We start from the raw sequence: 144,179 nt of genomic DNA, 5'->3' as shown, positions 1-144,179 counted from the left end.
GAGAACACAGACAAGGGGGGGAAAAGGCTAAAAAAGTGATCAGAGATATGAAGAAGAGCCACATAGAACTTCTAGAAATGAAAAACGTAATACCTGAAACACAGAACTCCACAGATGGGAGGAATAGCAAGTAGACCCAGTTCAGGAGGGAATCAGTGAACTAGAGATGGAGCAGAAGCAATTACCGGAATGCGTAACGCGGGACAGAGGGAAAGACTGAAACTGTGAGATGGAGGCTAAGACGAAAAGGCTGGGGTGAGAAATAAATGCACAGCTACTTGGGGGGCCAGAGGGAGAGAACAAAGAACAGGAGAGGGAGGCATTACTCAAAGAGGCGATGGCTGAGGATTTTCCAGAACTGATAAAAGTCATGAATTTCAGTTCAGGGCACACAATAAACCCTAAGCAAGGGATTAAAAAAAAAAACACACTTGGACCCGTCACAGTGATGCAGAATAGCAAGGAGCTCTCACAAGAAGCCGAGAAGAGAAAATGAGCCACCTGTGAATGGCAGTTCGATGGAAGGCAAACTCCTTAACGGCAGTGAGAGAGGCTAGGAGCCTGGAAACCAATATCATCAAAGACTAAAACACGTGTCAATTAATTGTCCGCCTGGAACCTGTAACACGTAAACATATCTCTCAAGAACAGGACGAAGACATCTTCAGAGAAAGCCAAGAGGGGCACAGTGGTCCTTCATGAGACCCGCTTCTAAAGGAAGGTGATTCCTGAAGGAAGGAGGGCCCCGGGGGCAGGCGCACGGGGCGAAGAGATGGTCCATGTGTGGGAAAGCCTGAAGTTACACTGACTTTGTGGAGCAATCCTAATACTGTCTAATTTGGGGGATAAAACAGATAAAATGTCCAAGATTCTGGTACTTCCGGATGACGATTTTGATGCCCTTTGGAAAAATACTAAATATCAAATTCTTTGAGAAATGTTTGCTGTTTGCCCGTACCCCAGGTACACACTTTGTTGACCTGCAGGATGATTCAGCACCTGGACAGGAGCCCAGAAAACGCTTTCAGGCCCCAGACTCTTGGCCAAAGGAGAGAGTTCCCAGGATCTGGTTCCCTCGGTGCTGGTCTTCCCACGGCCCAGCCCAGTGGTTCTCACCTGAATCACCTGGAGAGCTTTTTACCATCTGTGTCTGATTCGGCCTGAGAATCTACATTTCTAAAATTCCCAGGTGCTGCTGGGCTCAGACTCCAGTTTGAGAACCACTAGTCTAATAATCCCAAGTCTCTCTGGTCTGTTGCAGGGTTAACACCCCTCCTCCAGGAAGCCTTCCAGGATGCACACACACCTCATGAAGCAAGGACTGTGTCTTCATCATTACTGCTGAATTTTTTTTTTTTTTGCGGTACGCGGGCCTCTCACTGCTGTGGCCTCTCCCATTGCGGAGCACAGGCTCCGGATGCGCAGGCTCAGCAGCCATGGCTCACGGGCCCAGCCGCTCCACGGACGTGGGATCTTCCCAGACGAACCCGTGTCCCCTGCATCGGCAGGCAGACTCTCAACCACTGCGCCACCAGGGAAGCCCTACCGCTGCATTTTCATCATTTGCCTGCTCAAAACAGAGCAGATGCTCAATCAGGTTTCTTTGAACTGCTCACTATATAAACTTAAAGGGTATATTCTGGCCAGTGGGTCTTTGAATGGGGGTTCAAGTCAAAGATAGAGAAGGCTGGGACTTGTCCCCACCAAGAAATCACTGACACACATACACACACACAACTCATACATACACACCATGCACACACCCTACACACACACACACACACACACACACACACCATTTCCCTTCACCAGAGTTGCCGTACCTCCTCTGCCCCTCAGCAGGTCTTCTTGAGTGCCCACTGTGTGCCGGGCCTGGCACTGGACTCTGTTGGTCCTGCTGCCCCTCCCAGGGCTCCCCAGGGCCTACAGCCTTGTGGCTTTTTCTAAATACAAGGTCACTGGCTCTGGGATGCTTCTTACTGCGCGTCCTCCAGTTACCGCTTCATTCTCCACCCTGAAGGCCACGTCCCTTAGGGATTGGTTCAGAGTCCTGAGAAGTCCTCGCTCCTCCCCGCCACTGAAGCTGTCAGTGCCTGTCAGGGGGGTGAGGTGGAACGCCACGGGCAATTGATCCCAACAAGCTCAAGACGTCCCGGTTCCAGGAGAAGGCCCTGCTGACAGGAGAGGCAGCGCCAGGCTGCGGGCGGACTCCTGCGGGAGCAGCTGTGGGCCCTCACCTGGTGGGGCGGGAGGGAGGACAGGGCTGGGCACGTGGGCGCAGCAGTCCCTCTCCTGGAGGGGCTGGAGGTCTGGGTGGGTGCTGCCCTGAGAGGCGCCCAGAGGACTCAGGGCTTGGAGGGGGCAGTGGGGGCCGCTGGGGATGTCCAGGTGGCTGATTTCTGAGGTCAGACGGATGGCCTGTCCCGGGGCCAAGAAATGAGTCCCGTTGCAAACCTCTGAAGGGCACGAACCAAACGTGGAGGAAGAGAAGCTTTATACAGAGCCGTTCAGGAGAGTAATGGGTTGAAAGTGAGCCGACTTCAGGAAAGATATCTTGGCTGTGACATCTGTCTGGGCTGAAGCTGGCTGTGGCAGGGAGAGGATCCTGGGGCATCTACCGCAGCGGGCGTGGGAGGGGCCCGGGGCCCTGGGGAGGCCACTTCTCCAGACGCACACTTGGCTGTGCGACGGCCCTCCTCCTGGAGCACCTCATCTCGAGGCGGGTCAGACCTGGCCTGCGTCCCCCGCCTGAGCAGGGGAGGGTCACAGCTCTGGGGCTGCCTGGGGCCAGGAGGGGATGGGGGCCCAAAGAGTGACAGCTTTCTGACAGGAAAGCTTGGTGTGGCCTGGGCCCTCTGCTCTGCCCGTGGGGGACCAGGCAGGCATCAGCTGGGGGGGCCCGGGTCACCCGGCAGCGTGGAGATTCAGACACCAAGCAGGCTCGTGTCAGAGCCCAGCTTTCTGTTTAGGGGAGCTGGACCTATGGGGACCGTGGCACGTGGCCATGTCCCCGGGAGCAGAGCGTTTCCAAAGACTCTCAGCCGCATCCCGGAGCCTGGGGGAGTGTCTACACCCTGGAGCTCACTCACAGCTCCCCTGACCCGGTCCCCAGGCTGCCACCCCTCCTTCCACGCAGGACCACGTACCAAGGCAGTTCCGGCCCTGGGGGACACCCATGACGCAGGCTCCGATGCAGCGCCCAGGCTGCGCTGTGTGGGGCGGGGGTGCCCTCGGGGACCCCAGGAGGGGACGGCAGGCCTGGGGTGCGGAGGGGGAGCCCTCCCTCACGCCCAGCCCCCAGGGCTTGGAGGAGGCAGTTCCTGCTGGGGAGGCAGGAACTAGTTCTCCCCTTCTGCAAATGAGAAGGCTGCCGTGAGGCCTCGCCTACCTGGGTTCCTCAGCTGCTGAGTGCAGATAGGGTTCGACCCCTGACTTCCACGATGCGCGAGGCCACGCATCTTGCACTGTCATGAGACCAGTTGCTTCACCACCCCCGGTCTGTCCTAGAAGGAGTCAGGGCCTGATACCCACTTGCACAGGGGTCCAGCCTGGCCCTTGGTGGGGGCCCCTGAGCACCAGCGTGGGCTGTTTACCTGGGTCCCGATGAGGCCACCGGGCCGTGGAGCAGGGGTGTCCTCCTCATGCAAAACGATTGGTCCCCACGGTCCCCACACCCTGGCAGCAACTTGCTTTGACGTCTGCCTCCCTGTACAGCCTGGCCATCCTGGACCTGGTCTGGAAACTTCTTCCCACCTGCAGGCCTCACTCACCCCAGCAGCCAGTGCCCGCCCTCCCCCCCTCCCCTCCCACCCCTCCTGCTGCCCCCGCTCCCCGTCCTTTCCTCCCCTCCCTGCCCAGGCCTCCCCTCCCTGCCGGCCCTCCACTCTGGAGCAGCCTTGCTGTTGTCTTTGCAACTTTCTTGCTGTCAGAAGGCAGCACTTGGAACTCTTTGCTTGTGGGATTTTTATTCACCCAGGAAACTTGGTGCTTGGCAGATGGGGAGTAAGAAAGAAGTGTGAGTGTCAGCTCTGCCTCCTGAGCAGACCCTCAGGTCAGCACCGGTTCCTGGGCGAGCTTGGCCTCCCCAGAGGGGACCTGCAGAGCTGAGACCACACTGAGCCACATCCCTTCCCCGTATAGATTTGTATTCAGGAAAGGCTTCGGGGGAAATTAATAAAAAATGAAGGAAAAAAAAAACCCAGTGCATCCAAACAAGATTTCTCATTAGTTTGAAAAATAGACTAGGACCTAGGTCTATAATGAAGGGGCTGGATTGTGTCCTGATGGAGTGGTCTGGCACTTGGAAGTAGCACTGCAGCTCCATCCTGACCTTCACAGAGGTCTCCAAATACACCAGGCTCATGTCCAAAGAGACCCTGCCCAGTTTCAGGTGGCTTTAAGATCCCCCATCTCCTCACCCATCACAGAGCAGGCCTCCGGCCCTCCCAGCCTCCCCACGGGGGCTGATGAAGGGGCTGTGTCTTCTCCTCTGGACCACAGCGTCCTCCCTGTTGGCTGGCGGCCATCACCCTGCCTGGAGTAACCCCGAGGGTCCTCAGTGAGAGCCGGGCAGGCTGCCTGGCCCTCAGCCCGCCCTCACTCGCCACCCTTTCCTCTCCTGCTCTTGCAACACCCCACCCGGCCATCCGGTGAGAGGCTGGCTGCCCCCTGCTGACTTCCTGCCCACGGGGGCACCGATGCCATCGCTCCTGCTGTCCTGGGCTCAGGCTCGTCCTGCGGTTCTCATTGGAGGGCTGAGCGCCCCTACGTGGGTCCTGTGGGTCTGGACTGTGTTAAACTAGGAGTCATTTCTCAGCTCAGATGTGTCTTCTTCCTGGAGAAAGGTCTTGAGGTGCCTACTAAACAACGTTCAAAAGCAGCTCAGGGCCCTCTACGCGCAGCTTTGGTGGTGACACCAGATACATCAAAACGATAAGGGCCATCTATCTTCTGTCTCTGGAACGTGAAAGCAGACGCTTAGGCCTGAGTCTATAATATGTGAATGGAATCGCTGTTATCTGGAGCTGACAAGCAGAATCCTGACTTCCGGAAGCAAGGCCTCCGGGGCAGCCTGCAGCGATCATTAGAGAAGCTTCCACGTGATCTTAAATTAGTGAACACGTTTAATGGCCTCTCCCTCGCTTGGGCTCTGGGTGTAACGGGCTCCCCTGAGCTCCCGCCCTGGACTGCCTCATTGCCACTCCTCCACCACCTGCAGGCTGAAGCCCACCTCCGGTCTGGGACCCGCCCAGGCCACCAGCTCTCCCTGCTCAGGGCTTGAGCTGAGGGGAGCTGAGCTTCAAGCCCCGAGAACTTTGCCTCCTAAATGTCTCTGGGGTTCTTCTGCTGCCGCCAAGACCTCTGTGCCGGGTCCCCTTGTCATCTCTCCCCTGGACCCCACGGGGGACGGTCCCCTCACTCGCCCTCCTCACTGACCCACGGGATCTATGTGAGGCATGAATGAATCCCGCTACATCAGCCCCTCACCTCTGGTGGCTCCTCATTGCTTTTGGCACAAGACTCCCTCTCCCTAACATCAGCTGCCCTCTGCCCACTCTTCCAGCCTTCTCTCCGTACCCTGTCTCAAAACTCCATGCTGGCTACAGCACCCCACCTGGTTCATGTTGCCCCCGCCCCCCAAATCTTTGCTTATGCTGGTCCCTGGATGCCTGAATGCTCTCCCCTCCCCAACTCCCTGGGCTTTGCTGGAGAGTGACTACCGGTTTTATAAGAAGTGTCCGTGGTATTTCCTCTTCCAGGAAGTCCTCCTGGAGCTGCAAAACCCTACCCCCTCTCAGTATGCTACGTCATGGCATCGCCTGTTTTGGATCTGTCTGACCCCAGTGTCCCATCTCTCCAGGAACACTAGTTCTGTCCAAATCCCAGCCCATGAGGCTACCTGACTCTGTCACTCCCGGGGCCCCTGATGCAGATAGAAACTAACTTCACCAAGATGGAGCCCGCAAACCAGCGTGAGACAGCTGCCCAGGACTTCCTGAGGCCCCGCACCAGCACTGGCTGGGACCCCGTGGGAGAAGGCTGGCTGGAGGGCTCGCAGGGCCCCGTGCCCCCCGGCTCCTGGGACCTGCCCTGTCACCTCCCTCCTTGGAGACCAGCTGGCCCTGAGGGAGAGAAGGAACAGCGCTGGGCTCTCTGCTGCGGTGAAAGAGGTCTGAAGCCCTCTTCCTCGGCCAGCAGGCTTTTCTCCCAGATCCCACTCGGTTACAGCTGCTCTCAGCCTGCCTCGTCTTATCCATTGGAGGGGGGCTCAGCTCCCAGGGCCCCGTTCCCCTCAGCTCACACACCCCAGAGTCACGTCATTTTGCTTTCATCACGTGTTCTCATCAGGAAGGCCTGGGGAGGACCCAAGTGGCGCCAGGATGTGGATCCTTCTGGAAACCTCTCAGGTCCTTGGGCAAACAGACCCCAGATTCTCAGAGCCCACGAGGAGGGGATGACAGGGACCGGATGGGGTCCCTGCGGACAAGGGTCACATGTGCCTTGAGTGCTTCTGCCTCCCCTGGAAGTGTCCCTGCTCTTGTCATGAGGATGGGCGGGACTGAGGTTGTGAAATGTCACATGGGGAGAAGACTTTTGAATTTTCTGACTTATATAAGCCCTAGCCACACTGGGGCCCAACACCGAAGAGCCTCAGAGGGACAGTAAACCCTGCGTGTTCCCGAGCGGGGCTGGTCTTGTCACCTCCTCCTCCGCCGGGGCCCGCAAAGGACTTGGGACACAGCCCCAGGGGCTCTCAGGAGCCCAGGGACCCTTGGGGCCGCCCCGGGGCGCACCATGCTCTACAGCCTGGCACTTTCGTAAAGTGCACCTGCCTCGTTACCTGCGTTCGTTCCTTCCATTTCTCAGAAATGCTGGTACTCCTGCAACTCCCAGCGTCTCAGCTGATCAGATGCAGGGGATCCAGGGTGCGCACCTAGGTCAGGGGGTCGGACTGGAGCTCTGAGGAAACTTGGTACAAGTGGAGGGACTGCTGGATTCGAGTCAGTAACATCCTTGTGGGAAGCAGTTACAGTCGGACTCAGAGCGAACACCCGAGTAGAAACCATGACCCTGTCACTTCTTGGCAAAACACAGACCCTCTTGGCCTGAGTGTCCTGATTTCAAAGGGGCATGTGCTCCCTCACAGGGTCATGGTGGATGCCCTTGAAAGTGACCGTCAGCACGTGCTAGGTGCCTGGGACGCAGAACCGGAAGCCGGGTCTCTGCCCCAGGGGCCCACAGAGGAGGGAAGCACCCTAGGGTTTGTTGGGTCGGAAGGAGCAAACTCTGTTTTTGTTATTGTTGTTGTTTCTTGGGCTGCGCCACGGGGCTTATGGGATCTTAGTTCCCTGACCAGGGATCGAACCCGGGCCCCCTGCAGTGGAAGCGCGGGATCCTAACCACTGGACCGCCAAGGAATTCCCAGGAGCAAACCTCTTTGGAGCCAGTGTAAATAAAGTGAGTTAGTGAGTTTGTTGTCAGGATCCAGGGAGATCTCCCAGGACCTACTGCAGGAGGGAGGGCACCTCTCCTGGCCTCTCGGGGTTCCTGCCCCTCTCTGTGTGTGGGCTCCATTCTCCGTGGGCAGGAAGAGCTGTTTCTGCCCTCCTGAGGTGCATGGGCAGGAAGAGGGCATGGAGGGGTTCCAGGAGACTTAACAGATGAGAAGGATTTAATCCAAGGCCAGGCCTTGTAGCATCCCTGGCACCTAGCACGAGGCCGGCCAGAGAAGCTAATGATGAATGAGTGAATGAATGACTGTCAAATGTGGGTGGGCCTGGCTGTGAGGCCTGCATTGGAGCTCGTGGGAAGGCTGGGCAGGACCAGCGCAGGACACCTGGCAGGCTGCCGGCTGACCCCCGGGGAGCAGTCACTGCGAAATATCCACAGAGGCCTTGACTTTCAACCCAGCAATTCCACTTCCGGGAATTTATTCCATGGAATTATTGGCATAAGTACACAAAGATATTTAGTACAGCATGGAAGCCACCTAAATTTCCATCAAAATGGGTTCGAAACACTATACACCATGGAGCATTCATACCGTGGAATCCCAGGGGCCATTAGCGAGAATCTACAGTCGATCTACACAGCCTGATAACAGAAGGACTGCAAGGGGCATATTGTGAAATGAAGAACGGCATGTGCAAGAAGGTGTAAGAAAAAGCAGGGGCGGGCGGGCGGGGTGTGACCACGCACGGGTGTAGAAATGTTCGTGGCAAAGGCTGGGAAGCAGACAAGGGCATCTTACTGATCCTAAACCCTTTTGCTTTTTCCATTTTATTTCTGTCTCAGTTTGAAAAGCACTTATTAAAGATGGAAAATAACAACAAACGTATTTAGCATCTTTCTGGCAGGAAGGAGCAGGTTGCTTGCTAAAAACGTGATGATTCTTAAAAAAATTGCCCTCAATTTTTGCCCTCAAGCAAGAGGCGGGGTGACCTTGGTCTAGATTGGGGCCCAGGCTGGCTCTGGGGGAGGTAGTCGGGGGGGCGGGTCGGCCCCCCCAGGGGTGTCCAGGACGGGGTGGCCAGCAGGTGCAGGCGGCATCAGCACGGGGCTCAGGGGAGGGGCCGAGGGCGGGCGGGAGACGGGCCAGCCTGCGCCGACCCGCCAGGCAGGGTCTGAGCCGCGATGGTGGTGCAGCCAGGCCCAGGGAGCACAGACCAGGGAAGGACAGCAGAACAACCTGCACCAACACGAGCACTCAGACCACACATATGTGAGCATGACAACCACCGCCGTGTGCCTGGTTCGGCGCTGGGCCCTGCCACTTAGCATTTCACTGCCTCCTCTGAAGGTCACAGGTCAAGAGCACTTAAAGGATCCCCACGACACAGACAAGCAGGTGGAGCACTTCGGGCGCCGCACCAGCAGTCAGAAGAGGGTAACTGGATAGTCTGGTCCCAGTGTGCGCTAGCCTTCAGAGATGCTCAGGGCCCAGATGCACAGCAGACACCAGGGCGAGCAGGCATCTTGGCCGGCCCTGGCTCTGGACTTGGCCATTTAGGACCCCAGAGCTAGCAGCACAGGCCTGGGAGGCTGGGACCGAGGCTTGCATTTGCCTTCCCTAGAGGGCTTCAGGGGCCGCAGGCACCCGTACCCCCCACCCCACCCTCTGTGATGAGCAGCCCAGAGCGGGTTGAGCCTTTTTGCTGGCTCTGGTTAGGGCTGGCATCGGTGACCCCCACCCCCAGGCCTGCTGGGCAGGGTCTGTGTCCTGCTCTGTCTGGGGGCATGAGCCCTAAAGCGATGCCCTACCTGCACGTGGCCTGGGAGGTGGAGGCTTCGCAGAAAAGATTTGCTGTTTCCTCTAAAGTTGTCTTTACCAGGCAGAAGCTTGGGGCATCATGAACTTGATCACTTGGTGCCCTTGAGGAAGAAGGGGTCCAAAGGAAGCGAGGGAGGGGCTGGGGAGAAGGCCTGGCTGTTCCCTCCTCGTGGCACTCCCACCCCACCGCACCCCGGGCCACTGGGTGACCGCAGACATCTCCCTACAGGCCCAGCAGACACTGCAGGGTGGGCTTGGGAGCTGCACTGCTGAGCTGGGCATTGGCTGTGGAAGAGGGTCAGGGCGTCAGCCGGAGGAATTTGGTGAATTCAGGGTTTCTGATAAAAGTAACAGCAAAGCAGGACAAGCACGGGAACGCTTTATTCTTCAGGGCTTTAGGGAGGGAGACTCCTGCACAAATAGGCCACCCGCCGAGCCCTGGACCCTTGGCTTGGTTAAGCAGGAGTATTTAGTATTCATCTATTTTGGGGGGGGTGCTTTGTTAGATTTGACATATTCAGCTAGTATTTCTTGAGCACATAGAGTGTTTCCATACATCCTAAAACTCTGCCTGGTATTTCACTCATATCACTTCTTGTGATCCAAGTAAGAGGCCTGTGAAATCTTCACCCCATTTGACAGATGAGGAAACGGAGTCTCGGAGGGCTTGGGAGACTCATCTGAGGTCTCGTGCAGGCAGTGGCCCGGCGGGATGCTGAGCATCTTTTGGGCCTACCTGGCTCTGCGGCATCTCCAGTTCCTCCCAAGGCTTGACTTCCTTCTCTCCTGAGTCCCCAGGACTGACTCAGACAGTTCTGCAGCCCCAAGTCCTCTGGGCCGGCTCCTCCGGCCTCACCCTCCCCAGGCGGGTTCAGACCTCCGCTGTACGCCCCAGGTCTTCTTCTCCAGAGCATCCCAGATCCTGAATGGAAGAAATAGGTTTAGAGCCTGAGTTTGGAACATCCTAGCTAGGTGAGCCTGGGCGGCGTGTTCCAGAATACCAGAACTCAGGAGGTGATCTTTCTTAGGTCTGCACTTTAAGGAAGGTCTGAACTCCTGGGAGATGGGGGCTGAGATGCCCCGGGAGCTAGGAAGGAGGAGGACACACACACACACACACACACACACACACAGTATTTACTTTTTACCTGCAAGGCATGTAATGTGCAAAGTGCACAAATCTTAAACCATAGTTTGATTTGCTTTTACGTATATGTACCCCTGTGTAACTGTCACCTATATCAAAATATGGACGAGCCCCCTTGTCCCTTCCCATTCAATTCCAACCCTGCCCCCGCACTGAGGTAACCACTATTCTGACCTCTATCATTCTACACCAGTTTTGCCCGTTCTTGAACATATAAATGGAATCATACAATATAGTCTTTTGTGTCTGACTTCTGTGAGACACAAGATAAAGTTTGTGAGATTCATCCATGCTGTTGAGTGTCGTGTATCAAACACTTGCCCCTCTTTCTCTCCGAGGTGCATCCATTGTACAGGTGTGACCCAGTTTACCCATTCTCCTCCCAGTGGACATTGGCCCATTTCTACTCTTTGTTTATTCATGAATGTGGCTTTATCATAAATGGTGTGGCAGCTAAAACATTCCTACCCTTGTCTTTGGATGGATGGATGGACTCTTTTCTCTTCCTTTTTACCCAGAGGTAGAATTTCTGGGTCAGAGAGTGGGCACGTGGGACTAACCAGTGACGTACTAATAAATATTTAACCAACAGCTCTTTGGGGAGAAAGAAAAAAAGTCCTGCTGTGTAGTGCTGGCCAATTTCCACGGCATAAATAATTCCACTGTGGCCGATTTCAAACTACCCACGTGAAGTCACTGTACCTAGATTTGGAGAGAGAGTCACGACATCAGAACTTGGTGCCCGTAGGAACCGGCTTGGGATCGCCACTGGGGCTCTTTTCCTCTGGAACTTGTTCAAGCAGAACAGGGCCTCTGAACCCAGACACTGGGCTGTGTTGTGTCCATTCACCGTCCCTTCATAGTCACATTTGCTTTTCTGCTGTCACCCTAGTCCAGTCTGTGGGTTCAAGAGCAGTGTCCACCTCTCACCAGAGCATTAACGGGGGCGTGTGTTCATGTGGCCGGCAGTAGGAATCAGTGAACCGTGGAGAGTTGCCCCATCCCCCCCGGAAGTGTCCCCTTGCTGCCAACCTTGGAGGATGTAGGTCTTACCGTTCTTAAGGAAACCGAGGCTCAAAGAGCTTAAGGGGCTTGCCAATGACTGCACAGCTAACGCGAGCGGCCAAGTTGAATGGCACCTCTGAAGCTGGTGCCTGGAAAGAAAAGACATCATGTCAGAGGAGTGAGCCTCTGATGACATTTCAGCCTCCTCCGCAGGCCGGTCGGGGAAGGAACGGCCTCACACCCGTCATGACACCCCAAAGCTCCCTTGGAAGTCTGGGCCGGCCAGCCAGGCCTTTCTGCCTCCTTTGAAGCCTCCACTCCCCACCGTGCAGCCGTGGGCGGTATCTTACAGAGTAGCCAGCCAGCCCTCAAGGAGCTGTGTGAGGGGAGACTTTTCAGTCCAGGCACGCAGCAGCTGTTAACAGACACGCCGATCTGAGGGCCCAAAGCCTCTGAGGACACATCTGCTCCCCAGAAGGCTTCACGACGTGACAGTCTTCCATCCTGGAGCCCTGTCTGCCCTGGGGGAGGAGGGGGAGTATTGTTCCCATTCCTTCCCAGCGGCTCCCCTGTGTCTCTCCATCAGGCGCTGACGAGCCCTTGATTCCCCCCTACAGATGTTTCCTGGCTCCCCATCGCCTGCAAGAGGAAGTCCAAAGTCCTGTGTTCATTGTCTTTAGGGTCTTACAGGTGGTGCACCCACCTGCTTCCCAGAACACCTCCTGTCACTTACCAGCCGGCCCTTCACCACGGACTTTCCGCGCACGACGCACAGCCTGTGCCCTCTGTGGAGCCTGACCCCGTGGCTCCACCTGGTGGGCTCAGCCTCGTAGACCTGGCTCAGTAGCATCTCTTCTGTGCTGTGCTTCCCCAACCCTGGCAGAATTAGCCCCTCACCCAGCACCATTGTATGGTAACAGGTAGGGGACGGCTGTCTCTAGTCGGCCCCTCAAGGTCACAGACAAGGTCATCTTCGTGCCTTGGTGCCTAGCCCTGAGCCTGGCACGTAGCAGAGGCACTCAGGAAATGTCCACGGTTTATTGAGAATAGGTGAAGAAATATCTCGGCGCTAAAGACCACCACCAATACCTCCCTGCCTGAAGGTGGTCCAGGGAGGGGGCGGGGTGGGGCGACATTTGGAGTCCTGTCCCTGAGGAGGGTCCGCAGGCCCTGCCGTGGTGGCAACAGTGGGAGGAGCCCCAGTCTGAGCTTTGTCACAGGTCCCCCTCCCCGAAGGTGGACTTGGGGAGTGGCCTCACCTTCCTTTCTCCAGCCTGGCAGCCGAGGAGCTGACGATGAGGCAGGAGAACGTGGACTTTGCAGCTGTACTTACCCGGCTCACTTCCTGCCTAACTGTCTCCACGATGGGGGCAGATGTTCCCGGCTGTGGGGTTGCTGTCAGACACGGGACGAAAGGCCCCAGCAGAGGACCTGCTGCCCCGGGTGCTCGGCCAACAGCAGCTACTGTCACCTCCCCGGCTTCCCCGGCCTGGCCTGGCCTGGCGTGGTTCTGCCCCAGCCCTGACCCAGCCTCACCTGTGCGGTTTTAAATGCAAATAAGAGATTTCCTTCTGCTGTGCTTCCCCCACGATCATGATGGTCTTCTCCTATTACAAGACTATAGACAGCTAGTGGGAAGCAGCCGCGTAGCACAGGGAGATCGGCTCAGTGCTCTGTGACCACCTAGAGGGGTGGGACAGGGAGGGTGGGAGGGAGATGCAAGAGGGAGGAGATATGGGGATATATGTATATGTATGGCTGATTCACTTTGTTCTAAAGCAAAAACTAACACACCATTGTAAAGCAATTATACTCCAGTAAAGATGTTAAACAAAAGAAAAGAAGACTGGGAGTTAGACTCGGCAGATCACAGCGGAGGCACGGAGGTTGGGGCGGGTTTTTTGGGTTTTTTTTGCGGTACGAGGGCCTCTCACTGTTGTGGCCTCTCCCGCTGCGGAGCACAGGCTCCTGACACGCAGGCTCAGCGGCCATGGCTCACGGGCCCAGCCGCTCTGCAGCATGTGGGATCCTCCCGGACCGGGGCAGGGGGCGGGTTTTTTTCCTTCTTTCTCAAAAGGCTTTTGAGATGAGAGTCTATTAACACCCTGACCTTGTCTGAGCCCCTGCTGGTAACGCTGATGAATGAATATATGTGAGGAGAGAAATAAAATGGGAAAGTGAACATCAGGCTGAACAAAGCATAGGTTCTGCTTTTCACATCTGAGATCAGGGTGGCCTGGGTCCGAGGCCTAAGCGTCTCCAAGACTTCGCTCCTCACATCTGAGGCAGACTAATCATGTCCATCTCCAAACGCTGCTGGGGAACAAATGAAATCTGGTGCAGAGACAACACTTTCTACACTGAGAAACAGGGTGTAATCACTGACCATTAAGGGTCTTTTACCATTTAAGAAACGTGTGGTCTATCCAGCCCATGGAATATTATTCAGCCTTTAAAAAGGAGGAAATTCTGGGGCTTCCCTGGTGGTACAGTGGTTAAGAATCCGCCTGCCAATGCAGGGGACACAGGTTCAAACCCTGGTTGGGGAACTAAGATTCCACGTGCCGGCGGGGCAACTAAGCCTGCGAGCCACAACTACTGAAGCCCGCGCGCCTAGAGCCCGTGCTCTGCAACAAGAGAAGCCACCGCTCTCTACTACTAGAGAAAGCCCGCGTGCAGCAAGGAAGACCCAACGCAGCCAAAAATAAATAAATAAATAAATAAATGTATAAAAGGGAGGAAATTCGGACACACGTTACAATGTGGATGAACCCTGAAGACATTCTGCTAAGTGAAATAAGCCAGTCGTAAAAAGACAAATCTGATATGATGCCACTCATATGTGGTACCTGGGGGAGTCAAGTTCATAGAGGCAGAAAGTAGAAGGGTGGGTGGGTATCGGGGGCTGGGGGAGGAGGGATGGGACTTAGTGTTCCATGGGCACAGAGTTTCAGTTTGGGAAGATGAAAAAGCTCAGGGGATGGATGGTGGTGATGGCTGCACAACACTTGAATGTACTTAATGCCACTGAACGGAACCCTTCAAAATGGCTAACACGGGAAGCTTTAGGTTACGTATATTTTATCACCAAAAGAAAGGTGTGACAGACACTTTGGGAATGGAAAATGAAGGGACGGAAACATACACCTCATTTCCAGAAAACAAAGGTTGTGTGTGTGGGTTTGCTTTATATAGATGACAAGTAAAATAAAGGAAAAGAGAGAAAACTTTAAAAGGAAGGATGCCAGTCCAGGAGGCTGTGGTTTTTATAGCCTCTGGGTCAGTGTCCTTCACATAGGAGAAAAGCTGATATTGCTTGTAACATTTTTAAAGGTCAAAACCAAGCGAAGCATCAGCCTACTGCCTAAACGCATGATAATAGCAAATTTAAAAATTAATTACAGAGTCCTTCCTGCTGACACCTGGTGCCGCTCAGAGGTGCCACTGTTCTCAGACGCCTTCCACTGCTTCTATTCTCAGGAGCAGCTCAGCTCTGCCTCACACCATTGTTCCCGGACAACAGTACATTTTGAAATGAAAAATGTTCTCATTGGACACAGAGGAGACACCTTCCAGATTCTGAGCCCGGACGGGAATAAAAATTCTACTCAGCTGAGGGCAGAAGGAAGAGCAATTCAAGGAGTGTGTCTGGGGAGCCCTGAGTCATCTTCAAACTCCCTGAGTTGCAGGAGCACCTGTGAGATATGGCGCCGGTGGAGTGGGGAGGGCGCAGGGCTGCCGAGCACCCGTTACAGCCAAGCGCTCTCCATACAGCATCCAGTTGCGTTCTCCCAACCAGCCTGTGTTCATCTTGTTTCACAGATGAGCAATGCAGCGCTCACAGAGGCTAAGCTTGCCCAGGGTCACCCGTTCTAACACTCAAGCCCAGCTGGATTCAATCCTTGCTCTCCCTGATGGCAAGGAAGGAGCAGAAGACCGAGGATCCATTGCAAATTGATATCTAGGAGGCCTGGGGGAAGTGTGTCTTCATTTGCTCATTTTGGAAATGGGGTTAATTTCTGCACCAGTCAGTATTGAAACCAAGTGGGACCCTGTGGGCCTCCTGGGTACGGAAGCCTTTCTGTCCCACAGTTTATTGTTTGTAGGGAATAGACTCCAGCCTCCATGATCTTCCCTGAGTCCCAAAGGGCAGATTAGAACAATTGCTAATCAGGGAAGTGGGGGGATGCAGAGACAAGGGGGGAACAGCCCAGAAACAATAGTGTAGCCTCGGGGCAGGTCCTGGCTCCGCTTCAAGGGATGCACATAACAGTAAGTTTGAGCTCTTTACAGAACTAAAACCCCCAACAAATGGAAGATGTTAGCATTCTTCATTCCAGAGAAGACCACCTGAGGCCAGATTAAAGGAACCAGAAAAGCTCATCAGGCCACCTGAGGCCATATTAAAGGAGTGCAGGCCCTGCACACACCCTAATCCTTATCAGCAGCCCCGCCCTTGAACCATCTTTATAAAACTCCTCACCAATTCCTCCCAGGTTGGGACACACAGTTGTGAGGGCCTTAGCCCGCTGTGCTCACCCCTTTGCCTCGCAAAGCAATAAAGCTATTCTTTTCTACTTCACCCAAAACTGTCTTCAAGATTCGATTCGACATTGGTGCACAGAGGCCAAGTATGTGTATTTTTCGGCATCAGTATGGAGGTGCTGCTGTGGTGACGTCTATGTGTACCAGCCGACACACACGCGTGCTGCCTGGGGACTCTGCTGTGCCTCCCTGCTCTGGGACCCAGGCTGTTCCATGGCAGGGAACACGTGACTTTTAACGTAAAGGCTTCAGCGATGTTTTAAGTGACATGGCCACACATAACCTCCCAGTGAGTAGTCGCACAGTTTTGCTCTGTGTTGGGGGGGGAGGGGACCGGGTATATTTGGTTCCACAGTGTTTCTCCTCATTGCTCGGCTAGGTTGTTGTCAGGATGGAGAGAGGGAGTTGTGTGACATGCACTTTGTTAAACATCAAGTCCTCTGCAGGTGTAAATTCCACATGTGAAATATAAATGTAAGCTACTAACGTATTCTCATTGTTATTATTACTGTTATTAATACGCCTTCCTGTCTTTCACAACATCCAAGAATCAGCTGTGACCGTGAACCCAAAGTGGTTGTAGGTGCTCTCTTCCTGTCAGGACAGGGCTCTGAGCCGACGCTGGCACTGGGACTGTGCTCTCTGCATCTGACTTCCGCTGTACTAACTCCCATTAGAGCTTTTTCTTCCTCTGCTGAAGTTTCTATCATTATCCAATCCCAAAGCCACAGAATCATTAGCATTTTAATAGACTTGGGCCCCAGAGCCGGAGAGCAAAACGATATGATGCACAGCTACGGATGCAAAGGGCTGGGTCTTTACATTGTGACTGAACACTGTGCCTTTTAAACCATTCAGTGGAGCCCCAGGGCCCTGCAAGGGCAATGGAGAGGTTTCTGGGAAAACATTTTGTGGTGGAGTGTCATTTAATTGGCTCCGTTTCTCTGTCCCAAAGTTATGCCATCCGTTGGATACCAGGGATTTAGAAAAAACACGTCAAGAAAGATTTGACAGGGCTTCCCTGGTGGCGCAGTGGTTGAGAGTCCGCCTGCCAATGTAGGGGACGCGGGTTCGGGCCCCGGTCTGGGAGGGTCCCGCGTGCCGCGGAGCAGCTGGGCCCGTGAGCCATGGCCACTGAGCCTGCGTGTCTGGAGCCTGTGCTCCGCAACGGGAGCGGCCACAACAGTGAGAGGCCCGCGTACCGCAAAAAAAAAAAAAAAAAATCTTTGACAACCTCTAAAAGTTCCCAGATGTCTGTCCTTGAGGTTCATGCCTGCAACTGTACTTCTTTATTCTCTCCCTCTGCAGCTCTTTCTTTTCGCTTCTCGTTTCTAGCTAATGGTATCTTCTTATCACTGTTCTCGCCCATCGCCCACCCCTCATCCGACCTGGATGCGCGCGCGCGCGCACACACACACACACACACACACACAGAGTTAGCTCTGAGTACTTTCTCTTTGCACTTCTCTGATAGGAAGTGTAGTGTCATGTATTTGCAAGAATACTTCTTTGGCCTCAAGCAGATCCGTGTTCAAATCCAGCCTCCGACTTGTACTGGCTGTGTGCTCTTGGGCAGTTCCTTAACCTCTCTGGGCCTAATGTCCTCACCACAGCCTGGGGAAGGCAACGCCTAGTTTGCAGAGCTTGGTGTGTGACAGTGATTCATTTCCTCTTTTCCTTCCTCCCTCTCCATCTCCCTCTCCCACCACAGCCCTGGCCCTAGGTCCACAGTGCCCTCTTCTGGGCTTCCCAGCCCCCACGTGTGTCCCCCAGTCCCATGTGGGTGGCCCTGGCGCGCCCTGTGCTGGGAGGGCCTCTCTCCCCCTTCTGGAGCTCGTGGGTCAGGCAGAGCTTGGAGAGTTGGGGTGCTGGGGCTCTGGCAAAGGAGCAGCCCAGGAGAGGAGTGGCGTATGAGGGAAAAAGAGGATCCAAAGTGTCCCGCTCAGGACACAAGCTGCGTCAGCTTTAAGAGATGTAAGGCAAAACGGGGAATTCCTTATTATTGCTTTTGGCTCTTCGGATGGGGCTTCTGGCCTGTGACTCCATTCAGAGGCTGGTCCACAACTCCGAGAGTCACCTTCACGTTGATATTTAGTCCGTGTCACAGCTCCGTCCCTGGCATGGGTTCGTCCACGGCCCCGCCTGTGCCAGGCACTCAGGAAACCTTGGTTCCCGCCCAGGACCCCTTCTGCCAGGTTCTCGGTCATGGCTCTGCATGGCATCTGCTCAGGAGTGCCCTGGGCACAGCTTCCCGTTGGGGCTTCCATCTTCCTCGCTCACCCTCCTGGGTCGCCTGCTCAGTCATACCCTGCCCCCTCGCAGCCTTCTTTGCATCATTAGGTAACCTGGACTTGGGGTGCTTCAGCTGACTTGCAGCCTCCTCAGGTTGCCGTTTCTGCCTTCGTGGGTCTGCCTCGCCCTCATCGCTCCCGTCTGCTTCCAATACCCACCTCGCCTTGAGACCTCTGGCAGGAGGGGCCGTGCCACAGCCCCATCAGAGATTCGAGACTCTTTCTAATTAGGCTGGGGCCTGGGACTCTCCACCACGACTGCTCACCTTGACGGTGCCTCACTTTGTTGTCTCTGGGGCATCCGATGCTAAAGAGGCCACTGGCCAAGGAGCCACCCTGGACCAGGAGGTCAACTGACTGCCCAAATCAGCCTGGTTCCAGGGGCATGCCCCCCCTTGAAGGGGTTCCTGGACAGGCCAATTCCTTCCTGGTGGGAGCTGATCCTCCAGTCTGGCTTGGGAGGCTCCAATGGGCGTCCCCTCCATGGCTTCTTTGACCCAGAGGTGGCCTCTGCCCGCTATCCCTCCCCAGAAGGATTCACTTCAATGCTCCATATTCCTACAGCAGCACCCCCTGCAAGATCAGAGAATGTCAGAGATGAGGGAGGCACTGAGACCATCCACCCCAACCAAGGTCCTTGTCTTACAGATGGGGAGCTGGGGCCCAGGCCACCTGACTCAGGGACCAGCCAGGGCCAGAATCTTGTCCTCTGACTCCCAGCCAAGCACGCAGGCCTCCTCCAGTGCCATCCCTGCACAAGCAGCTCAGGACTTTGCTCTAAAATGAGCCCAGACAGTGGGATTGCCCATATGGTGGATCCTCACCTCGCTCCCCGCTGGAACCCCTGGTAAGGCCTCCCTGTGAGACTGACATCCTGGCACCTGGCCGGCCCAGCCCAGGCACCCTCCATGCTGGCACTAAGCACCATCACTTTACAGGAGCCAGGTGTCTTCAGACCTCCCAGATCTTTAAACAGTAGGACCTTGTGGACCACGGAAGGAAAGATGCTCTCACCACGAGAGGCACCAGGGCACCGAGGGAACCGTTGAGTCTCGTGTCCTATTTCGGCTCATTCTGAGGTCTCAGTCCAGTGCGTTAACCTAAATTACTGGCTCCTTCTCTTCTGCAAGCCGGCGTAGCGTGAAGCATGGAGGTGGAGTTAGACGTGCATACTGTGTGACTCCAGGCCCCCAAAATGAAAGTCACCCTGAAGTCCAGGCCAAGGTCAGTGGCTGCCACGGTTTGGAGGCAGAGCCGACAGAAATCACAGTGGATGGGATTCGTTTTGGCCCATCCCACACTGTGATTTGCGGAGAGTTTATTTATAAGAATGAAGTCCACCTCTACATCGTCAGAAAGCTGTAATTTTGGAAATTGTAACACGTCATGGGGTGATGCTGCTCTGAGAGAAGCTTCTAGGGGCCAATGAGGAACCAAGAAGGAGAATCAGAAAGAAAGAATAGGCGGAGCATCCACAGCCCCCTCCAGGGGAGGAGTTCTGCCTCCGGTGTGGCTGTTGTCCCATCTCAACGGTTTCTCTTTCTCACATCCTTCGAGACTCTGGCTGTGCTCCAGGCACTGTGCTAGGTTCTGGCGGTCCTGGAAGCAAGACACTAGAAAAGGGGCAGAGGCCCCTGCCTCTTCCCCAGCTGCCTTCTGTGTGGGTGCCCCCTGGGCTCAGGACACCCTGGCCTGATTGACCTTCTACTTGTTCCTTAAACAGTCAAGCTCATCTCTGCCTCGGGGCCTTTGTCCGTGCTATCCTCCGTCTGCTCAGGCATGACTGCCTCCTTCTCATCATATAGGTCTCAGCTCCAAGTTACCTCTTTGGTGGGGTCTTTGTTAATTAGTGCCATTCACTCTCTGGCCTGTTTTCAGTCAATCTGTTTTATTTTCTTTACAGCTCTTACCACTCTCTGGAATTCTGATTTAGTCATTTATTGCCCGTGCCCACTAACTGGGCTGTAAGGTCCATGACAACAGGAACCCTGCCTGTCTCATTCTCCACTAGATCCCAAGAACTTTCCTAGAACAGTGCCTGGCGCAGAGCAGGTGCTTGGTAACTATTCATTGATGAATAACATTCCACAAATAACTCTTGAGCACCCACTGTGTGCCAGGCACTGTGCTGGGCACTAAAAAGTTGTAAGTAAATTGACAATTTACTGTGCTACCAGACACATTGCATTTCATTAATCTACGTAAGTGCCTTGTTAAGAGGGAACTGCTATGATTCCCATATTGTAAAATAGACCATAAATGTAAATAACCTGTTAGAGCACATTATGTTACTGTTGCCAATTATTTGCTGTTCCTACTCCCCTGCCAGGGACAGCAGGCTTGGCCAGGCGGCTCACTTGGTAACTTTTGCCAGAAGTTTTAAAAGTCATTGTGCGGTTCACCATTGTTCTTTCCCTTCTGCCGCTGAGAGCACATCACATCCCAGGGAGGGGCTGGGATCCTTCAGCCTGGATCTCAAAAAGAAGATGCCGTGGGTCAGAGCCTCGGCTGGCCAGCAGCTGAGGTTTAACCTGAGAGAGAAATGAGCTGTGGTGGTCCTAAGCCACCGAGAATCTGGGGTGTTTGTGGCCACAGCATGACTTAGCGAGAGGTGATTAGTACACTGGCTATAAGAATGCTGATCAGGGAACGCTTTCTGGGGGAGGGCACAGCTGTGGTTAGCTGGAGACACCCTAATGAAGAGATGGGAGGATGCTGGGCAACCCACATGCAACCATGCAAGTGCTCTGGCCACACACGATTTCTCCTCTCTGGGCTGACGGTCACCAGGACACTGGTGTATTGTTTCTTCAATGGACACCCTCTCCCCCAGGTTTACAATCAGGCCCCAACCTGCCTCTCCAGCCTCGTCTCCTCACTGCTTTTCTCTTTGGTTCCCCCCATATTCTTTCCTGTCTCTATCCTGAGTTCACCACAAGAGCAGGCATCTGGGGCAATGACTTCCCTCTTTCCAAACCTCAGTTTCCCCATCTGTAAGGGGAAGGATAATGAGGCCTCTTGGGATTATTTTAAGAATTAAATGAGTCAACATGGGAAAGCGCCTGGCCCTCCATAGATGTTTGTTGAATGAGTGAATGAGTAAACAAATGAATGAATAAACACTTGAAATCTGGTACCAAAGAATGATCTGGTTTATAAAAGAGTCTCTTTTGATTTCGGTTATTACAAATCAGTCTCCTCTGGCTTGAGCACTTCTGGAAAAGCTAATAAAGCAAGCATTTCTGAACCTGCAAAATCGAGACGGCGGTGACCTTGGCAAGGGGCAGCACTCCCATGAGTGTCATTTTGTAGCAGTTACAGCCTAACCTGCCCGAGGCAAGGACGGAGGAGCCAGTGTCAGCCGGGGCCCCTGAGCGGAGAGACGCGTGCTCCGGGGCAGCTGCTCTCTTCTGAATACTACTCCTCAGGATGCAGGCTCCCAGTAACAGGGCAATTGATTTCTGTATGGCAGACACAAAGGCCCACGCAACATGGGACTTGGAGAGACACTGCGACAGTCAATCTTTGCCAGGCATGGCGTTGGCCCTGTGTCTTTTTCAAAGAAGGCAGCCTACCAGTTGGCTTGGTACCCCTTGGTGGATTCTGAAAACCCAGGCACTGAAAAATGCTTCTCCTTGCCAACTAATTGAGTCACAAATGCAGCTCGAAAAGCACATATTTGTTGCAGAACTGCCTATATAATAATGTCAGGTCAGCCCCAAATCCCAGGACTGTGTGAGGTGTGTGGGAAACATGGAGATGGGAAGAGAGAGCTAACATTTATTGAGCATCTACTATGTGCAAGGCACCTTGTAGACATGTTTTCGCGTAATTCTCACAATAACCAGGCAAAGTGGGTGCTATTAACTCACCATGCAGGTGAAGGAACAGAGGCTTGGGAAGGCTGAGTAGTAGGCCCAGGGCTGCAGAGACCAGAACGGCAGAGACTGGACTCAGATCCCCACTGTCCGACCCCCAGAGTACGATTCTCACCCTGCCGCCTCCTGTGAGCCTGCACAGCCTCCAAATGGTTGAAAGGGAACCTGAGGAGGGCACTCTCTCGGGAGTGGGGCTGGATTGAGCTAGGTGGGAGCCTGGGGAAGGGGTTGCTTTTATTGAAATGCTTGTTCACATGTGAGTAGAGGAGAGGCTGTGTGTGGGAAAGGGGGACTGTGACGGGCTGAATTGTGTCCTCTAAAAAATTACATATTGGGGTTTTAACCCCCAGTATCTCAGAATGTCTTTTTTTTACAGAGGTCATCAGATTGAAATGAGGTCATTAGGACGCGCCCTGATCCAACATGATGGTGTCCTGACAAAAAGGGGAAATTTGGACACAGACACATGTGCGCAGGGCAGACACGTGAGGAGACGCAGGGAGTTCGCCATGTAAAGGGGCTGGAGGGAGGAGTCTCCAAGTGAAGGAACCCCGACGACCACGACGCTTGCCAGCCGCCACAAGTAGGTGGGAGGGAGGGAGGCCTGGAACAGATTTTCCCCTCGCTGCCCTCAGATCACATCTTGATCTCAGACTCTTGGCTTCCAGAACAGTGAGATGATAAATCACTGTTATTTTAAGCCACCAAGCTTGTGGCCAAGGAGCCCTAGGACACTAATACAGGGACGACGGTGGTGGCTCAGCTTCCCTTCTCTTGTGGGAGCCCTCAGCTCTGGCCCTCAGCTTGGACAGCCCACTGCCTCAGCGAAACCAGCTCGACCCCGTTTGGACGGCTCAGGTGACACCAGTACACCCGTTGTAAGTCCCCACCCCCAACCCAAGGGAGCTGCGGTGAAGACTCGGCTCTCACCCTGTCACGTTTCTCATACAGACTAGGGAGTCGGACGGGTGCCGGTGGATCTGCAGGGGCCAGCTGCGGACACAGAAGAGAGAAATCACAGAAAGACACACGCTCGCTCCCAACCCCGTCCCGCCCCCTAGATTATTTTAAAATTCTTTAAAATTCAGAATGTTAATAACCAATTGCTTGTGAATAGCAAGCATCCCTATTTACTGCATTTTTCCATGCCGCGATGGTGATGGGCTGAGAAGCTGTCGAATACTGCTTCTGTTCTCATGTTAAACAGCAGACCGTGGCTGCAAACCTCAGCAGATCAGTCATTGAGATTCACCCTTTTAAAGACTGTCATCTAGGCGTAGAGGCAGACTCGGGGTGGATAATCACCGCTGCCCCCTTCCAGTGCATCTCAAGAATGTGAGGTATTCTGGTCTTTGTGTAATATTGTTTCCAACAGCTCTGGCTTTTAGGGGAAGGAGCGGAGATTAATGAGTCCCATGAAAATACTAATTTCCATATATTAGAGATGATGAAATATGTTAATGGCTTAAACAGAGCTAATCTATAAGACTAAGAATGTAAGAGACAATTTTAAGGGCAGAGACTCCATATTGAGTTTTTGGCAACTGATTAGAATGCTGATGCTTCCCTGTGCCAGGAGAGGGGCTGGAGGCGGCACAGCTAGTGGCAGGACAGGATGCCTCCTGCATCAGAAACCCGGGGGAGGTGTCCCAGCCGCTGCTCAGAGCTGTGTGACCTTGAGCCATTGACTCAGCCTCTCTGAGGCTCCAATCCCTCATCTGCCTCGCTCTCCGAAGAGCCATGAGACTAAAGAGAGATGTATTCAAGTGCTTTGCCAACTGTAAGGTGTCCCACAAACGTTAGGAAGCACAAGGCCAAGGGGATTTGAACAGACTGAGCAGTGAAAACCTTCTGAGATGAATAACCGTTAAGCACAACGAACTCACGTGTTGAGTGAGCTTCCTAAGATGCCCTAAAAGAGGAAATCTACAGGCTTTGGGATGAGGCTTGTCGGCCAGCTCCCACCTACACGGCAGGTAGAAGAGCCTCTGGACCTTTGGTTCCTAAGTTGCTTGCCATTACTGTCTCCACTGGGGACCACAGCTGGTGAAGGGCACCTCCCCTCAGTACAGCCTTGACGATTTAGCGGCCAAGGTGGCAGGGCCACACTCGGCAGTGGTTCCCAGCAACCCAGTAAACTGGTCTGGGATCTGTCCAGCCACAGACTAGACGGCTGTGCTTGCAAAGGAGCCCACTCCGCGAGGACTGCCAGCCCTGCCCCCACCGCAGCTTTGGGGGAGAAGGCAGGGAAAGCCCGTCCTCCCCGTGGGCTCTCACGGCCTCCAGAGGCTCCTGTTTATTCAGGGGTACAGACATGGATCTCGAGGCGCGGTGGCATCTTCTGTAAGGGCACCTTGTCTCAGGAATGTAGGAAGTTTTGGCTTCGTGTTTCCTGTGTCCTCCTTCACGGTCCCCACGAGGGGACCTGCCGGCACTGCCTCGGATCCTGCTGTGCTCCCACTGAGGCTGGGCCCTGCCTCCCATCGCAGACTGACCTCCCTGCCTCTTTCAGCCTCAGACCAACTTCTCAGTTACGCCCCTTCCGGCTCCTTGTCCAAAGGCTCTGCAACCACCAGCTGACATGGTCCGCAGCGGGTCTGTATTGACTGCCATCTGCCCTGTGAAAGGGACAGGCTGCTGTGCCTTCTGTGGCCCCGCATTCCCGGTGTCACATTTGTTTGCCTCCCTCTTGCTAGTTCTCTTTATCTTTGGAATTTGTGCTTTTCACGCTGTGTATTTATTCTCAGCTTCGGCTTAATCTTGTGTGTTACTGTTTCTGGTCAGTCCTTTCTCTGTTTTTGGTTTTTTGGGGGTGGAGGGAATACAGGTGGAACAGACAGGTTAAGGGTTAATAGAAGCAGCTCCTCCGGGGACTCCCTGGGACTCTCTCACACAGAGAGTGTGGACATAAAGCAAATGCCACACCATTAGCCCAGAGATAATGAAACTAACCACCAAGAGTCACTATGGAGAAAGAGCTCCCCATCACTTTTTCTTTTTTAAAATATTTATTTACTTATTTGGTTGCACCAGGTCTTAGTTGCAGCAGGCAAGCTCCTTAGTTGCGGCATGTGAACTCTTAGCTGCAGCATGTGGGATCTATTTCCCTGACCAGGGATCAAACCTGGGGCCCCTGCACTGGGAGCGTGGAGTCCTATGAACTGCGCCACCAGGGAAGTCCCCCATCACTTTTTAAAAAATGAAGTATGAGCATATTACTGTCATATGTAACTGAATCAAAACGAATTTTTTCTTTAGTTTCTGTCGGCTGTTTCTGGGTTGCTCTCTGTGGTTTTCAAGTGCATATTATATACTCCAGAGGCAGAGACCCATCATACAAATGAAAATTCTCCACTGCTGGGTTGAACCACTGAAACGCATTCCCCAATTAAAATCGTGTGTGTGAGGCTACGTGACATTTCCCAGGTTTAATTATGTGGGGAAAAGAAACCGGGACAGTCTCTCCACCTCCAAACCAGCTCTTACTATGTTCTAGCTTTCTCCAGGCTCTGTTAATTTGGGTCTAGACGTGAAAGAGGGCAGGGAAGGGCTGAGGAGTGTGTGTGGAAGCAGAAAGCTCCTCAGCAACAGGAACCAATAGCAGAAGACCCAGAAGGTCTGGGGCGGCCACTTGAGCTGAGCAGTTCTAGAAACTGGGGGCAACCGGCTGGACAGCAGGGTGTGAATGGGGAGGGCAGCTGTGCCTGGCAGGAGCTCCAGCTCCTCCCCAAGCAGGGGCCAGACAGGCTAGGCGCACCCATCTTCCTCACTTTCCCATCCCAGCCAATGGCACCACCGCCCCCTGGCTACCCTCACCCCGAATTGCGAGGCAGTGCAGCCAGCGGTGCAAGCACAAGCTCTACACCCAGACAGACCAGGGTTCCAGGTCTGGCTCTGACCCTTACAACTACCTGTGTGACCCTGAACAACCAACCTCCTTAGCTTTTCTCAGCCTCTGTTTTCTCATAAGCAACGTGGCAATCCCTTCCTGGTACAGTTGTTGAGAGAATTAAAAAGTGCTTAGAACATTGTTAGCAGTCAATGAATGTCAACCATTCTTACTGTTGTTGATGCACACACACACACACACACACACACACACACACACACACACACACACCCCAGAATTCTGGAGCTCATCCTTGATTCATTCCTATTTCACAGCCTCCAGTTTTAATCAATCACCAAGTCCTAGAACTACCGCTTTTTGCATTTTGCTTCATTGTTCTATGGCGTAAGAACGATGCAGTAACACTATAGGGGACAAGCTCTCAACTGCAGCACAACTGAACACACAGACTGTCATCTTTTATAATGGCATTTTACTGTTTGAATAGCTACGAATGCCCGAAGCCATAATTCTGCAGTAATTACCATATCTTTGAGAACTTCCTGCACCATCAGTGAGAAGACAATTTGAAATTACCAGCAAACACCTAGTTTCTTCTGAGCCAACTGACTCTTTTCTAAGTCTGCCTGCTGATAAAAGGTGGCTCATGTATTCTGCCATAACGGTAATATGGCTGGCCTCCCCAAATTACTTGGTGTTCTGCAAGAAATAAAAATCTCTCAGTTCCACATACCTAAACCTTTTTTATCACATCTCAGAATCCACTCTATTAAAGTGAAAGCTAGAACAACAGTCCCCAGTATACTGAGTACGTAACTGATTTGCCAAGTTGTCCTCTGCTCCCTTTCTCTGTGAAATGAAGGCACACGAAAGAAGGGACTCCTTGGGCAGCCAGGAGCAAACCACTGTCACCACAAACTCATTTGGTGAGGAGATGAGTCACCAAGGTCTCCAAAACCCCCTTTTAAAGGCTATTTTTACCCGTTTGTGAATGGATTTTGGAAATCCTTTAACCCCCACGTTTCTATGACATTTTATTTTCAATACGATCCATTTCCTTGTCACTCGGTCCTTTTCTGTTATTTAGTCTATAAATGCTACCTACCCATCACCTACTGTGTCGACGCATAAAGGTAAGCTAAAGTACTCACATTTCTGACCCACCAGTTCGCAGTCCTATCCTCAAATTCTCCTAGTTCTGGCTCCCAGCTTTTGTACATGCTGTTCTCTCTGCCTAGAAAATTCTCTCTCTACCCTAACCCCCTTTGCTTTACTAAATCCTTCTTATCCTTCAGAATTCAGTTTGGACTTCATTTCCCTCGGGATGCAGTCCCTGACCCCCAGATCAGAGCCGGTTGTGGCTTTATACCAGGCTCTCCCACACCGTCCTGTGCTTCCCAAATTCACAGGACTTACACATTACACTCTAATTGCCCATTTATCTGTCTGTGTCTCCACTAAACCGTGCCTCTGAAGACAGGACCGCATCCATCTTGTTCACCATTGTATCCCCAATGTCTAGCAAACTGCCTACTCATAAAGGGCGCTTAATAAATGTTTAAAGAATGAACACATGAGTAATTTGACAGCAAGCAAACTGTAAAATATTTTTATAACTGCCTTATAATAAGATCCTCAAGTTCCAAGTAAAATGCTTAAGAGAATAACATCTAATGAAGTATTTTTAATCTGAGATAATTACGAAGTCAATCAGAATATACCCACTCCTAATTTAAGCCAAGTTTGTTCTATTCGTTTAATGGAGTTGGCTAAATAGAAACTCAAATAAGTGCTTGTTAATTACGCTAATTAACAAATGCTTGAATTAAAATATACGAGCTATGTAAAACCTAGTTAAAATATGAAGTTATGGGCTTCCCTGGTGGCGCAGTGGTTGAGAGTCCGCCTGCCGATGCAGGGGACGCAGGTTCGTGCCCCGGTCTGGGAAGAGCCCACATGCCGCGGAGCGGCTGGGCCCGTGAGCCATGGCCGCTGAGCCTGCGCGTCCGGAGCCTGTGCTCCGCAACGGGAGAGGCCACAACGGTGAGAGGCCCGCGTACCGCAAAAAAAAAAAAATCTGAAGTTACTATGTGCATGCAACAAGCACATAGTAAGTAAAGTAGTTTCTCAAAGGGATAGTTTTTGTTGCCTCAATTATTCGTGGGGTTTCTCTAAACAAGTAAATTTCAAGATGTCTGACGTAGTACTTCTTGGTGATGGGGGGTGGGGAGTGAAGAATGCTTTATCTCTGGAAACATTTTCTTCTCAACTGTTGGCAGTGTACAACTAAGAAATTCTATAGGCACTACAAAAAAGAGATATTGTATCCTACTGCCCCTTAAGAATCCACTGGTGGATCTCCCAGATGCATGAAGAAAGCCAACAGAAGATGTCTTAAGATTTCATACTTACTTTATGCTCTGCTTTATTTGCCCAACATGTCAATAGTGGCATTTATTTCAGTAACACTGGAATTCATATTTCAGCTCCAAAGTTATCTCCTTAAAGAATTCTTTCACCAGGTCAAATCCTATATATTCTTTCCCAGAACTATTAGCCTCTCACATTTTAAAAAACAATTTGATTAATCTATCAAATTTCTCCAGAATTCTAGAACTCAAGCTGTGTGAGGACAGGAACTATGTCTGATTTTGCTCAGCACTGTATCCCCAGGGCCTGGTACAGAGTCTTATAAATAATAGGCACTGAAAAAGACAGAGACCTGACAGGCAAATGATCACATAAGCCACTTTTCCCTGAGAGCACTTGTTGAGTTCAACAAATTCCAACTTTCATTTTGATGGCCTTGAAAGGTGATAGGAACAGAAATTACTGCACACAAGGTGGGGCATCTAACAAGAGATACTCCTTACAACAAAGTGGAATCCAATGGCTATGCATTGAGAATGAATTAGAAATGAATCATCTCTTATGAGGAATTTAAGTCTGAGATTAACCTGGGTATTCTAGAAAACTTCAAGCCATGACCTTGATTTACCTAACCAGTATGGTGGTGCAATAGAACCTGGCACTTGGCAGAAGCAAAAAACAAATTCTTGTGTTAACTGTACAAATAAAATTTCAAGTGTCATGACCAGCACATAGTCAAAAATAATCAGGTACGTTGGGACTTCCCTGGTGGCACAGTGGTTAAGAATCCACCTGGCCAATGCAGGGGACCAGGGTTTGAGCCCTGGTCCGGGAAGATCCCACATGCTGCGGAGCAACTAAGCCCTTGCGCCACAACTACTGAGCCTGCGCTCTAGAGCCCACGAACCGCAACTACTGGGCCTGCGTGCCTAGACTCCATGCTCCACAACAAGAGAAGCCACCACAATGAGAAGCCTGCACACCACAACGAAGAGTAGCCTCCTCTCTCTGCAACTAGAGAAAGCCTGTGTGTGGCAACGAAGACCCAATGCAGCCAAAAATCAATCAATAAATAAATTTATAAAAAAAAAATCAGGTACACAAGAAACATAACATCATGAGCACAAATCAGCAGGGCAATAGATAACAAAAACAGACCTGCAACAACCTTAGGTGCTAGAATTACCAGAGAGTACAATATGCTGGGAAATTAAGAAACACACTTCTACATTTCTTCATGATAGGAATCAGACTATATTTTGAGCCAAAAGACAATGAAAATATTATCAATACCTACCAAAACTTGTGGTTCAGTGCTGAAGCCACTTCAGAAAATAGTTTGTCAATTCCTCAAAAAGTTAAACATAAGAATTATCATATGACTCAGCAGTTCAACTCCTAGGTATATGACCAAGAGAAATGAAAACACATGTTCACACAAATTCATAACAGACAAAAAGTGCAAACAACCCAAATGTCCATGATGAATGATTAAACAAAATGTGGTATATATCCATATAAAGCAGTATTATTCAGCCATAAAAAGGAATGAAGTACTGATATATGTTACAACATGGCTGAACCTAAAAAACATTATGATAAATGAAAGAAGCCAGACACAAAAAGCCACGTATTATATATTCCATTTATATGGGATATTCAGAATAGGCAAATTCATGGAGACAGAAAGTAGATTAGTAGTTGCCAGGGGCTTGGAGGAGGGGGAAATGAAGAGTGGCTACTAACAGGTATGGATGTCTTTTTTGTGGAAATAAGAATGTTCTAGAATAGGATAGTGGAACCTTGTGAATAAACTAAAACCACTAAATTGCACACTTTAAAAGGGTAAATTTTATGGTATGTGAATTATATCTCAATTTTAAAAAATTGTGGATTGCAGCTATGTAAAGGAAAATGTATAGCCTTAAATGCATGTATTAAGCCATTCTTAATAGTTCCTATCAAGAATACTTTCTAGTTTACTTACTATTTTTACTAGTAAGAATTCTACACTAGTTTGCTTGCCATTCCTAGTAACAAAGATATGCTCGAAAATATCTGCAAGAAACATAGACCTATGAAAAGCAATAAAGCAGATTTTAAAAGAACCAAGTAGAATTCTAGAAATGAAAAATACAATAACTCAATAAAAAATCCGATGGGAAGATTTAACCACAGATTAGACATAGCTGAAGAGAGAATTAGTTAACTGGAAGGTAGGTTGGGAAATAATTACCCTGATTCATGCAACAGGTATGCTGAAGTATTCTGTTGTGAAGTGTCATATCTGAAACTTACTTTCAAAGGGCTCAGCAAAACATGTTTTTGTGTGTGTCTACCTACATAATGTGTATACAGACACACATGTGTTTAGCAGCAAAGGGAGATAAAGCAAACATGGCAACATGTTAAAAATTGGTAAATCTGAATAAAGGCTATATGGATGTGCAATGTACAACTGTACACTGAACATTTTTATGAACTATTCTATTCTAAAATTTAAAAATGGTAAACTAGCAAAATGGTAGCACTTACAATAGCATAAAAATATCAAGAACAAAGAATTAGGTCTTTAAAAAAGAAATAGAAGCCCTATGTGGGGGAAATAATGAGCCTATCGAAAAACATTAGGAGAACATTTATATGGACATAGAGGTATACCATGTTCATGGATTAGAAGATTAAATTTTTAAAAACTCCCCCAAATTGATTAGTAGACTTAATGCAACTTTGTTCAAAATTTAATAGGGCTTTAGAAAGAACTTGACAAGATGATTCTGTAATGCATACGGAAGACAAAAGGGCCAAGAATAGAAAAACCCTCTTGGATTCCAAACACTACACACTGTATTTTTTTTGTTCTTACCTCAGTGGTGGCTCTTTCTCAGCTCCTTCATTGGTTCCCCAACTTCTTCCTGATCTCATGTTAGAATGCCCCAGGGCTCAGGCCTTCAACTCTTTTCCACTTTCACACTGACTCCTTTGGTGATTTCATGCAGTCTCATAGCTCTCAATAAAAATCAACTACTAACTCTCAGCCTTCATTCCAATCTAGACCTGTCTCTCAAACTCACTCTCATATCCAACTGTTTACTTGATATCTTTAATTGGTTATCTAATAGATATCTGATATTTAACAAAATGGATGCCTCAATTTTTTTTCTGTCTTCAACTTTCCTCATCTCAGTTGATGGCAACTTCATCCTGAATTTTAGTTGCTTAGTCCAATACCTTGTGTTCATCTTTGACTCCTCTCTTTCTCTCATATATTTTATACAACCCATCAGCAAATCCCTAAACGAATCACTTCTCACTTTCCTTTACTATGCTCACCCTGGTTTGAGCCACATCAGCTCTTACCTGGCTAACTTCAACAGCCTTCTGATTGGCTTACCTGTCTCATCCGATGTCCCTGCACTAACAGTCCCCTCTAGTTCCTAACCGAGTTTGCATGATGAAAATCAGTTTTGATTTGGGAGTGGCACCCAGGGCATTAGAATACTTTTTAAATGTCTCATACTTCTTCAAAATTATCAGATATTATTTTGCCATTTGGCTAGTAATTGTTGAAACTGAGTGACAGGTACACGGAGCCCTTTACACTATTCTTTCAAATAAATATGAAATGAAACGAAAGCTTCTCTGGTGACTCTACCACTTTTTTTTTCTTTTTTTTTTTGGCTGCACTGCTTGGCATGAGGAATCTTAGTTCCCTGGCCACTCGCCCTGCAGTGGAAGCACGCAGTCTTAACCACTGGACTGCCAGGGAAGTCCGCTGGTAACTCTGATCTGCAGCAGGATTGAGAAACAATGGTCTGTAATCCCAAAACCAGAGCATTTTCCCTATAAATAATTGAGACATTTCTACTTGAAAGGCAGTCTTAAAGAATTTAAAAGATACATGTAAGATGAAAAACACCAAATTTATTTTCCAAAATACAAGAAAAAGAGTGCACATTTAAATTCACTTTGCAATATACATTAACAACAACAACAACAAACCACCTGTTCCATGTCCTACTTGTCTCAACTTAACTCTCAACCAACAGTGGCATTTGCAAGAAGGGAAAGATTTCTGGCCCTTGGTTTGCAGAACCTGAAACTTGACATTAGAACATGTGAAATGTACACTCCAGACTCAGTTCTTCTAAATCAAGGCAAAGCTTTGTTAACAATGAATCTCCATACAGATGGAAAATGAAGGGCTTCTTACTACCAACTTATCCAAAAGCTCTAGAACAGTCATTTGCAGTTTGAAGTCTGACCACAACTTTCACTACTGCTCAATGTATTTTGAGGTAAAGTACAGAGCGTGGAAGAATGAAATTCTCTTCAGTTTCAAATGAACTAATATCTAAATCTGAAAATATTATCAAAGGTGATTCTTTGTCTCTGTAAAAAATAAACCACCCAAATGAATTTATTGGTTTGAAATATACTTGTTTAATAAACCTGACAAGGAAAAATCAAACCAACAACCCTATTTTTACCATAGTAATGAGAAACTATAAAAGGTTAATTTCTTAGTCCTTGGGAAGTGACACCACATGAGTTCTATAAAAAAATGGCTATTGAGATTGTTAGACTCGATGTGAACACCCCTCAGAATACTGGGGAGACTGCAGAGACTTGTCTATTTGTGGACTATTCCCACTCATGCTTACCAGATGGTTATTGATGACATTAAGTTCTTGTATCACCGTGCTCAGATCTTCATGTAATTTAACTATTGCATTTTTCACCTCCCTTAGAAGAACGTTAGTGGAATCGTTTGTTTCAGGCTCCCTAGGCAGGTCTTTGGTTGCCTGAAAACTAGAACAGGACATAGAGGTGAAATGGTCTACATTTTGGGTGGAAAATGCTACCCAATTACTGCTAGAAATAGGACTTGTCTTCTTTTTGGCAGAATCAGAGTTGTCTGGAAGAATTTCCAGTAGGTTGAGGTGGTCATTTTCCTCTTCATCAGAGGACAGTGGGCCCCTAGGAGCAAAAGGGTGATGAACCCTGGCTGTCTTATCTTTAACAGAGGCAGAAGAAGATTGTTGATGGAACAAACTCCAGAAGGAAGGTCCGGCCAAAATTGGGGGTGAGAGATGAACAGACTTCTTTGGAGAGGCTGAATCAGGAGATGACATGGATAAAGTAGAAAAGGAGGATGCCCCCTTAGAGGCAGTTGAAACTAAAATGTATAAATGACAAAGATTAGGCAACATACAAATGACAGTAATAGCTAAAATAATTTTACAATGTAAAATCCTATCTGGTCTCAACTTAAATAAATTACTTAGAATTTTATATGTTAAATAGTCATAATAAGCCCAAATAAACCCAAAGCAAGAAATAGAGAAAATCTGAAGCTGTGTTTATGTGTCAATAATTCCACGGAAATGAAACTAAAATAGGAATATCAATATTCATCTTGACTCTCAAACGTTGCCCAATATATTTTTACACTACACTTATCAGAGAGAGCAGAAAAGTAAAGTATTACACGGTATTCTACTCACTGCCAGCATTTTAAGTTGACATTTAAAGTAGAAAGTGTGAGAAACCTGTAACTTAGATTCCTTCTTTTTTTTTTTTTTTGACAGAAAATATTATGGCAAAATGAACAACCAACTACAAGTACCCCACAGTTATAAAACTAGTCTTTTTCTCTTAATGGTCAAATATAGTCAAGACTGAGTCCAACCCATCTGAGATCCAGGACACTTCAGCACATGTATATAATTTCTTTTTTTCCACCAAGAAATTGTAAGTAAAATAAAAAGCATTCTAAGCCTATTTTCCATAAAATTAAAAATCTGATAACGTTTTAAACTTCCCTTCAGGCAAAATCATATTAAATCTCTTCTTTCACACTTCATTCCAAATCATTATTTCCCAAACTGTTCTGGGGAACACTGTGTTCCTTATGATGTAAAAAGATGTTTCGTGAGAACAGGGCTTCAAGGTCAAGACTAGCCAACTGCATACTGTGCCTCCCATTAGGAGATTAATAATGTCCGTTAGCATATTTAAGGTTCTGAGAAATCGACAGTACAGCTGCCTCTTGAACAACATGGGGGTTAGGGGCGCTGGTCCTCTGCACATTTGAACATCCCTGTATAACTTTACAGTTGGCCCTCCATATCCAAGGTTCTGAACCAGCAGATTCAGTCAACCTCAGATCCTGTAGTACTGTACTACATGTTCATTGAAACAAATCATGTGTAAGTAGAGACCCATGCAGTTCAAACCCAAGTTGTTCCAGGGCCACCTGTAATTTATTCAAGTGTTCTCCAAACTTTCTTGGGCACAGAACTTTTTCTTGTCTCCTTGGAATGTCTATTTACATTCACTTATGTCTTAGGTGGTAAAAATTGGCAAATTCCAGTGTTAAAGTCTTTGTAACTAACTCTGGGCTTGTTACTTAAAAAACAAATCAAAACAAAACAAACGTATTCACTGTAAGTCATAGAAGAGGGGAATTAATGCTTACCATTTAGCACTTATCTTTCTATAGCAATTTTATTTTACATATTCATGTCCCTCTAAACTAAATTGGACCTCCTGTAAAACACGTGGCCAGGGCAGGCAGCTTCTGTTTTCTGCTTCAAAGCTCTCTGAGGCCTATCTCCAGTTCTCAGGAAAGAATTCCCATCACAAAACTTTTGGGGGTGAAATGAGTATTCTCAGCTGATGCAGCAGCAGGACACAAAAAGGAAAGTAGGAACTTCATGCACACACGGTCAAGACAGGACAAGCACACTTAGGACTCTAGGTCAGGCCTATCCAGACATTCTATCCTTGGATTAAAAAGACGGTATGTGGTAATGGGCATGCCAATGACGAAAGCCTCAGCATATCTGTGTTCTGAGTCACACAGCGACACTCTGAGCTCCACTCACAGCTGTCATCTGACATGTCCCTTCGCCATCCTCCTGTTTTCTATATCTCAGGTCTTTCTCTTTTTCTTGGTCTACTCTCGTGCTGGAGTAGCACGTTCTCCAGTAGTTCACTGAAAAAGAACGTGCGAGCAGTAAGATTTTGAGAACTTGCGTGTCTGAAAATGTCCGTGTTCTACTTTTAGGCTTAATGATATTTGGTTAGGTAAAAAATTCTGGGCCAGAAATCCTTTCTTTCAGAATTGTGAAGGCAGAATTCCACTGTCTTCTTGCTTCCAGTGTTGCTGCTCTGGAGTGGGAGTCATTCCATTCATTGTATATAACTGTATGTAACGGTTTTATCTCTGAAGTTTCGTGGAATTTCCTCTTTGTCCACCGTGTTTGGAGGCTTCTCTGTGTGCCCCAAGGGTGACTTCATTGAGGTCAACTGAAAGTCAACTGACTTTTAATCAGGAACTCATTTCCTTCGGCTTTAGAAACTTTTCTTTACTGCTTTAATAATTTATTTTCTCCTCTCTGTTTTCTGTGTTCTTTTTCTGAACCTCTAACTAGTCCAGGTGTTAGATCTCCTGGACTAGTCCTCTAATCTTGTCTCCCATCTTCCCTACATTTGTCTTTGTGCTCTACTTCCTCAGAGAGTTTTGTCAACTTTAGCTTTCAATCCTACCACTGAGTTGTTAATTTCTGCTATTATATTTTTAATTTCCAAGAGCTATTATTTGGGGGTTCTCAGAAATTCTTTTTGTAGCACCCTGTTTTTGTTTCATGGGTGCCACATATTCTCTTATCCCTTGTTTCAATGTTCCACGTTAGAAGTTTCTTTCAGATGTCTGGAACACCTTGCTGTCTGCTTATGATTAAGAGTGAAAAATTACAAAGTTGATTGGAAGCTCTGAGTGTAAGTGTGAGACTTGTCAACACTGAGCTTCAGTGTATAGTCATTTCAGTGGGTCATCTGTTGGGGAACCACTAATGTCAGTATCTTTGGTTCTTTCCTCTGAGCGTTATAGGTTCTTGTGAGAACAGTTTCTCTCTCCTGCCTAGAAGGTAAAGATCTGGCTCTCAGTGTGCTGGGAGTCTAGCAGGGAAAGGAGACGGGGTTCTCAGCATTCAGCATTTGGTTTGCATATGGTCACTTAATCCTGTAGTGTTTGTTATAGGACCTGCACACTCAACTCTACCTAGCATCTCTCATTTCAGAGACCCTCCACCTACCTTCTCCAGAAAACAAATCTCCAGACTTCTGCCAGAGGTTGTGAGAGTGGGTGAATATTCAGGGCAATTGTTCATCTGTTTGGCATGGAGGAAAAGTCTAAGGACTTAAATTGCTTTTCAAATAACTATTTTCTAATTCTCTTTATTTAGCACCACACTCCAATAACAACGTGTGGAGTAGGCTTTATAACCCCATTTATTTTATTTTTATTTATTTATTATTTTCATTTTTTGCAGTACGCGGGCCTCTCACTGCTGTGCCCTCTCCCACTGCGGAGCACAGGCTCCAGACGTGCAGGCTCAGCGGCCATGGCTCACGGGCCCAGCCGCTCCGTGGCATGTGGCATCCTCCCGGACCGGGACACGAACTCACGTCCCCTGCATCGGCAGGTGGACTCTCAACTACTGCGCCACCAGGGAAGCCCCATTTATTTTATTTTATTTTTAAATAAATTTATTTTTGGCGTGTTGGGTCTTCGTTGCTGCACGCTGCACGCGGGCTTTCTCTAGTTGCGGTGAGCGGGGGCCACTCCTCGCTGCAGTGCACGGGCTTCTCATTGCGGTGGCTTCTCTTGTTGCAGAGCATGGGCTCCAGGCATGCAGGCTTCAGGAGTTGTGGCACGTGGGCTCAGTAGTAGTGGCTCTCGGACTCCAGAGTGCAGGCTCGGCAATTGTGGCACACGGGCTCAGCTGCTCTGCGGCATGTGGGATCTTCCCGGACCAGGGCTTGAACCTGTGTCCCCTGCATTGGCAGGCGGATGCTTAACCACTGCACCACCAGCAAAGTCCCTATAGCCCCATTTAAAACATGAGGCAAAGGTATCTCAAAGAGGCAAAGAAACTTTCCCAAGATCACAGGACTAAAAAGGGGCAGAGATGAGACTCAAATTCTAGTCTCTGATGTTAAACCATATAATCTAACCCACTAAGCTCTAAGTCCACACCATTCTACTATATTATAATTATTTTTACAGTATTAGAGAATTATGTTAAATTCTGGATATAAAATTGAGAAGGCAGGCAACCAGGATGATGAGGGAATATGACAACCATTCCTTATATAAAGATACATAAGGAATGGTTGATGGATATGCAAATCTTTATTCAAAAAGGGATAGGAGGACAAAGGGTAAGAGGCTATATTTGGTTATTGGAAAATAGTCACAAAATCTTAGTAATATTTATCTCCCTTTTCTCATATTGTGCACAAGTTGGAACTGGGGTTAACAGGTGAAAGTAATAGGAAAAGAGATTTCAGCCCAATTTAAAAAAGAAAAGTTTTTAATAGTCATGGTTTTCCACACATGAAATGAGCTGCTTTGGGAAGTGGTGAGTTTCTTGATACTCATGGAGCTCATGCACAGCCTGAATGACCATTTGGCAGGAATGTTTCAGGCAAGATCAACGCATCATGTGACAGAACTATATATCCTTGGTGAGATTCTAAGATTCTAGGACCCAAAACACATATGTTAAGAGTACTAAGAAACTATTCTAGAAATAATTCACTCTGGTCAGGAAGAATGATTTCATAAGGAATATTTAAGAAGGCCAGGAAGAAAATAATATTTGAGTCAAATATTAATATAATGTTATATATGTAAAGATAACACAGTTATGACAGTCACACGTGTATGACGTGATGAGTATCTGGTATTCCACTTTAGGTGTAGTGTTTCTCAGAGTGTGATTCCTGAACCAGGAGTAGCAGCAACATCACCTGGTTATTTGTTAGAGATGAACTTCTTGGGCCCCACCCCGGACCAACTGAATCAGACACTTGCGAGGATGGGTTGGGCTCAGGAGTTTTAACAAACCTGTGTTTCTGTTGCATGCTCAGGTTTGAGAATCACTGCTTTTTACTGTATGCCCACCTTTCTTCTGCTTCGTAGCTACAACTGCTGAGTAAATAGCTTCTCACTGTTTACAGTTCTGCAGCTTTGATTCATAGGCTACAGGATCCTTTTGCTCATAAAAAGCCACTTCATCTCTAATTGCTGCAGGCCAATTTACTTTTGTTTCCAAACATGCCGCAGCTGTACCAGACACCGCACACTGCACTTCAGGGTGCATCTCCCTGCCTGTTTAGTGACCCTTCTCTGGCTCACTAAGGAGGTTATTTGTTAACAAGCATCCTCTTCATACAGTCCACCCCCCAGAGCTGAAATGCAGAGAATGTTGCAAATAAGCTGCTGTAAATGGCTGGTTATAAAAATCTCACTGTGTGATACATGCATGCTAATGAATGTTGCACTCACTTGAATATAGCACTGACAAAATTATTCCAAATGCTGATGTGTTATCTCTAACTTTTTATACTCACGAATAACATTGGGTCTGTTAATTATCATATTACAATTTTAAACTTAAAAAGCATTTGGAAGTACTGGGCTGCAAAAGTAAAATGACAAATACACTTCTGGAAATATTTAAAAACTCTCTTTAGCAGTAAATGGAAATTTTTCTGCTAGCAGCAGGTCTTTGGTCAACTAAACAGTTCACTGTACAACAGAGGGATTTTTTTTTTTCATTCTCCAATTCATCTCTTTCAGTTTTCCTCACTGATATATAATGGCTGTCAAGTTATCTACACACATGAATTAAACTATTCTGATTTTGTTCTGTGGTTAAAAAAATGAGACATTTACAAAAATCTTCGTAACAGCCAAAAAGTGGAAACAACTCAAATGTCCATCAACTGATGAAGGGATAAATAAAATGTGTTTATCTATACATTGGAATATTATTCAGCCATAAAAAGGAATGAAGTACTGATTTGTTACAACATGGATAAACCTTGAAACCATGATGTTCAGTGAAAGAAATCAGTCACAGAAGGCCACATATTGCATGACTCCATCATATGAAATGTCCAGAATAGACAAATCCAGAGAGACAGAAAGGAGATAGTGGTTGCCAGGGGCTGGGGTGAGGGGGACTGGGAGTGACCGCTCATGTGTACAGGACTTTTTTTTAAAATTAATTACTTGATTGATTGAGTTTTTGGCTGTGTTGGGTCTTCGTTGCTGCTCGCAGGCTTTCTCTAGTTGCGGCGAGCAGGGGCTAATCTTTGTTGCGGTGTGCAGGCTTCTCATCACGGTGGCCTCTCTTGTTGCGGAACATGGGCTCTAGGCACGCGGGCTTCAGTAGTTGTGGCATGAGGGTTCAGTAGCTGTGGCTTGCGGGCTCTAGAGCGCAGGCTCAGGAGTTGTGGCGCACTGGCTTAGTTGCTCCGTGGCATGTGGGGTATTCCCGGACCAGGGCTCAAACCCATGTGCCCTGCCTCGACAGGTGATTCTTAACCACTGCGCCGCCAGGGATGTCCCTGTACAGGACTTTTGAGGGTCATGGAAACGTTCTGGAATCAGTAGTGATGGCTGTACAACTCTAAGAATATACTGAAAACCACTAAATTGTCCATTTTAAAACAGTGCATTTTATGGTACATGAATTATATCTCAATTTTTTTAATGTAATATTTGAAATTTTATTTTTAATGCCATTATTATAAATAAGCTACACAAAAGAACCAGATTTAGGAGTAACACAGAGAAATGCTAATAAGTCTGCCTCATTATAAGTGATTATAAATCACTTATGCTACATTTGTATTAGGAAAATTGGATTACTGGATTAAAGGTGAGTTTACTCACTTACCTATGAAGTATAAGTTTGGTTCACTAAATTAAAAAAATCAAATCAGTGTGTCTTTACAAAAGCAGGCAGGGGCTGCACAGCTGGAAGCATTGTCGGGCCGTGTCTGGGGTACAGGGAGCATGTGCGCTGTGACTTCCCCGGCAGGTGATAAGACTCCCCTCTCCCTTCAATGCTCTGCTCTGCCCGGTGCTTCTGAATCAGCCTGACCAGTAGCTCAGAGTTAGCTGAGATGGTCTGCAGAACTGTTTTCTATCATTTTCCCCATTTGTTAGGGAAATTGTTAATTGTTCTAGCTCTGAAGGCTTTTATAGCCCAAAAGAAAAAGGTATGGTTAATGAGTCTTTTGTGTGTGTATCATGTTTGGTTTCTTTCCCCAGCAAAGGTGAACTGAAACACAGCTACAAAGAACAACTACTGCTGAAATTCAGAGTAAGAAAACAGAACCGATGAGACAGAAAGAAAGGACGAAGCCAGTGAGAATGCTCACAACTATCCCAACATGAGAATGTATAGATTTTTATTTTCCTCCCCCAAATTAGAAAGTAAAATCCAATGCGTCTAACACACTTACCCTAATGGTGGCTTATGAGACTATAATGAAAGCTGCCTGCCACCAGATCTAGCTTCTAAGTACTTACTAGCTCCTGCTTCCTTTTTAGCGTGCATGATAAACTAACGACCTAAAACAATAGTTTGAGCTCCAAATAAACAGAGGAGCAGAAGGAATGGGCTGTTCTAGGAACAGTTATTTATCATCAAAGGGTCAAAGGAGGTCGCTGCAGCAAATCCATCCCTCTCATTCAGTAAAGACACTGAAGTGTATTAGGTGGCTGCCTCAACAGCGTCCCTGATATTTGCGAACTGCTAAAATACGAGTGTGCAAGTATTTTTTAATTTGCCCAGCTCATTATCTCCAAAGAGTTTGTAACATCAGACCTGGAGCCTTCATGTAAACAAATATTTCTTAAAAGAAAACCAGGAAATAGGTACTATCTTCTTTCTCCTCCATCACCTGAGACTAGCCATCCATCCTAGCCTCATCATTTCTTGAATTCCTCAACCACAATGACCTTCAGCCATTCCTCTAAGTATTCCCTAGAATATATCATCACTCACAACTGCCCTACTCTGAAATCTTGTTTTCCAAGATTACCTTTCTTCTCAATTACTTCCAGCCTTTTAGATTCCTTTTACATTCCTTTTAATACATCTACACTTTGGCCTCATTGAGACAATAGATGCAACGATTCTTCTATTTTCTCTCTATCGGTGGCTCCTTTCTTGTCCAGTCTAGAATCCCAGGATCCATCACTTCAGCCATTTTCTAGTTACCCCCTTGCCAACACGTCTTCTGCCTTACCTGCTACTAATTCCTAATTCAGGAGTCAGCAAACCTTTTATATAAAGGACCAGAGAGTAAATCTTATAGGCTTTGTGGTACATACAGTCTCTGTTTGAACTACTCAGCTCTGCTGATGTAGCACAAAAGCAGCCAAAGACAATATGCGAGCTGAGTAGTGGGGCTGTTTTCCAATAAAACTTTATTTACAAAAACAGGCTGTGGACCAAGAGGCTGCAGTTCCCCAATCCCTGTCCTAATCCTATTTCAATTTAAATATCTACCCTCTTCATTCCTATCTCTGGGATGCTCAGCACTACAGGAGAAAAGCACAGGCGGCTGCAAATCTGGACTACAAATTACTCCTCCTCCGTCTTCTCAGTGTCTTATCAGCTCCCTCCTCCATTCTCTAGATTGGCTGTTCTAAATCTCCAGTCTCTTCACAGCCCTTTTACCACTCCAAACCCTCAGGCTTGGTAGGTGACCTCAGACAATAAGATACTGAGGCCATGACACATAGAGTGTGGCCCACGAAGGCTCAACGCGTTTAAATTATTAAAAACAACAAAACCCTTCCCTCACATCTGGTACAGCCTTTCTCCTCTTTCCTTACAGGCCCGCAGCATGTGACTCTCTTTCTGGTCTGGATTCTTGTCTGCCTTCCCCACATCATGCTCCATCTTGGGATCTCTCCCCCTACCTCACCCACCGGCTCTTGTCTCCTTTCTCTCACCTCGAATCTTTTCCTGTAACGGCCTCTGTGTTCCATGTGGCAGTGCCATCATGACTTCTGTCCTATAGATGGAGATACTGACATGCAGAGAGGTCAAGGGCCTTGCCTAAGGTCACACAATTAGTGGTTGAGTTGAGATTATGAACCCAGGCAGTCTGACTCCAGAACCTGTGCCATTAACAACTATGCAATTCAGCCATTCTTTGTGCTATGTTGTGATGTAATTACATTTACATAAGTTTTAAAACCCAAAATACAGTATTAAAATTTTTTGCTTTAAAGAGTTGTATGTTACTTTTCAAATTAGAATTAAAAATAAAATATATAGTATTTTATATTTACCCACATATTTATAATTTCCAGTGTTCTTTTTTTTTTCCGCGAGTCACTGGGGTCTTCCCTTACACATACAGTTTAGCAGTCAGTCAAGGATTTGGGCAGAGTTTATAAATGGAATCTGAGACTCCATCTGAGTCTCCCTCCCTTTCAGGGTTTCCCTCATAAATTTTCAGCTTCTCTGCCAGTGCTGAACTCTCTCTTTTGACATCTCAGGCCATGTGCACTGAACAGTACCCTCAAGGTATTAATTTCAGTTACTATATTTTTCGGCTTTGGAATTCATGCGTTCACCGGATTCTTTTTTTTATGGAGAGTGGTATTCTATTCTGATGAAATTCCCCATCTTTTCCTCTGTTTTCTTGATTATATTAATCATAATTATTTTAAAGTACCTATCTTATAACTTCAGTATCTCCATTATTTGTGAGTCTCTTTCCGTTGTCTGTTTTCTCCTGTATTTCTGGTCATTTGGTCATTTCCTGGTATGCCTGGTAATTTTTTGTTGAATGCCAAACATTATGCATGAAAAATTGTAGCAGCTCTCAAGAAAGGATTTCATTGTCTTCCAGACACTTTGCTCTAGTTGAAGTTCGGTTTCAGCATTTGGGAGGGCTGTTCTGTTTCTGGCTTGTCCTTACTCCTAGAGTGTACTTCTGATGCTTAGGGTGTAGCCTGTTAGAGAGCCCAGCTGAAAGCACAGAGTATTTACCAGAGCCCCTGCAATTTGGCATTTCCTGAACTCCAACCTCTGTCTCAGTGCCACAAGATTATGAGAATCTCTGATTAGCTCGTCAGCCTCTTCCCATTTAGGTTGGCTAAACGGGTTGGCTGCTTCCCATTTCGTTTCTTGGCATCTTATCCAGAACATGAGCAGTTTAGCAGCAGGCAAATGTAACAGTAAGAAATTACACAAAGACTTACGGACTTTTTCTCTGTGATTCCCTCCCCTCTGGAATATTGGCCCCTTGAGTCCCTGACACCTTGGAAGTCCAAAACTCCAACCCTACCTCCCAAGCTCAGTGAGACTGTGGAAAGCCCAGGCCTCTAATTTTCCCTCAGCTTCTATCATCCTGCTCTGCTAATAATCAAACGATGCAAGCAGGGAAAACTGAGGTGAATGTGGGACCAACTAAACGTGAACTAGTTTCCTACTCTTCTCACATCACTTCTGACACCAAACGTGTGGGCTTTCCACACGAAGGATTTCTCCTGTGCTCTGTGAACACCCAATTGGGTGTCCTACAATTTAATTCAATTCTGACACTAACTACCCAGAGTTAGTGCAGACCCCAGAGATTAAGGGCTTAAACCCTCAAGACTGCCCCCCATTTCAGATGCCAATTGCAAGTTCAGGCCTCCTCTATTTCTGATCTGTTGACTATAAGTTGAAGGATCCCATGGTCCCCTCCTTGGGTTTGATAATTTGCTAGAATGGCTCACAAAACTCAGGAACATGCTTTACTTACTATTACTGGTTTATGAGGAAACAGCCAAATGGAAGAAATGCATAGGGCAAGGTATGGGATAGGGGCACAGAGCTGCCATGTCTTCTCCAGGTGTGCCATCCTCCCAGAACCTTTATGTGTTCCCCAACCAGGAAGCACTCTAAACCCCGTTGTTTAGGGTTTTTATAGAAGTTCCAATACGGAGGCATGATTGACCAAATCACTGTCCCCTGATGATTAACTCAGCGTCCACCCCCTCTCCTCTCCCCACAGGTCAGGGGTGGGCTTGAAAGGGCTTATTATGAATAACAAAAGATGCTCCTCTCTCTCCTATCACTCAGGAAATTACAAGCGTTTCAGGAGCTCTGTGCCAGGAATCAGTGATGAAGACCAAATATATATTTCTTATTATATCACAGTATCACAATCCTTATTCCTAGGATCCTGACCCATCATGTGTTTTCTACCTTGGTTGCTTTACAATGACTTCTAATGGTTTTCCAGCTTTAACCAGTATTTTGGGGGGAGGATTAGACTAATGCTATCTACTTCATTTTAAGTAGGAGAAGAAGTCTTCCTTGTTAACTGGTTTTAGAGGGACTTCTTGCTAATTTTTATAGTTAAATGTACTTGGTACACAAGCAGTGACCAAAATTTATTTTCAATTTTCTTTTTGTGGTATTTGTGAAAGAAATGAATCAAAATAACTTCCCAGGGGACAGCCATGCACATAAACTAACATGGCCATCATAACCAGTACTAATTGGGTTCTCCATCAGCAGTCTCAGCAGAAAAGTTGATCTGGTGACAAAACTAAGAATTAGTCTTATTTTTAGGCTACTCAATTCAAAACATTCTGGAAAGAGCAGTAAGAAGAGTCTTTTGTTATTCACTGGCCTTACTAGCACCAAGATAAATTTCTTTAACCTCAACATTTTGGCTTCCATTGTTTGTATTTATATTGTACTTGTGACCTGAATTTGAGGCAGTTTATGAGATTTATATTAAAAACTTTAATTTATATGAGTTAATTAGCATTATCATATATAAGAATAAACTACTTAGTCTTTGAAAAATGCACCAGCAAACAAGTTATTCTTTTACTAATTAACTTTACAGAAGAAGAAAGTATAATTATAAAAATGTAGGATTTAATATCTGATGGCCAACGACCTAGAATCTCAACTGGCTTTATCCTTAATCATCCAGTCTAAAGAATACTGCAACCCTCTTAATGTTTTGTAAGACAGAAAAGGGAAGAGATTCTCCATGTTTTTGGAATCAGTACACAACTCTTTTAAAAAAGGGAAAACACACACACACACATATGCATGTGTTCCCATATATATATATATATATAGGTGTGTGTGTGTATATACATACTGATATACATACTAAACAATTTTTTTCATATAGTTTTTTAATAACTAGCCTAAATGTTTAACAGGAAGCTCTTCTTTAATGCTAGTTCTTTCTAATTTGTTCTGCATCAAAACTGTTCAGAACGTGTGCTTCAATCAAGCACTTGTAATCCACAAAGATGAACTGCTATTAGCCCTTTAATAAAAGGGGACTTCCTCAGCTCAAGTACGTCTCTTAATACCAATGGATGGAGAGTAAAACGAGGGAACAAAAACAGGAGACAGAAAGCAGAGAAAAGTAAAAGAAGAGTACTTCAAAAGAGGTTTTTTGTAGACTCACCCCATGTGGTTAAGGTCTTGAGGTTTTCATCCTCCATCTGAACCAGGCCGGATTCTGTTCGTTTCTGATGGTCCTTACTGATTATTACAGTCTGTTTCACTGGGTCAAGTATTTTGAATGAGGGATAGACAGAGAGTGTCTCCACAGAGCCCTGGTTATAGAAAGTAGAATCCGACTTTGATATCCTTAAATTAGGGTTGATGAACTCCTCTTTACTAGATGGCCAAAATGCTGGTAAAGTTGTCAATGTTTCAAAACTTTTTGCAGCTGGCTGCTTTTCTAGAGACGTTTGCAAAGGGTTTTCTATTACAGTATTTGTAATGGTACTGTCTGATTTCTTGTCGAAACTCACACTTGTCTGCAGAGATGGGCTCTCTTCTGAGGGAACAGGCACAGCATCTGTGAAGTAACAAATAAGAACTGTAAACAAAAAATAAAACTGAAAATACTCTATTTCAAATTTACTGCATTTTTAATAATTGGATTTTTTTATGCCATAACAGAATTCTCTCCTATTTAGTCGTTTCTACTTTCTTACTATGTTTCTATTCTGTCTGTATAAAGTATACCCAAGCTATAATTGATGCACTAGTCATTTGGTGGCTGTCTTCTCTTTCTTTCTCCTCACTGAAGCCAAGTCAAGGAAAGCTTCAAATAACTTGTCTTTAAATATTTCTCCCTTCACCCACTTATCTGTCTCTGAAACCACTATATTTTTAGTGCCTTCAAACCTTCATCTCTTACAAGATAAACTAGAGAAAATATGCCACATCATACTGGTCTAGCCTTACAGAACCCCCAGCTACAAAAAAGCCTTTTTCCCCAGAAATAAAAAATGTCTTCCCACCCCAGTGTCTATACAAAGCCCGTAAAAGAAAATCACTCTCATAGATAGCAACCTAATTTTCATGATAAATCTCTGTGGGAGAAAAAAAGCAATTTTCCAGAGCAGTTGTGATGATTACTAAAATGTAAGTTCCATCAGGTCAGGGATCTTTGTCCCTTTTATTCATTAATATTACCAAAGTACCTAGAATATAACAGACAAAGTACCTGGAATACAACAGACAAATAATATTTATTACAAATTGAAGGAATTGAAAGAATGGAGAGGATCTGGAATTTAGGGTGGGTCTGATATGGAAATATTACTGAATATGAATTATGAGCCTGGTCCAAGTTTCTAGATGCAAATTGTTATCAACACTGTCAGTGCTAGGGACTTGCTCTCAGATAGTTTCATCTGAAATTGGATATGGAAAGAAAGAAAACTGAGAGAGGGCAAGAGGAAGACTATTTCATTTGAGCTCCCAAAAGAGAGGAGGCAACAGGAATTAAGTAAGTTGCTATCAAGTGTTTACATAACACAATGTGCGTGACAACACACCTCACAGTGTGCAGTGAGACGCTTATTATCATCACGTGCAGGCTCTGAGTTATTATAAAGAAAAACAAATTCTCTTTGACTCTAACCTTCCTTTCCATTTTCATCCACAGTTGGAGGCTAACCTGGGCAAAAGTGTTGCTAGTTTACCACAGAATCAGACAGTTCAAGAAACCTAAGTCATTACCTCGACCAGGAATTCCATTTTTCCCCAGACCTCTCATCTCCAAACTTTTTCATCTTTTAAAACTCAATTCAACTCTCACCTTCTCTATAAAGTTTGCCCTTATTTTTTTTCCTTGCCTAATCCTATTATTGTTTATCTTACCATATCCTGTTCGGAGCCCTGTGAGCAGTTGTAACACTTCATCTTGTTAACTACAAGTCTGGCTGCCTACCTGAAAACAGGCTCCTTGAGGAGAACTTACTAGGAGTTTTCTTTATACCGCAGCACACAACAGTGCCATTCCCATAGGATGTGTTTGATAAGTGCTTGTTGAGTGAAAAGCCAAACTGAAGCACAAGAATAAAAAAAGGTAATGCCTTTGTTTTTTAAATTGAACATAGTTTAACTACTTAATAACTTCTAAAATATTCCTGATGTGCATATGATCAAGTTATATACCTAGCTGATAAACATTCTTTAAAAAATTAATATATTCTTAGTAGAGTACGAGATCAGTGGTAACCCAAAGTGCATGTGTACATCACCAGATTGACGTAAAAGCATTCCTAAAAAGTGAATTTTAGTTAAATATTTTTCCATTGACTTTAATTTTTCTTAGGAGGAAAGTCTTTCTATAAGTAATGAAAGCATCTTGAAATTTAGCAATATGTAAACTAAGATAATTCAGAGTGACAATGACTTTCTGATGACAATATTCATAATAACACTGCATCTAAATCTCAGAATTGGGATGTATAAAGTCATCTGTATAACCAAAATTTTAAAGTTTAGTACAAAAGTTTAAAATTACAAAAGAACAAAAAAAAAATATTAAAATTCAGTGAAAAAAACCAGACTGGAGTCATTATGTTTCTATCAGCCCCCTTTCTCAATAGTCCAGAAAGAACAGAATGCAATCTTCTGGTTACTTAGACTTCTTAAAAAACTGATAACCTTTTAAAATGAATAAAATACTATGATCTAAAAGAGAAAGCATGATGACAAATGGAAAATAATGATTTTAAATGCACAGATTACCTAAAAGAGAAAAATCTTCACTTAAATGGAAAGCTAAAGAGGCCTGAAGATTCTAGACAGCAAGTTGTACTGGGTTTCTATGCCATCAGCCGTTGTTTCATCCCTGCTCTTTCTGTGCAACATGCCAAACTGATCCTCTTCAATTCAATCTCTACTTTAGTTATTTATAGTTCACGTTAAAAAAAATCCTGCAAAAATTCCCTCTTGTTTCAGTGACAAAGTCTACATGCCTGGGGTTTAAAGGCCCTTCATTGCTTATTTTCTATCGTTACTCAATAGGAAACTAACCCTCAGTCAGGCCATTCTCTTGGTTACTCACACACCCCATGTTCATTCAGGTCCCTTTATCCTCATTCTCCGTGTTATTTCATCTTTCTTTAGCTTTATTACCATTGATTTCTTACCCTGCACTCCAACACTGGAACACCCTCCCCGTTCTCTGTCTATTTAAATCCTACCTATTCCTCAAGGTCCTTCTCAAATAATTACTATTTCTGGAAGCTATTTCCAGTCATGTCTATCACTCAATCCTAATCCTTCCCTTCTATGAAATAGTATTTATTTCTGTAAACTCATTTTTTCACTGAATTATTTGCTGTATAGAGCCTATCACACACCATATTATGTTCCTGCATTCTGACTTCATAGCCTCCACCATGCTTTTGCCTATAGGAGGTGTGCAAATATTTGTTAAATTTAATAATTCCTTAATTTGTAAATTATCTAATATCAATTTTATATGTTGACTTTGTGTATAACAATGCATAGTGTATGTGAAGCCTAAAAATAAGAATGATCAATCAGGAAACGCTTGTTGAGCACCTACTGTTTGCACTGAACTCTTAGATTTTACAGACATACTTAGGAAGAAGTCATAGTTCTAATTGTCAGTGAACTTAAGAGCAAGTGTGTATTTTATTGAGATAGATAAGTAGATAGGTAGAAGGAAAGAATATATATACATACTTGCATGCATATACACACTAAGTGCCAAAGACATAAAAATAACTAATAATACAAGTTACCAGTTCAATTTCACAATGTATAGGAGACTGCAGCTTCTCAATAAATGAGTGAATATAAAGAATACATTTGTTTAGCAAATGGTCTTTTTCATGGAAAAAAAAGAAAGTATTTGTATATTTGTATACAGATTTACATAACGTAAATTGAACATGTTTCAGTTTGGGTTCCCCCAAAAGCAGACTCTGAAAAAAAGACTTAGATGCAGGTAGTTGATTTGGCTGGTGATCCCAAGAGCACAAGTGAGGGAGTAGGAAAGGTAAAACAAAAAAGGGCAAAAGCCAATAACCTGTATTAATTACCAGATTATAATATATATATATATATATATATATATATATATATATATATACACACACACACACACACATACACACATATATATTGTGCTGAGAGGAAACAAAAACTGTCAATGCAGAATTCTATATTCAGCAATAATGTCCTTTAAAATTGAAGGCAAAATAAAAACATATTCAGATGAACAAAAACTAAGAGAATTAATGGCTAGCAGGCCTTTATAACAAGAAATGCTAAAGGAAGTACTTCAGGTTGAAGAAAAATTATTATACCAGATGGGAAGTTGGATCTTTGGGAAGGATAAGGAGTGCTAGAAATGGGAAATATTAAGGTAAATATAATTTTTTCTCTTAATTTCTTTAAAATATATGTGACTGTTTAAAAAATTATAACACAGTGTGAAGTAGTATAACAAATGTAAATATAATTTATACTACAATTATGGCATAAATGATGGGGTAGTAAATTAGACCTATATTGTTGCAAGATTCTTACATTTTATGCGAAGTGGTGAGGCAATGGGACTGCACAAGGTTCAGGATATATAAATTAATCCCTAGAGATACCACTAAAATTAATACAAAGAGGTATAACTGAAAATCCAATTGATAAATTAAAAGGAATTCTAAAAAGTATTGAATTAGCCCAAAAGAAGGCAGTAAGGAAAGAACAGAGGAACAAAACACAGATGGGACAAGCAGAAAATAAAACAGTAGACCTAAATCCAACCATACCAGTGTTTTTTTCAGTCATATTTTCCAGACTGGATAAAAAACAAGATCCAATTATATGCCGTATACAAGAGACACAGTTTAAAAACAAAGTCACAAGTAAATTGAAAGTAAAAGGATTTTAAAAGACATACCATGTAACAATAAGCATTAAAAAGCTGAGTGGCTATATTAAGGTCAGATAAAATAGGCTTCAAGACAAAGGGTATTATTAGAGAATAAAAGGGACAGTTCATAATGACAAGAGTCAATCATCTGGAAGATATAAACATAATATGTGTATGTAGATGTATAACAGTGTTTCAAACTAAATGAAGCAAAAACTGATCAAATTAAAGAGAGAGTTAGACAAATCCAACCAAATCACAGTTGGCAATTTTGATACCCCTCTCTCAGCAAGTGACAGAATACACAAAATATCAGGATACACAAGACATAAACAACACTATCAACTATCTTGACTTAATCACATCTATAAAGCACCACACCTAACCACTGCGGAATACACATTTTTGGGTAAATTTGCAAGTATACATGGTATGTTTACCAAGATAAACTATATGCTGAGCCATGAAACAAATCTCAATAGACTTTAAAAGCCTGAAATCTTATATTAACTTCTCTGGCCAGTGGAATTGAATTAGAAATAAATAATAATATACCCAGAAAAAACTCCCCAATATTTGGAGATTTAAAAACACATTTCAGGGAATTCCCTGGTGGTCCAGTGGTTAGGACTCCCCGCTTTCACTGCCTAGGGTGCGAGTTCAATCCCTGGTCAAGGAACTAAGATCCCACAAGCCGTGTGGCACAGCCAAAAAAATAAATAAAAACACACTTCAAATGCCCATAGGTCAAAGAAGAAACTCTGTTAAAATAACTGGTGCTGATTAGAATTCCTCTTCTGGCTAAGATGGAACAGAGACTGGATTTAACCTACTGCTTAAAACAACTGAGAAACTGGACAAAATTAATGAAACAGTGTTGCCAGACTGTGAACTTCAGGCAATACAGGACAGTGAATCCTGAAAGAAGGAAATAAAGAAGGTGAGCCCTAAGGATTTTCCCAGTGTACTGCCTGGAGAGAGTTTCCAGGCCACAGAGAAGGAAGTGGGAACCCAGGGGGAGTGCAGTAGTATCCTAACTGAGGAGATGGAGCTGGGCATCTGTGGAGGCCAAGATGATAGGAGTGTGTAGGGCAGAGTACCAGAGAGACCTCTGGAGATCTGCTGATCAGTGCAGGCAGGTGAGGAAGCTACCTGAAGCCGGGGCATGCACCTCCTGAAAGGAACAGTAGGTGTGATCTTCAGAGCTCACAGGGGTGGGGAGTTCATGCATCCACTAGCCAGTGGGAGACCTCATCATTCACAGGACACTGGTTAGAGTAACACACATTGCTGGTGGGAATGTAAGAGGGTGCAATTACTTTGGGAAACAGTTTGGCTGACCCAGCATTCCACTCCTAGGTATTTGCCAATAGAAAACAAAGTTTAAGTCCTCACAAAGACTTCTTCATGAATGTTTTTTTGTTTGGTTGGTTGGGTTTTTTTTGTTGTTGTTGTTTTAATGTTTTGGCTGAGCCGCATGGCATGTGGGATCTTAGTTCCCCGACCAGGGATCAAACCCGCACCCTCGGCATTGGAAGCGTGGATTCTTAACCACTGGACCGCCAGGGAATTCCCAAGACTTCTGACAGACAAAATCTGAAAACAACCCAAATGTCCCTCAATAGGTGAGCGGATAAACAAATTATGGTATACCCATACAATGAAATATCACTCAACAATAAAAATAAGTGAACTACTGATGCACACAACTTCAAAATAATTAGGCCAGACAGTGAAATAAGACAGACAAAAAAGCACCTACTGTATGAATCCATTTATATAAATTCTAGAAAATCCATAAAATCTATAATGACAGGAAGTAGATTAGTGATTACACAGGAACAGGGAAGGGGCAAGGCAGGGAAGGGCAGGTGTAAGGATTGCCAAGGGCACAAGGAAACTTTGGGGGATGATGAGTATTGTCTTGATTGTGGTTGTCATTTCATGGGTATATACATATGTCAAAACTTATCAAATTATACACTTTAAATGTTTACATTGATTGTATGATAATTATACCTCAATAAAGCTGCCAGAACCATAACTGGTACACCGTTTTGTCTCTTTACTGGATTCTGGCTGATACAGTACTTTAGGTAAATTATTGCTATATCTTTAAATTAAATGCTCTAGGTCTGGGAGAGAATAGAAATAAGGAAAAGCAACCAGGAGACCAGAGAAATTCAGATTCTAAGGTTAATTTAATACCAAAACAAGTACCACGAAACTACACATTCAGGCACTGTGTGAGGTTTAGAGATACAGAGGTGTCAAAGAGGTTCAAGGAAGTCTTCTGAAAGAGGTAGTGTTTGAGCCGAGCTGAAAGAAGGAGAAGTCAACCAAGATGAGAAAGATGGGAAGGGTGTCCAAGTAGATGGGACAACCTCAGCAAAGCAATGAAGGTTACAGACAGCGTGGGGTGGGGGAAAGCAGGGCAGATACAAACCATTCGGTGGTACTAGAGCAAAGTGTGTGGCAGAGGGGAGGAGTGAAATCTGGAGGGAAAGGAAGGAGCCAGGGCCAGGGGGCCTCATGACTGACAGGCAGGAGTGATGAGGAAGAAGGAAATTGAAATCTCAAGACACTCCTTGAAACTCATTCCTCTGTGGTTGCTTCAGCTGAACTCTGCTGGCTCCTCCATCTCACTAAGCAATCTTTTCAATGTTCTTCCCTGGCTCTGTTTCCTCTAAAATGCAGACAGTCTATCCTTGGCCCCTTTCTTTTCTGCCTCTGCAATACCCCAGGGCGACGTCATCTATTACCATACTTAAAGGAGGATGAGATCTATCACCTGTAAGCAAGTAATTCACACATTTTAATTCTCAGCTCTGACTTCTGCTGAGTTTCAGCCCTAAATACATAGTCATCCCTCTGCACAGGGCAGTCTCACTACCCTCCAGCCTCCTCATCCTTGGGCGTTTGTTCTACCTCTATTAATATGACCATGAACCTCCCAGTCACGCAGGTTATTTTGGAGCATAGCTGCTCCCACAGCCTCTAAAAGGTCTCCCCGCCCTGTCCCCTCAGTTCAATCGGCATAGCACAGGCAGAGTGACATTTCCAAACTGAAAATCTGATCATTTTCTTTCCAATACTTCTTCAAACTATTTAATATGGTTTACAAGGCTCTTCATAAATCAGTCCCCATTTACCTCTCGTCTCGTTTTGTACCGCTTTTCCTAAAACCGTATGATTCTGCTATGCTTAACTTCTCCCAGTTCTTCACATTTACCATGCTCCTTCCAGGCACCAAGACTTCACCCACACTGTTCCTCCTGCCTGAAATGCTCTTGTGCCTCTTTATACCCGACTCCAGCTCCCAGGGCCATGGCCATCAGGCGGACGTACACTTTCACGTCTCTCTGGCTTTGCTCATGCTCTTCCCTCAGTCCAGAATATCCTCATCCTTACCCTTCTCTATCACAAACGATTTCACTCTTCTAAACTCAATTCAAATACTACCTCCTTTGTAAAGTCTTTTCTATATCCTCAAAGTTAAAAAATGAATCCCTCTTTTCTTTGCTTTTGCATAATACAATGTGAATGTTCTTATTTTCACTTATTATTTCAAATATTATTCATTCATTTGACAAATATTTATTACGTATTAGTATGTGGCAGGCACTAAGCTCTGGTATCAGCAATAAACAAATCTGTGGTTGACGACCTGTTAGAGCTTGTTGACAGCTCTGGCACCCTGGAGGCTGAACACCCGCTCAGGGCACACATCCTGTTCAACTTGTTCCACCTGCAACTGACCCATGGAGTACCTAAACAGTCACTTGATAAATGTTTGTTCAAGGAATCATTATCTGGATGATCTAGTCCCTAAAAGAAACCTGACTATAGGACCGGAGAAGTCTTAGAGGACATTCTAATTCAGTCCCTTCGTGATACACAGGAGAACCTGAGACTTCCAGAGATTAGGTGACTTGCCAGGATCACATAATGATTAAAGGGCAGAAGTAGGACTAGAACTCCAGATTCCTGAATTCTAAACCAATGCTCTTTTTAGGGGAGTAGAAGAAGGACTAAAGAGTGTGGTAGAACCAGCTGCACCAAGTACTTCTTTACCACAGTTGTTGTAATGGTGCATAACTGTGAAGCGACTGGGTTCAGGCCATTTGTCCCTGGGGCTGCCTTTAGGGATGCGGGGCCTTGCAAAGGGGGAACAGAGTTAAGCTGGCCTGTGTATCTGTGCCTGTTTGTCTTCTCCCAGGAAGGGATATGGCGTAGATTTTTTCTTGGATTCATATAAAGAATGAACAGCATTTATGGAGAATTTTCTGAAGCCCAGGAGAACCTGTGGGGATTTGATGGAGAACAGCAAAATGTTTGTCTTTTTGTTTGAACACAAAGCGCATAAATGGATACTCTGTAAACACTAAAGGGTTTGTTTCGTGAGGGCCTCCCAGCTTTCTCTGGGAGAGAATTTCTCTGAATTCCACTGGAAAGGCAGAGAGGAGCACAGAGTGAACTAATTTGGTTGGCTTGCTTTCTCTGGTTTCTCATTTTCTTTCAATTTAAACCTGAATGTCAAAAAGCTTTATTCTCAAGTATATATCCAGCAGACTCTTGGATGGGAAGCCCAGTATTAAATTATGAGACTGTACCCAGTATCTTTATTGTACAGTGATTTACACCTGCTAATATACTTGATTAATGCAAAATAGGACCTTGAAATGTCAGTCATATTAAAGCTGGTTTGGATATTCTTGACAGTTATCTTTAGGAAGAAGCTTGTTCCCTATGTAAGACATCAGACAGCATATTTAAATGCAGACTTATCACCAAAATGCCTGAAGCAAGGAAAAAAAAAAACCCACCACCAACACACCTCCACGCTTTGAGCCTAAGGACAAAAGAGAAATAGCTATGCTGTCGCAGGTACTGAAAATGTTTTTGTTTTTTTTTTTTAAACATCTTTATTGGGGTATAATTGCTTTACAATGGTGTGTTAGTTTCTGCTTTATAACAAAGTGAATCAGCTATACATATACATATGTTCCCATATGTCTTCCCTCTTGCGTCTCCCTCCCTCCCACTCTCCCCATCCCACCCCTCCAGGCTGTCACAAAGCCCCGAGCTAATATCCCTGTGCCTTGCGGCTGCTTCCCCCTAGCTATCTACCTTACTACGTTTGTTAGTGTGTATATGTCCATGACTCTCTCTCGCCTTGTCAAAACTCACCTTTCCCCCTCCCCATATCCTCATGAAAATGTTTTTGCTAGTTCGGAGACAATGATGAAATCATTTTTAAAAGAGAACATCAGATTTAATTCTGAGTTGAGAGACTTTGCCTACAGATAGGAACATTCCCATACTGGTAACACTTTTTCATTTTTCAAGAATTCCACTGCCTTGTTTCAGGTACTATAATCACTGCAAATTATTTTATATTCTATTATGTTGTGAATCTAATAATGGGTGTTATATTGCAGCAGAGCTATTGCTGTGATCAGTTCTCCTGTTAGTCTGATACATAGTATCCAATTACAGCTACAAAGCAGAGAGTGGGCATGCATGACAAAAGATGGATGCCAAAATATGTATTTCTGTAGTTTAAAACTGTGTAACTGAAGGAGCTTCTACTTTAGTAATTATGTTAACCAAAGGAAATAGGACCTGAAAATAATAAGGCATATATATACAATGGAATATTACTCAGCCATAAAAAGAAACAAAACTGAGCTATTTGTAGTGAGATGGATGGACCTAGAGTCTGTCATACAGAGTGAAGCAAGTCAGAAAGAGAAAAACAAATATCATATGCTAACAGATACATATGGAATCTAAAAAAAAAAAAAAAAAAATGGTTCCAAAGAACCTAGGGGCAGGACAGGAATAAAGATGCAGACGTAGAGAACGGACTTGAGGACACGGGGAGGGGGAAGGGTAGTTGGGATGAAGTGAGAGAGTGGCATGGACATATATACACTACCAAATGTAAAATAGACAGCTAGTGGGAAGCAGCCGCATAGCACAGGGAGATCAGCTCAGTGCTTTGTGTCCCCCTAGAGGGGTGGGATAGGGAGGGTGGGAGGGAGACGCAAGAGGGAGGAGATATGGGGATATATGTATAGCTGATTCACTTTGTTATAAAGCAGAAACTAACACACCATTGTAAAGCAATTATACTCCAATAAAGATGTTAAAAAAAAAAGATAATAAGGCCATTTTGCTACGAGGCCAGAGTTATAAATTATTAACATGGAGGGGTGATTTGAATTGCTCATTAATATATTGGTTTAAAGTAGACAGGCCATTAATTTAAAATGGATATTTAATGTGAACGTTAAATAACATGTTTGACATGAAAATCTTAATATATTTACCTTACAATATATACATAAAGCCCCAAATAATCATAATAAGTTAGAATAGCTATACTCTCTATATGATCTATGATAAGTGTGTGCATGCATATGTGTATGTGTGGGTGTATATACACACAGTTGTAGGTTCTGAGAATTTTTTTTTTTTTTTTTTTTTTGTTTTGTTTTGTTTTGCTGTACGCGGGCCTCTCACTGTCGTGGCCTCTCCCCTTGCGGAGCACAGGCTCCGGACGCGCAGGCCCAGCGGCCATGGCTCACGGGCCCAGCAGCTCTGCGGCATGTGGGATCTTCCCAGACCGGGGCACGAACCCGTGTCCCCTGCATCGGCAGGAGGACTCTCAACCACTGAGCCACCAGGGAAGCCCTGAGAATTTTTTATCGTATATCATTATATTTAACTGTAGTATATATTATATCCAAGTATTAACATAAGAAAACATATTCGGAAAATACAGTTATGAAATATGCGAAGTATATTTACTACTTCTTTCGATATAAATTTGAGATAATGGTTTAGCGTCTCACAGAAAAATATGGACACATTTAAAATTAAGGTGCTTTTCTTTAAAAATCTTCAAGTGGGATGGCTGAAGACTTTCAGGCGACGAAAATGGATCACAATGAATGGATTATAAAATAGGTAGATACAGGATGCTCATTATTAAATTCTACACCATAGTTATGGTTTCAACAATAATAAAAACTATAATTTCCTTCAATAGATTATCGTTATCAAAACTGAAGCTGGAAATGTCTTCGGGAAGCTGGTGATCATTACCTATGTCCATTTTTCTGTTTTTTAGGCTAGAGTTTAAGTGGATCTGGTCTCTGGCATGCTAAGGTCTGCACATGCTACAGGGCACACTCTAGGCTGACCAAGATGGGGAGGTGCCTGAAGTGTTTGTGACCATCCAACCGAATCTTGTAATGACAATAAAACTGTACAGGTGACTCCAGGAGAGTAAAATATTAAGGTAAATTGGGTCAGACGTTTAATTCTGACATGAATTAAATATACGAGATGTTTGAAATGGTATCTGGCCCACAGTAAACTAATAAACAGGTACTGTATTTTGGGATAGTCTGAAGAGCTGGCATTATGAGGGAGTCCCCACCATGGCCCTTCCTGGAAGCAGACTGGAACCCGAACACACCAGTACTCTCCCTTCTCCTCAGAAATTTCTGTATTCACAGACCACAAGCACGATGCATGCTCTTTGTACCCACTGGTTCTTGGTATTTGAGACCAAGAGACGTGGTGTGCCGTGGAAAGATGACAATGAGGTGAGGAACTACAGTTCTCAAACATTTTCCCCATTAGATGTACAGACCAATAATAAACTTTTTTACCTCAGTACTGAGTATAAATCATGTCTAAGTCTGCAATAACGCAACGAACCTTTAAATATCATTTAAATTGTGAATTCAAGTGAAGTGCTATTTCTCATGAAGCATGAGTGCTCCATTACTCAAAATAAGCACACACAAAACCCTGACCTATTAAAACTTCAAGTATTATATAATCTATGTCCCTTTGGAAAACACCTTACTGAATACCTGATGACAGGTACCTTTTCCCTCCCCCCAGCAAAGGGGGATGGTCCTTGTTCTTATAGCTCTCTGCATATATATATATATATATATATATATATATATATATAGGTCCAGGAAGATCCCACATGCTGCGGAGCAACTAAGCCCCTGTGCCACAGCTACTGAGCCTGCTCTCTAGAGCCTGTAAACCACAACTACTGAGCCCACATGCCACAACTACTGAAGCCCATGTGCCTAGAGCCCGTGCTCCGCAACAAGAGAAGCCACTGCAATGAGAAGCCCGTGCACTGCAATGAAAAGTAGCCCCCACTCGCTGCAACTAGAGAAGGCCCACGTGCAGCAACGAAGACCCAATGCAGCCAAAAATAAATAAATAAATAAATACTTCCACATATGGATTTGGCATATGATATCTATTTTATTATTAGCTCCTAAGGCAAAAGAGAGTCAGAAAGAGTCCATTTTAACATCCAAATACACATACATAGCCTGGCAGAGTTCAAAGTTAATATATTAACCCACCTTCTGAATCATTATTCAGAGACTTTAGAACCCTGTAACTCTAACTTGCCCCTCTCCTCAGTTATATGCTGTTGTTACAACTAGCATTTCAGTTCTTCTTCTAACACCACAAATTAAATGTTATAGTTATTTTTTAAAAACGGTATTTGTTTAGATTGACCTATATGTTTACCAATGTCTTTGCTCACCATTCCTTCTTAAACTTCAGACTTTCCTTCTGGAATCATTTCCTTCTTCCTGAAATATATGTTTATAAGTTCCTTTACTGAGGGTCTGTGGTGGTAAACTCAGTTTTTGTTTATTTGAAGTGTCTTTTTTTTTTTGAAAAGGACTTTATTTCACTCTTGTTCTTAAATGATTACACACTTCACGTTGACAGATATTTTCTCAGAGAATAGAGACAGTATTATTCCCTGTCTTCTGGCTTCTAATGTTGCTGTTGAAAAGTCTGCTTTGTTATTGTTTCGTAAATAATTTTTCTTTCTTTCTTTCTTTGGTGTTCCACAGGTTCACTATGATATGAGAGTTTGAAAAATTTTTTAAATTATTTATCCTATTTGGTATATATTATGCTTCCTGTATCTTTGGATTCATGTCTTTCATCAGTTCTGGAAAAATTATCTCCCATGATCTTATCAAACGTCGTCTCTCTTTCTACATATATATTCTCTCCCTCTGGGACTGTAATTGGCTATATTAAATTTCATTTATCATTTGTGTCTCAAGTTTTCTTTAATATTTTCCATCTTCTTTGCCTCCTTGCTGCATGCTAGGGAATATCTTCTAATACACATTCCAATTCAGTAATTCTCATGTCAGTTTTATCTGATCTATTGTTTAATCCATCCACATCCACTGGGTTTTTACTCTGAAATAATTTTATTTTTCCTTTCTGAAAGTTTTATTTGGTTATTTCCCAAATCTGTCTAGTCATCTGTCCCTTATTGATTTCATTTTTTTTTCTTAAACATTTCATACTCAGCTCATGTCTGAAATCCTTGGAAGCTAAATCTGCTGTTCGTGACTTTGTTGACTCTCAGTCATGCAGGCTTATTACTTGTGTTCTGGTGGTCACTGATGATGACATCACGTTTGGCCAAGGTTAATCTGTAAGAGTGGGGTCTAAACTGGGCCTGCTTTCCTCCAGAAAGGATCTGTGTTTTTGTCGGGAGCCGGGACAACAGACCTCAAGCACTTTAGCCCCCCAGCTAATGCAGAAGTCTGAGGTTCCGCTCCACTCCCTCCCTTGCCACAGACTCATTCAAGCCTTAGTTTTCTGATTGTGGATGCTGATATCAGCATTTGCCTTCAGGGAAAACTGTCTTTGATTCCTTTAAACTCTCAGCTCCCCACTCTAATCAGGTTTCAGTTCTCGGGTTCATTTGGTTTTTGCATTTTTGTTCTGTTTTGCCCTTAGAGATTTCCTTTAGCTCCCATGAACCCAACAGTACATTAAAAAGTATCATTTATTCCAGAATCTAGAGGTTTTGTTTGTTTGTTGCAAGAGGACCTTCAGAGTGTCTAGTCCACCACATTGCTGAAAATGAAGTAAGTCAGGAGTACAGTTTTTACCCTGTAGATAATGAAAAGCCATTAAAGCCTGTTTTGAGGATTTGTGTGCTATACAGATGGCTGTGGAGACTATGTGGAAGATAGACAGGAGTGAGATTTAGGCAAAGAGATCATTGACAAAGGTGTTCTAACAGTGCAGGTAACAGATGACAAGAGCCCACACAGTAGGGGCAGAGATAACAGTTAAGATATGATTATCATAGAACTGTCACAATTTAGTGATTGAATATTTCTGAATAATCAATCTTTTCCCAAGTTTATGGGTAGCAAAGGATTGGTAACTATTAGTATCAAAGTATTAAGTGCTCCTTTCTGGGTTTTTCTTTTCTAAATTAATTGAGTCAAATACCTCCAGGAAGCAAAACACCTTTTTAAATTTGTATTTATTCAAAACACTTGACCTTGTCATGAGCCACAACTCAGCTATCAAGATTTATAACTGCTGTAGCCCTTTGCTTATCTTGTCTCAAGGCCACACTGCATGCTGGTCCAAAAGAAACACCTGCTACAGAACTCTAAGGCACTTTCAGAGTGCCTTCGCAGTACAATAGTGCTATCATATTACACACGAGGTCATTCACTATCTACTTCATCCAGTCCTCTGAAGTGCCCATATACCCTGTTTACAGAAGGTAGTAACATGAAGAGGGAAAATCAAGCACCACTATTTCCATTTTGTTAAAACTGCTAACTTCAGGGAAACAAAACTGTAGCTTGAACATGTTAGACACGCTGGACTGTGATCAACAAGAATGGCAAAAATATTAACTACTAGATTTCTCTCTGAGTTTTATTAAGGGATCAGGCGTGTCTGACGATGACCTACATTCAAGGTTTGTTGTGCTTTTTTGAAGTAGTAATAAAATTCTCAGATCTCTGAAACGCACAGCAGACATAACCACCATCCAGAAAGCACAGTTAGAATCTTTAATTAGGTGTCTCAAGGAAAGATTAAAGAAACAGGAAAAACAATCGTCTAAGTTCGAATTCAGTTATTTTAGTGTACTGATATTCAATATTTCCAGAACAAATACAGAACTTTCAATGTATGTCTCATAGGCATCTCAAGTGTAACATAACCAAAATGTAACTCTTAATATATCCTCAAACCTGTTCTCTCCTGTCCTGCCCTTCTCAGTAAATGGCACCATCACATATTCACTTCCCAAAGGCAGAAAACTAGTAATCATCTTTGTTTCCATCCTTTTCCTCATGCTGACAACCAACCGTCAGGAGATCCTGAGGGCTGAACTCTAAAATACGTGCCAAACCTGCCCACTTTTCTCCATAGCCACTACCTCCACCCTCAGCCATGGTCACCTGGACAGTCTACAAAGCCTCATCACTGGTCTTTCTGCTTCTGCTTCCTCCCACAATGCATTTCCTCCAGTTTATATTTAGGTAACTATAAATCAGACGATACCATTCTTCTGCTTCAAATGTTCCCTTTGTACTCAGAATTCAATCCAAAGCTCCCCGTGACTTACGCAGTCCTGCGTGACGTGGCTCCTGCCCACCTTTCTCCGACTTCCTTTCATACCACCCTCCCCTCATTTGCTCCTCCTAGCCTCACTGGTCTCCTCACAATTCTAGGAGCAAGCTAACCAGTTTTTCCCGACACTGGGCCTTTGAAATTGCTATTCCCTCTGCTTGGAATGTTCCTTTCTAGGCTTTTTCATCCTCATCTTACATCCTATCATCTCTTCATAGAGGCTTTCTCCGATGACCCTAACTAAAGTTAAGACTCTCATTCACTTTACTGAAGCTGCCTGTTTACTTCCTTCACAGCGCATTTTACACTCTATAATTATCTTATTTGTTCATTGCCAATCACCTTCACCAGAAAAGAAGCTCTCTGAGGGCAGACGGGGCCTGCCCGGCTCACTGCCAAATTTCCATGCCTACCACAGTGCCTGACACACAGTGGAAACCCAGTAAGTACCCGCTGGATTTAAACCAAATTTCTTAAGCCTCCCTTCTAGAATTTTACTATTACTTAGCAATTAGTATCTACTTGTTAATAGTTATTTCAGTTTATGCTTATGAAAAGTTGGACAGTCTCTGAGTTTTGACTCTAATTTAGAGAATTAGTTTACTAAGTTGGTATGTGCTCTAGAGAGCACATACCATTACAAACAATAAAAATAACAGCAACACTCCTTATTAGTATCAAAATTAACAAAATATGTGGCTCTATTGAATAGAATTCTGTTTCAATAAAGAATCAACAATACTGAGTATTCCTCCCTCTATATCTGTTTCATTCCACATTTACCCTGAGCACATCCCCAAGCTTCTGCTTTTTTCTCTTCAATATCTTACCAATTCTGACTCATCCATTATTGAATTCAATAAAGATTAATTGAGAGCCTACTATGTGCTGGGCATTGTGCTAGAAACTGGGGCTACAAGGGTGAAAGGATGATGAGTGAAGTGCTAACAGACATAGTCTTCCTCCCCACAAGTCCCACACATACTGAGTCCCCAAGGCCCCTTCCCCAAGCACAGTCACCTAAATATGAAGCTGCCATTGCCCAGCAGGAAGTTTCATGGTGGGTCTGGAGATGAAAGACTTGAATCGAAAACAAACAAAAGCCAGATTAACTTGTAACAGAGGGAATCTGGGGAGAATATTGGTTTAGCTTGTTTTCCCCCCTCCTCCCAAGCATCTACCTGAGACTAAAGATCTTCTGAGAGGGGAGATAAACAGAGGAAGCAAGAGTTAGGTACTGGAGAGGGAGCTCTTGCATCCTGAGCCTGTCCAGGGCCGTCTTGGGAGTTGGGGAAACCAAGGAAGGGCCAGTCATCCATCTATCCAACAAGCACCTACCATTAGCTAGCTCTTTTTGGAACTGAGCATTCAGCAATGAACGAAACAGAGAAAAATTCTTTCCCTCATGCTGCTTTCACTCTGAGGGTGAAGAGGATTTCTGTTTGTTTCCCAGGTGGAGCCTGGAAAAGTAAGCAACATTTTGGAATGCCCACCCATCTTCACCTCACACCAGCAGAAGAGGATGGAAGCAGAAGAACAGAAATGCAAGTAGGGGGTCTGGGAAGAGGGCATCTGCGTCAGCCACTCAGAATCTCCCACTGCGTGAGAGGTTATATGCTCTGCCATCGGAAAATTTAAGATTATCTTGAATTACCAAAAAAAAAAAAAAAAAATACAGCTACTCCTTTTGGCACACTTGACGTCATGGCTTGAAAATATGCTGGCGACTCAAGCACGAGTTAAGATGCCACCTCTGCCTTTGAGGGCTCTTCCATCTCTCTGACAGCCCCTTGTCTTTCTTCACCGCTAAGATAGCCCCTCGGCGCTCTCTCTGCCCTCCAGACCCTCCTCCCTCTAAAACTCACTAACTTGAGTAACAACATCTAGGAAACGGGGCGGGGGGGGGTGGTGGCGGGTGGGAGGCGTGGGGGAGGATCATCCATGCTGTGTCTCTGGGTTCCTGCCACACCACAGACAGATCCTGCTTTCAGACCAGATTTGAAATGATATGAAAGGAAAAGCTACATAAATAATATCTGGACCGACACCAATGCCCACATGCATTCCCTCTCTAAATCCATGAACATTATTTTAAATGGTATGTGTTTCCTCCTTTTAAATAGACTTTTTTAAAGCTAATATAACTATCAAGTGTCAATGAGGGATGAGGGAAATCCCACAAATTTTCAGAAGGTAACTGCTGGTAGCGAACCTCACTGGTGAACCTGGAGCACACACGTTATGCTGCTCTTCTTTTAAAAAACTGTGATGCAGGGAGATCAGCTCGGTGCTTTGTGACCACCTAGAGGGGTGGGGTAGGGAGGGTGGGAGGGAGACGCAAGAGGGAGGAGATATGGGGATACATGTATATGTATAGCTGACTCACTTTGTTATAAAGCATAAACTAACACACTATTGTAAAGCAATTATACTCCAATAAAGATGTTAAAAAAAAAACTGTGATGAATCTTCTCTGAAGACACTTTTAAAAGCATATGCAAAAAATACAGAAAGAGCAAGAGGATGACGATACTCAATTTAGGGGCATTTCAAATGATACTTTTTTAGCCAACAATTATTTAGTGGAGCACTTACTATGGACTAAGCACTGGATTAGAGGCAGAGCACACAATGATGAACAAGACACAGACCTTCTCTCTCAAAAAAAAAAATCATAGTCTAGTTGGTTTGATGACAGAGGAAATAACAGGTAGTGACAATACAGCAGAATCAGCGCAGATCCGGAGCACACGCAGAGTGCCATGAGATCCCGGATGAGGAGCAATAACCCTGCCTCCAGCACGTCAGAAAAGGCTTCCTGGGAGAAGCCACATCTTAGCTGAACCCTAAGGATTCAAATGAATAGGAATGGAGAACAGAGGAATGAGCATATGCAAAGTGTGAGAGAACACGGCCTTTACGGCAAGTGGTTCAGCATCCATAGCTAACCACTGCGCGTGATGGAGGAGGAAGGAGGTGAAAGGTAGACTGGAGAGGAGAGCAGAGGCCAATGCCAGAAGGAGCTTATCTGCCAGGCTAAGGCGTTAGACTTCATCCTAAGGGGAGCTCCTCAGCACTCTGACCAGATCAGAGTTGCATTTTAGAAATGTTCTTAGTCTCTAGTTCTGTTTTGACCCCTGACTACTCTTCCTAACTTGCCCTCCTCCAATCCTTTCTTTACACCGCATCCGCAGTCGTCTTCCTAAAGCAAGGATCTGGTTATATCATGTCCTTGCTTAGAACACTTCAAAGGCTCCCCATCGTTCTCCAGACACAAGTGAAACTCCTCAGCATGGCTTATAAGGAGACTGGGCACACATGCCTGTCTTAGTCTGTTAGGGCTGCTGTAACAAAGTATCACAGACTGGGGAGATTATAAACAACAGCAATTTCTTTCTCACGGTTCTGGAGGCTGAAGTCTGAGATCAAGGTGCCAGCATAGTCAGGTTCTGGTGAAGGTGCTCTTCCTGGGTAACAGGCTGCTGACTTCTCACTGTGTACTCAGCCGGTGGAAGGGGCTGGGGAGCTCTGTGAGGTCTTTTGTATTGTATAAGATCAACAATTCCATTCACCTCCATCCTCGTGACATAATTACCTCCCAAAGGCCAAAGTTGTTTTAGAGGAAACGACTAAAATAAAGTCGGGAGACCAGAAGGAAGAGCCCTCAGGCACATACCACTCAACATCAGCACAGATCCCAACAGGAAGAAACGTACCTTGAATCTTCCGCAGGAAGTGACACTACTTACTAGAGCCAGCAGGAGGAAGAAAGAATTTCTCCTTGCCTGGCAGCAGCTCAGCCAGTGAGAGACTGTCACAACTCAGCCAATGAAAAGCCACTACACTTTGAACTTCCAGTTTCCTCCAATGGACTTTTTGTTTTTAACAGTCCCTCCCAACTTCCCCTTCCCCTCTATAAAAGAGTTTCCTCTGCTTTGCTTTACTAGAGTTGCATATGGCTTGCCATAGTTGCATGTCCAAATTGCAATTCTTTGCTTTCTTGACTAACTTGCTTTGCCAATAAAATAACCGGCTGTTTTACTGCTTTAGGTTAACACTCCTAATACCATCAACTTGGACATTAGGTTTTCAACATATGACTGGGGATGGACACAAACATTCAGACCATAGCAAGACCACCTTGCCCAGGAAGCTCTGGATTTACATCTATTATTCTGGCACAATTATTAGTTGTGCCTCCTTTCACTCTCAAAAGTATCCTGGTTTGGACAAAAAAATTATATGGTCACCTTTACTGATAAGACTCTGCTTATCTCTCTGGTTTCATCTGGCACCTCTCCTATCATCCACTTAATCCTAAGGCCCTACTAAATTTATTTCAGTTCTTTAAACCTGCCCAGCTTCCTCTTACCCCATCCTACATAAAGGCAGGGATCTTGTCATCACTGGATATCCAGCAGTTAGCACAGTGCCTGGCACATAGTAGGTATTCAGTAAATAGCTGTAGGATGCATAATTTGCTCACTCTTGGAAACAGATATATAGCCATTTGTTTCACTCAAATAAAGTCAAATTGGGACTTATACACCTGAGATGTCACAGTCATTTGATGAAGAACTTGTCACCTTAGTTTACATTAAACTTGATTCTCCTAATTTGAAATGTCTAAGGGTTATACCATATTTTTTTATAATACACACACTCATTAGTAACATAGAAAAAGATTTAGGTGGGATGGCTTCTTGACCTAAAATGCATAATTAATTCAAAAGTCAGTGTCTCTTTTAATCATCAAAATGATGAAAAAAGTTGGCTACTGCATGGCAAATAAAAGGTGGCATCTTTAAAAGTAGTTACCATCCTTCTAGTCTTTTAATTATTTAACTGACTTCTGCAAATGATTGTGGCTTTGCCCTATTTATTTCAAGAAAAACCCATTTAATCGTTTCATTTATGTCTGTTTTTCACACACAAATCATGTTTTCCATATTTTTGAAGTAAAAAAGTGGGAAGAATTAAATTTAAGAAAAGATTTTAATTGGATTTCTTCACCAACCATATAATACACAGTTACTATGTTGATAACCTCTCAAATTTCTGTAGTCAGTTCTCTAATTAAAAACATGCTTTGCAATGCTCTGATGACTGATAGAAAGATACTTTCAGGGAAATGTGAAAGCATATAGCAACTGCCCTCAAAATGGAAGCCATTAATGTAATGCACCCAACTCATGAGCAACTGCTTGAACAGCATCATACACACCTAGAAGTGGCAAAGAGCAGAGCTCAAAGTCAGAGCTAAGGTAATGGCAGAGTCACTGTGGTACCTGTGGGTGGTCTGCAGAACCCCTGGATCGAACGATCCTCTTACTAAATCAAATAGATACATAAGTAATACTAAATCAAATAGACACATAAGTAATATAGCACATCAGATAAGTGTTACAGGGAAAATAAAGCAGGGAAGAGAGAGAGGGAGCGCCAGTGGAAGTGATGAAGTGCCAATTTTTAATACTGTGTTCAGGAAAGCCTCCCTAGGCTGTAACATTTCAGCAGGACCTGAAAAGAGTGACAGTGAGAGCCAGAGAGTGAGTGAGAGAACACCATGTGTGTGGGACTCAGAAGTGGCCTTCAGAAAAAAGGCACTTCCTTGGCATGCTGTAAAAGGAAGTTTAAAGGCTCCAGGAGATGGGACCATTGGAACGATCCTATTATTACGTACAACATGCTCAGATACCTTCTAATTGCCTTGGAATATACGCTCTTCACCAACGCGCTAAAAAATGTATTGTGATGGGGCACAAGCATTATTGAAGAGCCTGTAGTGCTTGTCATCTGTGGGCTAGAGATGACCATAGGGATGATGCAGTGGGATTGGGTTCTCTGATCTCAGTGGGAATAATGGCGTCCTGGAGTGGTAATAGCCAGATGCTACCGCTTAACTCGTAGAGACAAGCTAGGCACGACAACCATAGTAGACACAGGGATGCAATGACATCAGTTTTTTGTTTGTTTGATGTTTTTTACTTTCAGGGATGTATAGTAATGGTTAACGAATCACAAGATGGATACAGAATAGGTGGGCAGCCTACTAAGTGTTGCTTGATATACATAGGTGGAAAACCTAATTAGTGTCATCACGGGAGGAGTCACGGCCTCTTACTCAATTCCGAAACTGAAGCCAGTTCACAGAGCCAGAACCTCCTGATTGAGGGGAAGGTCAGATCCCTTTGAGAAAGAATCCTGAAATGCCCACCACAGGTATATATGGTAAATCTTCCCCTAAGCCTTCCCTAGAGGACCTGAAGCCATTTACAACAATGACTGTCCTTGGAAAGGGAAATACACAGAATTTTCTTGTTAGATACTGGCTCTTAACTGACACTAATCTCTGGAGATCCAACAATGCCATTATCCTCTACTAAGTGGGGATTTATGGAAATCAGGTGGCACGTGAAGTCTCTGCCTAGGCTCCAAGTCACAATGGGTCCAGTAAAACCACAGACCTACCTCTAGTTATTTCCATGGTCTCAGAATGTATAATGGGAATAGATAACACTTAGTAACTGGCAGAATCCCCACATTAGTTCCACAACCCATGGAGTTCAGGTTATTACGTTTAGAAGGACTAGGTAGAAACCCCTAGAATTAATTACACCTCCTCACTCCAAAAAATATTTTTGGGGAAACTGCAGACATTAGCGCTACCATCAAAGACTTGAAAGTTGTAGGGGTGGTGATTCTTGTTTTTCTGAAGAGCCAGATGGTTTGTGGAGAATGACCAGAGATTATTGCAAATATAATCAGGTGGTGATGCCAGTAACAGCTGCAATTCCAGCTGTGGTATCTTTACTAGAGCAAATCAACACAGCCCCTGGCATCTAATGTCCAGTTATTGGTCTAGATATGTTCCTTTAAAAATCTCTATCAATAAAGATAATTAGAATCAGGCTTCGTGTGGCAGGGACACAGTAAACCTTTACTGTCTTGCCTCACAGTGTCTTTTAACAGAGACCAGACAGACCTGGATTTTCTTGATATCCCATAGAACATCACACTGGTCCATTACATTGATGACACAATGCTAACTGGACTTATTAAGCAGGAAGTAACACCCTCTTGGTGCTACATGCATGCAGAAGGTGGGAGATAAACCCTAGGAAAGTTCTAGGGCTGCCACATCTGTGGAGTTTTTAGAGTATTCAATGGTCTGGAGTGTGTCAGGATACCCCCTTGGAAATGAGAGATAAGCTGTTTCCCCTCGAACTGTCCAACACAAAGAAAAAAAAACACAGTAACATGGGTGTCTTGGAATTTTGGAGGCAACGCATACCATATTTGGGTGTGAGGCTCTGACCATTTCCTGCCATTTTTTAGTGGGGATCAAAGCAAGAAAAGGTTCTGCAACAGGCCCAGGCCACTGTATAAGCTGCCCTGCCAGGTGGACCTTATAATCTAGAACCAGTGCTAGTGCCCAAGGCAGAGAAAGATGTTAAGCAGAGTCTCTCATGAGCCCCAATAGGAAAATCACAAAGCTGACCTCTAGGGCTTTGGAGTAAAGCCATGTCTTCTTTTGCCTACACCACAGGACACCAAATGACTATGTGCCCATCATGTAATGGGTGTTATCTGGTCCACAGAACACACAGCAGCATTCTATTGTAAAATCAAACGGAATAGATGAGACCAGACCAAGCCAGAAGGCCCATGTAAACTATTCAAGCAGATGTCTCAGATTCCATGGAACCTGTTCCCATTCTTTTACTGCTTCCCCTTCAACTTACACCTATAGCTCCATGGAGAACTGTCAGTTAAGAGAAAAAGTATAGGACTGGTTTACAGGTATATCTGCAAGGAATGCTGGCACTAGCCAGAAGTGGTTAACTGCTAAATCAGAGCCTCACTCAGAAGTGCCCTAAAAGACGGTAGGAAAATCTTCCTAGTAGACAGAATTGCAAACAGACGCACACTTCACATGGAAGGCAAGATGCAATTCATGGCTGATGGGTGCTATCAGGGACTTGGAAAGAATAAGATTGGAACACTGGTGACAAAGAGATATGTGGATGAACCTTCAGGATGTATGTGCACACTGTGTGAAGATGTTCATGTCCCATATAAAGGGTTGCCAGAAGACATTTCACTGCAGAAGAGGTTCTCAAAATCAGATGGGCAAGATGCTCTGTTTAATGGATGTCAACCATCCTCTTTCCTTAGTCACTCTAGTGGTTATACAATGGGCTTTTGCAGTGTGGCAGGGGTGGAGACTATGCAGGGGCTACCACAACTTCTGAGGTGACCTGGCTACCACAACTTCCGAAATGCCCAACCTGCTAAGAGTAGAGGTTAATGCTACATCCCTAGCATGGCACCATTTCCCAGGGAAAACAGCAAATTAATTACCTGGTGTCAGGTTGATTATATTGGACCCCTCCATTATAAAGGGAGTAGTACTTTGTCTTCATAAGGAGACACACATATTCCGGGTGCAGATTTGTCTTCCCTGCCTGCAGCCCTTCTGCCAGCACCATTAGTGAACATACAGAATACCTTATCTACTTTCACATCATCTCACAAACAACCCTACACAAACTATTCCAGAGTATAAAAAAAGAGCAAACACTTTCCAAATCTTTTTATGAGTCTGGCAACATCTCAGTATCAAAACGTAACAAAGAAAATATGAGAAAAGACAGTCCTGGTTAATTTCACTTGTAGATACAGATGCAAAACTCCTAAATATAACATTAGCAAATCAAACCCAGCAATATATATAAAAGATAATATATCATCACCAAATTGAGTTTATTCCAGAAATTCAAGGTTGTTTTAATATTTGGAAATCAACTAACTTACAAAATTAACACCTTAAGGGAGAAAAACCTATAACCATCAATATAAATATTAAAAATGGATAAAATTCAACATATTGATGTATTCATGATAAAACCGTTAACAAGTTATAAATTGAGATCTGCAGAAAACATACAGTAAACCCGTCTTAATGGCAAATGTTGAAATCATTCTCTTTAAGATTCAGACCAAATCTAGGAAGGCCACAATCACACTTTCTGTTCAGCACTGCCTGAGTGGTTCTGCCTAGCATGGCAAGGTAAGAAAACAAAATACAAAGTATGGTTTTACAAATGTGAAACAAATCTGCCATCATTCACAGATGATATGATTTTCAACATTAGAAATCTAGACAAATCTACAAATAAATTAGGAAAATTGATAAGAGTTAGTTAAGCAAGGTTACTGGTTATAAAATCAATATACAAAAATTAGTTCCACTCATTTTCACAGTCAACAAACTGCTAGAAAATAGTTTATAAAATTATATATTTTACAGTAGCAACAAAAAATATATAAAGTACCGAGGACTAAATTTAACAAAAGCTATATAAGAGTTGTATGGGAAAAAAACTATAAAATATAATACATTGCAGAAGACTTAAATAAACAGAATAATTTGATATCGTAAAGAGGTCACTTCTCCAAATTGACTTAAAGATTGGTAGTGCCAATAAAAACTCTAACAGGTTTTTTTTGAGGAACTTGACAAGTTTTTTGTGGGAAAGCAAAGGGTCAAAAAAGACAAAACACTAATAAGTGAAAAGTCATCAAGAATTATTACAAAGGTAGAGTAATTAAAACTATCTGTTGGTGCAGGGATAACCAAATAACTTATGGAACAGAATAGAGGGCCCAGAAGCAAATCCATGCACATGTGTAAACTTGCTTTAGGCTATAGATGGTATATTTCAGTTCATCAGGGGAAAGGGCAGACTTTTCAATAAATGATGCTGGGACAGCTGGTTATCCATCTAGAAGTAAAAATGAACTCTTGCTTCAATCATACACAAAACCCAACTCCAGCTGCGTTAAGAGTTGTGGAAAGCAAAACTATAAAAATTTTAGCCTACATATAAATATCTTATGATCTTGAGATAAGAATTTTAAAAAATCACAAGATACAAAAAAGTACAAACTATAAAGAATAAAATTCTACCTCATTAAAACTGAGAACTTCTGCTACCAGAAAATTACTAGAGCTCATCAATGAATTCAGTAAAGTTGCTGGATACAAAATTAACATACAGAAATCTGTTGCATTTCTATACACTAATAATATACACTAATTATACACTTTCTGAAATATCAGAAAGAGAAATTAAGGAAACAATTCCATTTACTATTGCATCAAAAAGAATAAAATACCTAGGAATAAACCTACTTAAGGAGGCAAAACACCTGTACTCCGAAAACTATAAGACACTAATGAAAGAAACTGAAGATGACACAAACAAATGGAAAGATATACTGTGTTCTTGGATTGGAAGAGTCAATATTGTTAAAATGACCATACTACCCAAGGCAATCTACAGATTCAATGCAATCCCTAACAAATTACTGATGGCATTTTTCACAGAACTAGAACAAAATATTTTAAAATTTGTTTGAAGACACAAAAGATGCTGAATAGCCAAAATAATCTTGAGAAAGAAGCTGGGCCTTGCTGTTTGAATAGGATTTTGTTAAACATTATTTGATGGAGAATTGTGGCAGACTGTATATTCCAAAGATGACCGTGCTAATACACATCCCATCCCATATGCTTTTCTTTCAATATGCCATTGACAGTTGTCCATGGAGGGGTAGGCATCTACGTACCCTCCCTTTGAACTTTGGCAAGTCTTTTCTATTGCCTTGATAGACTGAATGGGGAGGAAGTTCACAGAATGACTTTGAGATTACTCAGCTCCTGCCTCGTCCTTTCTTTCACAGGATGTTCAACCTTGGAACTCAGCCACCATGCTATGAGGAAGCCCAAACTAACCCACGTGGAGAGATTTACATAAAGAGGTGCATGTGGAGAGAAACTGAGGGCCCCAGCTGACACAGCAAAGCATCAACTACCAGACACATAAGTGAATGAGACTTCAGATGATTCCTGTCCCCAGCATTTGTGTTCTCGGGATGAAGCCCAGACATAATGTCACAGAACAGAGACGAGTCATCCCCACTGTGCCCTGTCCTAATTCTTGACCCAGAGAATCCATGAGCGGAATAAATGGTTATTTTGTGCCATAAAAGTTTTAGAGCAATGTGTTACACAGCTGAAGTAACTGGAACAAAGACATTCTAAAGAGAAAGTAATAGAATGTCATAAAGTATTGTGAATACTGGCAGTATTGGGTGATGAGGCCAAAAAAGGTGGGCTGGGACCAGACTATGAAAAGTCTTACATGACAGTATAAAAAAATAGACTTATGGGCAGTGGAGAATTGTTGAAAGTTTTTAAGCTGGAAAATGAAATGCTAAGATCTACATTTGCAAGATATCTCTGAGATCAGTGTGAAGGAAAGACCAGAAAAAAGAAAGACTCAAAAGTAGGAAAACCTCCTCTAATTAAGATGAGTCCTAAACAAGTAAAATGGTGGAATCATTCCTCAAGTGACATGTTTTGTGACCTTCTTCCTCTTAAGGGTTGCCTCTGATGCTCATTTATACTCAAATTCACTTGTATTAAAATGCTGGCAGAGAGAAACATGTAACACAAAAACCTGCACGAGGATAGTTACAGCAGCTTTATTTATAATTGCCAAAACTTGGACACAACCAAGATGCTCTTCAGTAGGTGAATAGATAAATACTCTAGTATATCTTATTCAGCACTAAAAAGAAATGAGCTATTAAGCCATGAAAAGACAAGGAGGTACCTTAAATGCACATTACTAAGTGAAAGAAGCCAATCTGAAAAGGTTACATACGGCATGATTCTAACTATATGACTTTCTGGAAAAGGCAAAACTATGAAGACAGTTAAAATATCAGTGGTTTCCAGGGGTTAGAGGGGAGGGAGGAATGAATAGGCAGAACACAGAGGATTTTTAGAGCAAAGAAATACTCTGTACAATACTATAATGGTAGATACATGTCTTATACATTTGTCAAAACCCATAAAATGTACTCCACTGAGAATGAACCAAAATGAAAAGTATGGTCTTTGGGTGATTAAAAAAAGTGTTAAAGTAGGTTCACTGATTGCAGCAAATGTACCACTCTGGTGCGGGATGCTGATAGTGGGGAAGCTGTGCTCGTTTGGGGACAAGGGTTATATGGGGAAATCTTAGTACCTTCCTTCAATTTTGCTGTGAACCTAAAACTGCTCTAAAAAATAAAGTCTGTTCAAAAATATTAGGGGGTGGAAATGTTAGGAGATATTAAAATACAAAAACATTTTCCTTACTGTTCTTCTTTCAAACTTCTGGATCTGGATCAGTTTACATAAAGTGTATTCTAAGAATACAAGGTAAGCTGTCTAAAAAATTGTAACCACTTATAACCAATTATTCATGTGAATAATGCCAACCTTGTACTACAGATATCACCATAACCCACAATTTCTTGTTTTTGGGTCTATTAAAATATCCTCATCATTCTCACAACTGGCTTTATAAGAAAGCCATGAACTATATACATATACATGAACTATATACATAGGAACTCGTAATATAAACCTATACTAATAAACTTCAGTTTTAATATTTTGGATATCAGGGTGCTATATAAGGGGAAAATTGAGGTGCATGGTCCAAAGATGAGGGAGAAGATGTAACTCAGAACGTAAGGAGCCAACTCTGTGGAAAGGAAAAGGATGCCTGGATGGATATAAAAGCAAAGATATACAAGGGAATAAAAGCTACTGAGAACGTTTTGTTCTCATCTTGGCAGATCTTTCATCCTATTTTCTGAGAAAATCAAGAGGAAGAATGTATTGAAAACTGAGAGTTCATGGAGAATAGATGGGATGGAGTGGCTCGACAGTGGATCAATCAGATCCTGAGCAGCAGTAGAGCCCAGTTGGAATTTGATAGCGTTATTTATTGGAGGCCAGTTCTGGATAATTTTATACTGTGCCACTCTCTAATGTTAATTACTCAAGAGATGATTAACCAATTTGTGGTATACCATGCATCATGCTTTTTCATATTTTCATCTAATGCTTGCTTCTGAAAAATATCATAATTTAAACTCTTCATCAAAGAGAAGATGAATACAAACAAGAGAAGGAACTAAAATGAAATTTTCTGCTTTAAAAAAATTTATAAAAGATTTAAGGTTTGTAGTTAATAATTTTTGAAATAAAACAATGAAAGAGAAAAAAACATTGAAACAAATGGTAAAATAAGGTTACAGGATCCTGTGTGGGTTGAATTTATCCGTGCTAACCCAGTCCCTCATGACCAAAGTTAAATTAAAGCCACTGTTGCTAAATTTAACAAAATAAAATCTGATGAAAAACAATTCCTGTCCAGTGTTTCTTATTCATGTTTCTGAGTAAAAATGTTATTCTTTACCTAATTTACCTGCATCCCAGAGGTTACAGACATCTGTTTGCCCTTCTGACAACCATGTAGTTGACGAGATAATGGAAGTAGGAATTGTCGGCAAAACTGGCTTTGGATCATCCTCATAAAATAACATCAGGTCCTTATGGAAAACAAGAGAACACACATGAAAGTAGAAAAAAAATTAACCCCACTGCTTCAATATGCTACAACGAATGGACAATTTATAGAGGTACAATGTGCCTCTATGTGCTAACATCGTTGTAAATACATTTTGACCGAAAGAACTTGCACGTAAGTTATCTACACGTGGGTGTCCACTTAGTGTTGGGTGGTATTCTGCCCTTAAGAATCCCCACTCCCTTTGCAGCAACATGGATGGACCTAGAGAATATTATGCTTAGTGAAATCACTTATATATGGAGTCTAAAAAATAATGCAAATGAACATATATTCAAAACAGAAACAGACATATATATAGAAAACAAACTAGTGGTTACCAAGGGGGAGGGGCAAATTAGGGGTATGGGATTAAGAGCTACAAACTACCATGTATAAAATAAACAACAAGGATATATTGTATAGGACAGGGAATTACAGTCATTATCTTGTAATAACTTTTAATGGAGTGTATCTGTAAAAATACTGAACCACTATGCTGAACACCTGAAATTAACATAATATTGTAAATCAACTATACTTCAACTGAAATAAATAAATAATAAAAAACTATACCTTCCAAGTATAAAAAAAGATTCTCACTCCTTGCTAAAGACACCTAGTGTAGACAAGCAATGATTTTGTTTGGGGCATTAACTTTCCCTACCACTCCTTGAGCATCCTTAGAACGTACTATCTCAGAGGCCAATTATTCTGTTTTATTGGTAATAACAAAGCTACCTGTGTGTATCTTTTATCCATATTTAAAATTTTAAACTTTTTATCATGGAGTAAAAAGTAGACAATAATCCAATCATGTAGGTTAAACAACAATCAACTCACAGCCAGTCTTGTTATATTTACCACTCTTGTGTTTTATTTTAAAGCAAATCTTAGATATATCACTTATTTCAACATGTATCTCTAAATGATAAGAACTCTTTAACAATAATAATTATTTTACACCTGTAAACTTTACAATAATTCCTTAATGTCATCAATTATAAACTGTTCAGATTTTCAATTTAACCTAAGTATCATAAACAGGTTTTTCTACAGCTAGTCTGGAAACGGATCCAACAAAGTCTACACAGTGGGACTGGTTGACCTGTCTTTCTTCCCCCATGAATGGGTTGACCTTTCTTCCCCCACGAATGGGGGATAATTTTTTTGCCGTACTTTATTGAGGTATAATTAACATATAGTAAATGCAAAACCTTAAGTGTAAAGCTCAGTAACTTTTAGCATTATGTGTATATTTACATAACCACATTTCCTTGACTCCAGAAAGTTCCCTCAAGCGCCTTTCCAGTTGATACCACACCCCCGCCACCAGTAAACAGTATTCTACCTTCTATCACCATCAATAAGTTTGCCTGTTTTTGAACTTCATACAAATGTAATCATACCCTATTTATTCTTTTGTATCTGATTCCCACTGCTTAACATAATATTTGTGAGATTCATCCATATTTTGTGTGTATTGGTAGTTTGTTTTTCTGTAAGAAGTATTCCATTGCATGAAAATATCTCAATTTGTTTATCCATTCTCCTGCATATGGACATTTGGGGTGTTTCCATATTTCAGCTATTATGAATAAAGCTACTATGAATATTCTTGCACAAATCTTTTTGTGGACAAATGCACTCATTAATCCTGGATATTTACACAGGAGTAGGATGACTAGGTCATAGGATAGGTTTATTTTTAACTTCATTAGAAACTGTCAAACCACTTTCCAAGTGATTTGCCACTTTTCATAATTCAGCTTTTATTCTGAAGTCATTGTAGATTCATATCCAGTTGTAAGAAATAATACAGAGAGATCCTGTGTATCCTTTATCCAGTTTCCCTTAAAGGCAACATCTTGCAAAATTATAGTACAATATCATATCTAGGATATTGACATTGATATGATCGAAATACAGAACATTTCTATCACCATAAGGCTCCTTCCTGACGCCTTTTTATTACCATGCTCTGCTCCCCACAACTACTAATTTATTCTTCATTTCTGTAATTTCGACATTTGAAGAATGTTACATAAATGGAATCATACAGGATGTAACCTTTTGGGATTGGCTTTTTTCACCTGGCATAATTCCCGGAGATTCATCCAAGTTGTTGCATGTATCAATAACTTGTTCCTTTTCTTTGTCAAGTAGTATCCATGGTATAGATGTATCACAGTTGGTTTAACCTGTTATAGGCCATCTAGATTGTTTCCAGAATTGTGCTATAATAAAGCTGCTGTGAACACAGTGTACAGTGTATGAAAATAAGTTTTCATATCTCTGAGATAAATGCCTAACAGTGAAAATGCTGGGTCTTATGGTAGCTACATATTTAGTTTTATAAGAAACTGTCAAACTGTTTTCCAGAGTAGCTGTACAATTTTACATTCCCACCAGTGATACATGAGTGATCCAGTATCTCTGCATGATCACCAGCATTTGGTGTTGTCACTGTTTTTTATTTTAGCTACTTTGATATTTCATATTTCAAAATTATATATTCCTAAAGGCTAATGATGTTGATCTTTCCATCTGTTTATCTGTTACCTGTATTTGCTGAAATGACTGTTTATATCATTTGCCCATTTTCTAATTGGATTGTTTGTTTTTTAACTGTTGGGTCTTGAGACTTCTTTATATACTCCAGGTATTAGTTCTTTGCTGGTTATGTGGTTTGCAAATGTTTTCTCCCAGTTTGTGGTTTGCCTTTACATCCTCTTAACAGAGTCTTTCACAGAGCAAAATTTTTCAAATTGTGATGAGGTCTGATATCATTTTTGTTTTCTTTTACGGATCGTGCTTTTGGCCAGCCCTAGACCCCAAGACTTTTCTCAAATATTTTTCTTAAAGTTTTATAGCTTCTCTTTTTACATTAAAATCTGTGATCCATTTGGAGTGAATTTCTGTATAAGGTTTAAGTTGAGGTTCACGGTTTTGCCTATGAATGTCCAGCTGCTCCAATATCATTTGATGAAAAAGTTATCCTTCTCCTTTGAATTTCTTTTGCACTTTGTCAAAAATCAGTTGGCTATATTTGTGTGGGTCTATTTCTTGGTTCTCAATTCTGTTCTACTGACCTAAGTGTCTCTCTATCAATACCACACTCCCTTGATTACAGCAGCTATGCAGTAGGCTTTAATATCAGGCAGAGTGATTACTCCCACTTTTTTTTTTTTTCCAAGATGGTTTAAGCTATTCTAGGGCCTGTGCCTTTACATACAGATTTTATTTATTTATTTATTTAAAAAAATCTTTTGGCCATGCTGTGCAGCATGTGGGATCTTAGTTCCCAACCAGGGATCAAACCCATGCCCCCTGCATTGGAAGCACAGAGTCTTAACCACTGGACCGCCAGAGAAGTCCCTCCATACAAATTTTAGAATAAGCTTATTATCTATGTCTACAAAAACTTTGCTGAAATTTTAATAGGAAGTGCATCAAACCTATAGAGTAATTAGGGGCAGTTTTATTATGATATCTTTACTTTGTGGAGTCTTCCAATCCATGAACATGGTAGGTGTTTAATTGGGTGGTTTTAATTTCTTTCATCAGTATTTTATAATTTTCAGTATACTGATCCTGTACAGGTTTTGTTATAATTATACCTAAGGACTTCATTCCAGGGAAGTGATTATAAATGGCATATGTCTTATTTCAGTTACTGTTAGTATATGTTCACTGTTAGTATATAAAAATGCAATTGATTTATGTATGTTGATCTTATATCCTACAACCTTGCTGAATTCACTTACTGGTTCTATGAGGTTTGTTGTATCATTTTCTTGAGATTTTCTATGCAAACAATCATGTCACCTGTAAATAAGGACAGTTTTATTTCTTCCTTTAAATTTTGCATGCTTTTCCTTTCTTTTTCTTGCCTTATTACAGTGGCTAGAACTTCCTATACTATGTTGAATAAGAGTCCTTGCCTTGTTCCTTATCTTAGAGGGAAAGTATTCACCCTTATTTATGATGTCAGTGTAACCGAAAGTGGGGTCCGGCTGCTGCTCAAAAGCCAATAAAGAGGCCATACTGGTGGAAAGGACAGTTTGCTTTATTTTGGATGCCAGCAACTGGGGAGGGGAGGGTGGACATCTGTCCAAAGGCCGACTCCCCCCCACTGACAATCAGTGAGCATGAGCTTTTATAGGCTTAGGGAGGGGGGTACATGCAGAAACAGCACAGTCAGCTCTGACGGTCATCTTGAAATTGGTCACTGGTGGTCTGACCAGTGTCATCTTGATTGTTTTAAGTACAGTTAATCTTCAGTTCCAGGATCAGTTTGTTCCCATTTCCTTGGGGCCAATTCTCGGAGTTGTACCAGCTTATGTCATGGCTACAGTCTGGTCATCATGTAGTTAACCTCTTCCACCTGGTGGGGGTTTCAGTACCTGTAAGACACTTCACAGGATACGGCTCAGAATATTATCTATAGCCCTTGAGAAGGAGCTAAAGGTCCTTGACTATGCTCGATGACTAAACTATTATTACTTGGTCTTCTTTGACTGTTTTCCTTTGTTTCTGCATTTTCTCACTTCTCTGATTAAACTTATTCTTTGGCTAAAGCTTTTCTACAGACAAAAGGCAGGCTGAGGACATGGGGGGCATAGACCATAGAGTCCTGTTCCATTATACTAGCTGTAGGTTTTGTATAGATGATCTTGATCAATTTAAGGAAATTCCCTTCTATTTATAATTTGCTAAGAGTTTTTATCTTAAATGGGTGTTGAATTATGTCAAATGCTTTTCTGCATCACTTGACATAATCCTATGATTTTTTCTTCTTTAATCTGTAGATATGATGAATTACATTGACTGATTTTCAAATGTTGAACCAGCCTTCCATACCTAGATCAAATCCCAGTTGGTCATGGTATATAATTCTTTTTATACAATGTTGGATTCAACAGGATAAGTCTTTTTGAGGATTTCTGTATAATTTCATGAGAGATAATAGTCTGTATTTTCTTTTTTCATATATTTTTAAAATTTATTTATTTATTTATTTATGGCTGTGTTGGGTCTTCGTTTCTGTGCAAGGGCTTTCTCTAGTTGTGGCAAGTGGGGGCCACTCTTCATCACAGTCCGCAGGCCTCTCACTGTCGCGGCCTCTCTTGTTGCGGAGCACAGGCTCCAGACGTGCAGGCTCAGTAACTGTGGCTCACGGGCCTAGCTGCTCTGCGGCATGTGGGATCTTCCCAGACCAGGGCTCGAAACCGTGTCCCCTGCATTGGCAGGCAGATTCTCAACCACTACGCCACCAGGGAAGCCCCTCATATTGTGTTTGTCTGGTGTTGGTATCAGGGTACTACTCGCCTCATAAAATGAATTGGGAAGGGTTCCCTCCTATTTTCTGGATGTAAAAGTTTGGTAGGGAATTCCCTGGCAGTCCAGTGGTTAGGACTCTGAGCTTCCACTGCAGGGGGCATGGGTTCAATCCCTGGTCAGGGAACTAAGATCCCACAAGTCTCACAGTGTGACCAAAAAAAAAAAAAAAAAAGTTTGGTATAATTCTCCAGTAAAACCATCTGGGTCCAGAGATTTTTTTTTCAGGACACTTATAAATTCAATTTTTGTAACAGCTGCAGGTTGTGGTTCATCTTGTTTGAGTTTTAGTAGTTTGTACTTTCTTAGAAATTGTTCTATTTCTTCTAAGTTGTCAATTTTATGAGCATAAAATTGGTAGTAATACTTTATTGTCCTTTTATGGCTATAAGAACTGCAGTGATATCCCATTCCATCCTGATATTGGTGATTTGGATCTTTTCTCTTTATCTTTGTCAGTGTTACTACAGGTTCATCAATTACATATTTTTCAAAGAACTGGCTTTCTGTATCATTCATTTTCTCTGTTAACAGCTTTCCTGTTCTCAATTTCATTGATTTCTGCTCTTTACTATTTCCTTTCTTCTGTTTCCTATAGGTTTATTTTGCTTTTCTTAGATTTTTTGAAGAAGGAACTTAGATTATTGATTTTAGACTTTTTCTTTTTTTAAAATTATATTCCTCTTTTCTAATTTAAGCATTTAGGGCTATAAACTTCCTTCTCACCTCTACTTTAGCTGTGTCTCATATATTTTGATATGTTGTGTTGCCTTCTCATTTAGCTCTATGTATTTTAAAATTTCCTCTGAGCTTCCTCTTTGACCTATGGATAATTTAGAAGTTTTTCAATTACCAAAAAAATTTTAAGGTAAAATTCACCCAATTCAATTCTGATCTATTGGGTTCCGGCAATCTCTTCTTGCTACATCCCTGTCTTCTTTCTCTGATACTCAGAATCCCATGTGTCAAGGGCACCAAAGATGAAGCAAATAAAGAACCACATGATTATTATTTGATTCACGCCACATTATACGCACATAATCTCAGATAAAAAGTACCAACATCTCAGAATAAAAATACCAACTGAATGAAAGGTAAATTTCATTTTACATTTTTAGGGATTATTTTCTTTAGTTTACTTTTGTCTTATAATTGTGCAAAATATTTGCAGGGTTCCAATGACAAATCTAAAAACAAGGTATAATCAAAGAAATCTAGCTTCTATTTCCCCTCTCCACCTTATTCCTTCTGTCCCCTACCTTCCTTCTTTCTTTTCTTTCTTTTTCTCTATTTCTTTCTTTTTTAATGTTATGGTTTATCTTTACATGTTACTTCTTTAATATAAACAAATGGAAAATCCAGGAATGGGGCCAAATATAAATGGGAATTTATTATGTGATTGAAGCCACATTTCAAATCAATGGGGAAAAGATAGATTATTCAACAAATGATGTTGAGACAACGGATTATCATTTGTAAAAATAAAATTTTAAAAGTGGATCTCTAGGGACTTCCCTGGTGGCATAGTGGATAAGGCTCCATGCTCCCAATGCAGGGAGACTGGGTTTGATCCCTGGTCAGGGAACTAGATCCCACAGGCATGCCACAACTAAGAGTTCACATGCCACAGCTAAGAAGCCCATGTGCCACAACTAAGACCTGGAACAACCAACTGAAAAAAAATTTTTTTAAGTGGATCTCTAACACTCTCCATCTATCAAAACAAATTCTTGATAGGTAGCATTTAAATACATTTTTTAAAATCAAACCATAAAAAGACTGGGATAGTTTCTTACAAAAATAAACATACTATTACCACACAGCTCAGCAACTGCGCTCCTTGGTATATACCCAAAGGAGTTAAAAATTTATGTCCACACAAAAACCTACACATCATTGTTTATAGTAGCTTTATTCATAATTGCCAAAGGTTGGAAGCAAGCAAGGTGTCCTTCAGTAGGTGAATGGATTAATAAACTGTGGTATATCGAAACAATGGCATGTTATTCAGCACTAAAAAGAAATGAGCTATCAAGTCATGAAAAGACATGGAGGAATCTTAAATGCATATTACTAAGCAAAAGAAGTCAATTTGAAAAGACTTCACACTGTATAATTCCAAGTATATGACTTCCTGGAAAAGGTAAAATTATGGAGAGTGTAAAAGAATAATTGGTTGCCAGGGGTTAGTGGGGAGGAAAGAGTGAATAGGTGGTGCAATGAAACTATTCTCTATATAATAATGGCAGATACATAACATTATACATTTGTCAAAATCTTTAGACTATACAACACCAGGAGTGAACCCTAATGTAAACTATGGTCTTTGGGTGATATTGAAGTGTTAATTTAGGTTCACTGATGATAACAAATGTACCACTCTGATGAGGGATACTGATAGTGGGGTGTGGGGTGGGGATGGGGGTATATAGGGAAATCTTTGTACCTTCCTCTCAATTTTGCTGAACCTAAAACTGATCTAAATAATAGTCTGTTAAAATAAAAAGCCAAGGTGACATTTTATAAAGTCTTAGACTAGAGGAAGTCTTTTTAGAAATGACTTAATATCTAGAAGCTGTTAAAAAAAAAGGCACATTTGACTACATTAAAATTAGATTTCTATAAGGCTGTGATATTGTGATCATAGTAAGAAATATATATTTGGTCTTTGTCCGTGGTTCCTGGCACAGAACTCCTAAAATGCTTATAATATCCTAAATGGTAAGAGTACTAGAAGCATCTTTTGTTCTAACATTTGGTCTTTGACCCTGGTTCCTGACACAGAGCTCCTAAATCCCTTGGAATTTCCTGGGTGATAGGAATGTCTTTTGTTCTAATGAGGTGACTCTTGGTGGGCTCCTGGACAGCTTCAAGATGGGGACTGGTCACAAGAAAGATCAAGCCATGATTAGAAACGTGAAACTTTCAGCCCCTAACCCTCACCCTCCAAGAAGGGAGAGGGGTTGGAGATTGAGTTAATGATCAATCATGCCTACATTATGAAGTCTCCATAAAAAGTCCCCAGACTACAGGGTACAAAGAACTTCTGGGTTGGTGAACACATCTACATGCCAGGAGGTTGGTACACCCCAACTCCACAGGCACAGAAGTTCCTGAACTCAAAACCATTTTGGATGCATTTTTGGATCTCACCCTATGTATTTCTTCATCTGTCTGTTCATCTGTGTCCTTTATCATATCCTTTTTTATATAATAAACCAGTAAATGTAAATGTTTCCCTGAGCACTGTAAGCTGTTCTAGCAAATGATCGAACCTAAGGAAGGGGTCATTGGAACACTGATTTACAGTGGTCAGCCAGAAGTACAGGTGACAACCTGGGACTTGCAACTGGTATCTGAAACAGAGGTGGGGAGAGGGACGTCTTGTGGACTGAGCCCTTAACCTGTGGGATCTGACACTGTCTCCAGGTAGACAGTGTCAGAAATAAATTAAATTGTAGGACACCCAGCTGGTGTCAGAAAATTGCTTGAGATGTGGAAAACCCATGTCTCTGGTGTTAGAAATGAAATGTGGTAGCAGTATGACAGTAAAGAAGAAACAGGAGGAATAATGTGTTTTTCCTTTACAAAGGCAAAAAAAAAAAAAAGCCCATAAATAAAGTGAAAAATCAAACAGAAAAACTAAAAATGAATAAAGGACCAGATAATAGGCTAAATATTTAACAAATAGCTCTAGAAACTGATAAAGAAAAAGGTGAGAAACCAAAGAGGAAAATGAACAAAGGACACGAATAGAGATAATAAATAAAAAGAAACCCAAATGCCCAGTAAACACATGAAAAGTAGTTCAATCTTATATACAATTAAGATAAAACAAATTAAAACAAAATTTTTCTACCTCAGACTGACAAAGAGGTAAAAATATGATAATAGTATTTGCAAAGGTGAGGGGATACACATTTGGCGAATATAAATTGGTACAACTTTTGGGAGGACAATTTGGCAGTACTTTTCAAAACTAAAAATAAACATGACCTTTCAGCAATTCCACTTCTGGGACAGCATCATAAAAACGTATGTATAAGGTTGTTATCGCAACATTGCTTTTAAGAGACAAAAACATAAAAAATCCCAAGATGATTACCAACAGGGATTGGTTAAATAAATTAAGATTCATTTATACATCAAGAATACAGCACAGGGCTTCCCTGGTGGCACAGTGGTTGAGAGTCCGCCTGCCGATGCAGGGGACACGGGTTCGTGCCCCGGTCTGGGAGGAGCCCACATGCCGCGGAGTGGCTGGGCCCGTGGGCCATGGCCGCTGAGCCTGCGCGTCCGGAGCCTGTGCTCCACAACGGGAGAGGCCACAACAGTGAGAGGCCCGCGTACCTCAAAAAAAAAAAAAAAGAATACAGCACAAGATAAATAAGTACTAGGGATGTAATGTATAACATGATAAATATAATTAACACTGCTGTATATTATATATGAAAGTTGTTAAGAAAGTAAATCCTAAGAATTCTCATCACAAGGAAAAACATTTTTTTCTTTTTCTTTTATTTTGTATCTATATGAAATGATGGATGTTTACTAAACTTAATTGTGGTAATCATTTCATGATGTAAAAAGAAAAGAAAAGAAAAAGAAAAATTCTTGGCAGCTATGCATTCTATTTGAAGTTGTGATAAGAACTAATTTTTATGTTTACTGTTGATAAAGAGATTTTTTTAAATGTCCATTTTTTGATGCTGCATTGGAAATCCCTTACAATTTTAAAGGAAAACCACATACCCTTGACATCTTGGCCTCTGTCTCTGCAAGTTCTCTACCTCCAGGCCTTAAAGCACCAAGGGTGGTACCCTCACTGTCCAACAGAGTTTTCTTCAATACTAGAAATGTTCTAGTCTGCACCACCCAACATGGTAGCCTCCAGCCATATGTGACTGTTGAGCATTTGAAACGTGGCTAGTGTGCCTAAGAAACTAAAGTTTTCATTTAATTTTATTAATTTAAATTTAAATAGTCACATGTGTCTAGTAGCTACCTTAGGAAAGTTGTAATATTTGTGAACAGAAGGTTAATTATTGAGACTTCTATTAAGTGTGTGAATTAGTCCCCTGTTCTTTCCCTCCTTGTGTTTAAATCTTTTTTGAAAAATTAATAATAATGGTGATAATGAAAAAAGAATACAGCAATCTATATGTACTAATATAGAAATATGTCCATAATATATAGTTTAGTGAAAAAAGCGTATTTTGGAACAATTTACATCGAATAATTGCATTTATTATAGAGAAAGATGAAGATATATTATTTAGTTAAAAATATGTATATCTTGAATGAATGAGCAGTATATCTTGAATGAATCCATTTAGGTAAAAAATGTATGGACGGGCTTCCCTGGTGGCGCAGTGGTTGAGAGTCTGCCTGCCGATGCAGGGGACGCGGGTTCGTGTCCCGGTCTGGGAGGATCCCACATGCCGCGGAGCGGCTGGGCCCGTGAGCCATGGCCGCTGAGCCTGCACGTCCGAAGCCTGTGCTCCGCAACGGGAGGGGCCACAACAGTGAGAGGCCCGCGTATCGCAAAAAAAAAAAAAAAAAAAAAAAAAAAAATGTATGGACACAGAAAATTTCCCCCCCAAAATTCATAAAAAACTTTGTAATGATTGCCTCTGAGGAAGGGAACTGAAAGAGTATAGAGAAGTAAGAAGAAACTTTGTTTTTCACTCTTTACCCTTTTATATTGTTTAAACTTTTTTCAACAAGTATTTTCTAACTTAAAAAGAATAAAAGCCCAAACATGAAAACAAAGGGCTTTTAAGCACAAAGCAATGATGCAGAAAAGCGGCAAAAGGATGGTGAATTAACATAATTAGAATAAGTATAATTTCCATTTCTCTAACAGCTTTGATGAGTTCAAATTTTTGCAAATATAATAAATGATATGCTAATAGATCCAAGGATAAAAACTGTTTACTCTTCACCTAACAAATAATAAACAGAGGCAGTAAGACGTAAACAGTTATCTTCTGTCACTAGCGATTTAGTAATGCACAACTACACTGAAGGCTTCGGTCAGATTTACTTTTGTGTGAACCAATTTATAGCATCCCTAACTGTTGCTATGGAAACAACTGAGACCAAAAAAATCATAACCTCATTGTTGAATCTCCTCAAGCAAGAAAAGAGGAAGGTCTTTTGAGCTGGTGAAAAGCTACAAATAGTCTTATTAATTAGCAAATTTAATAATAAAAATTCTGGACAGTACACAGAGAGAAAACTCATCCAAGTGTCATAAATTTAAAGGCTTTCCTTAGTTTTGATGGTACCAGAGGCAAGTACTATTCTGCTTTTGAAAGCCCTATTCTGTTAAGAATTTTATTTACGGCTTTTAGATCATTTTCACATTTGTAGAAAGAAAATAGTTAAAGAAGTTTCCATTTAAAGTTTTTAAAAGATTTTTTTAAGCACTCCTCATTTTTCCTAAGCAATCAACGATACCATTTCTTTCTCATTCTGTATTAAAAACATGAAAATTTTAATGTAGATGCAGTACATTTGGCAACAATTAGATTTACTACTCAACTTGGTAGGTTTTGTCTTATGCTACAAAAGCGGATTACTGAAGAGGACACACTAGATTGCATCAAATGTTCATGACAGTAATAACAGTAATGCTTGTCAGTAGGATGATGGAATAGTGTCCTGATATAGTAATGCTTTGAAAAAGGAAAATCTAGCTTTAAACTTCTTTTGAGATAAGGGTACCATTTTCTGCTCACAGATATAAGACGTGAAATGATATAAGCCAATTACGGTGGGTTCTTCTAAAGTAAGAAAAAACAATAATAATGAGAGTTTAAAGACTGATTAAAAAAAAAAAACCACTAGGTGATATTTTATATCTTTGTTACCCTCTAAAGCATATAAGATTATTCAAGTCTATTCTCTTCTTTAAAAGCCATCAGGAGCAAATAAACTGATCACAGATTTTAAAATCATTTTGACTTAATGTCATACCTTTGAAAATAACCTATGTATTTTCAATCTGTGGACTATTATGCAATTAAGAAATAGTGAAATTTTAATTTTAATTTTATGTACTTTTCTGAGCTGCTAGGAAATCTTGTAAATCCAATACCTAGTTGGTTGGGGAAAAGGGCTGGGAACAGAAGGCCAAGAAATAATTTCAACCCTCCCTCATAGGAACTGTGGCAGAACACTAAACAAAGCATTCTGAGCAGAAGGCCAAACAAGCCTGTGTCACAGGAAAAGAGGGGAAGGGAGCTAATACTGAGTGTCTACTCATTCATTCATTTCACTTTTCATTAACAAGAATCTGACAACTGAAGATTCAATAATGAATAAGACTAGAAAGGTCTCTAAAGCACCTGAAAAGGATCTTTCCTTTTAGTAGGAGAAACACACTTAAAACAGAAGAATGAATCAATGAGATAATTTCATACAGTCTTGAGTGGAACAGGTTTCCAGTCAAGATGGTTCTATGTGTTCATATTTCAGGGTTCTGTGTTCTCCAAACACATAGTAATGAAAGAGAAAATACAAAGGTGAGAATTAAAGGTACAGTCATGCTAAAAGACAAGATGAACATCTTCATGGATGAGAGCACGAACACAAAACACATGATGGTAAAGAGGCTGAAGCTGTGGACCTTTGGGACTTTGGGTCCAGAAAAAAGCAGAGAAAACCGGAAGCTCAATTCCAGAGTGGTAAACACAGATTTACCACTGTGGTGTGTTAGTTTCTGTTAGTTTCTGACCATCCAAGATAGGAGTGCTGAATATGGGCTCACTGCTTGAAACTATGCCGGGCGTTGAGCTTCACTACTTACAAAGGAAGCTGAAATAACCTGGCATCAGTCACAGCCTGGGACTATGGCTTCTAAAAGTAGTATACAAGCAGATGAGACCTAAACTTCAGAAGCAACTGAGCCACAGCATCCTGTGGTCTGGGGACCGGATCTGCAATATCTATGACATGAGCAAAAGAAAGGAGCCCCAAGCTGCCCGGGTAGGTTCTGAATGTGCTACGTAGTCCCAGGTGTCAGGAGGAGGCAAATGAAAAACTGTTAGGCAGGAAAGGTTAAGGACACTCAGAGAAAAAGAAAGATAAAAAACTTGAGCCACTCAAGGAGAGCTTACAAACCAGTTTTCCAAAACACAGAAAGAAAACTGAACCCACTCCTGACAAAATGAAACTAAGAAATCTAAAAAGCATATAAAAGTAAGTATATTTAGTTCTCAAAAAGAAAATGGAAAGGATAGCATTAATTTAAAGAAATAAAAACAAGAAGCCAAAACAGGCAGAGATGAAATGAGTACAACTGAATATCCTGTAAAAAAGCAACGCAATAGCTATCGAAATAAAACACTTAATGGACAGGGAAAATTCTAGAGTGGACAGAGGTGAAAGGAGAAGAAAATGAACTGGAAGATGGTTCTGATTAATTACCTAAAATGCAGCATGGAGACATAATGAAACAAAAAACTACTTTTTTTTTCTTAAGTTTTTTTTTTAACATCTTTATTGGAGTATAATTGCTTTACAATGGTGTGTTCGTTTCTGCTTTATAACAAAGTGAATCAGCTATACATATACATGTATCCCCATATCTCTTCCCTCTTGCGTCTCCCTCCCTCCCACCCTCCCTATCCCACCCCTCTAGGTGGTCACAAAGCACCGAGCTGATCTCCCTGTGCTCTGCAGCTGCTTCCCACTAGCTATCGGTTTTACGGTTTTACATTTGGTAGTGTGTATATATGTACATGCCACTCTCTCACTTTGTCCCAGCTTACCCTTCCCCCTCCCCATATTCTCGAGTCCATTCTCTAGTAGGTCTGCATCTTTATTCCCGTCCTGCCCCTAGGTTCCTCATGACCATTTTTCTTTTTTATTTTTTTTACAAAAATCTACTTTTAAAAGCAGTTGTTGGGGACAGACGGTTACTGGACTTAACACAGTGACTATTTCATAATGTACGCAAATGTGAAATCACTATGTAGTATACCTGAAACTAACATAATATTGCACATTAACTGTATTTCAATAAAAATTTTTATAAAGCAGTTGAAAGACACAGAAAATGAGAGATTAAGTGGCCCAATATATACCTAAAAGAAATTAATCAGAAAAAAAAATGTCAAGGAAATAGAGAAAAAAATATTATTTGAGGAGCTATATATGCCAGAATTAAAGATGTGTGTTCTTATGTGAAAGTACAAATAGGAGTAAGTAGGTGCATGTCTGGGAAGGTCAGAGAACACCGAAGAACAGAGCAGGTTCCAGTTCTGATTCAGTGGCCCCCTCCCTCAGGATCAAGCTTGGAGATACTATAAAGGGATGACATCAAAATGAGAAGAATTTTTTGTTCTAATTCTGTGAAAAATGACGTTGGTAATTTGATAAGGATTGCATTGAATCTGTAGATTGCTTTGGGTAGTACAGTCATTTTCACAATATTGATTCTTCCAATCCAAGAACATGGTATATCTCTCCATCTGTTTGTGCCATCTTTTATTTCTTTCATCAGTATCTTACAGTTTTCTGAGTATAGGTCTTTTGCCTCCTTAGGTAGGTTTATTCCTAGGTATATGGGAGGAAGATCTAAATAGACATTTCTCCAAAGAAGACATACAGATGGTTAAAAAGCACATGAAAAGATGCTCAACATCACTAATTATTAAAGAAATGCAAATCAAAACTACAATGAGGTATCACCTCACACTGGTCAGAATGACAATCATCAAAAATCTACAAACAATAAATGCTGGAGAGGGGGTGGAGAATAGGGAACCCTCCTATGCTACAGTGTACTTCTACACTGGTACAGTCACCAGGGAGAACAGTATGGAGTTTCCTTAAAAAACTAAAACTAAAACCATATGACCCTGAAATCCCACTCCTGGGCATTTATCCAGAGAAAACCATAATTTGAAAAGATACATGTACCCCAATGTTCATTGCAGCACTATGTACAATAGCCAGGACATGGAAGCAACCTAAATGTCTATCAACAGAGGAATGGATAAAGAAGACGTCATACATATATACAGTACAATGGAATATTACTCAGCCATAAAAAAGAACAAAATAATGCCATTTGCAGCAACATGGATGGACCTAAAGATTGTCATACTGAGTGAAGTCCAACAGAGGAAGGCAAATATCATATGATATCGCTTATATGTGGAATCTAAACAAAAAGGCTACAAATGAACTTATCTACAAAACAGAAACAGAGTTACAGATGTAGAAAATAAACTTATGGTTAACTGGGGGGGAAGGGGGGAAGGGTAAATTGGAAGACTGGGATTGACACACACACACACTACTATATATAAAATAGATAATGAATAAGGACCTACTGTAGAGCACAGGGAGCTCTACTCAATACTCTGTAATGGCCTATATGGGAAAAGAATCTAAAAAAGAGTTGGATACATGTACATGCATAACAGATTCACTTTGCTGTACACCTGAAACTAATACAACATTGTAAATCAACTATACCCCAATAAAAAAATTTTTTTTAAATGAGAAGAAAACTGTGAGGGGCCGCAGGGGAGATGGCGTGGCTATTCTGAACTGGTATGTTTGTGTGTGAGGGGTGTGAGGGTGTCTAGTTGGCTTTAGCCTGGGGCAGAAGGTGGCCTGTGCAATGGTTGAACAAAATAAGGAAGGAGTTGGTGGAATTACTGCCCACTCAATGCCTTGGAACCTGCCTGCGCACCTGCTGTGAGTCAGAGAGCTAAACACGGGAGGGAGTGCTTCCGGTGAGTGCAGAAGCCCTGAGGAAGTAAGAACACTCAGTGGGGACGTAGGCTTGAGAAGATGCTTCTTCACACTTCCTTTTCCAATCCTCCAGGGCAGATGGTTTACAATTTAAGGAGTGTCTCCCTCTAAAGCTGCTTCTTCTTGGGGTGCTAAGGATAAAGATCTAATTTGAGGCATTGATCCTCAGAGTGAGGAATGATTAACTCTGGTATTCTCGGAGGGAGCGGGGAGGGGAGAGAGGTGCTCTCCACTGTAGAGTCCACTTCCCCTACATTCCACTTAAGCTGATAGGGCTGGCACAGACTAAGGTCCGACCTCTAGCAATCCTAGACAGAGCAGCCATAACCCGGAGGGGTAACCAGTCATTTGGGGATCAAAACTATTAAAAAAAAAAAACCGAATTACAGGTTTTTTCAGAAGCACAGATATTAGAAAAGATGGACCACGAATTTAAAATAAACTTAATACACATACTAAAATAAATAAGGAAAGGGATAAGCAATATGAAACAGGAAAAAACACAATAAAAAGAATGAAATAGAAATATTAAATATCAAATGTAAAAACAGAATGTTGAAAAAGAGAACACAGATGAGATAAACAGTGGAATGAACATAGCTGGAAGACATAAACTGGAACATAAACTGGAAGATCAGACTGAGAAACTCCAGAGGAAGAAAAAAAAAACAATAAATAGGAACTATAAAGAAAACTTAAGAGATATGACGATAGAAAGAGAATTACTAATATCCATATAAGAAGAGCCCAGATAAGAAAGAGAGAAAATGAAAATAAAGTAAGAAATGTTTGAACCAGAGATAACTGTCTCAGAATTAAATAAAGATGAAAGACCTCCCACTGGAAAGTCTCATTGGGTGACAAAGAAGAGAGAGAAGGAAAATCACACTTAAGCATATTAGAGTAAAATTTAAGTCTTTTCAACAATGGTGTTGAAACAATTGGATATCTGTAGGGAAAATAAATTTTTTTTTAAAAACCTCAACCTATACTTCACACCTTATACAAAAATTAACTCAAAATAGATCACAGACCTAAATGGAAAGCATGAAACTATAAAGCTTTTAGGAGAAAATCTACACAACCTTGGGTTAGACAAAGAGTTCTTAGATATGACACCAAAAGCAAGATTCACAAAATTAAAAATTGATAAATTGGACTTCACCAAAATTTAAAACTGTTGCTCTGTTAAGATACTGTTAAAAAGAAAAGACAAGCCACAGACTGGAAGAAAATATATGCAGGTCACCTCTCTGACAAAGGACTTGAATCCAGAATAAATGAAGAATTCTCAAAACTCAGTGGTAAAAAACAACCTAATTAGAAAATGGGCAAAAAATATGAATATATATATTTAACCAAAGAGAAGTTATGATGGCACAAATAAGCACATAAAAAGATGTTCAATATCATTAGCCATTTGGGAAACACCAATTAAAACCACAATGAGATCTCACCAGAAACCTAGTAGAATAATTAAAATTAAAATAGTGGTAATACCAAAAGTGGGTGAGGATGCAGAGAAACTGGATCTCTCATACACTGCTGGTGGATGTAAGACGGTACAGCCACACTGGAAAACCGTCTGACAGTTTCTTAAAAAACTTAGTATGCACTTACCATGCAATCCAGCAAGCGCACTCCTGGACATTTATCCCAGATATATGAAAACTTCACACACAAAAACCTGTACACAGATTTATTCATAAACAGCCCCAAACTGGAAACACTCAACTATCCTTCAGTGGGTGAATGGTTGAATAAACTCTGGTACATCTATACTATGGGATGCTACTTAACAATAAAAAGGCATGAATTATTGATTCATGCAACAACCTGAGTGGATCTCAAGAGTATTATGCTGAGTGAAAAAGAAAAATCTATCTCAAAAAGTTACGTATAGTCTGTGTCCATTTACACAACATTCTAGAAATAACAAAACAATAGAGATGGAGAAAAGATTAGTGGTTGCCCGTATACGGGGTTGGGAGGAGTGGGATGGGGTGAATAGCATGAGGAACTTCTTTTGTGGTGATAGAACAGTTCTGTATCTTGATTTTGGTGCTGGTTATAGGAATCTATACTTAGGATGAATTACATAGAACACATACACACACAATGCAGGTTAAAAAAATGAATACTGAATTGAAAATTTGAAAACTGAATAAGGTCTGTAGTCTAGTTAGCATAACATGCCAATGTCTATTTCCTGATTTTGATATTGTACTACTATAGCTATATAGAAGTCAACACAGGGGAAAGCTGGGTGAAGGGTACATGGGACTCTGTACTGTTTCTGCAACATCCTATAAGTCTATAATTATTTCGCAATAAAAACCTTTTTTAAATGCATAGAGTAAGATGGACTGTTCAAAAAATTAAATATTGCTTATCCACAGGGGGATAAATAAGACCCCTATATTACACTATATAGTAAAATTCTAGAGGGCATAAAATTTGAACATTGGAAGAAAAAATAAGACACCTTTATTATATTAGGATTAAAAAAAAGAATTTCTTAAATAAGATTTTAAAAAGCATGAACTATAAAGGAAAACTTTAATTTAACCTTATTCTTATTTAAAATTCTGTATAACAGAAGACATCAAAAACAAAGTCAAAAGACAAGCACAGTTTCTTTTAGAACACACAAAGCTGGAAAAAGCAAGAAAACAAATTCTCCCATAGGGCCTCCAGAAAGGAATACAGCCTTGCAGACACCTTGATTCCGGGACAGTGAGACCTGGGTCAGACTTCTAACACATAGAACTCTAAAATACTACATTTGTGTTGATTTAAGGCACTAAGTTTGTGGTAATTTGTTAGAGCAGCCATAGGAAACTACTATAATGACTTACCTCTGCTGATTTCCAAGCATTAATCTTGAGGGGTAGTATTTCCTGGGACGACACACTTCTGCTAGGCAACTGAATGTCTTGACACTGCTCTTGTTTCAGTCCTGCCTTGGAAGTGTTTTCTGTCAACAACATAAAGCTAAGATTTTACTTTGACAGAAAATAGTAATGTTTTCACATCAGCTCACAATTTTTAAGTTAATCACTTCTGAAGATCCATTTTGTCTACAAAATATACATCATGTGCCAATGGTTACCTATGAATATTAATCATTTAATATATCCCTTTATCATAATTGACAAGTTCAGACAGATTTTAAAAATACAAATTCAATTCTAGCCCTTTCTCCCATCAATGATTCAATTTTAAGTTTTATTATTTGAAACATTTTTTAAAATAAAGTATAATATAGTGTAGAAAATAGAGTTTGAAAATGAAAATTACTCAAATGAAATTTTAGCAAAGCAGGAATGACAATTATAATTATTCTAATAATATTTAAAAGAACTTTATTCCTGCAGTGTGAATTTCATGTGTTCTAGGCAAAATTAGTCAGAAATGTATAGATTATTTTATAAAAAGAAAATTGAAACAAAATTTAAACAAAAAAGAAATGCCAATGAAGATAAGCTGATATATCTGTTTATATACATTTGCTGAATTTAATGTTTTTGTAGTCTTAATATCACTTTCCTTCCTATGTTAATTACTATGTAAACAAAAGTATTAGCAGCAACTATATTTCAGCATATTATTGGGGACCACAAAAAGCATAAGAAATCTATCTTCAAACTGGTATATGCACACCTCTGGGGGTACTTGAAGACTTCCCAAGTCTAAGTACATAGATAGCTTTATGGGCATAGATAGCTTTAAAGGACTCAATTTCCAGATGCACAAGTTCTGTATATATTCTTACCAAAAACTGATCTGCCTGAGAATGCAACTGTGTAGAAGCATCTGGCTGGTTCTTTCCCCTTTCTCTTTCATCATCATTTTTCTCCCACTTTACAAAGAAAGACATTTTCTTTACCCATATTATTATGGTGCATCTTCCCTTAAGATACAGGCATAATTGTCTCTAAGGCACCAAACAATAGTAAAAACGACTGGTATAGGGAAGCTTCCTTTAATCAAGGCATGAAAAACCCAAAGTAGAGCTTCAAAGTTTGTCCTGTCTTATACATATTTCTTTTAATCGCAAAGCATGGCACAAGCAACAGTTCTTTTGGTCCACACCAGGATGTGTGGTACTCAGCTATTATCACAGTGTGGAGGAGCAGGACAGTTGATAAGTCTCATCTAATATCCTTGTGCTTTCCATCCCTCAGTACTGTTGAAGAATGCATCGTTCCTGAGGAAGAGTCCCATGACAGAAGAGCACAGAAAGCATCAGAGGCAGGGGCACCTTATTTCACCAACGCAACATACTTAGGGCAAGTCTTCATGCCTTAGCTATTTATCTTAAGAAAGCTAAGGAGTGTGAATACAACCAGAGTGATGTCTGGTTACATGTTTATTTAAATAATGTTAGATGTTTTCTGAAAGAAACTTTAAATCTGATTCTACTGGTTGTTTTCACAATGAGGGCCGACTTTGACAACTAGGTAAATATGGTAAATATTCTCCAATAATTGAATGAAACAAATCTGCAGTTTTGAAGACTTGATGAAAATTCATTTAAAGCATATGACACAATAAAATCACCTTCTCAAAAAATTTTGTATTGACGGGTACACTGCAATTAGTGTTTTTATTTTTCCCACACATTCTGAGTATATTGGGTTAAATTAAAACGTAACCAGAATAATTAATAGTCATTTGATAAATTTTAGCAAAAGGTTTTTGGTGTTATTTCCAGAAATTGAGAACGTGATTGCTCCCAATGACTGTTTAACAAATCTTTTTCTAAGTGGGGTGTTTCCAATCCTTTGCTTTCAACAACATTAAAGAAAGATCTAATCAAGTTAACAGTTGACAAGAGATGAAAAACATTTTTATAATACATCACTATATAATTTTTGGCATATTATTTGGAAAGAATTCATTAAATTGATTGACACTGCTATAATAAAACACCTTCTATTCCCTACCCAATTTTAGGTGAACAAATCTTCTCAGCATTTACATCTCTAAAAATGTAAAACAGAAACAGAATTTATGCTGAACCCTGTTTATTTCAAGGAATAAGTAATATTCATATATGGGTAAATGAACAGTTCCATGTAGCTCATAAAAAATATGTCTTTCCAATAAAATTTTATTCTTTATGTTTAATAAGTACGTAACCACATTTATGTGGTTGTTTCTTTTTTTAAATTTTATTTATTTATTTATTTTGGGCTGTATGGGTTCTTCGTTGCTGCACACGGGCTTTCTTTAGTTGCATCAAGCGGGGGCTACTCTTCGTTGCGGTGCACGGGCATCTCATTGCGGTGGCTTCTCTTGTTGCGGAGCACGGGCTCTAGGCGAGCAGGCTTCAATAGTTGTGGCATGTGGGCTCCGTAGTTGTGGCACGCGGGCTCTAGAGCGCGGGCTCAGTAGTTGTGGCGCACGGGCTTAGTTGCTCCGTGGCATGTGGGATCTTCCTGGACCAGGGCTCGAACCCATATCCCCTACATTGGCAGGCAGATTCTTAATCACTGTGCCACAAGGGAAGCCCCCATTTATGTGGTTTTGATGGACCCTGTACTAAAAATAATTGTAACAGTAAGTCAATCTAGAAGAACTACTTTGCCACTTAAAGCCTCTGGTCACAGACAATTTAGAAAAATAATTTCAATTTATATACATATTTTATGTAGAGACAACTTTCAAGCATAAACATACTTTCTATCAGGATAAAATTCTGTGAGGGATGTGGAATAGATATGACTTCAAGGAGAAAAGGGAATGATGTACAATGGCCAATAATTAAAGAAGACCATGTATTGTTTCAAATGAATGACTACAGATATGAATCACAATAGTATTTATATTCCTTTAGATGCTCTTAAAAGACTCATGAAAGTTTTGCTTGTTTTCTTTTCTTTTGTCTTTAATGTCAATATTTTGAATTATATCCTTTGCATTTACTATACTTAAGACAAAATTTCACACGTCAGTTAAAAACATATTAGGAGGCATATAATTTTTCAAAATCATTTTAGGAATTATACAAGAAAAATAGCCTGGTCCTTGCCTTCAAAAAGTTTATAGCCTGACTAGTGAGATAAGTCTAACATACAGAGACTTATAGGAAAAAATTAGAAGGGAACAATTACAGGTCAAACTTTCTTAAAATAACTAACTTTAGGAATAGAAATTCTAAGGAGGAAAAAAAATCAATGTGTACCAGAGTAATCAGAAAAAGCCTCAAACAGGAAGTAAAATGTGAAGAAGGCTTTGAAGGATGGCTAGGATCCTGATAAATACAGAGGGAGAAATTATTCCAAGCAGAAGGAACTACATGGGCAAAAGGAGCAAGTATGATATAAGATAAAGATGCTGAAGAATAAGAACTTTGCATTTATGGCTCTAACTTTTCATTTTCTTGTAACTTCACATGAAAATGAATAATTAAAGTGAGCTTATTTTGGACTTGGAGTTTTATAAGTAATACCGGCAAACAGCAGTAGTTTGAGGCTTAGATCATCTATGTACTTTCAAGTGATTTAACGAGGAACTATCTTTATTATCACTCTTTGAGCATTCAGCAACAAATTATCCTTGAAATGATATGGACTTAAGTTTTAGACATCACAGAAGTAGATTAATAAAAATTTCAGGAAGTCAATTGTGAAGTGAAGTGTGAGGAAAACTGAAGAATAGTAAGGATTGTGAAAGAAAAAAATATCTTGCATATTTGGAGATGCATTTTAGCCTAGAATAGCTAAAATGTTTTAAGCCTATAATAAATTATCTTATGAAGCAAGAAGGAAGGCAGTTAGAATAGACTGAGTGTACAGAAATTCATTTAGAAATTTATTTTAGCATCAGCACAACACTGGAAGTGAGGTGTGCTTAATTAAATTAGGTGATTACACAACATTGCTTTCTGGGTTTTCACAAGCAAGTGGAGGGGGAGAACACACTTCACACATTTAGTTCCTTAGTGGAAATGAAGTACCCTGTATATCACAAGCTATTTATCAATCAAGACTGTGAAGTCACAGTCAAGGAGTACTAGTATGTGAATGAGAAACCTCAAAGGAAAAAGCGAAGATGCTGCAGGAAGCGATGCTACTGAGTCATTCGAAGATGAGTGCTTAGATACCACGGCTGTAGGTGCTTGGCAGAAGCTATCTGGAGAGAAGCTATAGATCTCATTGAGCCTGTATCACTAGATAATACCACAAAGCAGAACTGGTGAACCCTTTGATATTTCTCAGATGAGATACCAAACTGACGTTCAAACTATCAGACATTAACAATGTGACAGCACATTTTGGAGTTGAAACCCTCCATAAATACCCAAACTGTTCTATGCATTATTTAGCATCTACTAGACGTTGTTGCTATGTATTGACAGTGTCCTTTTAGGTGTAATTGAAGTAAACTAAGTCATTTACCTAACAAAATTAACTTTTAAAAATGAACAAGTATATCTATCATAGAAAACATTCAGTGGCCTAATGAAAAACTGATAAGATTTCAAAGCCTCATAGTGATTACGTTTATATTTAACTTTTGCAGAATCATGAGTTTGGAACCTTAACAATCTCATTATCTTGGAGCAAACTTACAGAAAAGATGCAAGAATAGCACAAAGAATTCTCATCCAGATCCACCAATTGTTAACATTTTGTCCCATTTGCTTTATAATTCTCTCCTCATTTATGTACGTATCTTTGTCCTATATCATAAATCTTGAGGCAAAGCCATTGTTGTAGGTTGGATTCTCCAGGAAACAGACTCCGAGACCCAGATTTGTACGAGGGGGTTCACTAGGGAGTACTCTCAGAAACCACATCTGGGAGTAGGGAGGGAGGCAGGACTGGGCCAAGGGAGAAATTCAACTGGGATGCGTTTGCAGCAGAGGCCTCAGCCAATCCTACTAGGAGCTCTGGGGCTGGAATGGCTCTTCACCGTTGTCCTGCCTTGAAGCAAAGGGGACGGCCCACTTCCATAAGTCATTGAAAGTAGGTTCTCTCAGGGATGGGGCATGATCTTAGGTAAAGAGGCTTTCTTTAGCTGTTGGGAATTTGAAGAGAAGAACTCAGCTGAGACCCCTCGGGCACCAAGTCTCCCAGCTGCCGAGGGAATAAGTGCCTTGATCTTGAAGTGGGAAACGCCACAGCATCCACTACATACGGCACCTCTATTATTCTGCTTTATTACTCTGCTCCTATTTACTCATGACAAATACTTCAGAGGCACAGGAGATAGGATGTGAGTATGATAAATCTTTTTTGAAAGGTGAATTTTTAAATTAGTGAGGAAAAGCATGTTTTTTTAAAAAAATGAAAACAGAGAAAGGATAAAGAATAAGAAAGCAGAGATGTTTAAGTAGATTTTTTAAATTAAATTGGAAATAGGTAGCTAATAAATAATGAGAAAGGACAAACTTTTGTTTCAGGAGATCTTTTTGTTTGTTTGTTTTTGTTTTTGCAAAGTAGCACTTTGTTTTCTAACTGGATCTTTGCCGGAAAACACATTCCATGAGCTAAAAATCTCCCCATGGACACTGGCCTAATAACGGTAATTAAAAGTTCCTTTGAAAGTATAACCTCTTTCTTGAGTCATATTATTCTGGGAAAAATGAAGGGTGGATGAGCATGTGTAGAAATCAGGTCTTCAGTTGTGAAAATCTGAGTTGTACACGGAGAGAAAGCAGTAGGGGAAAGGCGCACTCCCCCAGGCCTGAGCTCAGACGGCGCCACTTTCCTCCTCTGGATCTGAGCCCCGGTTCTGCTGCCATTCCTCACCCCCTTGACGCCCTGAGGCTCTGGGCGGAGGGAGGGGCCGCAGCTGTGGAGGCCGGTATGTGCACAGAGAGCACCCAAACGCCTGTGGCTGAGCAGCTGCAGCTGCGCCTGGGGCCACCCCGCCCTGCGCCTCACCCCAGAGCCAGGCTCTGCTTGCCGGACCCTCAAAGAAGCAACTATAGGGTCAGGAGGGACTCAGGCCACGATGCCCAGAAGCAAGAAAGCCTTAGTCTCGCAGGACCTCAGCACTCCAAACCCTCTATGGCTGCCGTTTTGTATGTTTCAGGAGATCTTAAAAAGGGAGTTGAGAGGCAATTTTATTTCAGCATTTTGCTAACAATAGCATACAAAATTTGAGACACTGCCAGTAGTTCTTACTCAATAATAATGGTAAACAGGAAAACCCACAACTGTATTATATACTCAGCTACAGGGACAAGAAGAAATGAACAGTCCCTACAAAAGCAAGTCTAAATATTCAGTAGCTGACTCCTGAGTTAAGGTAACAGAGTAAAGCTGCAATACAGAGTTTCCATCACAAAATATTGAATACTTAATGAGATATTTTTCTTAAAAGTCAAAACTAATCCAGAGGCAGAGTCAAGATGGCAGTGTGGGAAGATGCAGAGTTAGCATCTCCCCACAACTAGGGCAACTGCCAGCTGCTGGTGGGGAACTCTGACGCCCAAGGAGATGGGAGGAACCCCAGAGTGAACCGGCAGGACATGGGGGGACTCAGGGGGGAGGAGAAGTGGAGGCCAGACAGGGTCGGCACCCCTGAGGCTGGGGAGATCAGGAGAGGCAGGCGGGAGGGCCCTCCAGGAGGAACGGGAGAGAAGTGGAGGGCGATTGCCCTGCCCACTCGAGTCCAGGAAGCCTGCTGGGCTCCCAGGTGAGGTCCCCTGCCCTCTGAGACCAGGGGTGAGGGGCACACCTCGGCCCCTTCTGTTCCTTGAGCCTAAGCCCCACCTCCCACACCCCTCAGGGCCTTTTCCAGCCCTGTGGGTCCTAAGCATAGGCCCCAGCCACCACGCAAATCTCGCCCTTGCTTAGGCCCCACCCTCCACAGTCAAGGCCTCCCCCCTTTTCTTTTCCCTCCTCCTCTTTTTTACTATTGTGGTACTGATGTACGTTCCAGTTGTTGATTCATCTATATTTTTATTTTTATATTCTTTCTAACATATCTGGTAGTTTCCTAGTCTAATTTTTTTACTTTGTTATTGTTCTTTTTTTTTTTTTTTTTTGCCGCCCCACATGGCTTGCATCGGGATCTTGGTTCATGAGCTGGGGGTTGGGCCGAAGCTGTTGCAGTGGGAGCTCTGAATCTGAACCACTGGACTAACAGAGAACCTCAGACCCCAGGGAATATTCATTGGAGTAAGATCTCACGAAGTTCCTCATCTCAGCACCAAGACCCAGCTCTACCCAACAGCGTACAAACTCCAGTGTTAGAAGCCTCGAGCCAAACAACCAGTAAGACAGGAACACAATCCCATTCATAAAAAAAAAAAAAGAAAAAAAGAGAGACAGCAAAAAAATATGTCACAGATGAAGGAGCAAGGTAAAAACCTATAAGACCAAATAAATGAAGAGGAAATAGGCAATCTACCTGAAAAAGAATTCAGAGTAATGATAGTAAAGATGATCCAGAATCTCGGAAATAGAATGGAGGCACGGATTGAGAAAATACAAGAAATGTTTAACAAAGATCTAGAAGAACTAAAGAACAAACAGAGATGAACAACACAATAACTGAAATGAAAAATACACTAGAAGGAATCAATAATAGAATAACGGAGGCAGAAGAACAAATAAGTGAGCTGGAAGATAAAATGGAGGAAATAACTGCCAAGGAGCAGAATAAAGAAAAAAGAATGAAGAGAATTGAAGACAATCTCAGAGACCTCTGGGACAACACTAAATGCATCAACATTCGAATTACAGGGGTCTCAGAAGAAGAGGAGGAAAAGAAAGGGTCTGAGAAAATATTTGAAGAGATCACAGTCAAAAACTTCCCTAACATGGGAAAGGAAATAGTCACCCAAGTCCAGGAAGCACAGAGAGTCCCATACAGGATAAACCCTAGAAAAAACACACCAAGACACATGTTAATCAAACTAACAGAAATTAAATTCAAAGAAAAAATATTAAAAGCCAGCAAGGGAAAAACCAAAAATAACATATAAAGTAGTTCCCATAAGGTTATCAGCTGATTTTTCAGTGGAAACTCTGCAGGCCAGAAGGGAGTGGCAGGATATACTTAAAGTGATGAAAGAGAAAAACTTACAACCAAGATTACTCTACCTAGCAAGGATCTCATTCAGATACGATGGAGAAGTCAAAAGCTTTTGAGACAAGCAGAAGCTAAGAGAATTCAGCACCACCAAACCAGCTTTACAACAAATGTTAAAGAAAATTCTCTAGGCAGGAAACACAAGAGAAAAAGACCCACAAAAACAAACCCAAAACAATTAAGAAAATGGTAATAGGAACATACATATGGATAATAAACTTGAATGTAAATGGATTAAATGCCTCTACCAAAAGACACAGACTGACTGAATGGATACAAAAACAAGACCCATATATATGCTGTCTATAAGACACCCACTTCAGACCTAGGGACACATACAGACTGAAAGTGAAGGGATGGAAAAAGATACTGCATGCAAATGGAAATCAAAAGAAAGCTGGAGTAGCAATACTCGTATCAGATAAAATAGACTTTAAAATAAAGAATGTTACAAAAGTTAAGGAGGGACACTACATAATGATCAAATGATCAATCCAAGAAGAAGATATAACAATTATAAATGTTTATGTACCAATATAGGAGCACCTCAATACATAAGGCAAATGCTAACAACCATGAAAGGAGAAATTGACAGTAATACAATAATAGTAGGGGACCTTAACACCCTACTTATACCAATGGACAGGTCATCCAAACAGAAAATAAATAAGGAAACACAAGCTTTAAATGACACAACAGACCAGATCGATTTAATTGATATTTACAGAACATTCCACCCAAAGCTGGCAGAATACACTTTCTTCTCAAGTGCACACAGAACATTCCCCAGGATACATCACATCTTGGGTCACGAATCAAGCCTCAGAAAATTTAAGAAAATTGAAATCATATCAAGCATCTTTTCTGACCACAGCTATGAGACTGGAAATTGGTTACAGGAAAAAAACTGTAAAAAACACAAATACATGGAGGCTAAACAGTGTGCTACTAAATAACCAAGAGATCACTGAAGAAATCAAAGAAGAAATTTAAAAATACCTAGAAACACATGACAATGAAAACACGACGGCCCAAAACCTATGGGGTGCAGCAAAAGCAGTTCTAAGAGGGGAGTTTATAGCAATTCAATCTCACCTCAAGAAACAACTCAAATAAACAATCTAACCCTACACTTAAAGCAACTAGAGAAAGAAGAACAAAGAAAACCCTAAGTCAGTAGAAGGAAAGAAATCATAAAGATCAGAGCAGAAATAAATGACATAGAAATGAAGAAAACAATAGCAAAGATCAATAAAACTAAAAGCTGGTTCTTTGAGAAGATAAACAAAATTGATAAACCATTTGCCAGACTCATCAAGAAAAAGACGGAGAGGACTCAAATCAATAAAATTAGAAATGAAAAAGGAGAAACCACAACTGACACTGCAGAAATACAAAGGATTATAACAGACTACTACAAACAACTATATGCCAATAAAACGGACAACCACAAAGAAATGGACAAATTATTGGAAAGGTACAATTTTCCAAGACTGAACCAGGGAGAATTAGAAAATATAAACAGACCTATCACAAGTAATGAAATTGAAACCGTAATTTAAAATCTTCCAACAAACTAAAGTCCCAGACCAGATGGCTTCACAGGCAAATTCTATCAAACATTTAGAGAAGAGCTAACACTGATCCTTCTCAAACTCTTCCATAAAATTGCAGAGGGAGAAACACTCCCAAATTCATTCTACGAAGCCACCATCACCCTGATACCAAAACCAGAAAAAGATATCACAAAAAAAGAAAACTATAGGCCAATATTACTGATGAACATAGATGCAAAAATCCTGAACAAAATACTAGCAAACAGAATCCAACAGCACATTAAAAGGATCATACACCATGATCAACTGGGATTTATCCCAGGAGTGCAAGGATTCTTCAATATATGCAAATTAATCAATGTGATATACCACATTAACATATTAAGGAATAAAAACCATACGATCATCTCAATAGATGCAGAAAAAGCTTTTGACAAAATTCAACACCCATTTATGATAAAAACTCTCCAGAAAATGGGCATAGAGGGAACCTACCTCAACATAATACAGGCCATATATGACAAACCCACAGCAAGCATCATACTCAATGGTGAAAAACTGAAAGCATTTCCACTAAGATCAGAAACAATACAAGGATGTCCACTCTTGCCACTCTTATTCAACACAGTTTGGAAGTCCTAGCCACAGCAATCAGAGAAGAAAAAGAAATAAAAGGAATACCAATTGGAAAAGAAGTAAAACTGTCACTGTTTGCCAATGACATGACACTATACATAGAAAATCCTAAAGATGCCACCAGAAAACTGCTAGAACTAATCAATGAATTTGGTAAGGTGGCAGGATACAAAATTAATACACAGAAATCTCTGGCATTCCTATACACCAACAACGAAAAATCAGAAAGAGAAATTAAGGAAACACTCCCATTTACCACTGCAACAAAAAGAGTAAAATACCTAGGAATAAACCTGCCTAAGGAGGCAAAAGACGTGTACTCAGAAAACTATAAAACACTGATGAAAGAAATCAAAAATGACATAAACAGATGGAGAAATATATCATGTTCTTGGGCTGGAAGAATCAATATTGTGAAAATGAATATACTACCCAAGGCAATTTACAGATTCAATGCAATCCCTATCAAGCTACCAACGGCATTCTTCACAGAATTAGAACAAAAAATTTTACAATTCGTATGGAAACACAAAAGACTCTGAATAGCCAAAGCAATGCTGAGAAAGAAAAATGGAGTTGGGGGAATCAGCTGCATAGCACAGGGAGATCAGCTGGGTGCTTTGTGATGACCTAGAGGGGTGGGATAGGGAGGATGAGAGGGAGGCTCAAGAGGGAGGGGACATAGGGACATGTGTATGCATATGGCTGATGTGCTTTCTTGTGCAACAGAAACTAACACAGTATTGTGAAGCAATTATACTCCAAGATCTATTAAAAAAATATATTAGAAACCATCAAAACTGCTTTTTTCAAGGGATTTTGCCCTCGTTTTTAAGAGCCTTCGTGCACAACTACCCTCAGTGGGATAGGGAGGGTGGGAGGGAGGAGATATTGGGATATATGTATACATATAACTGATTCACTTTGTTGTACAGCAGAAACTAACACAACATTGTAAAGTGATTATACTCCAAAAAAGATGAAAAAAGCTAATCCAAAAAATTTACAGTAGCAATCTGACATGGAAACAGATGTACCTAAAGGTAATTTTAAAAGAAAAAAATAAATAACTGGTGGCCAAGGAAAGAAACAAAATCTAGGACATCCCCTCTCTCCCAAAGGTGATACCGATGAGTTGACAAGATTCTGAGATTTCTCATCAATATTGTCATATCTGGAAAAAAAAAAGGGAACTGAATGGACAATGCTATTTTCCTTCCTTATGACTGAAAAGAGGTGCCTAGTCAGAGCTGCCTGAGCATCAGCAGATGTAAAGAAATGACCTGGCAACTAAACAAATACATTCCAGTAGAAAAAAAGAAAAGAGACGAGGAGGAAGAGAGCGAGAGATGGTATGCAAAAAAAAAAGATTCCAAATGTAGAAGAAAATGTAGCACAAGGAACAGAAGGAAATTCCTCACAATATGGCATTAGATGGTTTTTGAAATTATTGTAAATTGTGTTTTCATATATTTCATTTTATAATTGTTTGTTGCTACTATATAACATCACAGCGTTAAGCATTAAAAAAATGTTTCCTGGCCTTACATATTTCCTCCTCTCTTTTAGGAAATGCTTTCCATATCTCCTTCCTATTTTTCAAATGGGCTGTTCTTCTTGTTTTTTTTTTTTTTTTTTGCGGTACGCGGGCCTCTCACTGTTGTGGCCTCTCCCGTTGCGGAGCACAGGGTCCGGACGCACAGGCTCAGCAGCCATGGCTCACAGGCCCAGCCGCTCCGCGGCATGTGGGATCTTCCCAGACTGGGGCACGAACCCGCATCCCCTGCATCGGCAGGTGGACTCTCAACCACTGCACCACCAGGGAAGCCCTGTTCTTCTTGTTTTATAGGAATTCTTTATATATTCTGGAAACTAATCCTTGTCAGTTATACGTGTCACAAAATTTTCTCCTAGTTTGTGACTATCTTTTTCACTTTTTTATATGGTGTTTTTTGATGAGGAGAAAATTCTTAAATTTAATATAGTTTTATTAGTTTTCTATTGCTGCCAAAAATTACCACAAACTTAGTGGCTCAAAACAACACCTATTTATTATGTCACAGTTCTGTAGGTCAGAAGCCCAAGCAGGCTTGACTGGGTTCTCTGCTTTGAGTCTCACAAGGCCAAAATCAATGTGTCAGCCAAGCTGGACTTTCATCTGGAGACTCAGGGGAAGAAAACACTTCCAGGAGCATTCAGGTGGTCGGCAGAATTCAGTTTCTCACGGTTGTAGGACTGAGGTTCCCATTTCCTTGCTGGGTGGCAACCAGGGATCACTCTCAGCTTCTGGAAACCATTTACCTTCCTCATCACTACATCTTCAAGCCAGTAAGGGTGCATCAAATCCTTCTCACTCTTGGAATCTCTCTGACTTCTTCTAACACCAGCTCGAGAAAACTCTGCCTTTAAAGGGTTCATGTGGTTACATTAAGTCCACCTGGATACTCCCTTTTTGACATATAATGTAACATAATCATGGGAGTGATAATTCATCATACTTCACAGGTTATGCTCACATTCAAAGGGGAAGGCATTAAGTATAGGTGAGGGTCATTGGGGTTTATTCACAGAATTCTGCCTACCACAATAGTCAAAGTTATAAATACTTTTTAAAAAATATTTTGATCATTTTTGGTTATGTTTAAGAAATTCTTCCCTATCCCAATGTGAAAAAGATATTCTCCTATATTTTCTTCTAACATTTCGAAGTTTTATTTTTTCACTTTTAAGTTCTTAATTCCTCCAGGATTTGTTCTTGCGCATGATATGAGGTAGAGACCTAATTTCATTTTTTTCAATATGGATAAATAATTTCCTTGGTATTATTTATTAAGCAGTTCATCCTTTCCCCACCAATGTGAAACGCCACCTCTGTCATACACTAAGATAACATAGTTAACCTGGGTCTGTTTTCAGGGCTCTATAGTTTGTTCCATTGGCCATGCACCCATCCCTGCATCAATACCACACTACCATGATTACTGTTGCTTTATTCTTGTTATCTAGAAAGGCAAGCTCTCCACCTTATTCTTCTTCAGGAACATTTTGGATATGCTTGAGCTTCTGATCCTTTCAGATAAATTTTTGGAATCAGCTGATCAAATTCAATTTTTGAATCCTTTGGGACTTTGATTGTAAATGCACTGAATCAGTGATTCTCAACTGGGGGCAATTTTGGCCCCCAGGGGACATTTGACAATGTCTGCAGACACTTCTGGTTCTCACAAAAGGAAGGGATGTGTGCTAATAGCATCTAGTGGGTAGAGGCCAGAGATAATGCTGAACATCCTACACTGCACAGGACAGTCCCCACATCAAAGAATTATCTGACTTAAAATGTCAATAGTACCAAGCTTGAGAAACCCTCCACTAAATTTATGCAATTTGGAGACAACTGATACTTAATATTTTTGATTATTTCAATAAACAATTTATTTTGACCTTACAGCCAGCCATTTTGCTAAAACTCTCTTATTATTTCTAATATGTCTGTAGATCTTTTCAAGTTTTCTGTATGAAAATCTTTTCATCTGCAAATAAATTTATTTCTTCCATTTCAATACTTATGTTTTAAATTTCACTTACTGGTTTTATTGTCATGGCTAGAACCTCCAGTATAAAACTGAACAGAAGGAGAATGGGAACTTTTTCTTCTACCTGATTCTATATAGAATACCTCCACATTCAAACGTATGGAAATTTTTTATTTACGTTTTTAATACTCAAACTAAATTGCATTTTTGCTAGAAAAAGTGCTCTGCGTGATACAGATTCTTTGAAATGTTAAGACTTTCTTTATAACATATAATCAATTATAAAATCCATACTTTAAAAAATGTTTTATTTACTTGACCTATCAAAAATTGAGAGATTTTGAAATCATCTACTATAATGGTAGATGTCTCCATTTCTTCCTGTAGTTCTACCAATTTTTGCTTTATATACTTTGAAGTTATTTTATTGGTTATATTCACATTTAGAAATGTTATGTCTTCCTGGGGAATTAAACCTTTTATCATTCTCGTTAATAATGCTCTTGGCTTTAAATTCTACTTTGTCTGATATTAATGTAGCTATACTAGGTTCCTTAGTATAATGCCTGGTTTATCTTTTTCCACCCATTCGCTTTCAACCTTTATGTGAACTTATGCTTGCAGCATATATATATATCTGGATTTATTTTCCCCCAATTTGATAATCTCTGCCTTTTAACAGATGAATTTAACCCATTGATATTTATTGTGATTATTAATATATTTGGACTAATTTCTACCATTTTACTTTTTTATTTCCATTTGCTCCACTTTATCTATGCTTCTTACCCTTTATAAAATTAAAAAATATTTTTCATTCCATTTTTTTCTTGCTACTTTGGATTTACACACTCTACTTCTCTTCTTTTAGCATTTACCCTTGAAAGTTTATCATGCACATTTACCTTTAAATGTTTAACATCAAATAATATTCTTACCCATTTCTCAAAATATACAAGGAACTTAGAATACTATAATTCTGTAGACCCACTCCCATGGTTATCCACTATTTTAGCTGTCTTTTTTTTAAACTCGAAAGTTAGACATTATTATTTTACACAGAAAGTGCTTATTTTATTTTATATACATGTTGACTATTTGTTAATCACACCCCCTTACATCTCCAACCATTCTTCTGGAATAATTTTCCTTCTCTTTGAAGTATATTCTTTAATTATAGGTCTCATGGTGGTAAACTCTCAGTTTTTGTACTTATCTGAGAATGACTATTTCACCCTCAGCCTTGAATGACAGTTTTGCTGAGCACACAAATATTGTCTGTTATTTCCTCTCTGCACTGTGAATATATTGTAGCACTGTCCTTCGGCCTCCATTGTAATGGATGAGAAGAGTTTACTTTTACTGGCATGGTAATTGTCATTCCTCTGTAGATGTATCCTCTATGTCTAAACATTGCTTTCACATTTTCTATTTACATTGGATATATCCTCTAGTTCACTAAATTAGGTTTTTTATTTCGATGGTATTTCTCATTTCTGTAAGTACCCATTTTTCAAATTCATACATTCATTCCTAATAATCTTTTTTTTTTGAAGTAAAACAGTTTTAATTCTTAAGAGTTTAGTTCAGCCCAAGAACCCAGGTTGTGAGAGACATAACTGACATTTGAATAATTGGATTAATTTAGAAAAGTGCAAGTCTGGTTTTGACAGTTGTGCTTTTGTATATTTCTTTTTTAAAGATTTTATTTTTTAGAACAGTTTTAGGTTTAGAACAAAATTGAGAAGGAGGTACAGACATTTCCCATATACCTCCTGCTCCACACATGGATAGCCTCCCCCATTATCAACACTGTGATTACATCCTTTATTTATTTAAATATTTAAATACATAGTTCTTCTACATTATGTATTCAACCTTTCTAATATCTACAGTCTGTGGGGGACTAGATATGTTCTTTGCTAATTACTTTCTCCTGTGTTTGGTGAAACAGATTGTGAGCTCATTGCCTGACTTTAATTGGTGGGAATCCTATGGACCTAACTTGTGAATTGAACACATTTTCTTCTTGCAGAGAGAACTACCCAGAATCAATTCAGCCCCCTCTTGAGGGTCTGGGTTCAGCACAGTAATCCCATGCTTTCCTTCCCAATGCTAAAGGCAGGCCCAAAATTCATTTTCTTAACTACTAATAACTGCCCTTAAGCAACTCAACCTCTGCAGTCACCTGCAGTGTCCCACAGGCACCAGCTCCAAGTCACTTTCACCTGAGCTCACATGTCCTGTTCTTATTTCATTTACTTAATTTAATTAATTAATTAAAAATTTTAGAAGGAGAGATCCTTAGGGACTTCCCATACCTCTGGTGAGGCCAGAAACGTCTCAGTGTATCATTTCTAGTCTTTGATTGTTGTGCAATAAATGAGTTTCTTGGAGCTCCTAGTAAGTGTTATTGCCAGAAGTAGACCTGAAATATTTGTAGTGAAACTTAGCATCTAGTACAATTCCATTTTTATAAAAACAATTTCTTTCTAGTTATTCATCTTTATACCTATATGTATGAATGGATAGAAAGATGCCTAGAATTTATGTTCATCTGATATTAATTATGGCTATTTCTCAGTGATGGGATTGGAAGTGACTAATTCTTTACAATGGGCCTGTATTTTTTTTTTTTTTACAAGAGGGATTTTTCTGAAACAAAAACAAAAGAAGAAAAATAAGCAGACTAGAAGCAAATATTCTAAGATGTTAACAGCAGTTGGTTTAGGGTGGGTAGGGGTATAAGTTATTATTATTTTCTTTTTTGTACATTTGTTTTTAAATTTTAAAAAAATCACTGCTTGAACATTCACCAACGTAAATGTTTTAGTAGCAACCACCATTTGTACCATAAGCCCTGCCATTGAGACTGTATGTGATAAGACAACCAAGTACGACTCTACATCAAGTCTCTTAAGTACAAAGTTCACTGTGGGAAGTAATATCAACACTGGTGTTTTGCTTATAAAAGTATGACAACTGATTAGCAGCTGTGTGATACTTCTCCAGTAAGATGGTGATCTTGACACATGTTATTTTGGTAGGATGGTAAGAACTCAAGCCTGACTGGGTTCAAGAACGAACAGAAAAAGAGAAATTGAGCATAGCAGGGTTTTTTTGAGAGTTGAGAAGAAAAGGGGCACAGAGAAATGGGGTAATAATTGGAGGGGAATATGGGGTCAAGAGAAGGTTTTGTTTTAAGATGGAGGATCATATGCATGCGCTTGATTAAAGGACATTATGGATTATATGATCTAGTTTTAGCTGAAATAATCTTCACCGATGGACAAGTGGTTTAGAGATTCACATAGTGAAATGATGCCGGATTGAAAATAATGCCAAAATGCAACAGCAATGAACAAGAAAATGGCAGAGTCTACACTTCTAGCCACAGTAGAAGCTGTTGATCAGCCACATCATGGGGTTCAAAATAAGGGAAAGCTAAGCGGATATGAAAAGAGGTCAGCCCTGTCCTCCAATCAGTAATATTAAAGAGACTAATTGAAATACAGGTTTCTACCTCACATCATTATTGAATCTCTCCCATGAGTTTACTGTGTATGTTGCTCTCTGTGAGGTATCCTTTCCAACTAATATGATATTAAAATCAATGAAAAAGTTTTAAAAAGAGTATGACAACTACTTTGAAGTTTAACTTTTGGTTCAACAGGAATCATATACCATTTTTAGGGAAATACTTCCATGATGTAGAATGTTATTACATTTACCATAGGCCAGAGTAATCCTTCTCTAATACAGGTAAAGTTCCACTGCAAAGAATAATGCCAGTAAAGAGCTCTTTATGGAAGATTGGATGATCCACAGAGGTCATGCTTTGCGCGTCTAGTTGTAAGCAATGTCTCTGGTGATAGTTTTTATAATTATTACCTCTAAGGAAAGGACCTAAGTCTGATGCTTACAGCTCAGAGAAGCTGAGTTACCACTGTGCTTTATATAGCTTTCTGCCTTACCAATCAAGCTGCAATTATCCTTCAGCTCATCTCTTCCTTCGAACAACAAAATCATTTAAACAAAAACTACCCAAGCTATCTACCAGAATTAATTAACATGGGGGAAACACCCAGGAACAGGTAAAAAGAAGTAGAAGTAGTGATGTGTGTATAACACTTTCTCTAAAGTACCTTTTTTTCCCTCGCTAATTCACCACAAAGAAGTGAGGCACAGCTGTTTCAGCTCTGGATCCTAAAGCCAGGGTATCAGATTTCTAGCAATGCATTCAATTTTACATTTCATTATAACTAACTTATTTAGAGGAGTCTTTAAATTCCTTCTGATGGAAATTTACCTGTATGATACCATCACTTGCCTCCATTTTCTCTAACTCAAATGTTAGAGTCATTTTCAATTTCTCCCTTTCTTCTCCATCATCTACCTACCCATTTCCTTTCTAAATTCTGTCTTTAAACATTACCTGTCCCTCATTTCCATAACCCTAGATCAGGTCCTGGATGCCTGGATTGAAATAACTGTCTCTTATAAAGCTTCCCTCAAATTTGTATCTCCTTCATGTCTACACAAAGCGGTAAGAATTATCTCCCACCAACAGCTGTTTTCAGTAATAAGAAAGCTAAGTTCTGTGACTAAGCTAAACATCCCTTCTGTTCTCCAAGGCCTACAATGGATCCTAGTTGCAAGTCATATCAAATTGAAATTTCCAAATACTGTTCATTATGTCCTTTATAAACTGTCCTGAGTACTCTCAACTATCTGCCCACATTTTTCTACATATTAAAATTTATATTCTCTATGCCTTTTAATCTGACAACCATACGTTACCATGATTAATTCATTTCTTGTATTCTTTCCTACTATGGTAGGGACTATTTGTTGTCTCCTATATTTATTCTCTCCTTCTTCCTTAACAATAGATTTTCTTTCATCTGGGCACATGTTGGTTCGTATAAAGACTACATTTCTCAGCCTCTCTTAAAGCTAGGAGCATCCATGTAACTAAGTGCTAAACAGTAGCATGTAAGCCAAAATGTCACAGGCAACTTCCATTAATGTCCTTAAAGGGAAAGGACATTCATATTTTCAACCCCTCCTCCTTCCTACTGGCTAGAAGGCAGATGTGATGGCTGGAGTCAAGCAGCCACCTTCCACCTGAAGTGGAAGCTACATGCTGAGTTTGGTGGAGCAACAAGACAGAAAGAGCCCTAACATCATGGAGAGCCATATCAATCCTAGAATACCTAGTTCTGGATTATTTTAGAAGAGCGAAATTCCTATTATGTTTACACCACTACCAATTTTGTGGCCTAATACTGTCACTTGTGGGTGCACCTAACTTTAACTGATCTACCCACCTCCAAATTTTCATTTGCTACCTCTTCTAACCCATTAATAATGCCCACCTAGTAAATTTTCTTATTTTCCCCCCACCCAACCAAACTGTCAGTTTTCTTTCTTCTTTTAAAATACAGTTTCAGATTCAAATGCCTTCATGGATATGGTTAGTACTGCCAAGCTTACTTACTCTAATTTCTCTTTTTTGAACACAAACACACACATCTATATGTCTACTATGTATGTGTATTATACACAGTAATGGATAAATGAAATTTTAAAATAATGTAACAGATTTTTAACAAACTTACTACAGTTTTATATCCAAACATTCACTACTCACTTTAAATCTTACTACAGATGCACTTCAGCGATGCTCTCACTCACCAAAACTCTTATTGAACACCGTTTTTGAAACAGACTGAAAGCCCATCACTAGATATTACCTCTATGAGAGCAGAAATACACCCAGTTTGCTTACCAGGCCTAGAACAGTGTCTGGCATATAGTAAGTAGGTACTCAGAACATGTTTGTGGTATGAAAAAAATTAATTGTAGCAAAACTTCTTCATTTGCAAGTAGATTGATTTTTTTTTAAATAGCCAAAAGATATTCAGAGCTCAGCCTAGTGAATAAGAAGCTGTTATCAAGTGGGGAAATACCATTTTGGGTTTTTTAAAAGCAGTGACTATAAAGCAATAAGCTAGATTTTCTTATACGGATCATAATAATGGCTCAGAGTTGAGCTAGTTCTGTAGCAATTTAGGGACTCATTTCCTAAGCTTACAGTGAAGTGAGCCAAGCTTGCTCCCATTTCAGAGCATCTGCACCTGCTGTTCCCTCTGCCGGAACACCCCAGATATACCTGGATTGTTCCCTCACTTCATACAAGTCTCTGTTTAAATATCTGCCTCCTCCAAAAGGCCTTCCCTCCCTACCTGACCTAAAATAAAGCATCCCTGTCACTCTCTGTCCTGTCACTGCTTTTCCTCTCTTTATAGGACTTGACACTATCTGACATAATATTTTATATCTATTTTGTTTATGTGTGTTTAATATCCATCTCTGTCACTAGAATATTTGCTCCATGATGAAAGGGACTTTGTTTTACTCACTGCTATAGCTCCAAATTTCTGCTAGATATCCAAATTTCAAATTATAAATTTAATAAATATGTTTATAATGAAAGAAAAGAAGAGGAAAAGAAATGGAGGAAGGAAGAACAAGAAAGGTAACAGAGAAGTAGCAAAAGAGGTGAAGAAACTCTAGATGAGTCATAATTGGTTATTTTACTCTGTTACTTTTTTCTAGTATCAGTTTGAATTTAAGGCTTCTATGAGAAAATTTCAGAATGTGTCTCTTTCGAGATTTATTTCAAAGTACTGGGTACCCTAAAGAAAGAGGTTCCGTGACTTTCAGAAGCATTTGGTTGGTATCTACTATTGTAATTACAATGCCCACCTCTTTTACTATCTTTCAACTGCCCCAGTCCACACAAGTACAAATTGAGTGAACATTTGAGAACTCCTGACTTACAGTAGTACTTTAATGATTTTTAGCAGGATGGGTTTGTGTTGGTATTACTATTAACATTTTTAAATTTCAATATTTAACTGACACTTGGAATATCTCTCTTTCAAGATGTTGCTTAATAGAATTACATGATAAAGCTGGGAGGCAGGCCTTTGAAAATGCTTTTAACTCTACGTTACTCCTACTATGCCCCTCACTTACGGCACAAAGTGTAGTTCCTTTCAAGGGACAGCTACGTAAGTCACATTTCATTAATGTTTTTGCTTCCTCAAACTGTCCATGCTTTACACACAATTTAATAACAGGGTTTGTACTAGAGAAGTTAGAGCAAAATGACTTTCCTTTACGTTTTAGCAAATTCAGTAGAAAAGATAACTGCATTTTCCTGCTGATTTCTATTATAACATTATAAATAAGTGCCTTCTTTTTCAGGTTCAGTAGTCCAGATTTAAAGTTTTAGGCAAAGGAAAGGGTTATATAACATAGGGTATTGTCCTCGAAGAGTTTTAGAGCACTTTCAGAATTCTGAGGCACATTTTTTAAAACGTCAATTTCTTCATTTGGAGGATCAAAGAGTGCAAATGCACACACAACCAGACCCCTAGTCTCAGAAAACAGTTCTTCACTCTCCAGTTATGATTCACATCTTAAAACTGAATCACGATGCCAAATAGGGTAGTCACTAGTTTCATACCTTTAAAGCTCAAAAACATTTTATTTGAATCCCAGATAAACACATTCAGAAAATAGTCATAAAATTTTCTACTGAATAGTATCTTTCATCATTGTTCTCTACAGTATAATGTCTAATACAGTAATAGTAGTACTAATACAGTATTAATGCTTCAGTATTAAAACCTAATGTTTTATACGTTTTAGCTGTTCTTAAACGATACCTATTGCACTCTAGGCCAATGCCCATTATACGCACTTTTATTATGTAGCCTTGCCGCCTTAAGAAGCTTACACTTCTTCTCTGAAGCAGGGATTTCTGGTGCGGGAGCAGAAGCACATGCTGTTGGTGAGTTACCCATACCAGGTAATCTTTTAGGAAATGTCATAGAGTAGGAGGTACGCTGTCTAGTCCGACATGCTACTCTCCTCTCTCTATGTAGCAACTGTTCATTCGTCAGCAACGTTATAACTTGCTTAGACTTTTCCCGGATATAATAACCTGAAAAATACATTAATTGGGTTAGAAAAGAAAATATTAATTAAGGCTACAATTAAGTTTTATTCTAAAGAAAATTAGGAAAAACTGAAAATGTAAGCAAAGCAAAATATTCTCTAGCAAATGTAGAGGGAAATTTAAGTTTCATTAAATTGTCAATAACTGTACTCCTTTTCTCATGCTCTAAGAAGTAAATAATCATATGATGAAATCATATCACACTTTGACATTACATTTTTCACCTTAAATATGGTATTGGATTTTCCTTTTGAAAGCAATATATACTCTTCAATAAATCAAACAATACAGGCATACAGAGGAATGAATCAGATCTAGATGTACTGACCTAGATGTATGACCATGACATATAGTTAAGATATAAAGTAATATGCATAGCATGATCCAAATTTGTAAAGCATAGGGGAAAATAAACCATTATATATGTAGATAGAAGAGAGAAGCAGATAGAGAAATACAAAGATGGATGGATGGATGGACGATGGATGGGCAGATGTACCCACAACATTGTGTATATACACAATCAACATTGTGTATAACTTAGGGATACAATTAGGGTAGGACAAGGGAGGGCAATTGGCTTGTCTCTGACATAACATCCTATCAAAATAACATGATGCCATTAATAGAGTGCCAGAGGACAGTCTAAGACCAGAATTCTAATAATGCTGCTGTCGTCCTTAACCATTGGAGTGACTCTGAGCCAGTTAGGTGGTCTGTCTAAGCCTGAGTTTCCTATCTGCAAACTGTATACCTGTTCAGGTTAATTCACAGATATAAAATTATACTCATTCAAATATATAGTATTACTAGTACTATTCTCAACCATCTGCCATGAGAAATGATAAAGGAAACACCTCTCCACATCTTGGGACCAACTCATATTAACATCTCATGTCTTCCAGAAGTAAACTGAAAGTCCCTAAAGATTCACTACTATGCTCATTTTGGGCTCCAAGTGTGATGAATTAAAGTGTTAATATTTCCAGCTATAATTTACCAGTAGTGGAAGTAGTGAGAAATGTCAAATTCAGGGTATATTTAGACGGCAGGGGCCACCAATGTTCTCTAAGTGCCAGTCATTTCATTAAGATTCATATGGACAATGTCAAAAACCTTTGCTCAAGTTGCCATGTTTTCCAAGATTATTTTATCTAATCTCACTTCTTAGCCATTTTTTCCTTCCAAACTTCTCTGATAACTGCTTTAAACCACATCATTCTCAGCACTCTTAATTTCCTATGATTGGCTTGCGGTCAATAACCAAAAAATCCCACGTGTTTTGGGTTATCACTCTGTTGCATGATAGAAGCCTGCTGTGACTGTTGTCTTTGGGGACAACACACCAGATACTATCTTCTCCTGGATAATTAACATAGCATGATTTGGTGGGGGGACTTGCCTTCCCATTCTTCGCTTCATGAACTCATCTCCTTCCACTTTCCCCCTCACTCCCTCTACTCCAGCCACCTTGGCCACCTTATTCTGCAGTCTCACCACACTCTTTACCTCCTTAGAGCTGTGTGCTGGCCGCTGCTTCTGCCAGGGACTCTTGGCATGACTAGACCCCTGATTCATTCAGGTCTCTACTCACATGTCATCTCCTCAGAGAAGCTTTCCTTCTGTCCATCCTCTCTAAAATAGCCTCACCCCCATCACTCTCTATTCCCTTATCCTGTTTTACTCTTCAACTTGGCATTGATCACTACCTCATACTGTTCTATATAGTTATCTGTTTACTTGTTTATTCTTTTCTCGCCTAGAATACAAGCTCCATGAAGGCAGAGACTCTTTAGTGTCTAGAAGAGTGATTGGCACATAGTAAATGCTCAATAAACATTTACTGAGTGAATGAATCAATAAAGGAGCAAATGACCAAAAAAGTCTCAGTTTTCTCCTTGACATAATACAAATGGAGCCAGATAGATGAAAAATACTAATTGACAATTTATAACTTAGCTGCCTGAGGAAGCTGCTTGGCCTGAAATAATTTCTTACAACACTCCTAATTAGAAAAGGTTACAACTAGAAATTATGGGACAGATGTGGAATATTCTACTTGGAGTCTGCATGGATTGGTGGAATTTGAGGACAACTGCAGTAGTTCAAGGGATGTGCAGGTATGTCAAGCAGAATGCCAGTCAATGATGGAGGGCTCCTCCCTGCAGCATCAGGACGGTGGGGCCACAGGAGTTTACAGAAAACAGAGAAGAAATCACCCAGAAGTGAACTTCCCATTCAAAGCTGCCCGCTGCCCTAGCTACCTCTCACCACCCTCGAGATGCTGGAGAGCGGGAACCTGGATGTTTTAAAGCGTCAAAGTTGAAAGTGAAAAAATTCTAAGAGCCCAATAAACCTGCTTGAGATAAATAACAGAGATGAGATATGAAATAACAATAAGATGGCTACTTACTTCTTACCAATACGTTTCAAAAAAGAATGAATACATAGTAGTAAAATAGAATAGTACCGAAAATAGAATAAACTTAGGCAACTGCTTTGTGTTTGAAAAAAGGGGGGCTAGGGAAGGGAACTGGGAAGGGGGAGAGGGAGAAAAGGAGGCAAGGAGAGGGAGACAGACAAACAGAGGAGAGGGAGGGAGGGAGAAAACAGATTCTCTGAAATAAGAAATTAAACTATGTTAAGAGATCAATATCCAAAGACACTATGTAAAACACATCAAGATGTAAAGCTTGTTGGTTGAGGTAAAGGTTAAAATAAAAATAAAGCTATATACTGTTTAATTGTGAATGTTTTGGTTATAAGTGACAGAAACTCAATTTGAACAGGCCGTGGGAAAACCAGGGGCTGCAACTGGGCCTCAGATACAAATGAAGCCAAGACTGGAAAACTACCAGGACCCTCCGCCTCCCACCTCTGCTTCTCCCTGTGTAATGCCTTTATTTTCTCCTTTCGCAGGTCAACTTCTTCAATCTGAATGTAGATATTACCACAGACAGCTCCAGATTCTCATCTCACACGCTGCCACCTGAGAAGTCCCCCTCTTCATTTATTCAAATCTGAAACATCCAGGAGAATGACACTGAGTGGCCCAGCTTGAAAGTCATATACTCATCACCGTGGCCAGAGGGTGGAATGCTACTATTGGCAACCCCCATTAGAAAGACACAATGGAGTGAGGGAGGGTCAACAAGATAGAAAATGAATGAGGAAAAAGCCAATTTGAGCAATCCTCCCAAACTGAAAGGACAAGGACATACAAATCACTAGATCAACTATGCAACAGACCAGTTCCAAGGATGTTAACTTTTCCAGTCATTTAATCATTTCCTGAACACTTAAGTTTCAGGAAATGTTCTAAGTAGTGGGGGCACAGGTGAGGAAAGAAGAGACAAGGTCCCTAATGAAGATAATTTCAGATAAAAATTAATGCTCTAAAGGAAATAGAGCAGAGGGACATGCTAACATCAATTCAGGGTGCAGTCAAGGAAAGTCTTACTGAGGAAGTAACATATCAGCTGAGTCTTAAATAGCAAGAAAAAGCCAGCTGTGCAGACATAACAGGCAGAGAGCAACTGGCAGAGGGAACAGCCCAGATTCCACTGCTTCAGGAAAGCCTTCTACTGAGAGATAACAACCCCTCTTCCGCCTCGCCCTACATGTACATCAGGGCCTCGATGGTCAGGCTCTGCTTTCACACACTCTCATAGCACCTACACTTGTCTTTCAGAGTGCTTCCACAGTTTTTAACTGCCTATGTGATGTCTCTTTCTCCATTACAGTATAACATCCACGAATGCCAGAAGTGTACTTGTTCACTGAAGAGATACTTAAGAAACGTTTGTTAAATAATATGCTGAGGAAAAATCTCCTAAATGCAGGGGAGGAGTCTAGATAAATTCACAACCGAATGTCATGTAACAAGATTTGGAAATACAGTAAATTCAAAGATATTGGGCACTGAGATGCATCAGCAAGAAAGACACATACCAGACTTAAAACCAAAAAACACATATTGGGCTTCTTGTTATAAAACATCGTAATACTCCTCTCTCCGTTCCTGACCCACTGACCTGCCAAGATCTACTCTCCTTCCTATATTCCTTTCACAGTGAGTTTTACTTCCATTCTAAGCCAGAAGTATGAACATTCACTTCCCCAGACTCAGTAATCCATGTCTGTTGATTGCACCTACTAACCATCTCCTAATTCCATGCTTTCCTCTCCATTTCTCTTAGTTCAGGCCTGTGATGTTCTAAATCATTTATTCATCTGCAGTCTCCTTTCCGATCTACCCTCCACAGCGCCTTCAGGGGTGGGGATGGGGTGGAGTGCGGAGGAAGAGGAGAAGTATCCCAAACAGTATAGCTGATCAAGTTATTTTCATAAAAAAACCTTCAGTCAAGTTGGCACAGTAAGTTCATGCTTCAAAGTACACTTCTGCTCTATTCCAAATGCACAGCAATAATAGACAACACCAGTTCTGAAAAACAAGATAAAAACCTCCAAGAACCAGAAATATCAGAGAAATGAAAAAGCACTGAACAGGGCTCAAGCCATAGGGCTGCTGGGCTCTTGATCTGGAGGCCAGGAGTTCAGCCCCTCAGGTGTTAGGGAACCAGAGGTGGTCTCACTCTTTGATGTTAGGGGGTATCCATGCTTGTGAGAGAAGGCTGGAAAGAAAAGAAAAAGGAAAAGGAAAAAAAATAAACAGCCACTAATTGGTTCCTGGGCTGTAACATATTTGTAGCTGTGGGAATAGAAGGACACAACGCAGCCCTAAGGCCTGGAACTCAACTAAGCCACCCCCTGGCTCAGCAACTGAATCTGTGGCACCCTCATATCGTCACAGGGCATGACCCCTGAGCTACCTTTATAATGCTGTACTGGAGGTGGAAACTGAAAAATTAGCATAAATGGAAAAGTGAACATGGTTAGCTGGGGAAGAACCTCTCACCCAAAATAAGCCTGAAAACTAAAATTCCAAAATAGATTTTAAAAAATCTTAAGATGGCCAGGAAATGCAGCAATTAAAACATATATTCACTCCAAAAGAAATCAATGTTCTATAGGATTCTATAGGATATGCTATAAATCAATATTCTATATTATTGTAAATTTAAAAATCTAATAACAAAGATTTTAAATAAGTATTAAGACAGAACTTAAATAAATACTAAATAAAGATTAACACAGGAATCACATTCACAACAAGGAATATGAAATTATGAAACAAAACAAAAATAGGCAGAAATGAAACAAGAACAGATAGATATGAAAAGAGCCAACTTAAAATCCTAGAAATGAAAACTATAGTCACTGGGATTAAAAAGAAAAAACCCTCAATACCCAAGGCAAACTCCAAAATCTAACAGCTGAAGAGAGAATTGGTAATCAAAGAATAGTACTAAGGAACTCTTCCAAAATACAGCACAGAGAGGCAACAAGATTAAAAAGATTAACTAAAAGTCATAAGGGACAGACTGCAAGACTCCAATAGTCACTCAGAAGAAGTTTCAAAAGAAGAAGAATACAGTAATCACACACACACAAAAAAGCAATATTCAGAAAGAGCTGGGAATTTTACAGAAAAGCCATAGAATCCTCACGTCAAAAATGATCTCCAAACACCAATCAGGATAAATAAAAATAAAAATAAAACAATACCTAGAAACACTGTAGAAAACCAGAAGAACATGTAAGATAAAGAGAAACTCAAAGCTACCAATCCCTTCTTTGGGCCTACAAGAGCCCACTGGCCACTCAGTCAGCAAACATTTATTCGACACCTCCACAAACTAGGTGAAGAAACAGAGATACAACTGAAGTAATCTCAGCCCTCCAAACGCCCACAGTCCAGTGAAGGGACTGAGGTAAAATAAGTCATTACAGCAGAGCCATGCGTGCTACCACGACGTGTGGACAAAGCACTACGGATGGGTGAACTCCACAGGCAGTGGGAAAGCACTTCTGGTGCATTTTGCATGAAGCTTTACTTGAACGTGAATATACGCTGTAGGAAATAATAAAAGTAAAAATATGTCAATGGCTAATATTTTTACCTAACATTGACTTATGACTTACTATGTGCCTGACTTTCAGACATTATCTCTAATCCTCACAACCACCCTCAGAGTCTATGAAGTACATTTTACAGATGAGAAAAGAAAGTTTAGGGTGGGTAAGAAACTTTCCCAAAGTCATAAAGTTGATAAACTAGAAAATATAGATTGGCTCTATAAAAATAACAAAATATAGACTTTAATTTCTTTGACTGACTTTAGTATACAAATGCAAGCTATTTTATTTGATGAGAACCTGAGAAGAGGATGATTCTGCTGACACAGCACTGAAGTCCTAACCTGGTTACTGGCCCTTTTGTGTTTACTGTCTGCTGTCCATATGAGTACAATAAACAAAGAGCACTGTGGGAAGACTGGCTGGACGGGAACAGTTAACTTTATATAAATTCATGATTTGCTTCTTGCTACTATGATTATCAGTATGACTCTATTTGTTGAAAAGGAGCGAAAGATGATCCAAAATATTCAACTAGGTATAAAGGTTTTGTTTAAACTCACAGTAATATAACTTTTAACAATAAGAGAACAGGCTTATCATGACCCAAAAGTCTATATGGTTGTTAAAGGAAATTCATTTGTTCATCAAGACTACAAAAATGTTTGTTATAGGAAATCACATTTGCTCACGGAAGCTATAAATGAACTCAGCAGCATTGTGTTAAGTAACCAGCCTCTCGATAGATCAGCACACCTACATTGCATTAATTAGTCAAGCCACCAACATCTAGCAGGTCAGTTCAATGGTTAGAGAATTCTGACTACTGCTGTCTGACAGCTGTAGAAAAAAATTAAGTCTGTGCCCTTTGAAGCTAGAGTTTTTTCCACAGTGTTCAGTCACTACATCACACTGCCTAGGAACTGTTGCTTCCCACTCTCCACATCCAGTCCCTTCTGTAAGAGAAGTAATACCTCCAAATTTTAGTTTTTTGACTTTTAGAGCCTTAACACAGCTAACCAAGATCTAAAATAATATTTTTACTTTGAAATGTTTTCTTTTTCTTGAACTTTCTCTTTCCAGGTATCTTGTCTCTATTCAATTTATTCCAGTCGCCTTGAAAAGAAAATCCCTATCATTCCTTTTTTCTCCTACTTGCCCAGGCTTCCTCTTTCTCTAAGCCTAAATACCTGAGTTTTTCTCTCCTTCTACGAGTACCTGAACTCAAAAAACAAACTCCCTCTCAAAGAAAGTTGATTTTAATCATTTATAAGCTAGTGTAAATATAAACAAATGTATTACATATTCCAGAAAATTTACCTTTCACATTTTAATTTCTTAACTACGGCTTAAAAGGCTTTGCTCTTACCCCAAGACATTACGACTTCAGTGAGCAAATGGGTAGGTGAATGGTAAGGGTTCATCCTCGAGTTTTGGAAGACACACAGAGAAGCAGCCTATACAAAATCAGCCATCAACATAAATGTGAACTGTCTAATTTCCTAAATTAGATGACTGATAATGACAGCAGAAAACTAAAATGGCAGTAATGTCATCAAGGCATGCTACTTCTAGTAAAATAGCTTAACGTAACTTTTTAACAACACTGAAAATTTCTTTTTTAAAATGTACCTTTTAAAAATCTACCTTTAGTTTAAATATATGTGTATAAAATATATTTACTTTATATAAATGTAAAATGGCCCATTTAAGTGAAATTAACCACAATTTCATGACTTACCTAATTGAGAATAAAACAGTACATAAAGTTAAAAATATGCATTTCTGAGAATCTGAATTGGTTTTATAAAAAGAATACTATAATTTGTTTAAATAAATTGTTTAGTAGTATGAAACATTCAACCAGGTATTTTTCAGACAATTTTAATTAAGTTCATTCTGGTAGTTCAATGAAACTATTAGGATATTTTTAAGAACTCCTTAAAAATTAAGAGAGGCTGTGTAGCATAATAATAGAATAGAACTAAACAGTATTAGGATATATATGTTTTAATCATGTTCAGCCATTAATTAGCTGTGGAACCTTACCTAAAAAACTTAATCTGAGTGTTAACTCATCAACTCTGTAAGAAAGATAAGACATATCCTACGTTCCTCATAAGATGTTGTAAGGATCAAATGAGATACCATACATGGAAATGCTCTATTATTAAAATCTAAAAATGCTCAAACAACTAGATTACCATACAGGAAAGAAAGAACTTTACCTCACAATATACCTCCAGTATTTCAGGTGAAATATCTCGAAATATAAAGTAATGTGTCTAACTGTTAACCTTAAAAAGAACTACAATAAGTATAATACAGTGTCCCAAAAGTCTGAAAACATAGGGAAAATCATGTATTTATTGTAAATTTTTTGAGATTATTCATTGCTTTAAATTTACTTCACCTGAAAAGCTGTCTGGAAGTTGAAGAAAAACATATTGAAAACATTATTTGAAAATGTTAACTAATGTACTATTTGAAAATAAATTTCTCCTGTTTCCCAACTACTGACTTGTTTTCTGAATTTTTTCCCTTGTAGTATCACTATTATTAATTATTGATCATGTTCTATATGATAGGCACTGTTACAATGTTGGAGATGGAGCATGGACGAAGCAGACATAAAATGTTCCTGCACTCATGAAACTTACTTTCTGGTAGGAGAAGACAGACAATAAACAAATAATAAGATAAATCATACCCTACGTCAGATAAGAAATACTATGAAGAGAAAGGAAACAGAGAAGGTGGCTAGGGCATATCAGTACAAAGAACGGGTGGGGCTGCTTTTTTATAAATAAGGTACATCTAGAAGGCCGCACTAACAAGATGACTTTTTGAGCAGAGATCCGGAGGATGCAGAAAGCACTGCAGGTATCTGGGGACTCCAGGCAAAGGGAAGAGCAAGTGTAAAGACCAATGGAGAAAAAAAAGACTTTCTTCTATAATATTTTCTACTTTTATCTTTTCTGTATCTCTTCTTGATAACCTGTTTCTAGGGTAGGATCCAGCTGTTGATTACTTGGATCACTACAATTTCTCTTCGATTAATTTCCCATTACAGACTTCACTCTCTGCTTTTTTTCTTCTTGGACTGAACAAAATCATTCTTACTGATTAGTTTTTCAATGATCACATTCCTTTCTTCAAGTCTCTTATTATTTTTATGATTTCCATTAGTAAAAATTTATTGATTATCTATTATGTGCCAAGGCCTGATGGTAAAAAGATGATTAACATATGGTATACACCTTCAGAATTTAGCTAAGGAGAGACAATTGTTGACAATTCAGTTCTAACTTGCTTTTTTTTTTCCTCTCTCTCTTGATGCTAACAAATCATCAAGAGTATTTATAAAGTCCAACACAGCACAGTTGTACTTCTTTAATCCTAAGCTCAACCATTAGGGAATCTGAAAGACCTTTATGATAGTGTATTCAAACATACCCATATATACCATACCTGTACATATAAAAGGTATAAATGAATAAATAGGTTTTTCTGTATATTTATAATTGCATGCTTATCTATTTTATGCTCAAAATAGCTCATAAACTCTTTAAAGCAGAGGCTGACCCTTTCTTTCTACTTAAAAAGAAATTATCATAGTGCTCTGCTCAGTACAGTGATAAAGTAGCTGTTCTGTAAAGTACAAAAATGATTATATTTCATTCACTATTATCCAAAAAATTATGCCTTTTTACAACCTAACTCTTGGGCATGGAAAATTTTAATTAATATTTAATTTTCATAATAAATTTAACCCTAATGGAAGTTGATGTCTTTACAATTTCTGGATTAAGAAGCGTAGCATGCTCAAAACCCAAGAAGACATTCTCCAATTTCATCATTAAGCCTCAAACCTGACCTAAAAAAAACACATAAAAAAAGAGAGGATGGATACACACCATGGCCAAGTGGGATTTATGCTAAGAATGCAAGGTTGGTTCACCTATGAAGATCAATGTAATACACCAAGTAATAGAATAAATGGGGAAAAACACATAACATCAACAGATGCAGAAAAGGCATCTGACAAAAAGTCAGCACGCTATCGTGATAAGGACACTCAGCAAACTAGGAATAGGAGAGAACTCTGTCAACCTGATAAAAGGTATCTATGAAAAACCCATCCCTGACATCATACTTAATGGTGAGAGACTGAATGCTCTTAAGATCAGGAACAAGACAAGGATGTCTGTTCTAACCACTTCTAGTCAACATTGTACAGGAGGTTTTAGCCAGGACAACTAAGCAAGAAAAAGAAATAATATTCATCCAGATTGGAAAGGAAGAAGTAAAAGTATCTCTATTTGCAGATGACATAATCTGGTATGTAGGAAATCCAAAGGAATCTAAACAAACAAACAAAAAAAACTATTACAGCTAATAATTATTACAGAAAATATTACAGCAAAGTAGCAGAATACAAGATCAATATATAAAACTCAGATGACCAGTTGAATTTCTATACATCAGCAATGAAAAATATGAAAATGAAATTAAGAAAACAATTTCATTTATAGTAGTACCAAAAAAAGAAAAAAAACTTAGGAATAAATTTAACAAAAGAAGTATAAAACTTGTACAATGAATACTACAAAACACTTATGAAAGATGACTTAAATAAAAGGAAAGATTTCTTATGTTCACAGATTTGAGGAAATAATATTATTTAGATGGCAATATTCCTGCAATTGATCTACAGATTCAATGCAATCTCGAAAAATTCTAGCTGCCTTTTTTGCAGAAATTGATAAGCTGATGCTAAACTTGATATGGAAATGCAAGGCACCCAGAACAGCCAAAACAATATTGAAAAAGAACAAAGCTGAAGTTGCAAATAAAGTCACTTTCCTTTATTTCAAAACTTACTACAAAGCTACAATAATAAAAATAGTGTGGCACAGGCATAAGACTAGACATATACATCAATGGAATGAATTAAGAGTACAGAAATCAGCCCATATATCTATGGTTGATTTCTGTAAAGGTGCCAATATAATTCAATGGGGGAAAGGACAGATTTTTCAACAAACAGTAGTGGAACAACTGGCTATCTGCATGCAAAAGAATGAGGTTGGACCTCTACCTTACACCATATGTAAAAATTAATTCAAAATGGACCCAAGATAAATGTAATAGCTAAAACTACAAAACTCTTAGAAGAAAACATAGGTGTAAATCCTTATGACTTTAGACTAGGCAATGAGTTCTTACATATGACACGTAAAGCACAAGCAAACAAAGGAAAAACAGATAAAATGGACTTCTTCAAAATTTAATCAAGAAAGTAAAAAGACAACCTATATAGAATGGGAGAAGATATCTGCAAATCACCTATCTGATAAGGGTCTTGTATCCAGAATATATAAAGAACTTCAAAATTAAAAAAAACAACAACACAAAACAGTTAAAAATGGACAAAGGATTTGAATAGACATTTCTCCAAAGATGACATATAAATGGCCAAACAAGTTCATGAAAAGATGTTCAACATAATTAGTCTGTAGGGAACCATAAATCAAAACCAGAATAAGATACTAATTCACATCTGGTAAAATGGCTATAATAAAAAAAAAAAAAAGATGGACAATAACAGGATTAGCAAGGATGTGAAGAAACAGCAATCCTCCTACACTGCTGGTGGGAACGTAAAATGGTACAGTTGCTAAGGAAAACAGTTTAGTGGTTCCTCAAAAAGCTAAACATTGACTTAACATATGACCCAGCAATTCCACTCCTAAGTATACCCCCAAAGGAACTGAAAGCAGGGACTCAAACTGATACTTGTACACTAACGTTCACTGCAGCATTATTCACAATAGCCAAAAGGTGAAACCAACCCAAGAACCCATCAACAGAATAGATAAACAAAATGTAGTAAGTACATACAAAGGAATGTTATTCAGCTATAAAAAGAATGAAGTTCTGATACATCCTCTAACATGGCTGAACCTAGAGGACTTTATGGTAAGTTAAATAAGTCAGTCACAAAATGACAAATACTACATGATGCCACTTATATCTGGTACCCAGAACAGGCAAATTTATAGAGACAGGAAGTAGATTAGATCAAGCCGCGTAGTTACTGCTTGATGGTTACAGAGCTCCTGTCTGGGGTGATGAAAAAGTTTTGGAAATAAACAGTGGTAATGGTTGTGCCACAGTGTGAATGTAATGAATGTGACTGAACTGTACACTTAAAATGGCAATTTTTATGTTATGTTTATTTTATCATAATTTTTAAAATAATACACCAAAACCCATAGGATTGTGCACTTTAAATGGGTGAACTGTATGATATATGAATTACATCTCAATAAAGCTTCTTTTTTTTTTTTAAGTGAAGGAAAAAAAAAAAGAAATGAGGGCTTCCCTGATGGCGCAGTGGTTGAGAGTCCGCCTGCCGATGAAGGGGACAGGGGTTCGTGGCCCGGTCCGGGAGGATCCCACATGCTGTGGAGCGGCTGGGCCCATGAGCCATGGCCGCTGAGCCTGCGCGTCCAGAGCCTGTGCTCTGCGACAGGAGAGGCCGCAACAGTGAGAGGCCCGCGTACCGCAAAAAAAAAAAAAAAAAAAGGAGAAGAAGAAGAAGAAATGAGCTCTCGAGCTGTAAAAAGAATCTTATGGAAGAATCTTAAATGCATATTGCTAAGTGAAAGAAACCGTTCTGAAAAAGCTATGTACGGAATGATTCCAACTATATAACAGTCTGGAAAAGGCAAAACTATAAAAACAATAAAAAGATCAGTGGTTGCCAAGGGTTTAGGGCAGGGGAGAAAGGATGGATAGGTGGGGCACAGGGCACTTTCAAGGCAGTGAAACTGCTCTGCATGATACTGGAATGGTAGACACACACACTGCATTTTTCAAGACCCATAGAACTGCAGAACACAAAGCGTGAACCCTTTGTGTAAACTAAGGACTTTAGTTAATAATAATGTGTCAATACTGGTTTAATTGTAACAAATGTACCACACTAATGCAAGATATTAATAGGAGAAACCATGTGTGGGTGGGGAAGGGTATGCAGGAACTCTGTACTTCCTGCATAATTTTTCTGTAAACCTAAAACTGCTCTAAAAAAGACTATTTTAAAAATGTATACTTAACACAGAGATTGCACTGAATTTTATCCTCTTCTCATAATTCATAAGACTATTCACTTTAACAAACTATAATTTTACATTAGATGGGGAGGAAGTGCTGATTCTTTTACCATTGCAGAATATCAGGCACTACTGAATCTTCTCAGTTCAGTATCCTGTACAGCCTTTCCCTACTTCTCCTCTTCCACCCCCAACAAAATTACTTAATGACCTAAATTTCCATATTCATAAAACTACTTCCTTCGTAGTTTTTGAAGATTCCATAGTCTTTAGAAACACTTTCTTACATTTATGACTAAATTCCAGTCTAATTATAATTACAGTGACATTATTATATCAAATTATCATGCCTCCTATTTTATTCATTCTGTTCTTTCTTTTTCATATTGCCACCTTGGTTTTATTTGGTCTCATTATAAAATGTTTTTTAAAATATACAAGTTTATATAAAACAAAATAAAAATCATCTCTAATACTACCAGTACCACTTGCTAACCTCTTATCTTATATACATAAACATAATTTTTTAAACAAAATTGGACCATTTTGTATATTCACTCTCTTTCTTTCATTTATTCTCTCACTCAACCAATGTCGATGGCTCCTCTCCTGCCAAGACCCAGCAATGGGCAAGGTAGACAAAGTCCCTGCCCTCATGGAGCTGACGTCTTTTGGGGAAAAATAGGCAAACATATTTGCACTCCTCACAACCATCCTATGAGACAGATACTGTTGTTATCCCAATTTACAGAGAGCTAAACTGAGGCCTCAAGTAATCTAGTAAATTGCCTGAGGATACACAGCTAGGCAGTAGCAGAGTCAGGATTCAACCCCAGGTTGAATGACAACACTATTTGATGACAGACTCTGAAGCTTTTAACTTATAAAAGAGATACATATCTTAGTATGATATACTGATCTTTACAAAATGGTACTGGGGGTAAAGGTTGGATTAGCTCCCCAAAATAACATATTAACTCCAAGGACATAGTTCCTTGACTTCAATCATGAAGTTTGTTCATGGAAAATTATTCATTACTATTTTTGCTATACTTAAATTTAGTAGGACCTCAAGTCCAACTTTTTAACTTTTTTGGTGTATTTGTTTTATTCTTTTTCACTTTATTTTTAAATTCAATTTATTTAGACAAAAACAAATCAGTTCACCCATTTCTCCCCACCCAAACCTCCACCTCTGACAACCACTAATCTGTTCTCTCTATGAGCTTTTTTTTAACTCTACATATAAGAGAAATCATACAGTATTTGCCTTTCTCTGTCTGACTTATTTCACTTTGCATAATGCCCTCGAGGTCCGAAAGAATGAAATCTTGCCTTGTGCAGCAACATGGATGGACCTCGAGGGCATTATGCTAAGTGAAATAAGTCAGACAGAAAGACAAATACCATACGATCTCTCTTATATGGTCATCATCTATAAGACATCATTTTATCAGATACCTAAGTGTGTTAGTTTCACACATCCTTTTGAAAAACAAAATATTGTTCTCTAAGGCACTCAAGAGTCAACACAAAGGATTAAACTGAAAACCATAACTGTCCTAGAGGAAAGGCAGCTAGTACATTTAAGAACAACTTTTCCCCAGCTCCTGCTTTAAAATGATCCCCTCCCAAACTCTTAATCTTTACTGGCACAATGTATAAACTTCAACGGGTACCTTGATCTTTTCCAGCTTCATCTATGTGTTGAAAATCTTTTAGTGTTTGAAGGTTATGGAACCCCTCTCTGCAATGCTGAATAACTTTCTTTGATCCATTCTTGATGAGATAATCCATTAGGGTAAGGGATTTATACACATGGCGCCAGTTCTTCCCATGGTCGTTGAGTCTCTGCCATAACATACTCATAATCTCTGAGAGAGAAACTGTGTTGAAAGTCAGGTCACTGATATCTAACATCAGAGAACTAGAAGGACCCCAAGGGTCATTAGAAGTTGCTTCCCTGACTTTTATTTCCGCATCTGAGTAATTTTTCACAAAGTTTTTTACTTGCCTCCTGAATGCCATAGGTAAGACAAATTTGAAGGTGAGATGGGGGTTGAGAGCCATGGACTAGGAGTTTATGTGATTGGTTTATAAAACCTTTGAGAGGTAGTTGGTCCCCAGGTCTGCCGCTCCCAAATACAAATGATTAATCTCCACCTTGACAAGGTATCAATTTCCTGCAAAGGAAGGCACAAACAATATGTAAGTTAAATCTTTTTTTAAATGTCTACAGAAGATCAATTCAGTCTGAAAAAGCTAGCTTTAGTTTCCAAATCAGTGCCTCACTTACATCAGCCAGAATTGAGGGTACCATATACACACGTTCCTAGGATTGATATGGGAAAATCTCTCACAAGGGATTGGCCTATGTTTTTTAAAGAAATATAGGTGGTCTTTCTAGACCTAAAAGTTTCCATTGAAAGTATCACTGAACCTCTTTGGCCAGAAATAAAATTATTATAAAGCATTACATGGACAGTGGACAAGTTACTATAAGAAAATGGAACTTGCACTGTGACATCTCTTGCTTAAGATTTGTTGTTATGTATAAAAATATTATGTCCTGAGAGTAATTAAGTGAAAACTGAGTCTTAGAATCATCAACTGACCCTATGGTTGTATCCTTTTTAGAACTTACAAGTCATTAGAATCAGATCGAAATATGGTCTGTTTTCTTGTTAATCTAAAAGAGGGGAGGGTCATCAACTATTAAGACAAGTAATTGTCCTTAGTGAACTCCACAGCTAACTCATGGCACCCTAAACCAATATTTTAGTCCTCGTAAGGCTGGTAACTTTAAGGAAAAGGTTAAATTACTTTCTTTACTCAGCTATAGAAAAAGATGCCCTGATGAGCATCCAGACCCATCGAAGCCTCAACAATCTATAATCAGATTTTACTAGAGACACTGCACACATACAAAAGAAAAATGTTAAAATCCATAACAAATTTGTCTGTTATTTTTAGTTGTGTTTCTCTTCCTTGACCTTCTCAATTCCTAGCTCAGGCTTGATTAATTTCTGTGTATGTATTTAAGGAAGACATAAATTTTCAGAAGCATCCTAAATAAACTATCACTTCTTTTTTAAAAAAATAAGAGAAGGGGATAAGTAATCTTTTTTGGTAAAAGTCCAACACATCCTCAAATAAACAAGATAGAAAATCTATCTGTTTAATTAAGATTTCTCCAAAAGAGACTACCATCAACCTTAGGAAGAAAAAGAGGACTTGTGTGTTTTTACAATTTTCTGATTTTCTCTCTTGTTTGCACTTCAAACACAGACATTTTTATCTGACTCAATCCTGCAGTGAAAACTCGATTTATAATGTGTTTCAATAAGCTATTAAAATTTTCAGTCACAAGGGTTTTCTTTTTCTATTGTCCTTTTCTCCCCCTCTACCAAGCTCACTCAATGCCGAGATACACGGTGACACTGGCTTAGAGCAACGAATATTGATCTGTTTCTTCACAAGTCTATTAAAAAAAAACAAAAAACAAAACCCTGTTAGAATCATAAGTTGCTGGAATTAAACAACAGTTTTTAAAACCCTCTTTTTCTTTTCTGGATAACTACCTATCCAGAAAATATATCCATACATATACCTATGTATATTTTGGAGGGACAAAATAATTTTTAGGTTTTCCTCTATTCTCTAACCCTCATTTTAAAATTTTAAAAAATGTTTTCATAAACAAACTTTCTGCCCAGGAAAACTATCTACATAATAGCTTTCCATCCAATAGAGTAGTTTAAAATGGATGTGCTGGACATCATACCAAAATTAAACATATTCCTAACCATTCGAAAAACCACAAGGAAAAATGTCTGGATAAGTGAATTAATATCATTTACTAACGTACAGTACTTTGTGACATGAACACAGAATATGTAAGACACCATTCTACTAATGAAATCTTTTCAAGCTAACAAGGAGTTCAATAAATTGGTGTTAGTTGTAAATTATATGTTGTTTTACTATGTGTTTTAGACACCTGACTATATGCAAATGCTCAGTCCTTCAAAATTTTGAGATTATATCAATAAATACAGTGATGTGACATCTCAGACAAAAGTAGTGCCCAAGAGGGTAAATTTTCACACCTGAATTTTGGTTGTCTGGCTACCCAAATCCCTGTAATATTTAGAAATGGAGAGAAGTAAGATATTTCATGTCATAAACCTGGGTTGCCCCCTCTGACAGGCCTTCACCCACCACACTTACTACTTAGGTCTACCCATCATGCTCTTTTCAGCACCCAGTTTACTTCCTTCATGACACTTATCAGGATGCATAGTTATGTGTTTGTTATTTTCTCTTGGCTTTCTTCACCACCAAACTGGAAATTCCTTGAGAGCAGGGACCATGACTGTCTCATTTACCAGTGTAATCCTACTGTGTAAACAGGTACCTAGCACATAGCAGGCACTCAAGAAACAGGTCATTAAGTGAATGACCAAGTGGTGGAATGATACTGCTTTGGGATAAACCTGAATTGATTCTACAGCTTTTAATTATAAACATGACACTTAAAATATATAATCTAGCTCTTATAATTGTCAAGTAAAACTCTAGAGTTTTGAGCAAACATTTTCAAATCAATCAACAAGTATTTCTTGAGTACCTACCATTTATATGACTTTGCGGAGGATATAAGAAATATAAAACATGCTCCTTACATTCAAAAACATCATTTAGTTAAGGAGCTTTCTCCCTTAAATGATTCTAAAATAAACAAATGACGAGGTATAAAAAGATCTCTTAATTTTCTTATTACATTTACCCACTTCCACAATTCTTTGGCAAAGGCTGTTTTCTCCCCCAACTTTACCTGAATCATAACAGGAGAGCATTTAAGTTGTCAAGTGACATTAAAATATGGGTCCACAATCTCTTATCTGAATCTTTTGAGGCCAAATGAGTCATGGAATTCAAACTCAATTTTGGGGGGGTAACTTTTGAAGGGTAATGCCATGCCTACAACCATATATTACATGATACCCCCAGTGAGATGTGGGGTAAATTAAGCAAGGTCTGAACAATCAAACAGATTAACATGACTGCAAAAATAATTTGCAAATATTTGGAATAAGTAAAGACAAATGGCTGTTTCAGTTCAGGTCTTGTGGCCAGATAAGTTAGGGGAAAAAACTGGTTTTCAAAACTTTCTGGATGTCAGAATTGAGAATAAAAGATTGCGGAGCTAAACTGACGTTTTCCAAAGATTTAGGACAACAATGACAACAGCATCTAACAGGCTGAGTACCAAGACGCATCTCTGGAAAGACACATTTAGGGTAGTGCTATGAGGACAGCACAGCTCTTGTGTTTATACAGGTTCTGCCTGTAGGCATGAGATCAACTCAGGAGAAAATAAGCTCTGGCCAAGATCATTATAGAAGAAGGATTACAGAGAATACCTCAGCATTAGAAGGTGTTGCTGTTTTGATGGAAAGAACATTGCAAGAGTCAGATAAACTAACTTGAGTCCCTCCTGTGTGTTCATTAAATCACTCAACTATTAATTTTCCAGAATTTACCATGTGACAGACTCCACTTCCAAGAAATGGAGAAACAGGTGCACAAGACACAGTCCCCACCCTCTGGCGTAAATGGCTACTCTTTACTGAATGCTCACAACGTGTTCACACCTAGGCACTCAGTACCTCATCTCATTACTTTAATTAGGATTCCAGAGGCACGGATTTGAGGTCCTGTCCTGCTATTTCCTAATTAGGGCTTAAGGACTACTCTGAGCCTCAATTTCCCCATCTGCAGCATAAGCAGTAATCACCTAGGGAAGGCTGCTGAGGGGAAGACATGAGAGTCCTGTAAAGAACTTCTAACGTGAAGGGCAGAGGGAGAATCAACTGCCTGTAGCCAGGGTCGCTCCTCGGCATTCGCTTCATTCATTCCACAATCTTTTCAGAACGACCACTGTGCTCCAGGCAGGCCCTGTGGAGGGCACTGGGTCACACAGACGACTCAGCCCAGCGACTGCCCTCAGAGAATTTACTGCGAGTAAATTTACTGCGAGGCTGGGCCTTGGAGAAGCTTCTAGAAGAAGCGAGTGACGTGATGGCGTCACACAATAATGACCTTCCCTCACGCAGACCTGCGGGCCTCGTCGCCCTCCCGCCTGCCTCCAGCCGGAGCAGGGAAGCAGCACGGGATGGGCAGCGGGATAGCACCCCTCCAGTGCCCTCCAGGCCCCGTCCCTCCCCACCCCCACACTAGCGGCTCCTACCTGAGGAGAACGTCCAGCCGCCAGGTTCCGGGCTTTTCCCTCCGCAACCCAAGCCCCGCCTCCTCCAACCGGGCCAGAGCGCCCACGCCCGTTCCCACTTCCGCTTCCTCACTTCCGACCCCTCGCTTCCGGCCTTTCCCAGAGCCAAAGTCTGCTGCTCCCAGGGCTTCGAAGGAGAGGGATCTCGAGGGTTAAAATAAGCCCCCGCTTGAGGGTATCCCGCGGCTTGAAGGCAAATGTCTTCATTTCATGATCTGCTGGGCTGTGGCACTGCCCTAATCCTTCATTCAAATAACAAATTTTACAATTTGTATTACTAGTGTAATTTTAACTGACGGGAAACACCGTCCACAGCTGATTTTCATCTCAAAGGACAAAGAATGTCATCTCTAGCAGTAGATTACTAGAGATGAAAAGTGTGTGTGATGGGCAGTGACAGAGTGCCGCCGATGAGGGCCTTAGGTACCACTGATGGGTAGTCCTTGAAATATTCGACTGACCTTCACTGGGCACCTACTATGTGTCAGGCACCCCCGAAAGCAGCAAGGACTCAGGACAGAGTTCGATGCTGGGTGAGTTTCGAGGCTAGTGGAGGTGACGGGCATCATCCCAGAAGATTGCGACAAGATGTGTATAGCATAATGGGAGAAGAGAGAGCATCTAATTCTACCAAGGAGTATTTGAGGGCCGGTTTCAGAGAACAGTTTACATCTGAATTGAATCTTAAAGGATGACAGGAGTTCTCTAAATAGGCAAAGTAGAGGAAGCCATTAGAGGCAAAGGGCACATCATAAGTAACGGCTTGACAGCTGAGAGAGCCTATTATCTTGGTAAAACTACAAGCACTGTAGTTACCATGGCTGTCACAGACTATTAGTGAAAGAGCACAGGGAGATGAAGTGCCAGAGGAAATTCAGATCATGAAGAACCTTGTCTGTACAACCAGGTGATTTTATCCAGTAGGCATTGAAAATGTAATCAAACCCATGTTTTAAAGAACCGTGGTGGCTGAGTGGAATACTGACTGGAATAGAAGGAAAGAGATTTAGAGAATAGGAAAATGCTTAGTAAATGAAAGTTACCTTTGTTTTTGGTTCCTACTGCTTCAATCATAATCATTATAATAACAGCCTGCATTATTGATACCGACATGTAGATAGGTAAGTGTAATACAAAATGATGGGAGATACGGGGCTTCCCTGGTGGTTCAGTGGTTGGGGGTCCGCCTGCCAATGCAGGGGACACGGGTTCGAACCCTGGTCTGGGAAGATCCCACATGCCGTGGAGCAACTAAGCCCATGAGCCACAACTACTGAGCCTGCGTGCTACAACTACTGAAACCTGCACACCTAGAGCCAGTGCCCAACAACAAGAGAAGCCACCACAATGAGAAGCCTGTACACCACAACGAAGAGTAGCCCCCACTCGCCACAACTAGAGAAAGCCCGCGCACAGCAACGAAGACCCAGCACAGCCAAAAATAAATAAATAATATTTTTAAAAGATAGGAGATATGAAAGAAGTTGGTACATTATAACCAACTTAGCTGGCTGTAATACAGAGTGGTGGGGGTAGGAGCCAGAGGGAAATTGAAAAGATGGCCTGGAAATGGGTGGTTCAGGACCTTGAATGCCATGGTAAGGTGTTGGACTTACAAAGGAGTGAGGAATAAACCAAAAGTATTTTTTACCTAGAGTTATAGTTTATGAAGACTTTTTATATGCATATCTTATGTAAATTTCAAAGGAAGTCTGAAATGTAGGTGTTATTATCCCATTTTACAGATAATAGTGCTAAGTTTGAGGCACATGCCATCGTTCTACATTAGAGCCAGGCACTATTCTGAGCCATGAGAATATAAGGAAGTTATAATCTAATAGTCTAATAAACAGGAATACGTCAGTAAATGTGACAAATTACCATGATAAAGGCAAGTATAGATTGCTATGGGAGTCAAAAAGGAATTTGTCCAAACCACACAGTTAGGGAAGGCTTCCTGGAGGAAGTGAACCTGAGCTGAGTTTGCAGGAACAAATAGGTTATATGACTTCCCCAGTAATATTCAACTAGCAAGGATTTAACTGGAACTTGAACCCAGATCTCCTGCATGCAATCCTATGCTCTTTCCCCTACGCTGAGAACCAAGCAACCTTTGTCCTTGATGTTGAGGTTCATTGACCTTCTCAGTCACAAGTCTACCTGTTATATTTTGAGAAGGTCAGAGACCCCAATTTTTTCTTTTTAAACCCATTCATTTTCTCCTTTTAGAACAAATCTCCCGGTATGTTCAGAAAAATAGATTGGAAGCAGGAACAGAGGGATTGGAAATAGAATAGAAGTTTATAATAGTTCTGGCAATAAGTGATGAAAGCCGTAACCAAAGCAGAAGTCATGGGCCTGGTGCCATACTCCACTCTGCTCATTCTTCTCTGACACGCGGACTTTTGCATATGACGTTAAAGCATAGTATTTACTGGACTTGGCTCCAGATACATGTGGGAGTGAGGGAGAAGAAGGAGTCTACAGTGACTCTCAAGTTTCTGTTTCGTGTGAATGGTTGTCGCTAGTTCACCTAGATATGTACACGGTCTGAGGAACAGATTTGGCAGGAAAGATGTTGAATTCTGTTTTGGACATTTTGAATGCGAGGTGTCTGGGGGCGACCATGGGAAGATGCCCAGGAGACAGCTGAGTAGAAATAACAGGAATAAAGGAGAAGGTTCTGGGCTGGGCTCACAGACTTGAGAGTAGCCAGCATATAGGAGTTGATTGAAGGGGCAGATGGAAAAAAGAGAACAGAGCAAACTCACAGACAGTGGTCCCCATGCAGGTGGAGAGGCCAGTAACAGTGACGGAGTGGATCAGGCAGGCTAATGGCTCACGTGCTACCAACCTATGGATTTAACTCCACTAAAGAAACATTGTGTAAAGACATTCTTCTTGTCTGCTTTCCTCCATTTGGGGGCACCATAATTTAGTTGCAATACTGTAGCATCCACCAAATACAGACATCATTTTACCACGATAACTTGGTGTGGGTTTGTTTTGTTTTGTTTTTTTCCTGAACTCAGAGTTCTATAAAAGTGAACAAAGCTTTCTTCACTTGGTTTCCAGGACATCGCTCCTTTTCATCTCCTTAGCAGTTTTCCTCTTATTTCTCTGACCTCTCGACTTTGGAGGAGTTGGCTCTCTGTCTGTATTCATTTCCAGGGTGTTTTTATCCAGTCTCATAGTTTTCAACACCCTTCCATCTCTCAACAACAGTCAAGGTTTCATCGCCAGCCCTAACCTCTCTCGACCTCCAGACTCATATGTCTAACTCCCTTGTCGGCCCCACTGGCATGTCTCATAGACATCTCAAATTTAATATGTCCGAAATCTAACTCCTGATCTGGAATTCCAGACCTGCTACCCCACAGTCTCTCCTGTGTCAGGAAATGACACATCCTTGCTGCTAGTTTCTCGGGCCACGAACCTTGGGGTCACCGCTGACGTATCTCTTTGTCTCTCACACTGCACATCGTGTCCGTGAGTGCACCTGTGCCACAGGGTGGCTACCAAGTCTGGGTTACGTGTGCTCCATAGATAATAAACGGTTTATCAATGCCACATTTCTAATACACATAAAATAATAATAATATCTATGGCTCCAGACTTTATGGTCACCCTGTATATTCAGAATTCAATCACTCTCCAACATCTGTCCTAAGTCACCGTCATCTCTTGCCAGGATCGTTGCAGTAGCCTCCCACCTGCTCTCTCTGCTTTTTCTCTTGCTTTCTTACTGTACAATCTATTATCAACACAGTGATCAGCATGAGACTTGAAAAACTTAAAACACAAGTCAGATCATATCATTCTCTAGTTCAAAATCTTCCATTGGCTCCCATCTCACTCAAGAATAAAAATCCAAAGACCTTGCAACAGCCAGTGAGGCCCTACGTGTTTCGGCCCCTGCTCCCTCTCTGACGTCCAGCTCGACTCCTCGCCACCTCACTCACTGCATCAAGCTTGCTTCCACCTTCAGGCTTTGCCCCTGCGAGTCTCAATACCTACAAAAGCTGTTTCCCCAAAGAACCATCAGGCCGGATCCCTCACTTTGTTCTGGACTTTGCTCAAATATCCTTTGATCTCCTAATGAAATCACAACCCCTGCTTCAGTCACACTGTCTATGACTCTTGCTCCATTTTATAATTCTCTGTGGCAGTACAGCCATCTGATGTATGTATTATTCCTTCCTCTACCAGAATGTGAGATCCAGGAGGTCAGGGACTATGTTTTGTTCACTGATGCATTCCCAGTACCTGGAACAGGCCTAACGAGGAGTAGGTGTTCAAACATTATCTATTGAATGACTAAAAAGAGAATGTCTGAATCCATACTATTAGATGAAAAGTACACATTTTACCACATTTTACTTAAACATAATTATAAATAAGACGTTCTGATAGTAACAATGACCTGTCAAAAGGAATTGCTGGAAAATTTTAAACAAGTATGGTTTTAAATGAAAATTTCTCCATGGTGGGTAAGTCCAGATTTCATATATGTCTTAATCCTCCTGATTTTGCTTATATTTTTATGAGCGTCCTGTGATGGTGAGGGCTGAGTTGCTGGCATCTTACATGAGGGTTTTTATTCTCAGTTTCTGCCTTTGCACCAGTTCAGTTACAGAACTGCTATGAAATTAACCACTAAAGGGGCCTTGCTTCCCGCCCAATATGCTCTGTAACATGTCTGCAGATCATTACTACCAAAATAACTTCTCTGTGAGATCTTCCTGTTCTGCCCTCGGTGCCATACTTGGAGGGGAAAGGGTTGTATTCTGCTCCCTGGGGGCATTGCCCTGTGGGAAAGCAGCTTCCTCGCTGGGCCCGTGCTCAGAACACCATGGCACTTCCTGTACAGCCCTAGTCAACAGTCCCCTTCCTTCCCACTTCAAAGCCACTGGCTCGGGATAAGGACTGTGGCCAGAGGATTTCAGTGTTTGAAAACTAGCGATGGAGCTGTCGGGTGATCCCACCAAGAAGGCCCTTAGAATCTGGAGACTGAAGAACACTGAGGCCAACATGGAGATGCTGTTTTTAAATCGTTGTTATCTTGAAAAGTCTGTCTTTATAACATGTGGAAGTAGTGGGGACCCTATTCAGATGCAATTTGGATTTAAGAACATTTGACAAACTTGCATTAATAAAAAGAAAGTTCTTTATTACAGACGTAAGAGGAGCAAATTCCTTCCTTTAAGTCATTTGACCAATCATTTACTGAGCACCCACTATGACCAAGTACTCTAGTGACTCCACACCAGATTCTTTTCTATTTCAATAAAAATGTTGAGTGATCATAACCAAAGAGAAATTCGCCCCCCAAAAAAAAAATCTTGAGCAAGGTTTAGGTATAAAGGGGCAAAGAGATAGAAAAGGATACCATTTCACAATGGAGAATAAGTTTAAATCGGAGACTCCCAAGTTGTCTTATCTGATACCCTCCTTCTTAGCCTTTAAGGGTTTCACACTGGGAACATCTTGTCAGCCAGTATTTCCCTCTTTATCTTGGGTCTGGTCACCCAACGCTGAACGGTGCCACTTAGCAAGTAGCAATGTCTCTAATTTTGTGCAAAATATGCAACGTTGGCAATCTGTTTTCTAACAAGGGCAAAGACAGAGGAAGAGGCCTTCGCAAGTTACACTTGGTATGGGAGGAAGGAGCTTAAAGAAGAGAGCTGGCTATAAATTTGAAGGTAAGAGCTAAGGAAGTTGAAGGTGACAAAAACGTTAGGTCGTGAAAAATCTTCAAATCCCAGAAATATTTTAGTCCAACCTACTCAGGAGAAAATGAAATCCCCCAAATCTAAGTAACAAGCCCCAGCTCACACCTGACTATGGCAAAGCTGGGGTTAGAACTCATCCTGGCGTAAGTGTTTCTTCTGTCTTTTCTTAAGGGTAATATTATGGACTGAGTTCACTAAGAAAGCATTTTCTTTTTTCTGAGATTTTAACATTGTGAGTGATCCAGGATGGTATTAACAACGTTCCACTAAGAAGTCCTAATGTTCCTCTGGATGCTTCGATAGACTCAGAAAATGCATTTTCCTTAAGACCAGCAGTATCTTGCTGACGGACCATCCCTAGGATTAGAAATTTTCTTATGTGAACATAATCATTCGGGGCGAACTTGTTAAAACTGAAACCAAGCACAAGGAAGCAAAAGTGTTTCAGTGAACCTCCTGCGTTTTAGTTCTACTCCAGCAGCAAGAAGACAAAACCACATAACCTAAGGCTCACACCCAACTCTCTGGAGCCCTGTATCTGCTAGTTCCTGTGTGGTTTGCACACAGACTGCAGGGCCGGCTGGGGGTAGTTTGAAGGAGGGAAGAAGAAGCCGGGGAGGAGGAGGCACTCAATGGATCTGCGAGCCTGTGCCCTGGGTTAGTGTGGTACTTGGAAGACAGCACAAGGTGGATCTGTACTCTGAAATGCAGACATTTTGATGTTGGAATTCATCTTCCTTGTTGCAAGAAAGGATTCAATAACTCGGTGTCAAAGGCATAGACTCAACCTCTTCTCTTCTGAAAGGTATGTTATTATACACCATCAGTCCACATGCTCTAGAGATCTTGGATAGTTTTATTATTTGCACAATGTTCTCTAGGAGTCAATCTAATTAAATGAATCCCATGGGCTCTGTAAATATTGGTTTTAATTTTCGGTTCATCACCAAAGGTCTCTACATCTTTTTCTGTAACAGTGTTTGTGGTGATAGGATTCCACTTCTAGCGAATGAACTAGGCTTCTCCTTACCCAGCCCGTTACACAAAAAGACTCCACTAATTGGCTTCTGAACCATCTCAGGAAAAGACTTTGGATCCTGGGATTACAGAGGTGAAATTCCACTTCACCAGTGTCAGCATTTATTCCAAATTGGGTTGGGGGGGGCGGGCAGCAGGTGAAAGGCGGAGCAGCAATGAATGAATACCAGTACTGCGTGGTCAGGATTTCTCTTGGGGCTTGCATTTCTACTTCTGTTAGTATTTATGGTGCCTTTACAAAGCACACCAGTTTGGGTTCCTTTATAAAAAGAAAACTACGTTGAAATAGGTTTTGAGAGAGTGTTGTCTGTCTTTGTCTCTTTATTAACAGTTAACACTGTGTCCCTAAGACGGTCTCCAGTTCAGGCACTGAACCTGAACACAGCTCTCTGACACTCTCTGCCCCACCCGCCCTCAAACCTGAGGATTGAATACACGCACCAAAGTTGGAGCCAACTTAAAACTATCATTTTTACATACCTGGAATTGTTAATAAAGTATATGTAACTTCATCTGTACATTACTGAAAATATACACCCCCAGAGGAATTAACAGGTGGGAAAATGTTTAGGATCTAAAACTCCAATAGGAAAGATTACATGTGCTCATGTCCTGTCATCTGAGGGTGGGAAACCTCAGGGTGAAAAACCTTTCATCCTCTACAACTACATTTATCATAGACTTACTTGTTCTTTAGTGGGTCCTCTTTCTTCTTTTTTTTTTCCTTCCTTTTGGTTTCAGAAAGAACATTCAGTATAAGTGTACCCTGCTTTAACAACCCAGTATTGTTTATAAAACTTCACATTTTAAAAATAATTTTAAAGTGATCCTCTTTACAAAAGGATCCATTATTAAATAAAGGGCACTGTGTAAATTGAGAACCATCTAAGTGTATTTAAATTTCAAGTTTTAAAAATTGATTTGCACCCTTTTGGAGAAATTTAGGGATTTTTCTGGTAAAGGGAGACAGCCCTATATCATTGAATAAAACTATCTTTTTAGATTGAACTTGGAGTGTCTCCCATGTAGTAAACTGTAATCTGATTCTCCCTACATTGTAATAGATTTCATCTTTTTAAAATGACTTTATGGAAGCAGAGGGGAAGGAGGTGATCGATTTGTTCAAAATGAAGAAGTATCTCCATTGCTAATATAATATCCTTTTGAATATCTTCTATATCTTGGGCCCTGATGAAAATCCCTTATCTTTTTTTAAAATTTCAATTGTTCTACGTCTATTTCATAGGGATATTGTAAGAATAAATGAGTTAACATAGATATGAAATGGCTTAGGAAAAAGGCGCTGTGAAAATACAGGGTAATATCAGTATCAGTTATCTCTTTGAACCTTGATCATTTTCTTCCCACTTCTTATATGAAATATATCTCACTTACTGCCTGAAGCCGTCTCTTTCAGAGCCCTTGCCTTCTGGAGGGGCTGAAAATGACCTAGTTCCCACATACTTATTGATTCTCAGAGAACAACACCTGTGGGTATTGGCGATTTGTAGGGCTCACGCCTGCACTCTAACAGAACTTGCTTCTTTTCCTGGCTCAAGAAAAGTCTACAATTGTTCAAAAATGTGTCATTAAGTGTGATTCCATCAGGATTTCTTAAACAAGCAAGAGTTGCTGCTGGATTAGGCTTCATTTTTGTGCCCTCATAAAACAAACTCAAAACTTGGTCAAGAATCTTTATGACCTAAGCTATTTGAATCAAAGG

The 144,179-nt window shown here is 41.1% G+C and overlaps 1 protein-coding gene across 1 annotated transcript; it reads right to left on the bottom strand.

Moving 5' to 3' along the window:
- Positions 1 to 32,937: 32,937 nt before the first annotated feature.
- ENTHD1 (ENTH domain containing 1) lies at positions 32,938 to 131,422 on the bottom strand. Its single transcript, XM_065888031.1, has 6 exons — positions 131,074 to 131,422; positions 116,037 to 116,279; positions 94,341 to 94,459; positions 75,229 to 75,352; positions 45,674 to 46,072; positions 32,938 to 33,536 (listed from the first exon to the last, which is right to left on the bottom strand). Exons 1-6 carry the CDS (start codon positions 131,420 to 131,422, stop codon positions 32,938 to 32,940), a joined length of 1,833 nt encoding a protein of 610 aa, XP_065744103.1.
- Between the last annotated feature and the right edge of the window lie 12,757 nt (positions 131,423 to 144,179).

Source organism: Phocoena phocoena, chromosome 11 (genome assembly GCF_963924675.1).
Source record: "Phocoena phocoena chromosome 11, mPhoPho1.1, whole genome shotgun sequence".
Taxonomy (NCBI): Eukaryota; Metazoa; Chordata; class Mammalia; order Artiodactyla; family Phocoenidae; genus Phocoena; species Phocoena phocoena.
The sequence above is the reverse complement of the archived record's forward strand: the minus strand, read 5'-3'. Positions and strand labels throughout refer to the sequence as shown.

Coding starts and splice junctions, on each gene's coding strand:
- ENTHD1 (XM_065888031.1), bottom strand. CDS start 131,422: ATGGCATTCAGGAGGCAAGTAAAAAACTTTGTGAAAAATTACTCAGAT. Junction 116,280..131,073: donor TGAAGCTGGAAAAGATCAAG/GTACCCGTTGAA, acceptor TGTATTTTTCAG/GTTATTATATCCGGGAAAAG. Junction 94,460..116,036: donor GGCAAGGCTACATAATAAAA/GTGCGTATAATG, acceptor TGTTGTTGACAG/AAAACACTTCCAAGGCAGGA.